This window comes from Pavona decussata, unplaced genomic scaffold (genome assembly GCF_977016875.1).
Source record: "Pavona decussata unplaced genomic scaffold, jaPavDecu1.1 SCAFFOLD_155, whole genome shotgun sequence".
Lineage (NCBI taxonomy): Eukaryota > Metazoa > Cnidaria > Anthozoa > Scleractinia > Agariciidae > Pavona > Pavona decussata.
The window spans coordinates 3,425,307-3,569,485 of NW_028145567.1; the positions used below are offsets into that span (position 1 = coordinate 3,425,307).

A 144,179-nucleotide genomic window follows, 5' to 3' on the forward strand; every position below is an offset into this window, starting at 1 on the left:
TCTCAAAGGTAGACTATTGTAACAACCAAAGCGTGTACTTCGACGACTACAGCGAGTACTGAGCTGTGCTGCTAGACTTGCCTCTCAGTCACATTAATGATCATAGCACTCCTGTTATGTTACTGTACTGGGCCCAGTTGTTCAAAGCTCGATTAAACTAGTCCTGGATTAACGATAACTTTGATTCTAGTTTGATGACTAATCATTAAAGGTTCTGCCAAAGATTTTTGCCCCTCCGTTTTGACTTGAACTTTTCTTTAACATGAGCTTAAAATTAGCTTTCAAAAACCACTTTTAGTGAGCGAGATGAAAACCTTGGTTAACTTTTAATCGTGGATTAGCGTTAATCGGCTTTCGAACAACCGGGCCCTGGTTACCAATTAAGCTACGTATTATTTTTCATCTATCTATCACCTTAAAAGCTCTTAGGGCTTTGTTCCTCGATACATTGGTAATCAGTGTTGTCTTTTTATTGTCCTTCCCAACCCCTTCGATCTTCTGGTAAAAAATTACTTAGAACTCTGAAAACCTCTACATGATGGATTGTCATTTGCTTTCTCTAATGCAGAACTGCGGGATCGCTGGTTTTACTAAAGAATTGAAATCACATTATTATTATTATTATTATTATTATTATTATTATTATTATTATTATTATTATTATTATTATTATTATTATTATGAGACTGTGATGGTGATGACGACACAGTCATTATCAGTTGACACCCTATGTACTATCGCTTAGTGTGAAGCTAGCAGATGGTCCGACAAAGTTTTCTTCGCTTTTCGTGGTTTTGGCCTGATGAAAAATCTACGCTTCAAGGGAAAAAAAGGCTTAAGAAGCGATCATTTCTTGGATAGACGAGTATGAGCAGTTGTTGGGGACCGAACCTCCACTCTGCACTCAATGTAAGAGTGATTACAAATTAAAGTAATGTTGCTCAGTTCAACTAACATGGGCCGTTTGAACATATCAAGGGAGCAGTCAGTTGCCGTTCGTGTCTTGTTTGTTTTTTTGTTACGTCATAATATCTGAGTTAGTTAATTGCTAAACAAATTACATATCATTGGCGTTAAAAGCTTAATAAAGGGTTCAGTAACCCGAACAAACTAAAAGGCCCGCACTGCGGCAAAAAGGCAACTTCAATAATCAGATGAGGGGGCACTATTTCAACTAGTTTATCAGCTATTGGCTCTGCTTGGGCCGAAATAGACGCTGGGTTCCTCCTTGCCCCTCTCCGCACTATCCGGCTAGAATGCCACCACTGATGATCAGTATAAGATTGAAACAAATTCATGGCATTGAAATTAGATGCCGTCCATATGGGCTGGATTATAAACGACAACAAGGTTCCTAGCAGAGAAACACTTCCTTATTTTAAACTCTTGAAATACACAGCTAACCTATTTTCTTAAAGTTGACATTTTTGTTTTCCTTTCTTCAAGATGTTCATAAGTTTCCAGTTATGAACATCGTGCATCTTTCTAACATTAAAATCAATTACAGATTTATAATATATATCATAAGGTTGCATGCTAAGTCTTCTGCACGGATGGGAAAGGGAAAAATTTCTCGGTAACTTCTGTACAAACACTGGACACATGCCCAGAAGGAATGCCAGCCAAAGAATAGCCGTAGACCTACAAACCAAGACTGTCCTCCCAATTCCCCCGGTTCAACACGAGACGTTTTACAAACTCAGGTTAGAATCTCATAGATCTTACAGTCTACTGGAGACATTAAACAACAGGATTTAGCCAAAAATGTTTTATTTTATTTTAATCTTCAAATCTTGGAGGGTTGTCTTCACCCATAACAATGAAATGTAGATTTGCATTACACGTAAGTTACCAAAGTGAAAACATATTCCATTTCTTGTTTTAAATTATTTTTGGTTAAATAGCAGTGAATGGCGCCCGTGCGGGTAAATAACTACCATTGTTTTGTAATTTACTTGTATGTTTTTAACTACCTACTATATGTAATTCAACGGTTTCTGACAAACTGAATTTTCTCTGACTTCATTCGTTGCCAGTGCTCAACTTTCACGGCCAGGGTGCAAAATTTACAAACTAAAAAGTCACAGATACTGAACACGCATAATTACAATCATGAAGGTAGAAAGAAGGCTATATTGATTGGCGAAGACGTCTCACGTCATCTCAGACACAAGCAAAAACTAACGCCACTGCAGTCAGAACAACGAGTGTCCAGAGTTGTCCTTGAGAAGCTGATGCAGCTGATGTACTGCCTAACAGGAGTTGTTTGACAGGTTTATTGGGCGGTGATGCGCTCACATTCATTGAATGTCAGAAGACGATTTCAAAGGAGGCCGGCTGGTCGGCTCTGAATCTGTAAGAAACATGGTTGAAACATTGTACGTTAGTTTTCTTTCTCAGCTGAAGCTACAATAGTCATCAGTCGATCACCGAGAGAGCTACGGGTGATAGTTTGAAGAGAGTTAATCATTAGTGTACTACTTGTAGGTTCTGTTTACACTTGCCTTATGCTGTTAAACTTGACTGGTGCAAATCCAAAGAGAGGATCAGTTTTGCTGGTCCCCGCCGAATTCTACCGGGACACCTCTCAGGGCGAACAAAAAGAGCTAGGCTAAAGGACTCCGAATTAGAGGGAGTCGCTTGTAGTAACAGGCAGACAAGTGACTGAATGCGGATTTGAAAATCGTCCAGCCAACCAGATTGTGTCGGACTTGGAGGGTTGTCTTCCTTACAGGGGTGTCTACTTTGAAAGAGTTCGCTAAAATCAAAAATACCACAAATTAAATAGCAACTACCTGGAGAATTAACTAAAATCTGGATCGTCGCTTTCTTAGTCGTCATGTCTGTCAACTCTGCCTTGCTTGTCATCTTGATGCCGTTATCCTTCCTCTGAATTCCAGTTAGCATCAAAGAGCCATCTATAACCTTCAACCTGCTCCAGAAAGCTGGCATTGGCCGGTTGTTGTTTCTCATGTCGGTAGTTGCACCCCGTTTAGTGTTGATGTACGCGAACTCTGTTCTGTTTGCGTCTTTAAGCCATATTTCCTTCAGTTGTTTCGGTGGGTAAATGTCAAACAAAACCCTGGTCAAGTTGAGTTTACCATCTATCTTAGTCTCCACACCTATAAAGGTAAAAGAGAAGAGGTAAAATTATTAGGCAAGGTCAAAGCTGGTCTCCATTATGCTTTGCTAAAAAAAATAAGGCATATTTGGTCTTATCAGCCAGCTGCTGTTGCTTATAGCTAAATAAACAAATGAATCGAAACTGTTTGGGTTACAGTTAATTAAATACAAGTTACAGCTACAACTGATGATCCCCTACACCACATCAAGTCACCCCTTCTTTAAGTTTAACACATCAGCGTGTTCTTGTTTTAGCATAATGATCTCGCTCGTTTCCTAGCAAATGTTTCTCATATATATCCCGTTCGTTGGACTTGCAAAAAGAGGACTTTTTTGAAGGTGAGCGCCTAACTATACTCCACAAAAGCGGGACTTTGAGAAAGGCTGCCCTTTCATTTGGCAGTCAATAAGTCTCCAGTTCACAACTTTTGATATATGTGGAAAAGGGCCAGTTAAAGCCTTTCTTCAAGTACAGGCTTAATTAAAAGTCATTTTTCAACATTGGTAAGGGACTCAACCTTTGGTAGGCCGTGGTAAGGTTCCGGCAAGAACACCTCAACAGCTTGAGCAAGCTTAAGTAAACATTGAAGACCATAACAGTTTGACTAGACTTACAGACATTGGTGAAATCCACTTTAAAAATACTTTTACGGTCTTTTCGGTCCGTCAAGACAACCTCAAACTGGAACTGGATGGGGTCTCTGCTGGTGTTTTGGCGTTCCACGGTTAAGCTCTGATCATTAGCTCCTCTCGATACTCGTGTGCCATCTGATAACACTGGAATCAGTACCCCACAGCGGGCCATTGCCTTGTTACAGTAAACTACGTCGGTCCACTCTGAGCCGTCAGAGCATCGGTATTTCCAGTACAGGTCAAAAATCAAGTCCTTCTTCACGGGTTCCACAGGTATGGTTAGCAAACCATGGGAGCACGCTGTCAGTTCTGTGTGGGCTATTGCCGGTTCTGTTGCTATAATTCCTGAAAAGTAGCAGGGTGATATAATTTGTAAAGATATTCTGGATGTATGAAAATTTTTGTCAATAATGCGTAAAAGCTGAATGTATAGTGTAGCCATTGTGATAAAAATGTTCTGGTTTTTAGACGGTCCGGCGATGATATTGGGAGCGAGTGACCTCGGCGCGTTGGACAGAGACCTAATTGGAGTGGATAGAATAAATAAATGGCAGAATATAACGGGCTAGCAGACACAATGGTTATCTGTATTGCAGCAATAGGCCATTTTACAGTTGTGTGTTTAGTGACCTGGCCTAGGATTGAAAGCGAGGCTGGGGGTGACCTTGTTACAAGGAATGCCCGCAGGGCAGGCCGTGTCTAGGTTTGGGTTGCTATCTTTTTTTTTTCTTCCTCGGTGTCACAAATCGACAAATTAATTTATGCATTAAAATATGTCCTCCCCTAGTAGGGATGTATTGTTCTGATTGTCTTCAACAGAAGCGGCCCAATCAAAATCTATTATTTAGGCATATATCACGAGAGAGGGGACCCACTCATCCCTTCCTGTGTGACGTCAAATCATCATTTGATTTATTCATTAAACCTACATTAAATTTTGCCCTCTCCCAGAAGGGATTTATTGTTCTGATTGTCTTCAACGAAAACGACCCGATCAAAATCCATTATCGGCGCGTATATTACGGAGCAGGGCACCCACTCATCTCTACCTGTGTGACGTCAATGCAAATCATCATTTAGAGGGTTGTTTTCGTTCAATGGTGGCCTCATGTATGAATTTAAGACTCTGATCTGCCGTTTTCAGAGAGAAAACAAACCTTTTTTAAGCGGTAAATCGAAATAATAACTTCTAGGTAGTACTCGACAGTTGAAACGGTGGAAGTTGGGAGAGTTGACAGGGAAGAAATTCCGCTTTCAAAAACAAATCGAATAATCAACGCGAAGGATTAGGGCTAGAGGAGGCCAGACCAGTTCAGCGGGGTCATGACGTTATTGCAGAGTTATTTCTGGTATGATTCCTAGTAACACAACAATAAGTATCACGCAATATATCTGAATAAAACCATTCAGACAATTATTTCAATTGCCAAGGGAGGATAGTTTTTAAATATCTGCGAAACATACCATGGGAAAAATTGGGGCTACATTAAGCATTCCGTGTTAATGCCATTAGCCGGGCATCTTGTTTTGATACAAACCTCACCGTTTTTCACATGGTAGCACAAGAAGAGAATGATCTACACATGAAAAGCAGTGAGGTTTGTATCAAAACAAGGTCACCCCCAGCCTCGCTTCCAATCCAAGGCCAAGTCACTAAGCACACAACTGTAAAATGGCCTATTGTCGGGAATATCACAATCGAAATGTTATTCGCATTAACCAGGGGAACCCAAGAACCGATTTATACAAAACACTCGTGGGTTGCGTGTCAGAGAGCGGAGAAACCTGGACTAGACGAGTGCATTCCCAGACTATTTTATGGCCTTTTAAATGCATATTTATATGAGCAAAGGCCTAACTTACACATTTGCATAAGCCAATTTACACGTTACAATTTGTCGACCGATTTCTTTTCCTGTTGGCGTAGCGCGGGGTCAGTGAAAATCGACCTGATTAAAAAAAAAATGTAGCACTGCCACGTGTGCAAAGTATCAGTCATTTTCTTTGTTTCTTCCTGGCAAGTTTTTTAGCATGTCCGAAGTTTATTCCATCGCAGTTTATTGAAGTCCTTTGAATTTTATTCACATTTATGCCATTGCGCATATGCCACACATGACATTCCAATCCTAGCGGTATGCGGGATGTTCGTCCCATGAACCTAGTTTAATGGTCTTAGCTCCCTCGAGTCTCGTGTAGCTCAGTGGTAGAGCATCCGAACTAGTAATCGGAAGGTCTTAGATTTGACTCCTGATAGCAGCACTCGTATTTTTTTTCGAGTATGCCTGTGTCACTTACTGAATAATACATCATTCTCATGCACGAAGTTGTTCGCGTCTCTGGGATTTCGCGTACTATGTAGTTGGCTTTTTTACGCCGCCGAGCAATGCAATAAAAAGTAAAAGCCTCTGTTAGCTTCTGTTAGCAGGGTAAACATCCACACTATCCATTCTATCTATTTACGAAATGCAAACGTCAAATCTTTGAAATAATCTTTAGTTCTTAACCGTTGGTTCAGTTCTTTCTTCTTAAAATGGTCAACTCCATATTCATTTGAAAAAGAAAAAACAGTCAGTGTTCCATACCATAGAACCTCTATATGCAAGCGCGTCCTTCGTGTATCTAATGTCGAATCTAGGTATCAATAAACAATGTTTACCCCGTAACGAATAACCGTTACAACTTTCTACAAAACTTCTACTAAGTGGGAATTTGCTATGAATTAATGTCAGCCTGCCTGTGATAATGTTGTGTTAAATGAAGTCCACAATTTAAACACAAGTATTGTAGTAAAAGAATCCTGGGTTCCAGTTCGGCACGTGGGATTCAAACAAAGTGAATTGAGATCACTTACCAAAACACAGAAGGAAAAATATCATCAAAGGATCCATCGTTTTCTTCATTTCATGCAGAAGTTACTGTTCGCGTCCTTGCTCTGATAAATTTTGAAGACAAATCGATCTGGCCTTGGATATATATTGCATTTATCTGCTGCCGGGAAATTTTTTATTTATTTTTAGAGTGGTTCTTCAGAAAATCATTAGCCGAATCGCTTTTTGTCAAAACTCTGCATGACGTAAATTTTCCGACCCGTCTGTCGACCCGGATCATGGCGGAACATTCCGGAGTCTTTGAGCGCGTGATCTCGGAACATGACACAGAACAAACTAAGTTAATGAAAAATGTATGTGAAAACTAAACATCAGAGTCCTTGTAATAGACTTTGAAGAGAAATCGAGCTCGCTTTGGATATTTATCTCATACTGAGAAATATTTACTTTTATTTTTAACATCATCCGGTAAATTCCCAGAATCCATATCTGGGATAGATAGAGAGAGGGAGAGTTGGGGCAAGAGGAAGTCAAAACACCTAAGTTTACATGTAAACTTAGGTTGCCAAGTAACAACCAGTGTTTGAACCATATTAGTAGTGGTATATGGATCGCGGCAATCATATTTTTCCTGCCTGGTTTTATTTGCAGTGAATACGAGGGTAAACACTCGGGAAGGTGCCTAGACCTATGGTCCCGAAAAGGGTGCGCACCTGAAATGACTCTTTATTCTTTTGGTGGCTTCTTCATCTTATTTCTCTACATCCTTTTTTGTTTTCTATTTTCCGATTGTCAAAGGAATATATGTTAACCACACGTTTTTTTTTTTTTTTTTTTTTGTTGTTTTTTTTTTTGTTTTTGTTTTTTTCATGTGGAAACGGCTGGTTCGAGACATGGCTCCATGTAGGAGTAACGAAAGCTTGCCATAATATCCATGACTGTCACAGCCGAAATGACGAAATGCAAGCGTAAGCTTGTGCTGTGAATTAGTTCATTTATTCGGAATCAAAACATCGAGGTCGAGCTTAGCCTGAAGCTGTATTAATTCCTGATGATCAACGCGTACCAGTATATTGCGTCAAATGGAAACTGCGTGAGCAGGTATTTGTATCTTTTATTCGACACATTGAAACACTGCCCATTTATGGTCATGGTGCACTGAAAATTCCTCATCCGCTGATCCTGCGATATACACTATTTCGTGGGTCGGACCGACTCACGAAAGGGTGTTACTACACCATTTGTGTTTATATTCTTATGGTAGATTTTATGTAAGCAAACGGAACGTAAGGAATGCAATACACTGACTGTGTTTTGTTATCAATGTGTTGAATAATAAAACAATTATCCTCCTCAATCTTGTGGGGCCTTCGGCGTCGTGGGTTTAGTATCAGGCGTTATAACATAGCGCGCGTACGTGCTTCCCTTTCTAATTCGTGTTGGCGTCATCATGGTACATTTCTCAACGAACGCACGGCCGTGTGTCCATAAGATGACGCCGCAATTCAGACAAACTCGGGTTTCTGTCGCGAAAAATTAAAATTAAAAAAATAAAGAAAAAAAGATTTAACATAACATACATAACACAATATTTTATTCTGGAAATCAAGTAATCAACAAAACACTTCCTGAAAGGACAAATCATGAGCTTAACCCTACCTAAAACTATAGTTAATGGAGTGATTGGTTATGCGGAGCCAAGCCAGTAAAAACCGCAATGATGCACCGTGCTACGATTTACGTTGGAAGGCGCGCCGCGACCGTGCACAATCCTTTGTTTTAACGTTGACACTAAAGTCGAATATCTTAACCGAAACGTTTATATTAGTCAGTTGCTCCAACACATTTCAAAATCTATTGTGGCTTGTTCACGGTCAAGGCCAAAAATGTTAACAAAAACATGTAACAAAGAAGTTTGTTATGCTTCATAACCATTGCCTCTTATTAACTATGATAACACGATTTCTCCAAATAAACATTCTAACATCTAAAACAATTCTTCTTCATCGTTTTTTTAAACAATGGCTGATTCGGTTGGCGATATTGTCAGTGAAATATGGAGCAAACAAGCAATATGCGCAGAAGCCTTTTATCATGAAAATTCTTGGATAGTCAGTCCGATACAGTTTGTGTGAATAAAAACTGTGCGGGGGCGAAAGCTCCAGGGCGTATTAAGCAGGACAAAGGAAGCGATAAACCTGTATACAAAAATAGCTGACATTTAAATATTCTTTTTTTTGCATTCAAATTAACCTTACTAACTTCGTTCTTCATTCTTGGGTTCAAAAATCAAAAGAATATTTCACCTTGAACAAGGCTAGTGAGTCAAATTTGATTGCAGACAAAAGAAAAGGTCTATGGTCTAAGACAGGCTAGCGTGAGAGGTAATTAAATACCACCGTAAATTTCGTGTATTGATCACCTAAATTCCTAGAATTTGAATGGCCACAATTAAAGTACTGCACCCCATATCATCTCCATGTACCGCTTACAATATCATCTCACAGTTAATAATAATGATTATACTTTTTTTAAAAATAATTATTTATTTGCAAAACTACATTACTTACATTACGGGCTAAATTTAACAAATAGATTGCCGTGCGTCTGTTCAGTAATAGAACACAGATGACGTCAAAATTTGGTAAGAACAAAAAAGGAGCACACGAGCCGCAGGCGAGTGTGTCACTGATGTTCTTACCACATTTTGACGTCTTCTATGATTTATTTCTGAACAGAGGCACGGAAACTTGGAATCTATTTGTTTTATACAATAAACAGAAAGGAAACACAACAAACTTGCCTCGTAGCACTTGACTGTTCGATTTGTGCCAGTTCAGGCATTTTCAAAGTCACCAAAGCTACTTTCCTTCTCGGCTCCTTCTTTTCTTCTTTATCGTACTTGTAAACAGCTTCCTCTAATTTTTTTCCGAGGCCTTCCCTTGCTCAAAGCAGAATAATCGAGTAAATATTTTCAAAACTGTGAGCCTTTTCGTAGCGATAACAGCTGTTTTGAAGATTTGTTCCAGTTTAGGCATTTTCAATTGACAAGAACACTTTCGCCTTGGTTTCTTCTTTATCCTGTTTGTAAACAGCTCCTGCTAAACTTCTCTCGAGGCCTTCACTTGCTCAATTCGAAATAATCTCGCAAAAATTTCAAAACCGCGCGCCATGTTGGACAAAACAAAGAAAACAATTTTCCTGTGACGTCATTCGTGTTTCTGTACTCTAATAGATCATGGGCAACGACCAATCACAGCGTGCGTAGTATTCAGTGCAATGTATAAACATTACTACACAATACAGTATTCTACGTACAATACAGTACTTACTGGTTATTTACACTTGTCTACTAACAATACAAGACTCTTCTTACAATTCAACACATACCAGACAGTAAAATGTCTGTCGCTCCTTACAATTACGACTACTTACAATATATACTAACTTACAACTAAATTTAAACTACCTACTATGATTATACTTATATTGCGCCGATATCAACAATAGCTATATATCGAACGTTTAAAACTATAAACCTACTCAGAGTACTAAAACTATACAAACCGCAAAAAGATTACATAAAAGCTTTCTGGAATAAATCTTCAGTGACTTCTAAAAATTGGTAACAGAAGGGCTACTTGTTATCGCAAAAGGCAACGACTTACAAAGTTTAGGAGCAGTAACAGTAAAAGAACGATCTCCTATATAATGTGACGAGAGTCCTAGAATGGACAGTATTAAGTAACAGCCCATCACGATCGGAGCGGCTACATGGCAATATTGTAGCATTTTGAACCCTTGGCAGCTTGTTAAGCTGATAGGCTGGCAAGCCATAAAGTAGACTCGTTTACAATAGTCAACGCGCGACTAGAAACAAATAAGTGAAAGAGCATGTCAGTGGACTGCCTAGAAAGATCTTTAATATTGCATCTTGTATTGTACAAGCAATAAAAGTATCACAACAAGTGTTATTTACATGGGAATTTATTTACCATTACACCAACCTCTCGTATTGATCGTTATCAGCCGTAATTCATTAAAAGAGTAAGTCTACCCACGTCAAGTTTTCACCTTGACTAGTTACGCGGGATGCCCTGAAGGGGCATACCGTGTCTAAAAACGGGTCGATTTCTTTTTTTTCTTCCTCGTAGTCACAAATCGGTACATTAATTTATTCATTGAACTCTCCCCTCTCCTACTCGGGATGTATTGTTCTGATTGTCTTCAACAACAGCAGGCCAATCAAAATCCATTCTTGTCGCTTATATCGCGAGGGAGGGGACCCACTCACCCCTACCTGTGTGACGTCAATGCGTCATTTGATATATTTATTAAAGACGGATTAAGTCGCGCCATATTGTTTTAACATGTTCTGGACTCAAGTGTGCCGTTTTCAAAGGGAAATTTCACCATTTTGAAGCGGTAAATCGAAAGAATAACTTCTAAGAAGCACCCGACACGTAAAACGGTGGAAATTGGTGAGTTCTTAGTGAAGGAATCGTGCTTTGTTTGACAGTCTTAGGCCACGACGCGAGACAGAAAAGAGGTCATTGAGAACCTTACGTTATCGTAATGGAATTTGACAAATTTCCGCTGATAGTCTGAGTCGCGTAACACACGGAAAACAGCGTAACGCGATCGTCGTGACTCAAACTATTCCATTAGCAAGGATAGTTTTATCAATCGGCGAAGCATACAGTTGGAATAAATTAATCAGCCCCAGCATCACGCGTAATGCCAGTATAGCAGGCATCTTGTTCATTAAACTCTCCCCTCTCCTACTCGGGATGTATTGTTCTGATTGTCTTCAACAACAGCAGGCCAATCAAAATCCATTCTTGTCGCTTATATCGCGAGGGAGGGGACCCACTCACCCCTACCTGTGTGACGTCAATGCATCATTTGATATATTTATTAAAGACGGATTAAGTCGCGCCATATTGTTTTAACATGTTCTGGACTCAAGTGTGCCGTTTTCAAAGGAAAATTTCACCATTTTGAAGCGGTGAATCGAAAGAATAACTTCTAAGAAGCACCCGACCCGTAAAACGGTGGAAATTGGTGAGTTCTTAGTGAAGGAATCGTGCTTTGTTTGACAGTCTTAGGCCACGACGCGAGACAGAAAAGAGGTCTAAATCAGGAAGAAACAGTTTAAGGGGTCAAGTGATATCGGGATTACACTAAAGTATTGTGATTTTCTAGAAAGTTGCAATTACAGTGATAATCGTATATTACTACTCATTGACGTAAAACAGATTGGCATCAAGTCAACAACAAGATGCCTGCTATACTGGCATTACCCGTGATGCTGGGGCTGATTCATTTATTCCAACTGTATGCTTCGCCGATTGATAAAACTATCCTTGCAAATGGAATAGTTTAAGTCACGACGATCGCGTTACGTTGTTTTCCGTGTGTTACGCGACTCAGACTATCAGCGGAAATTTGTCAAATTCCATTACGATAACGTAAGCTTCTCAATTATAGGATCTGTGCCAGGATGCACCGTCACCGGCTTTGGTGGTCATACCTAAATCAGTAAAATCGAATGTATGCCCAAAGGTGTGAAAATTGTTAACTCGTAAAAATGTTAACCTTGACTAGTTGTTGATTTGATGCCAATCTGTTTACGTCGTAGTAAAATACAATTAGTGTATGTAATCAAATGGTGACGAGTGAAATTAGGAAATAATTTCACGCACGAGCATACCATTTGATTATCACTGTAATTGCAACTTTCTAGAAATCATAATACTTTAGTGTAATCCTGATATCAGTTGACCCCTTAAACTGTTTTTCCTGATTTATATAGCATTTGTGCCAAAATGCCTCGTCATCGGCTTTAGTGGTCATACCTGGATCAGTAAATTCGAATGTATGCCCAAAGATGTGACAATTGTTAACTCATAAAATCGGGGGAAGGCATGACTTCCCTACCAATTGCTTTACTGTGTTGAAAAATTCCACTTTGAAAATATGATTGGATAAGGCTCTAGCTGAAGTGAGAGAACGTGGGCAAAAAATATAACGTACTACAGTGTACGTGAAAATATTCCTTGATCTTTGTTTGCGGAGGCAGCTCTCTGTGCATCACTTAAGAACAAAAAGGGTTCCCCAAATTCGGATTTCCCACGCACATTTGTTTTAGTAAGCAATTTTAGATTACATTTTGCGGTAGACAACCGAAAATTTTTCACGTACGAACGTGTAAATGAACAAAGTTCAACTTGAGCGCCCATAGCCACTGCACCGTTCACCGGCCACACCTCTGAGGTATAAAATAATCATTAACTTTGGCGATAAGACATCAAAATAAGCCAATTTCGCCAACGCAATCCTTTCCACTCAAGACACCAATATCGATTTCTTTTACTTTCATTTTTAACCCTGTCAAAAGCATTACTGTCTATCGCATATTTGAGCATCACCAAATCAGTACGACTTGTTTACCAAAAATGGTTGAGTGATTTCACCTTCAGTCAACACTGCACGTTGGCATTCAACAAATACAGCACATAGTTACACTGCCCAACGATGGTCATGGTGCACTGATATTCGTCGAACGTCGTCAACAGATATCTTGCGATATACGTAATTTTGTGTGTCGGGGAGAAAAATGGGGCAAAATAAAGATCGTCCCTAGCTGCGCTTTGTTATCAATGTGTTGAAAAATAAAACAATTATCTTGGTCAATCTGCAGAATATTCCCTGATTTTAGCCAACTCGGCCTACGGCATCGTCGACTAAGTATCAGGCGATATTCCGCGCGATTTCGCAAGATAATTGCTAATTTTTTACACATGAAAAGATTTTTCTTTGGGAGGTGATCACGAGACACACTATATCTAGTTTATTTCTATTCAGTCTGCTTAGTTTTCTTCATTGCGAATACAAATAAACAAAACAACAGCAATTTTTGTGACCTTCCTCTCGCTTGCCTTATCCAAGTCACTCTTTATTGAACATCCAACTCATCGAGCTCTGCCTCCTCACCGCGGCAGGTTTGCGTGCTACAAACACGATTTCTTTACTATTTAAGGTTTTTTGCCCTTCCATTTCTCCCGAATTCCCTAACAACTCCGACTTTGTGACAATCCATTTTCGAGCCGTTTCAAGGCGGCTCTTTTCTCACCAAAACACAAAATATAAAGTCTATATATGGACATCAAATTCGTGTTCAAGTTGAACTTACTTGCGTGTGCGTATCATGTCAAAGACGCCACCAAAAAATGTTGATTTGGGAAACTTCTTCCGGTTAAATTGCATCTTGCAATGGTATGCAGAAGATATTGTCATTCGCGAAAGAAGAAATGACATGTAAAGATACCACAGTGGAACGCGTTTTCGTACACGGTCACTTTCAAATTCGCCATGCGTCGCTTTCCCAGAGTGAAATATTAAAATTCGTGCTCTTTATTTTCGCCATTTGAGGCAGATTTGGGATGATAGCTTTTTTCTTATCCGATGATCGAATAATTTTTTTGTCGTTTCAGTTGTTATCGAAATTATTAAATTTTCACTATGTTGCAAGCACAGTTATTTCCAAAAGCAATTTTATTAGCCGCATCTTAAGCGTTTGCAATCAGTTCTTTCGAGCAAATTTTCACCTAGCAATGCGGCGTCCTTTACAAGACATTCTTCATTCGGTTCTTTGTTACCTCAGATCGCTGTACAAGGTATACATATACAGTGCACAGACCTTAATCTCAGTAATTTAAACTTTTGATGTTGGCCCGAAAAAATAACTATAAATGAACTTTATTGGCTTGTACAGTTACGGGTAGACCCAGTAGTTTACATTGTAGGCCGAAAATCATAATAAAATAAGGAAATGGTAAAGCCTATTTGTAATTGATCAAATATAAAAATTTCATCGTCAGAACTGAGTTAAGAAGGTAAAAAGTTAAATATTGCTATCCAGCACAATACAAACGATATTAGACGCACTCGCATGAAATGTTCGGAGAGCCGCGTTTGAGCGGCATTTCGGCACAGCCAAAGCATTATTGAAAGAAGATCGACTATTATAACCATGGGTATTTTTCACATAAGGTCTATAATTTGTGAAATTATAGTAAAAAAGCCAAGATTTGTATTGACTAATAATTATGACAACCTGCGCTTAAATTCCATGATATGGGGGCTGAAATGAATCGAGAGAAATACAGGGAGGGGTACCAAAGAGCTATCTTTTCGCCAACTCAGGAGGGGTAGCTTGCGTGATAAATTCCCCTACGGGTCCCCCACGGAAACGAATGTGAAAGCGGAAATACTCACGCAAGTGAGAATGCCGGGGGTATTTCCCTTGATTTGCTAAGTTCAGCCAATATTGCGGCAAGGTCGTAACCTTGTACACTCAACAATGTTTTAATACTTCTTTCTTAAATCAGAAGATAAACATTTCCCTTCCAAGACAAATACTCAGATACATATCAAAGAGTGCATATCAGACCATATCACACAGTTATAAAAAGATCATGCAGATGAGATTTCAAGATATTGATGTGTTAGCCCGCCAGTGAACTAAACACTAATTCATTTTTTGTTTAGCAGTTTAACTATATGAATTTTCATATATTCACTTTCATCGGTGTTTCATCTCATCACGGGCATAAAGTTACGAATTCACAAAATGACCAGCTCCCAGTTGGCTTGACAGCTCAGTTGGTAGAGCACTGCACCGGTAACGTAGAGGTCATGGGTTCGAATCCCGTTCAAGCCTGAATTTTTTCAGGCTTTCTTTTGGCAACTGCTTAAGTTGCGTATATAACTGCGATGATCATTCACTTATACATTCAGCAATTAAAACTATACGGTCAACTCATTCCTTATAACTAATTGTCACACGTAAGACAAGACCTTCTAGTCCTACAACAAGAAATAAAACCACTCCGTACTTTTTATTTACATGGTTACTAGTAAATGATCTTCAATTCGGCGGGTTCTGGAACATGTCACAAGTGAAACAGGAATATACAGTAAAAACCGGTAACTGTGTTTGGAAGGACTACTGCGACAAAACAAAAGTACCGGATCCTGTAGTAAAGGATCTAATTAGCAACAAATTGTAGAACAAATAGTATAAAAATAAAAAAGCAAGGCTGATTTCACGGTCAATATTTCCGAAAGCCACGGCCTTTCTTCTTAGGGTATGTTTGAGACTGACCCTGTGGCAAGACGTTACAACAACAGTTACCTGAATATGAATCACTTACCTAACAGCAGAGTCCAAATCAGCGCGAAACATATGCTGCAGCAGACAGAATTCTTCATCTTTTGCTGATATATCCAAGAGTGGAGAGTTTGCGAGCGTTCTTTACCTTTATACTTAAAGGCACGTCTGCGTCACCATGGTAACCGGAAACGAAAATACACCCAGCTTATTGAGATTTGATTGCTTATCATTTATTGTTTCCTTCTTTGGTCTTAAACTTGGAATAACGAACCAGGAAAATAATCAGGGAAAGTTTCAGAATGAAGTTCTCATCTAGACCGGACTTCCGCCGCTGGGTTGAAGCGCGGTTTCATTTTTCCAGGCTGTGAATCGAGCCTAGTTCCAATCGAAATGCGTTGACTTTCCGCATTGTTTGGAAGCAAATTAAAGTGGTGATACAGCTATTCCTAGTAACTAGTAGTAAACGTAGATTAGTGAGTGCTTTCGAGTTTTCATAGCTTCAGACTTCAACAGCTCAGTAGTTGAACAAAACCTCGTCCTACCAGGTGAAAGATACCGCATAAGGGGGTCTTGTTTCACGCAATTCTGAGATACGTGATAATCATAAACCCTGTACTTGATCAGATAACGCATAGATGACGTCAACGTTAAGAAAAAAGAAGTGAGCTACAAGCTGCAGGCTTGCACAGACCCATGACAAAATGAAATCAGTATTTGTTTTATACACCACATACAATAACCAAGACATTTAACCACATTTCGTGAGGAAGGATCACCTTGACTGAGCCGAGTCAAAAACTTTCGAGCAAACTTTTAGACCACTACACAGACGCAACTTAAAATAGAGTATAATCCGATAGAATGAATCACTAACAATATTTTCAAAACTTACCTTTATTCAAGAAGAAATTTCTGACCCCAAAATATCACAGCATATCAGTCGCTTCGGCTGAAATTTGTGATCAATTACTCAACATTAGAACTCTGAAAACTTCTACATGATGGACGGTCATTTGCTTTCTCCAATGCAGGACTGCGGGATCGCTGGTTTTATTAAAGAATATCATTATCATTATCATTATCTTTTAATTAAAAGGGATTTGCTGAAGCAAAGACATGCAAAAATTACAGAACGGTTAGAACGGTTTCAAGTACTTGCGAAATGCACCAGCAAATTTGATTGCCTCATTCATGAGATGCTATTCATACGCAAACTGAAACCAGAACTGAACGTGCAAACTGATTCAATTCGCGCTAAAGTATTTGTTTAACCATCCATTAATATGTTAAGTTTCAGCTCTAGCCTATTTAAATATCCGCGTTCACAAACTGATTTTTTCCCTTGATAATGGAGACAAGATGACTCCGAAACGTCGAGCCTTAAATCTCTCTGTAATTTTTGCATTATCGTTATCATTATCATTATCATTATCATTATCATTTTCATTATCATTATCATTATAATTATTATTATTATTATTATATGATTAGCCGATACCCGATAACCCGTGAATATGCGTTTGTGGGAGCATGTTTACAGTTGCCCTCGCGATGATCTGCCAGCGTGAAGGCTTGGTTATTTAGCGCCACAATGAAATACGCGATCTACAGGCCGAGTTGCTTGACATGGTTTGCTATGATGTGCAAGTTGAACCGGCTTTACAACCTATTACAGGAGAAAAGCTTGCCAGAGGGACCGACCAAGCCACTGACATACGCCTTGACGTCCACTGTAGGAGTTTCTGGGAGAGACAGAGAGCTACATTTTTCGCTATAAGGGTGTGTCATCCCAACGCGTACTCGTATAGAGATCTTAGCCCCAAGCAAATTTACAGGATTCATGAAAATGAAAAGATATTTATTAATTTATTAATAATAATAATTATTGTTATTCTTACAGAAAGCTGCGCACTTATTTGTCATCCTTCGAAAAGAGTTGACATCTGCAGAAGGCACTACACAAGGTGACACCTTGGCAATGAGTCTCTATGCTATTAGCCTCCAACCGTTAATTACACGCTTAAATTCCTCAAGCCCTACAAAGCAATGCTGGTATGCTGATGATCCAGCAGGCGCTGGTACTCTGAGAGAGCTGAGGAAGTGGTGGGATGTGCTCAATGAAATGGGACCCAGCTTAGGATATTATCCGAATACTAAAAAATGCTGGATACCTACTAAACAGGGGGAAAGAGGACGCTGCAAGGGAAGTATTCCGTGATACTGCAATTAACATATCTACGCAAGGCCAGAAGCATCTGGGTGCTGTCCTAGGCTCTAGAACCTACCTAGAGGAGTACGTTCTTTTAATAAGAGAGAATTCAAAGACGCCATTCATTTGAGATATGACTGGCAAATAAGCTACAACCCGTCTACCTGTGCGCGTGGAGATGTTTTTGATGTAGACTACGCCATGGTATGCAGACGTGGAGGCTTCAAAATTCAAAGACATAATGAGCTGCGTGATCTGGAAGCCGAAATGCTAAAACCGGTACTTCAGAAGATAAACGGAGAAGTGCTGACACCCGATACAAACAGAGTAGCGGGTGCCCGGCTCGACATTCATGCTCGTGGCTTCTGGGAGCGGCAAGGTTTTGCTTTTTTTTTTATGTTAGGGTTTGTTACCCGAATGCAAAATCTTATAGAGGCCTCACGTCACCACAAAACAAATCTACCGCCAGCATGAGAGCGAGAAGAAGAGAATGTACCTCAGCAGGGTGCTAGAAGTTGAACAAGGCTCCTTCAATCCACTGGTATTTACTACCACCGGAGGAATTGCAGGTGAATGCATGAGATATCACAGTAGACTGGCTGAACTTTTATCAACCAAGAAGGGAGAGGATTACAGTACTACAATGTCGTGGATTCGCGCCAAAGTCTCATTCGCCGTCCTGAGGTCTGCGCTGCTTTGCTCGAGAGGCTCACGTTGTACGCGAAGAGCATCGCTGCACAGTACAGATACCGACTTTGAAATCGATAACCAACTAGCGAGATTTTAGAATTAGAACGTTTAACATTCTTCACATTTAGGATTGATAGGGGTTTTGGAATTTTCACATTTTAGTGTACGATATATATCAGACACGAATATTTCCTTTGTTTTTCAACGTAGATTGAATAAATATATATTTTTTATAAATATTTTAAAGCTTCACGTTGAACATGTTTATCCTTATTTCACAAGAATTTGAATACGAGAATTTTATATTTGCTGAAAATGTACACAATATTTTAGGAGTGTGTAGGGTTGCGTTTAGAGTTGATCACTTTCACGGCCCATAACACAGAGTTCAACAGTTCTCGCTCTTAATCGCTCTCGATCAAAGGAATTTGTTAGATGCGACGTGAGTTTTACATTTTAAATTCTTTTGTAACTCATGGTCGTTTTTAATAAAGTTTATACATTATCATTATTATTATTATTATTATTATTATTATTATTATTGTTGTTGTTGTTGTTGTTGTTGTTGTTCTTGTTGTTCTTGTTGTTGTTATTATTTTTATATTAATCATCTTTATCAATATTAAAGGACGCACTTTTGAAAACCTCTACATGATGGACGGTCATTTGCGGGATCGCTGGTTTAGGATCGCTGTTTCTTTGTTTGTTGTGTTGAGTTGTGTCATAATAGCTGAGCTAGTAAATTGCTGAACAAATTACATATAATTGGCGTTAAAAGCTTAATAAAGGGTTCAGTAACCGAACAAACTAAAAGGCCGGCACTGCGGCAAAAAGGCAACTTTAATAATCAGATGAGGGGGCACTATTTCAACTAGTTCAACAAGTCTTCCTCAATGAGGGCCTGGACTAAGAGGACCATTCAGCTATTGGCTCTGCGTGGGCCGAAATAGACGCGGGGTTCCTCCTTGCCATCCGGCTAGAATAATACGATCAGTGTAAGATTGAAACAAATTCAAGGCATTGAAATTAGATGCCGTCCATATGGGCTGGATTATAAACGACAACAAGGTTCCTAGCAGAGAAAAACTTCCTCATTTTAAACTCTTGAAATACACAGCTAACCTATTTTCTTAACGTTGACATTTTTATTATCGTTTCTTCGAGATATTCATAAGTTTTCAAGTTCTATCCATCACCGCGGCATTTTTCTAACATTAAAATCAATTACGATATATCGTATGGTCGCATGCTTGGTCTACTGCAGGGATGGGAAAGCGAAAATTTCTCGGTAACTTCAGTACAAACACTGGACACATGCCCAGAAGGAATGCCACCCAAAGAATAGCCGTAGACCTGCAAACCAAGACGGTCCTTCCAATTCCCCGGGTCAAACACGAGACGTTTTACAAACTCAGGTTAGCATCTTATAGATCTTAGAGTATACTGAGTCATTAAACAACAGGATTTTAAGCCAAAAAGTGTATTTTTTTTTTTACTTCATCCTGATAACAATGAAATGTAGATTTACATTACACGTAAGTTATTTAAATGAAAACATATTCCATTTCTTGGTTTAAATTATTTAAGGTTAAATAACAGTGAATGACGCCCGTGCACTTACATAACTACCATTGTTTTGTAATTTATAATGTGTGTTTTTAACTACCTACAATGTACAATATGTAATTCAACGGTTTCTGACGCAGTGAATTCTCCATTTCACAAGTCTCACAAGTGAATATAAAAATATCTTATTTTCTGACTTCATTCGTTGACAGCAACTTTCACGGCAAGGCTACAAAATTTACACTGAACTAAAAGTCACAAAATACTGAACACGTACGTTTAAAGTAAAAGTAGAAAACAGGCCATATTGATTGGCGAAGATGTCTCACGTCACCTCAGATAGAGGCAAAAAATATCGCCACCGCAGTCAGAACAACTGTCCAAAGTTGTCCTTGACAAGCTGATGTACTGCCGACTGAAAGGGGTGGTTTGACAGTTGTATTGGACGGCGATGCACTCACAGTCATTGAATGTGAAAACGGTTTCAAAGGAGGGCGGGTGGTCGGCCCTGAACCTATGGGAAACGCAAAATACAGTGGCTTGAAACATTGTACGTTACATTTCTTTCTCAGCTGAAGCTATAATAGTCATCAGTTAGTAGTCGATCAACGAGAGAGCTACGGGTGATACTGGTTAAAAGGGATTTAATCATTAGTGTACTATATATTATATAAAAAGCGCTATATAAATTGATTATTATTATTATTACTACTTGTGGCTTCTGTTTACACTTGCCTTGTGCTGCTAAACTTGACTGGTGCAAATCCCAACAGAGGATCAGTTTTACTGGTCCCCGCCGAATTCTACCGGGACACCTCTCAGGGCGAACAAAAAGAGCTAGGTTCGAGGAGTCCGAATTAGAGGGAGTCGCTTGTATTAACAGGCAGACAAGTGACTGAATGCGGATTTGAAAATCGTCCAGCCGAACAGATTGTGTTGGACTTGGAGGGTTGTCTTCCTTACAGGAGTGTCTACTTTGAAAGAGTTCGCTGAAATCCAAAATACCACAAAATAGCAATTACCTGGAAAATGAACTAAAATGTGGATCGCCGCTCTCTTAGTCGTCATGTCTGTCAACTCTGCCTTGCTTATCATCTTGATGCCGTTATCCTTCTTCTGTATTCCAGTTAGCATCAAAGAGCCATCTATTACCTTCAACCTGCTCCAGAAAGCTGGCATTGGCCGGTTGTTGTTTTTCATGTCGGTAGTTGCACCCCTTTCAGTGTTGATGTACGCGAACTCTGTTCTGTTTGCGTCTTTAAGCCATATTTCCTTCAGTTTTTTCGGTGGGTAAATGTCAAACAAAACCCTGGTCAAGTTGAGTTTACCATCTATCTTAGTCTCCACACCTAAAGGTAAAAAAGAAGATGTGAAATTATTAGGCAAGGTCAAAGCTGATCTCCATTATGCTTTGCTAAAATTAAGGCATATTCAGGTGTTATCAGCCAGCTGCTGTTGCTTATAGCTAAGTAAACAAATGAATTGAGACTGTTTGGGTTACAGTTAACTAAAGACAAGTTACAGCTACAACTGATGATCCCCTATACCACCTCAAGTCACCCCTTCTTTAAGTTTAACACATCAGCGTGTTCTTGTTTTAGCATAATGATCTCGCTCGTTTCCTAGCAAATGTTTCTCATATATATCCCGTTCGTTGGACTTGCAAAAAGATGACTTTTTTGAAGGTGAGCGCCTAACTACACTCCACGAAAGCGGGACTTTGAGAAAGGCTGCCCTTTCATTTGGCAGGCAATAAGTCTACAGTTAACAACTTTTGACGTATGTGGAACAGGGCCAGTTAGAGCCTTCCTTCAAGTACAGGCTTCATTTACAGCCATTTTTCAACACTCGTAAGGGACTCAACCTTTGGTAGGCCGTGGTAAGGGTCCAGCAAGAACACCTCAACAGCTTGAGCAAGCTTAAGTAAACATTGAAGACCATAACAGTTTGACTAGACTTACAGACATTGGTGAAATCCACTTTAAAAATCCTTTTAGGCTCGTCTTTTAGGCCCGTCAAGACAACCTCAAACTGAAACTGGATGTGTTCCCTGCTGGTGTTTTGGCGTTCCACGGTTAAGCTCTGATCATTAGCTCCTCTCAATATTCGTGTGCCATCTGATAACACTGGTATCAGTACCCCACAGCCGGCCATTGTCTTGTTACAGTAAACTACGTCGGTCCACTCTGAGCCGTCAGAGTATCTGTATTTCCAGTACAGGTCAATAATCAAGTCGTTCTTCACGGGTTCCACAGGTATGGTTAGCAAACCATGGGAGCACGCTGTCAAGTTCGTGTGGACTATTGCCGTTTCTGTTGCTATAATTCCTGAAAGGAAGAAGGGTGATATAAATTGTAAAGATATTCTGGGTGTATGAAAATTGTTGTCAATATTGCTTAAAAGCTGAATGTATAGTGCAGCCATTGTGATAAAAATGTTCTGGTTTTTAGACGGTCCGGCGATGATATTGGGAGCGAGTGACCTCGGTGCGTTGGACAGAGACCTAGTTGGAGTGGATAGAGTAAATGAATGGCAGAGTATAACGGTCTAGGAGAGACAATGGTTATCTGTATTGTAGCAGCAAACACCTGGGGTAAATCCAGAAAGAGGGGGCCGAAGAAAGTGTGGCGAGAGCGCACATTCGCGGAGATTCTGCTTCATCATTCTAGGTTTTTAAAACGATTAATTGTATAATACCATTCCAAAGACGGTTTCAAAAACTTTCTAAGTATACAAGAAAAAAGGGGGCTCTCGCCCTTCCCCTCCCTCCCCCCGAATAGAAATCCTACGAACGTAACGATCGGACTGTTTCATATCAGCCTTGGCCCCCCCTCTTAGCCCTGGCCCTAACGACCGTGTCTTTGAACGGCTCAGAAAAATAGGGCTGTTAAGCAGCAAAGCCAAGGAAAATTTCACTACAAACTTATTCACGTTTACAGTGTAATATCTGATCGACTGATCCAACGTCAACAATGTGGCCGAATTATACGGAAACATAACAGTGGCGATATTAAAGTTCTGATTGAGAACTAAAAAAATATTTACCGTCGTGGTCGTGTGCCCATGGTAATAAATAAATAAATAAATAATGATCGTTTATTCAACCTTTTTGCAGTATACACTGAATTACAAGGCGGGTCATTAATTACGTAAAGATATATCGGACACATAAATATAACTGTTAACGTTATCTGTAACTTATCTCTAACGTTATCTTTTTATCACTTGCATTAAAGTTTATACATAACGTCAGAAGCATGCTAAAAATACTAATCGGCTAGTTGAACCTTCTCGTGTTTTTTGACGTTCGCATTGACATTGCGTAAGGTCGCTGCATAAGCAGGTAATTTAAATAAGAAAGGGCCGGAAAATACCGATGTCGCAAGGATGTTATTTGAGTTAATTAAGTGGGCTCCTGGTGGGATGTTAATTGATTTCATTTAATTTGAGTCGTTCAAGGTTGTTCATAAACAGGATTACTTTATACAAAGAAGCCATTTTAAGGGAAAATTTAATTGTAGCAATTGACATGAATAGCACAAGCGAAATGTTATTCGCATTAACCAGGGGAACCCAAGAACCGATTTATACAAAACACTCGTGGGTTGCGTGACAGAGAGCGGAGGGATCAGGACTGGACTACTGCATTCCCAGACTATTTTATGGCCTTTTAAATGCATATTTACGTGAGCAAAGTGCTAATTTACACGTACGCATTTACATTGGTAGTTTCATTCGCATAAGCCAATTTACACGTCGCAATTTGTCGGCCGATTTCTTTTCCTGTTGGTGTAGCGCGGGTTCAGTGAAGATCGACCTGATTAAAAAAAAATGTAGTACTGCACGTGTGCAAAGTATCCTTCATTTTCTTTGTCCAATTGGTCCAAATTGGTCGATTCATCGGTACCTGTAAATTAGCCTTTTATCTGTTTCCAAAGGCTCTCCTTCAAAATTGAATACGTGTACGAATTTCTGCGGCGGGTATTGATTGAATGCTTCTGAACAGATATTTTTAGATTGGTGGAAATCGAGCCTACTAATCGATTGGTTCCCTGGATAATAAATATAATCCAGAAAACTGCAAAATTGTCCGCTAAAATAAATCTAAATTCTCAGTGTAATATGCATTACTGACCCTGCTAGTAGAGCGTTTCTTTCTGGCAAGCTTTTTAGCATGTACGAAGTTTATTCCATTGCATTTTATTGAAGTCCTTTGAAGTTTATTCACATTTATGCCATTGGGCATATGCTAAACATGACATTCCAATCCTAGCGGTATGCGGGATGTTCGTCCCATGAACCTAGTTTAATGGTCTTAGCTCCCTCGAGTCTCATGTAGCTCAGTGGTAGAGCATCCGAACTAGTAATCGGAAGGTCTTAGGTTCGACTCCTGATAGCAGCACTCGTATTTTTTTTTTCGAGTATGCCTGTGTCACTTACTGAATAATACATCATTCTCATGTACGAAGTTGTTTGCGTCTCTGGGATTTCGCCTACTATGTAGTTGGCTTTTTTACGCCGCCGAGCAATGCAATAAAAAGTAAAAGCCTCTGTTAGCTTCTGTTAGCAGGGTAAACATCCCCACTATCCATTCCATCTATTTACGAAATGCAAACGTCAAATCTTTGAAATAATCTTTAGTTCTTAACCGGTGCTGTAGTTCTTTCTACTTCAAATGTTACGACCTTGCCGCAAATGTTCAACTCCATATTCATTTCAAAAAACATTGTTCCATACGATAGAACCAGAGGTCACCAAAGCGTATGTGACATGGGTTACCATGCCGGGAGGGGGTGTGTGTGGTTTGTTACGTGCCAAAGGCTTCCCGTGGATTTCCCCGGCTAGGCACATTTTAGTACTCGTGCCTAGTTTGACCGTGAGTTTGTTCCAACATTCCAGGGAGGCGGCAAAAATGGCACCCGATTTGAAATGAACTTTGTTTTCAACGAAGGCCTGTGTCTCAATAAATGAACTCCTCCGTAAATGAGCTACCCAGGAGGGACCGCACATCATCCTTCTTGCCATATGGTGAGGCAGGTAAGCGAGAGCTTGAGTTTCAAGCAAATTTTAGCGAGGTTTTCGAAGTGCTCTCCTTAAATGACGGGCCAAATTTCATTGAAATTCGACTTGTAGTTTCCTACCTTTTCATTAACATAATACAGTGATGCACGTGGACCAGCTGCTGAGAGATAAACAGCTCAAAACAGCGTTTGGAAGCACTGAAGAGCATTGAAAACACAGCAAAACACACCGGGTAAGCTTTTTTAAGACTTAAGTATATTTTTTGTGGGTTTTTTAGGGAAAACTGTTGTCTAAATTTCGATTTAATTTTAACTCCATACAAACTCTTAAATCACGCTTGCATGGTAACGTGTGTCACAAACGCTTTGGTGACCTGTGATACAACCTGTATATGCAAGCGCGTCCTTCGTGTATCTAATGTTGAATCAAGGTACCAATAAACAATGTTTTCCCCGTAAGGAATAACCGTTACAACTTTCTACAAAACTTCAACTAAGTAGGAATTTGCCATGAATTAATGTCAGCCTGCCTCTGATGATGTTGTGTTAAATGAAGTCCATAATTTAAACACAAGTATTGTAGTAAAAGAATCCTGGGTTCCAGTTTGGCGCGTGGGATTCAGACAAAGTGAACTGAGATCACTTACCAATACAAAGCAGGAAAAATATCATCAAAGGATCCATCGTTTTCTTCATTTCAGAAATTGCTGTTCGCGTCCTTGCTCTGATAAATTTTGAAGACAAATCGATCTCGCGTTGGATATATCATGAGCATTTATCTGCTGCAGGGAAATTTTTTATTTATTTTTAGAATGGTCCTTCAGAAAGTCATTAGCCGAATCGCTTTTTGTCAAAACTCTCTGACATGACGTAATTTTTCCGACCCGTCCGTCGACCCGGAACATGCTGGAACATTCCGGAGTCTTAAAGCCCATGATTTCGGAACATGAAACAGAACAAAATAAATTAATGAAAAATGTATGTGAAAACTAAACATCAGAGTCCTTGTAATAGATTTTGAAGAGAAATCGAGCTCGCTTTGGATATTTATCTCATACTGAGAAATATTTACTTTTATTTTTAACCCTCGTCCGGTAAATTCCCAGAATCTAGATCGCCCCAGGATAAACAGAGTGGGAGAGTTGGGGTCACAAGGAAAGCAAGAGGAAGTCAAAACGCCTAAGTTTACATGTAAACTTAGGGTGCCAAGCAACAACCAGTGTTTGTACCATGTTATTGGTGGTATGTGGATCGCGGCAATCATAACCGTCTCTGCCTGGTTTTATTTTCAGTGAATAAGACGACAAACATTCGGGAAGGTGCCTAGATCCATGGTCTCTCGAAAATCCGGGCAGCGTGCCTGAAATGCCTCCTCTCGTCTAAATTCCCTGGTCTTATTACACCCGTGCGCAAAAACAAATGAACCAAAAAACATAGACACGAAAATTGCTATCGTGCGCTCTCCGGGTGTTTTCTTCATCTTTTTTTCTCTCGATTCCCCTTCTTGTTTCTTTGTTTTTTTTTTTATTTTTTTTGTTTGTTTGTTTCTGTAAACTGCTGGCTCGAGATATGGCTCCATGTAAGGGAAACGAAAGCTTGCCACATAAATATCCATGACTGTCACAGCCGAAATTACGAAATGCAAGCGTAAGCTTGTGCTTTGAATGAGTTAATTTATTCGGAATCAAAACATTGAGGTCGAGCTTAGGTTAAGGCTGTATTAATTCCTTATGATCAATGAGCAGGTATTTGTATCTATTATTCGACACATTGAAACACTGCCCATTTATGGTCATAGTGCACTGAAAATTGGTCTTCCGCAGTCAACAGATGATCCGTAAACTGACTGTGTTTTGTTGTCAATGTGTTGAATAATAAAACAATTATCCTACTCAATCTTGCGGGGCCTGCGGCTTCGTCGGCTTATTATCCGGCGTTGTAACATAGCGCGCATGCTTCCCTTTCTAACTCCTATTCTTGGTTTCACATGACGTCATAAAAAACTGAAATTCATAACTAAACACAATTTTGGGTTTTTATCCTCATCACATATAAGAAAATCTAAATTTCCATCGGCTTGCTTGTTTTCAGCAGGATAGCATTCTTTGTTTTGAAAATAGAGCAGTTTGAATTTTAGATTTTTGCGCAGTGCGTGACAGAAGGATTGCTGCTCTAAACATGTCACGTACATAAAAAACATCGATTCGCCTCGTGTTTTTTTAGGTCTGATCAGCTAACATGTAATAGAAGCGTTAATGTCAATGTGTGAATGTTCAGCAGAGAGAAGAAAGGCTTCGAAATAGCCAAGGTAAACTCCAGATGTTTTTGCTGGTTTCCGGCCGCCATGTTGGTGCCCATCAGACGGGGCACCAACATGGCGTCCATACTTAGCCTGCGTAGCTGGCGGTTTTGGTGGGCGGGAAAGCCGGGCCAAAACGAGTGGTGCAGCTGCGGGTGAAATGGGGAGAGAACCGCGACAGTCGCGGCGAAGCCGCGAGGAACCATGTTGCCCTCGGCCCGTTTCCCCGCGGCTTCGCCACTCGTTTTGGCCCTCGTGCCCGGCTTTCCGGTGAGCCCACCCATAAAAACCGCCAGCTACGCAGGCTATCCATACTAAACTCTGTAATTTTCCGTCGTGCATTTTCTCGAATAACTCGATTAGGAGATATCGTGCAGCCCTATGGCTTTCACACGTTGTTTATGTATCACTCTTCTACAACATATCAATTTCTTGACTTTATCTATTGAATGGTTAAGGATTTATTTTTTCACTTGCGTGACGATGTGTGAGGTGAAAACCACCTATTGGCGTCATCATGGTACATTTTTCAACATAGGCCAAAAATGCTAACAAAAACATATAACAAAGAAGTTTGTTATGCTTCATAACCATTGCCTCTTATTAACTATGAAAAAAGGATTTCCCCAAATAAACATTCTAACATCTAAATCAATCGCATTTCAAATCAGTAAACTTTTTACAGTCAATAGTTAACAAGAGGCAATGATTATGAAGCATAACAAACTTGTTTGTTATATGTTTTTGTTAGCATTTTTGGCCTATGTTGAAAAATGGGTTAGGATACTCCAAATTTGGATTTCCCACGCACATTTGTATTTGTAAGCAATCTTAGATTACATTTTGCGGTAGACAACCAAAATCTTTTCACGTACGAACATATCGGAATGAACAAAGTTCAACTTTAGCGTCCATGGCCACTGCACGGTCCACTAGCCACACCTCTGAGGTGTATTAAAAATAATCATTAACTTTGGCGATAAGACATCAAAATAAGCTAATTTCGCCAACGCAACTTTCCACTCAAGACACCAACACCCAATTCCACTCAAGACAGTACACCGATATCGATTTCTTTCACTTTCATTTTCAACCCTGTCACATGCATGCATCACTGTCTATCGAATATTTGAGCATCACAAAATACGACTTGTTTACCAAAAATGGTTATGTGATTTCACCTTCAGCCAATTCAACACTGCACGTTGGTATTCAACACACAGTAACACTGGCCAACGATGGTCGGATGGTCATGGTGCACTGATATTCGTCGTCCGTCGTCAACAGATATCCTGCGATATAAGTAATTTTGTGTGTCGAGGAGAAAAATAGGGCAAAATAAAGATCGTCCCTAGCTTTACTTTGTTATCAATGTGTTGAAAAATAAAACAATTATCCTGGTCAATCTTGCAGAATATTCCCTGATTTTAGCCAACTCGGCTTCGTCGACTAAGTAACAGGCGATATTCGGCGCGATTTCGCAGGATAATTACTATTTTTTTACGCGTAAAAAGATGTTTCTTTGGGAGGTGATCACGAGACACAATGTAACTAGTTTATTTCTATTCAGTCTGCTTAGTTTTCTTCATTGCGAATACAAATAAACAAAACAACAGCAATTTTTGTGACCTTCCTCTCGCTTACCTTATCCAAGTCACTCTTTATTGAACATCCATCGAGCTCTGCCTCCTCACCGCGGCAGGTTTGCGTGCTACAAACACGATTTCTTTACTATTTAAGGTTTTTTATCCACTTCCATTTCCCTCGAATTCCCTGCCAACTCCGACCATGTGACAATCTATTTTCGAGCCTTTCAAGACGACTTATTTCTCACCAAAACACAAAATATAAAGTCTATATATGGACATCAAGTTCGTGTTCAAGTTGAACTTACTTGCGCGTGCATATTATGTCAAAGACGCCAATCTCAAAAGTTTACTAATCATAACAACTGAACGGTTTTATTGTAGGTCTCTGGATGATTTAAACTAATCAATTATATTATTGGACGGCCTAAACCGCGTCTGCTCTTTTAACATCATGAGTTCGTCTTGATGACATATCTTTATAGTTTTAAAACTTGGCCGGATGATAATTTAATGCCAACCTTCGATCCAAAAGGGTTTGTATTTAACCCCCCAAAAAGTTGTGTTTGGATGTAATATTGATACTGTAATTTTATATGACACGGATTTCATCCACCATGATCAGATGCCACTGTGGTCGTTTTACTGTTACGGGATAAATTCAGTCGTAATCATTGTATCATAAGGGAACTTAATTAAGCAGGGTTGACGGCGACGACAACGAAAACACTACACTTTCTCAAAGTCGCTCGCAATCAAGGCAACGAATTGTGATCTCCTCCCTTACATAGATAAATAAAGAACTTCAGCAATTTAACTGACGCGTCGAAAACATTCTAGCGTAAGTTACACTAAGTGAGAATATGCAAGCAAACAATCCGAGGAGTGAAGACCTTTTCTGTGTTTGAAATATAAGCAATTGGGTATTTTTGGGGAGTTTGAAATTTGCTGGTGATATTTTAACCTGCCTGCGTGGCAAACGTTTCAGTTGTTTTCCTGCGTTTTTTTTGCCAGTTTTAGTTTTTGCCCGCAGATACACTTGCTGTACAGGCTATACAGAAGTAAAAGAGGTGGAAGCGAAATAAACTCCTTGTAATTTTCGGTATCGATTTATAATTTATAACAGCATTCGCCTAAATTCCATAAGATAGGGGCTGAAATGAATCACGAGAAATACATAATAATCTCTTGAATATACAACCTTGGCAGGGAGGTGTACCAGAGAGCCATCTTTTCGACAACTCAGGAGGGGTAGGTTGCGTGATAAATCCCCCTACGGGTCCCCTACGGAAACGGATGTAAAAGCGGAAATACTCACGACAAGTGAGAATGAGCGGGGGAATTTGGCTTGATTTGCTAAGTTCAGCCAATATCAATATTGCGGCAAGGTCGTAACCTTGTCCACACAACAAACACATACCATCCCGTTCAAGCCTGAATTTTTTTCAGGCTTTCGATCTCTTCGCGACTGCTTAAGTTGCATATATAACTGCGATGATCATTCATTAATTCATTTAGCAATTAAAACTGCACGGTTACTCATTCCTGATATCCAATTGTCATCCGTAAGAAAAGACCTTCTAGTCCTACAACATGAAATAAAACCACTCCATTTTGTTTTCTTTTTTACATCGTTACTCGTAAATCATCTTCAATACCGCGGGTCCGGGAACATGTCACAAGTGAAACAGGAAACTACCTGAATATACAGTAAAAACCGGTAACTGTCTTTGGAAGGACTACCGCAACAAAACAAAAGTACCGGATCCTGTGGTAAAGGATTTAATCAGCAACAAACTGTAGAACAAATAGTCTAAAACAAAACAGAAAAGCAAGGCTGATTTCACGGTCAATATTTCCGAAAGGCACGGCCTTCCTTCTTCAGGGTATGTTTTTTAGACTGACCCTGTGGCAAGACGTTACAATTTAAAACAGTTACAACAACAGTTACCTGAATACAACTCACTTACCTAACAGCAGAGTCCAAACTAGCGCGAGACATATGCTGCAACAGACAGAATTCTTCATCTTTTGCTGATATATCCAAGAGTGGAGAGTTTGCGAGTGTTCTTTTACCTTTATACTCAAAGGCACGTGTGCGTCACCATGGTAACCGCAAATACGTACATGCAATGTTCTTTTAGATTACCATTCTGAAAACACACACAGCTTATAAGATTTGATTGTTTATTATTTATTTTTCCTTCTTTGGTCTGAACCTTTGAATAACGAACCAGGAACATGATCAGGGTAAGTTTCAGAATGAAGTTCTAATCTAGATGATAAAAGAAGCAGAGACCGATACAACGTAGAATTACGGTTTAAGGTTACTATATTTCGGCTGGCCAAACCAGCCTTCTTCACGTACAATGAAAATTTACATTGTGACATACGCTTATATAGCTGACAAAAAATTGCGCAATGGCGGAACTACGTTAAACTAAATTGATTGACAGTATAAAATATGAAGCAAATGAAAATGAATAATAACAAAAAATAATAACAGGAAAAAAGCTAGTAAATTTCTTCGCGAATATTGAGGCCATGTGGAAAACGTGTTCTGCCTTTTGAGATTAAAAAGGCTTCCCTGGCCTTACGGGTTGAGTCTCGGTTAGAGTAGACTTTTTCTATGGGGATTAATTCTAATCTAGACCGGACTTCCGCCGCTGGGTTGAAGCGCGGGTTCATTTTCCCAGGTTCGTAATCGAGCCCAGTTCCAATCGAAATGCGCTGACTTTGCGCATTGTTTGGAAGCAAATTAAAGTGGTTATACAGCTGTTGCTAGTAGTAATCGTAGATTAGTGAGTGCGTTCGAGTTTTCTTAGCTTCAGACTTCGGCAGCTCAGTAGTTGAACAAAACCTCGTCCTACCAGGTGAAGGAAACCGCCTAAAGGGGTCTTGTTAACGCAATTTTGAAGTACGTGATAACCCTGTACTCGATCAGCTGACCGCACGGATGACAAAGAACAAAGAAGTGAGCTACAAGCCGCAAGCACGCACAGACCCATGGCAAAATGAAATCAGTATTTGTTTTATACACCATATACAATAACCAAGACATTTTTAAACCACAACTATGATTTCTACCGTGCTAGTGCGGAGTACAAAACTAGTAAAGGAAATTGGATGGGAAAGCCTGGACTCCAAAAAAAAGACGCGAAGGAAGATCAACAGGCTCGTAGTTCTGCACAAAACCATCAGCTTAGAAGTTGCACTACCCCTTCCAGCTAATTTAATGCGAACTGCTAGGAAAACAAGAAGGAATTCGTTCGCTTTTGTCCGGTTACAGGCAAGGACCGACTGCTACATTGTCCGGCATTGTCCACTGAACTCAATTGCGACAAGTTCAAGGCTACCGTAACGGAACTCTTTATTCAGTAGTTAATTGATTTATTCATCTATCCAATTATCTATCAATTTAATCATGCATCATGTACACCTGAATGACGCCTTCACAGTGTTGCTGAATAGGCTGTTGTGGAGTATTTGAAAAATGAAGTTGTTTTGTTATCAGATTAAGAAACAATGCACAATATTGATATAAAAACCAACGTGACAAACAAAATACAAAGATAAGGCTGATAAATTCTCGTCACAATGTAGCGTGTTCATATTCTACGGTAACATGGGAACTTAAAACAAAGTTTTCAAAACTTCCTGAACTTCCTGAAGTTCAAGGCTTCCGTAACGGAACTCTTTATTCAGTAGTTAATTGATTTCTTCATCTATCCAACTATCTATCAATTTAATCATGCATCATGTACACCTGAATGACGCCTTCACAGTGTTGCTGAATAGGCTGTTGTGGAGTATTTGAAAAATGAAGTTGTTTTGTTATCAGATTAAGAAACAATGCACAATATTGATATAAAAACCAACGTGACAAACAAAATACAAAGATAAGGCTGATAAATTCTCGTCACAATGTAGCGTGTTCATATTCTACGGTAACATGGGAACTTAAAACAAAGTTTTCAAAACTTCCTGAACTTCCTGAAGTTCAAGGCTTCCGTAACGGAACTCTTTATTCAGTAGTTAATTGATTTCTTCATCTATCCAACTATCTATCAATTTAATCATGCATCATGTACACCTGAATGACGCCTTCACAGTGTTGCTGAAGTAAGCTGTTGTGGATTGTTTGTTTTGTTATCAGATTAAGAAACAATGTACAATATTAATATACAAACCACAAGTTCAAGTTCAAGTTCAAGTTTAAAAAAAAAACACAAACACAAACACAAACAAAATACAAAGATAAGGCTAATAAATTCTCGTCACATATTCTGCGGTAACATGAGAACTTAACAAAGTTTTAAAAACTTCCTGAACTTCCTGTCGAGTAGATCACGGTTATAATACTTCAAACGCAAATCAGAAGACAAATATTTTCCCTCCAAAAAGTGACTCGCATAGATTTCTTGACAATCAAAGAATGCGTATGGAAGCGATTGTGCAACGCATTAATTTCTGGTATCATATACGCTACTGAGTCGGGCTGTAAGAGAAATCATCAGTTCGTCTAGCCTTGTCCCACAGCAGGGCGAGCTTGAAATTAATCGACTCCAGGGTTTCTTTTCTTCAGTCACCTAATCATTTAAACTGGCCCGTGATGATATATTATATGTACTGTAGTTTCATTTCGCGCAGTGTTTATCACGTACAGCAAACAATGGTCAACAATCGATCGCGAGCAAAACAGTTAAGTCGAGTAAACACACTGGAGGATGTTGATATGTTTTTTCACAATAGATGAGATTTTTTCCCAAAATCTCATCAATTGTGAAAAACTGACATATCAACATCCTCCAGTCCTCCGCCAACTGCAAACAATTCAAGTTTTCCCTCATCCATCAGTTATCGCCTACAAACGTAACGCAAGTCTACGTGATCTCCTGGTCCATTCCGAGCGCTAGCTACCTCAAAACAAGCCCTCCAATCAACAACCCGCTGGAATTCATAAATGCAACCACCCACGATGCCTAACTTGCTCATTTCTCCAAGAAGGTCAAACGAACTACACTTTTTTCAACACTAACGAATCACGCAAAATTACTGACTACATATCTTGCGATTCCAAAAACCTCATCTACTTAATCCAATGTAAGAAGTGCCACTCCCAATACATTGGGGAGACAAAGCGCAAACTTAATGAACGTTTCGGGGAGCATGGCAGATCTATCCTGAATCACCATCAACTAATCAACCCTACTCCTGTCTCGCTACATTTCAACCAACCTGGCCACTCAATCAACGACGTCCAAATTTTGCGAGCACTTTTAAATTAAATGAGACCATTCGATACCCCTAATACTGCTTCAAAGTCCTTGGTAACCGCGCCACAAATAAGTAACCACGCCTTCAAGAACAGAATTGCGTTCGACGAATGCTAGTAGCAATCAAAAGCTAATCTTAAGACAAAAGAGATTATTAGTTCCATAAGCGTGGTCTTGGAATCTTGTTTCGATTTCTCTTGTCATCGAATCAATGCAGGGTTATTTTTGATCGAAACTCGGACACGCGTCCGATCATTCGGCCAATTTTCATTTTACGCGTTGGCTAAATACTGCAACTCAAAATAATTTATTCATCACGAGGTGCGTAGTACAGTGAGTCAATACATTCTTGAACAAAATGGCGTCATAATAGCCCTTTTCACGGTTATTTTTTCTCATTTGCATTACAATGTTATCCAAGGTGGTTCGGGCTAAAACTACAAAATAGCCCGAAATTGCCTCACATACATGCTAGATTTCATTGTAATTCAAATGAGCAGAGCTAACCGTGAAAAGGGCTATTCCTTGCGCAACAACACTGTGACTTCATTTAAAATGGCGGCGAAAAGATGAACGTTACAAACATCTCCCGGTTTGCACAGGATAACCACCCGTTCGTCGAACGCAATAATCATGCATTGGTAAAGTGCATTCTGTCTTATTTCTACGAAAATTATAGGGTTTCTTATTGTGTTAAATAATTAGAAATTCGTGAAGAGAAAATAGAGTTCATTCCGTGAGGGAGTTATCGAGAATTACCATGTATGAAACTTTGTTGTTATACGATGCAATAAGCCAATGTAGCAAACAATAAGCTTCAAACTTTGACCGGCCACCGCACAGGGGCACCCAACGACAATTTTCTCTCAGATCCTTTGAAACGCAATGTTAGGCTATCTGGAGTGCCTTTAAAGCTCTGTAGGTTCATTTCAAGCCGCGCTATAATATTTTCATCTGTTTGGTCATTCTAGGGGAACTTGAGTCTTTTCGAAATTATTAGGGCATTTTTGTCCATTTTCCGAAAACCTTAGGTCTTATTTCCTTTCCGAAAATCTTAGCTGACCTTTTTATCCAAAACGACATTTTTATGAATCCGAAAACATTAGGCCGTAAATTCCCCATATCACGAACATTCGAGGTGAACATTTCTTTAAGAAAATTGTAGGGGATTAAGGACCTTCCGAACAGATAATTTATTTAAACGATCCGTTGGGTGCCCCTGACCGCATCTGTAAACGTCTTTATAGGTCCTAACTTCAAAAAATGGATGTTTTTAAGTTTCTATTGGAAAGTTCGGTGCGAAGAAATCACGCTCTGTTTGAAAGATAATAGAACCACAATGCGAGAAGGAAAGGCCATTGATAAGCTTTCTGATTCCTAAACGCTAGTGGAAATCCACTTCACAAAAAAATAAAGGTTTGATTGTCAATTTTTACTAAAAGTTTTCCTTTAGGAGAGCTTCCTGTCTGTTTTTCTTGCTGTTGTTGTTGTTGTTGTTTTTTTTTTCCATGAAATGAGGACATTGTGTAATCTTACATTAATCGACATTAAATACCCAGAATGTGAGAATAGAAAACGTGAGTTAGGCCTGTATGTGTGTGGTCATTACATTATCGCAGATCAATTTCCGGTATGACGACACGTAGCGTAACGCAAGGATACCGCCCGAAATAACATCACGCTATCGTTGTGCCTCAAACTATTCCATTAGCTCCATCGCGACGGGAGGATACGTTTCCACCTGCAGTGCAAAACATACAGCAACTCATCCCGCGTAAACGCCCATAGGGGTCTTGTTTAACGCAATGTTTGAAGTACGTGACAATCATAAACCGATCTGATAACGCACAGATGACGTCAACGTTAAGAAAAAAGAAGTAAGCTACAAGCCGCAGGCTTGCACAGACCCATGGCAAAATGAAATAAGTATTTGTTTTACAACCATATACAATAACCAAGACATTTATTACAACCAAATTTCGTTAGGAAGCATTACCTTGACTAAGCCGAGTCAGGCAAAGCTTTCGAGCAAACTTTTAGACCACTACACGAACACAACTCTAAATTAAAGTATAATCCGAAAGAATGAGTCACTAACAATATTTTCAAGACTAACCCTTATTCCAGAAGGAATTTCTGACCCCCAAAATATCACAGCATGTCAGTCGCTTCGGCTGCGATTTGTGATCGATAACTCGACATTAGAGAACTCTGAAAACCTCTACGGCATGATGGACGGTCATTTGCTTTCTCCAATGCAGGACTGCGGGATCGCTAGTTTGGGATCGCTGTTTCTTTATTTGTTGTGTCATAATATCTTAGTTAGTAAATTGCTGAAAAAATTACATATAATTGGCGTTAAAAGCTTAATAAAGGGTTTAGTAACCGAACAAACTGAAAGACAGGCACTGCGTCTAAAGATGAGGGGGCACTATTTCAACTAGTTCAACAAGTCTTCCTCATTTAGGGCCTGGGCTAAGAGGACCATTCAGCTGCTGGCTCTGCGTGGCAGAAATAGACGCGGGGTTCCTCCTCGAGTCTCTCCGCACTATCTGGAATGCCACGATCGGTATAAGATCGAAACAATTCAAGGCATTGAAATTAGATGCCGTCTGGATGGGCTGGATTATAAACGATAACAAGCTTAAGGTTCCTAGCAGAGAAACACTTCCTTATTTTAACCTCTTGAAATACACAGCTAACCTATTTTATTAAAGTTGACATTTTTGTTTCCGTTTCTTCGAGATGTTCATAAGTGTTTTAGATATAAACATCACCATTTCTCCAACATTAAAATTAATTACATTATATATCATATTAGTTTATCCCACACAAGTGAATAGTGCTTTTCCCGCGCGGTGATTGGCTAGCTCGGAGGTGATTAGCCAAGTACTATTCACCTCCGAGCAGCCGAAGAGAAACAAGTGCCTCCAGAAGTTTTATTTGTCCGCAAAAAAGCTATCATTTGAAGAAAACATTACTCTATTCAAACAGAGATTACGCAGCAGAGGTTACCTCAAATTCCGCGAAAGAGTGTCGGCTCTACAAAACAAACAAAAAACGCGCAAAAAAAATTTGCCGTTTGTTAGGGAATATCGCCCTTTTGTGCCTAACCTAAAACAATTCAGATGAGTAAATGGCACTTGATAGAAAATCAGCCTCTGTTAAGAGAGATCTACAAAGACCCTTCCCTATTTTCGTACACTCCAGAAAAGGGAGATCTCTGAAAGACGCACTCGTAAGAGCAAATTATCTTTGAAGGTCATATTCTTCCTATTCTTCCTATCTCGACATAAAGGAGCCGTGTTTGGCCTGTCTTCATTATTTTACCAAACAAGCTCTTCTATGTCAGAATTCATCTTTCCCGCCATTTTGAATCTTGTTGAGTAAAAACAACAGCCGCTGACCACGAAAATCTACTTTCTCACTTTAGCTTTAATTAAGTTCGACTTCAGTTAGGTTCGACGTCTGAATCAACTGCCGAACTTAATTATTTGAGTCGATCTTAATAGATATTAGGCTCGGCTCACGTAAAGTTCGACGTATGAACTGGGCCTCAGTGTCGGTGAAAGTGATGGATATTTACAACGCCGCTTCGCGGCGCGGTTAATATCCATCACTATTCACCTCCACTGTGGTGAGTAATTTTTAAAGATTGCGTCCTAGGTCTTCTGCACAAATGGGAAAGGGAAAATTTCTCGGTAACTTCAGTACAAACACTGGACACATGCCCAGAAGGAATGCCACCCAAAGAATAGCCGTAGACCTACAAACCAAGACGGTCCCCCCAATTCCCCTGATTGAACACAAGACGTTTTTCAAACGCAGATTAGCATCTTATAGATCTTACAGTCTGCTGGAGACATTAAACAACAGGATTTAACCAAAAAAGTTTTTTTTTACTTCACCCATAACAATGAAATGTACATTTACATTACACGTAAGTTAATTACTTAAATGAAAACATATTCCATTTCTTGTTTTAAATTATTTTAGGTTCAATAACAGTGAATGGCGCCCGTGCACTTACATAACTACCATTGTTTTGTAATTTATACTGTATGTTTTTAACTACCTACAATGTACAATATAAGAATGATGATTATTCTAGAAAGTGACGCAGGCATACTCGGAAAAAAGAAATAGAGTATGCCTGCGTCACTTTCTAGAATAATCATCATTCTCATTCATTCACCAGGCTGGAAATATACCATCACATTTCTTTCATATACCACACGTTCGACATTTAAATCCTAGCAGTATGAAGGATGTTTGTCCCATGAACCTAGTTTAATGGCCTTAGCTCCCACGAGTCTCCTGTAGCTCAGTGGTAGAGCATCCGAACTAGTAATCGGATAGGAGCACTCGGATTTCTTTTTTCCGAGTATGCCTGCGTCACTTTCTAGAATAATCATCATTCTCATTCATTCACCAGGCTGGAAATATACCATCACATTTCTTTCATAATGTACAATATGTAATTCAACGGTTTCTGACGCAGTGAATTCACCATTTCACAAGTCTCACAAGTGAATATAAAAATATCTCATTTTTTGACTTCATTCGCTGTCAGCAACTTTCACGGCCAGGGTGCAAAATTTACAAACTAAACTAGTCACAAAATACTGAACACGTACAAAAGTAAAAAACAGGCCATATTGATTGGCGAAGACGTCTCACGTCACCTTAGATAGAGGCAAAAAATATCGCCACCACAGTAAGAACAACTGTCCAGAGTTGTCCTTGAGTAGCTGATGTACTGCCGACTGATAGGAGTGGTTTGGCAGTTCCATTGGACGGCGATGCACTCACATTGACTGAATGTGAAGGAGGGCGGGTGGTCGGCCCTGAACCTGTGGGAAACGCAAAATACAGTGGCTTGAAACATTGTACGTTACTTTTCTTTCTCAGCTGAAGCTATAATAGTGTAACAGGGGCTTTTGGCGAATTTGGCTCCGTGGCTGAGCGAGAGGTGCCCTGCTACCTTCCGAGATCTTTTTTACGTCAATTGGACCAAATCTTCACAGGAACATAGCGTTTATTGCAGATCTTGACTCATTTTCTTACAGGCAGAACTCAAGAGCTTTTACGAAAGAACATTTTTCATATAAGAGCCATTGCCAATAGTATTTCGACTACTCAATTTCGATTGCGTAAGCTTAACAAATGGAGTGTTAAGCTTACGCAATCGAAATTACTTTTCGTGCCTTTACAAACTGAAGCTCATTTCTTATTCGAAAGAAGAGCAGGTGTTCAACACCAATGTGTTTTACTTGACGGTTACTTCCTAAACTGAGTGGAATATACTTTTACTGAAAATGTCCCGTAACAATAGCCATTAGTCGATTAACGAGAGAGCTACGGGTGATAGTTAAAAGAGATTTAATCATTAGTGTACTACTTCTAGGTTCTGTTTACACTTGCCTTGTGCTGTTAAACTTGACTGGTGCAAATCAAACAGAGGATCGGTTCGACTGGTCTCCGCCGAACTCTACCGGGACACCTCACAGGGCGAACAAAAAGAGCTAGGCTCAAGTAGTTCGAATTAGAGGGAGTCGCTTGTAGTAACGGACAGACAAGTGACTAAATGCGGATTTGAAAATCGTCCAGCCGACCAGATCGTGTCGGACTTGGAGGGTTGTCTTCCTCACAGGGGTATCTACTTTGAAAGAGTTCGCTGAAATCAATAATACTACAAAATGGCAATTACCTGGAGAATGAACTAAAATCTGGATCGTTTTCACTTGAGGTCCCGGCATTTTTGACCTTCTCGCTCTCTTAGTCATCATGTCTGTCAACTGTGCCTTGCTTATAATCTTGGTGCCGTTATCCTTCTTTTGTATTCCAGTTAGTATCAAAGAGCGACTTATAACCTTCAACCTGCTCCAGAAAGCTGGCATTGGCCGGTTGCTGTTTGCCACTTTCGTAGTTGCACCCAAATCATTGTGGATGTACGCGAACTTTGTTCTGTTTGCGTCATAAAGCGATATTTCGATCAGTTGTTCCGGTGGGTATATGTCAAACAAAACCCTGGTCAAGTTGAGTTTACCATCTATCTTAGTCTTCACACCTAAAGGTAAAAGAGAAGAGGCAAAATTATTAGGCAAGGTGAAAGCTGATCTCCATCATGCTTTGCTGAAAATAAGGCATATTTGGTGTTATCAGCCAGCTGCTGTTGCTTGTAGCTAAATAAACAAATGGATCGAAACTGTTTGGGTTACAGTAAACTAAAGACAAGTTACAGCTACAACTGATGATCCCCTATACGACCCCAAGTCACTCCTTCTTGAAACTCAACACATCTGGTTCTTGTTTTAGCATAATGATCTCGCTCATTTCCTAGCAAATGTTGCCCATATATATCCCGTTCGTTGGACTTCCGAAAAGAGACTTTTTGAAAGTGAGCGCCTGACTACACTCCAGGAAAACGGGACTTTGAGAAAGGCTGCCCTTTCATTTGGCAGGCAATAAGTCTACAATTCACAACTTTTGACGTATGTGGAACAGGGCCAGTCAGAGCCTTCCTTCAAGTACAGGCTTAATTAAAAGTCATTTCAGTTTCAACATTTCAGTTTTTTCGGTGGGTAAATGTCAAACAAAACCCTGGTCAAGTTGAGTTTACCATCTATCTTAGTCTCCACACCTAAAGGTAAAAGAGAAGATGTGAAATTATTAGGCAAGGTCAAAGCTGATCTCCATTATGCTTTGCTAAAAATAAGGCATATTCAGGTGTTATCAGCCAGCTGCTGTTGCTTATAGCTAAGTAAACAAATGAATTGAAACTGTTTGGGTTACAGTAAACTAAATACAAGTTACAGCTACAACTGATGATCCCCTACACCACCTCAAGTCACCCCTTCTTTAAGTTTAACACATCAGCGTGTTCTTGTTTTAGCATAATGATCTCGCTCGTTTCCTAGCAAATGTTTCTCATATATATCTCGTTCGTTGGACTTGCGAAAAGATGACTTTTTTTAAGGTGTGCGCCTAACTACACTCCACGAAAGTGGGACTTTGAGAAAGGCTGCCCTTTCATTTGGCAGGCAATAAGTCTACAATTCACAACTTTTGACGTATGTGGAACAGGGCCAGTTAGAGCCTTCCTTCAAGTACAGGCTTCATTTACAGTCATTTTTCAACACTCGTAAGGGACTCAACCTTTGGTAGGCCGTCGTATAAGGGTCCAGCAAGAACACCTCAACAGCTTGAGCAAGCTTAAGTAAACAATGAAGACCATAACAGTTTGACTAGACTTACAGACATTGGTGAAATCCACTTTAAAAATCCTTTTAGGCTCGTCTTTTAGGCCCGTCAAGACAACCTCAAACTGAAACTGGATGTGTTCCCTGCTGGTGTTTTGGCGTTCCACTGTTAAGCTCTGATCATTAGCTTCTCTCGATACTCGTGTGCCATCTGATAACACTGGTATCTTTACCCAACAGCCGGCCATTGTCTTGTTACAGTAAACTACGTCGGTCCACTCTGAGCCGTCAGAGAATCGGTATTTCCAGTACAGGTCAAAAATCAAGTCCTTCTTCACGGGTTCCACAGGTATGGTTAGCAAACCATGGGAGCACGCTGTCAGTTCTGTGTGGACTATTGCCGTTTCTGTTGCTATAATTCCTGAAATGTAGCAGGGTAATATAAATTGTAAAGACATTCTGGATGTAAGAAAATTTTTGCCAATAATGTTTAAAAGCTGAATGTATACTGTAGCCATTGTGATAAAAAATGTTCTGGTTTTTAGACGGTCCGGCGATGATATTGGGATCTAGTGACCTCGGCCGGTCGGACAGGGACCTAATTGGAGTGGAGAGAATAAATAAATGGCAGAGTATAACGGTCTAGGAGACACAATGGTTATCTGTATTGTAGGAATGAACACCTGGGGCGGGTCCAGAAAGAGGGGGCCGAAGAAAGTGTGGCGAGAGCGCACATTCACGGAGATTCGTCTTCAATATTGTGGGATTTTTTAAAACGATTAATTGTATAATACCATTCCAAGGACGGTCACAAAAACTTTCTAAATGTACAAGAAAAAAGGGGGCTCTCGCCCTCGCCCTCCCTCCCCCCGAATACGACTCCTACGAACGTGACGATCGGACTGTTTCACATCAGCCTTGGCCCTCCATCTTACCCCTGGCCCTAAAGACCGTGTCTTTGAACGGCTCAGAAAAATAGGGCTGTTTAGCAGCAAAGCCAACGCAAATGTCACTACAAAACTTACTCACGTTTACAGTGTAATATCTGGAGTGATCGACTGATCCAACGTCCACGATGTGGCCGAATTATACGGAAACATAACAGTGGCGATATTAAACTTCTGATTGAGCACTAAAAAATATTTACCGTCGTGGTCGTGTGCCCATGGTACGTTATCTTTTTATCATTTGCGTTAACATGACGTCATAGAAATATGCTAAAAATATTAATCGGCTCGTTGAACCTTCTAGATCTCGTGTTTTTTGACGTTGACATTGCCATTGCGTAAGGTCGCTGCATAAGCAGGTAATCTAAGTAAGAAAGGGAAAGTACCAATGTCCCAAGGATGCCGTTATTTGAGCTAAGTGGGCTCCTGATGGGATGTTAATTGATTACATTTAATTTGAGTCGTTCAAGGGGTTGTTCATAAACAGGATTACTTAGGGGCGGGCCATTAGAAATCACGGGAGGGGGGGGTGACAATTCCCAAAAAAAATTCCTTGAAAGGAAAATTGCAAAAAAAAATAAATTCCCGCAAGCAGTTCACCCCTCAAAAAAAATCCTGCAAGTAAACTGAACGAAAGTATGATATCAAAACACAACGTAGCTACAACGTCAAGTAGTTTTCTGTGCATATCAAGAATATAACCTGCTCTTCTATTATTTGAAGAGATTTTGCATGTATTGATGTTTTTAGAAGTGACAATGCAACAGATTACACCTGATCTCTTGCTCATTTATGGAGAAACATATTTCAAATGTAGAAGAAAAATAAAATAATTTTACTATAACAAACCTTCAACAATATTTCTTTTGAAAGCATAACAATATTAAACAAATTAGGAACCAGTCACTCACAAACAGCATGTACGAAGTTTTTTCAATTGCAGTTTATTGAAGTCCATTGAAGTTTATTCACATTTATCAGTGCCATTTTGCATATGCCACACATGATATTCCAATCCTAGCGGTATGCAGGATGTTTCTCCCATGAACCTAGTTAAATGGTCTTAGTTCCCACGAGTCTCCCGTAGCTCAGTGGTAGAGCATCCGAACTAGTAATCGGAAGGTCTTACGTTCGACTCCTGATAGCAGCACTCGTATTTTTTTTCGAGTATGCCTGTGTCACTTACTGAATAATACATCATTCTCATGTACGAAGTTGTTCGCGTCTCTGGGATTTCGCGTACTATGTAGTTGGCTTTTTGACGCCGCCGAGCAATGCAATAAAAAGTAAGAGCCTCTGTTAGCAGGGTAAACATCCGCACTATCCATTCTATCTATTTACGAAATGCAAACGTCAAATCTTTGAAATTATCTTTAGTTCTTAACCGGTGCTGCAGTTCTTTCTGCTGCGAATGTTCAACTCCATATTCACTTTAAAAAACAGTGTTCCATACGATAGAACCTCTATATGCAAGCGCGTCCTTCGTGTATCTGATATCGAATCTAGGTACCAATAAACACTGTTTTCCCTGTAAGGAATAACCGTTACAACTTTCTACAAAACTTCAACTAAGTAGGAATTTGCTATGAAGTAATGTCAGCCTGCCTGTGACGATCAGTTGCGTTAAATATTGAACTCCACAATTTAAACACAAGTATTGTAGCAAAAGAATCCTAGGTTCCAGTTTGGCGCGTGGGATTCAAACAAAGTGAACTGAGATCACTTACCAAACTGAAACAGCAGGAAAAATATCATCAAAGGATCCATCGTTTTCTTCATTTCAGAACTGAGTTACTGTTCGCGTCCTTGTTCCGACAAATTTTGAAGACAAATCGATCTTGCCTTGAATATATAGCATTTATCTGCTGCGGGGAAAATTTTTCATTCATTTTTAGAGTGGTCCTTCAGAAACGCATTAGCGGAATCGTTTGTTGTCAAAACTCTGCATGATAATAGTTACTGTCAGATGAAATTGTCCGACCCGTCCGTCGACCCGGAACATGGAACATTCCGGATTCTCGGAACGTATGATTCCGGAACATGAAACAGAACAAAATAAATTAATGAAAAATGTATGTGAAAACTAAACATCAGTCCTTGCAATAGATTTTGAAGAGAAATCGAGCTCGCTTTGGATATTTATCTCATACTGAGAAATATGTCAGGCAGCGCGCCTTAAATGGCTCTTTATTCTTTTGGTGGTTTCTTTATCTTATTTCTCTCGATGCCCCTTTTTTTTTTCTTTTTTTTTTTTTTTTTTTTTTGCTATTTTCAGATTCTCAAAGGATATATGTTAACCACGTGTTTTATTTTTCCTGTGCAAACTGCTGGTTTGAGATATGGATCCATGTAAGAGAAACGAAAGCTTGCCTTAATCATCCATGACTGTCACAGCCTAAATGACGAAATGCAAGCGTAAGCTTGTGCTGTGAATGAGTTCATTTATTCGGAATCAAAACATCGAGGTCGAGCTTAGGTTGAAGCTGTATTAATTCCTGATGATTAACGCGTGCCAGTATATTGCGTCAAATGGAAACTGCGTGAGCAGGTATTTGTATCGTTTATTCGACACATTGAAACACTGCCCATTTATGGTCATGGTGCACTGAAAATTCCTCATCCGCAGTCAACAGATGATCCTGCGATATACACTTTTTTATAAGAACGTCGAGGCTGAGATTAACCAAAATTTCAAGAACGTATTAAGAACATTCCTCAGGCTGAGAGTCGATTAAGAACGTTTTTTGTATTTTGCTAATCTGTATATAAATCAAGGTAACAAATGTAAATTAACCAAAATACTTAAGGGCATGTTTTGTATAACATTAACAATGGTGACACTCACACTCATCTCGGTTTGTCATAATCACTTTGATAGGTTTCTTGGTCACGTCCGCTGTGATTTACTGAAATACATAAAGTGTATGCCATGTAATCAAAGTAAGAACATGTTAAGAACGTTTTCAGCCTCAAATCACAAAAAAAATATAAGAACGGTCAGCCTCAGCTCCAAAATTAGACGTTCTTATAAAAAAAAAACAGTGTACACTATTTCGTGGGTCGGGCCGACTCACGAAAGGGTGTTACTACACCATTTGTGTTTATATTTTTATTTTATGTAACGGAACGTAAGGAATGCAATAAACTGACTGTGTTTTGTTATCAATGTGTTGAATAATAAAACAATCATCCTCCTCAATCTTGTGGGCCATGGGGCCTTCGGCGTCCTGGGTTTGGTATCAGGCGTTATAACATAGCGCGCGTACGTGCTTCCCTTTCTAAATTCTGTTGGCGTCATCATGGTACATTTCTCAACGTACGCACGGCCGTGTGTCCATAAGATGACGCTGCAAATCAGACAAACTCGGGTTTCTGTCGCAAAAAATTAAAATTAAAAAAATACAGAAAAAAAGATTTAACACAAGATAACATAATATTTTATTCTGGAAATCAACTAATCAACAAAGCACTTCCTGAAAGAGGAAATCATGAGCTTAACCCTACATAAAACCATAGTTAATTGAGGGACTGGTTATGCGGAACCTACCCATGAAAACAATGGTGGCGTGCCTCGATTTACGTTGGAAGGCGGGCCACGACCGTGCACAATCTTTTGTTTTAACGTTGACACTACAGTCGAATATCTTAACAGAAACGTTTCTATTGGTCAGTTGCAGTCCAACACATTTGAAAATCTATTGCGGTTTGTGCAAGGTCAAGGTCAACAATGCTAACAAAAGCATATAACAAAGAAGTTTGTTATGCTTCATAACCATTGCCTCTTATTAAGTATGATAAAACGATTTCCCCAAATAAACATTCTAACGTCTAAAACAATATCAGTCATTCAGTAGAATGACTATTTACAGTCATTAATGTGGTTGTGGTTTCTTTTGGACGTTATACTATGGGATGTTTAAGTTAGCGATTCTTCTTAATCGTTCTTTTAAACAATGGCTGATTCGGTTAGCGATATTGTCAGTGAAATACGAAGTAAACAAGCAATATGCGCGGAAGCCTTTTATCACGAAAATGCTTGGATAGTCGGTCCGATACACTTTGTGTGAATACAAACTGTGCGGGGGCAAAAGCTCCAAGACAAAGGAAGCAATAGACCCGTATGTAAAAATGGCTGACATTTTATTATTCTTTTGTTTGCATTCAAATTAACCTTACTAACTTCCTTCTTCGTTCTTGGGCTCAAAAATCAAAAGAATATTTCTCCTTGAACAAGGCTAGTGAGTCAAATTTGAATGCAAACGAAAGAAAAGGTGACGCAGTCTAGCGTGAGAGGTAATTAAATACCACCGTAAATTTCGTGTATTGATCACCTAAATTCCTAGAATTTGAATGGCCACTATTAAAGTACTGTTCACCATATCATCTCCATGTACCGCTCACAATATCATCTCACAGTTAATAATAATAATAATAATAATAATAATAATAATAATAATAATAATAATAATAATAATAATAATAATAATAATAATAATAATACTTACTTACATTGCGCCGATAGTAATAATAGCTATATATCGAACGTTTAAAACTATAAACCTACTCAGAATACTAAAACTATACAAACCGCATAAAGATTACATAAAAGCTTTCTGGAATAAATGTCTTAAGTGTCTTCTAAAAATTGGTAACACAGGGGCTACTTGTTATCGCAAAAAGCAACGAATGCCAAAGCTTAGAAGCAGTAACAGTAAAAGAGCGATCTCCCATATAATGTGACGAGAGTAATGAATTAAACAGGATTAAGTAAAAGCCCATCACAATCGGAGCGGCTACATGGCAATATTGTAGCATTTTTGGACCCTTGGCAGCTTGTTAAGCTGATAGGCTGGCAAGCCATAAAGTAGAGTCGTTTACAATAGTCAACGCGCGACTAGAAACAAATACGTGAATCAGCATATGTCAGTGGACCGCCTAGAAAGATCTTTCCTATTTCATCTTACATTGTACAAGCAATAAAAGTATCAGAACAAGTGTTATTTACATGGGAATTTATTTACCATTACAGAAACCCCTCGTATCAGCGGGTTCTTCACACCCGCTTTTGGTCTGATTTCACAGTCTCCAATAAAAATATGATCAATTTTCACCTTGACTTGTTGTTGACTTGATGCCAATCTGTTTTACGTCATTGAGTAGTAATATACGATTATCACTGTAATTGCAACTTTCTAGAAAATCACAATACTTTAGTGTAATCCCGATATCAGTTGACCCCTTAAACTGTTTTTTCCTGATTTATATAGGATCTGTGCCAGGATGCACCGTCATCAGCTTTGGTGGTCATACCTGGATCAGTAAAATCGAATGTATGCCCGAAGGTGTGAAAATTGTTAACTCGTAAAAATGTTAACCTTGACTAGTTGTTGATTTGATGCCAATCTGTTTACGTCGTAGTAAAATACAATTAGTGTATGTAATCAAATGGTGACGAGTGAAATTAGGAAATAATTTCACGCAGGAGTATACCATTTGATTATCACTGTAATTGCAACTTTCTAGAAATCATAATACTTTAGTGTAATCCCGATATCAGTTGACCCCTTAAACTGTTTTTTCCTAATTGCTGCCGCAGCGAGGGAGCCTGAAGCGACCGAGCAAGGCAGCAACTCTAATCGGCACAGAAATATAGTTAAGGGGCCTTGCGAGAGCTTTCTTGCAAAATGCAAAGGATTGTGGTCGCGCAAAGATCAAAGGAAAAAGGAATTGTGGTTAATTTTGTGGGCACCACAATGCAACGCGCTGCTTTGCTTTTTCCAGTTTCGGAGAGAGCAAGGGAGAGAAATCAAGGTGAGTATTTTTCGTCGTTTTGAATGCCCCTGATTTTGCGGAATGTTTCTACTTCGTTTATATTTTCTAAACTGAATCTCTTTTAATTTTAGAACGCAATATATTTGCAATTTCAGCGTCAGGGATATCCTCGATAACCCTCGAGGTAAAAATGAAGGCAAATTCTTGAAAGTTGTGTTGTTGATTACGTAAGCTTATCTGCGTTGATTATTTCCAACTTTGTTCATTTTTAAATACAAAACGTAGGCACTCAAGCTACGTACTTACACTATAATTTGAACACTACCTCATGTGAAAAGCAAATAATGCATACAAGGACTGTATTTGTAGAAGAATCATTCATGTTTAGCCATGTTTCAGAACTCTCGAAGCCGGCCGCGCCGAAAGCGCTGAGACAGCGTATTTAATTCCAATCGTGCAATCTTCTGATTATATTTTTTCAGCAGGGCAAAACTGCATTTTAGCTCAGCTTAAGTCATGAATATGTGAATAACATACGGCTTTTCAAATGTTTTACTGGATGTTAGTCGTTTTCAATGACATGCTTGACATGTAAACAACATTTTATTTTCTATCAGATTTTTATTTACGCGAATCATTGTATTCACTGCAAGGTCAGTAAACTTTAGTTTTCCATTGCTTCGTTTGGTGTGAATTTTCACACTTCGTTCTAAACTTGATCACTTGGTGCATGTTTATACGCCTCGTTCCGAACTTGATATCTTGGTGTATGTTTATTCGCCCCGTAAAACAAAAGTTAGATTCATTATCTTACCAAATAAACAAGTGCAACAGGAAACAACATTTCAAATGTCCGATATTTTTAGCCTTGTATGTAGCTGTTTCACAGGTTTTATGTAATCACTCTAATAGAGGGCGTTCTAGAAACGCTCACTACTTAGTAACAGTAAGTATAACTCAGAAGTCTGTTCCACCGTTAAGTAAAATCACACTACAATTTATTGTATATTTAACAGTTTCAAACAAATACAATTGTAAGTTCTGTTTCCTTTGTACTTTCAACATGTCATTAAATACACATTTCCGTTGTTTTACACGTTTCTTGTCATCACTGTGTTTTCCGGTTTCAAATGAGCACCATGGGTCATTTTCAACTCTTTCAACCTCCCCTTCTTATTCCCATCATAACAGCAGTCACCTGCCTCCCCAAGGCAGCATTCACTGCCGTTCCGGTATACTAGTTTATATAGCCTTTGTGCCAAGATGCACCGTCATAGGCTTTGCTGGTCATACCTGGATCGGTAAAATCGAATGTATGCCCAAAGGTGTGACAATTGTTAACTCGTAAAATCGGGGGAAGACATGACTTCCCTACCAATTGCTTTACTGTGTTGAAAAATTCCACTTTGAAAATATGATCGGATAAGGCTCTAGCTGAAGTGAGAGAACGTGGGCAAAAAATATAACGTACTACAGTGTACGTGAAAATATCCCTTGCTCTTTGTTTGCGGAGGCAGCTCTCTGTGCATCACTTAAGAACAAAAAGGGTTCCCCAAATTCGGATTTCCCGCGCACATTTGTTTTTGTAAGCAATCTTAGATTACATTTTGAGGCAGACAACCGAAAATTTTTCACGTACGAACGTGTAAATGAACAAAGTTTAACTTTAGCACTCATAGCCACTGCACCGTTCACCGGCCACACCTCTGAGGTATAAAATAATCATTAACTTTGGCGATAAGACATTAAAATAAGCCAATTTCGCCAACGCAATCCTTTCCACTCAAGACACCAATACCCGATTCCACTCAAGACAGTACACCAATATCGATTTCTTTCACTTTCATTTAACCCTGTCACATGCATCACTGTCTATCGAATATTTGAGCATTACAAAATACGACTTGTTTACCAAAAATGGTTATGTGATTTCACCTTCAGTCAACACTGCACGTTGGTATTCAACACATACAGCACATCGTTACACTGCCCAACGATGGTCATGGTGTACTGATATTCGTCGAACGTCGTCAACAGATATCTTGCGATATACGTAATTTTGTGTGTCGGGGAGAAAAATGGGGCAAAATAAAGATCGTCCCTAGCTGCGCTTTGTTATCAATGTGTTGAAAAATAAAACAATTATCCTGGTCAATCTTGTAGAATATTCCCTGATTTTAGCCACTTCGGCCTACGGCATCGTCGACTAAGTATCAGGCGATATTCAGCGCGATTTCGCTGGATAACTGAAAAGATGTTTCTTTGGGAGGTGATCACGAGACACAATGTAGTTTATCTCTATTCAGTCTGCTTAGTTTTCTTCATTGCGAATACAAATAAACAAACAACAGCAATTTTTGTGACCTTCCTCTCGCTTGCCTTATCCGAGTTACTCTTTATTGAACATCCAACTCATCGGGCTCTGCCTCCTCACCGCGGCAGGTTTGCGTGCTACAAACGCGATTTCTTTACTATTTAAGGTTTTTTCCCCTTCCATTTCTCTCGAATTCCCTACCAACTGCGACTTTGTGACAATCCATTTTCGAGCCTTTCAAGGCGGCTCTTTTCTCACCAAAACACAAAATATAAAGTCTATATATGAACATCAAATTCGTGTTCAAGTTGAACTTACTTGCGCGTGCGTATTATGTCAAAGACGCCAATCTCAAAAGATGTTGATTTGGGGAATGCAGAAGGCATTGTCATTCGCGAAAAAAGAAATGACACGCAAAGAGACCACAGTGGAACGCGTTTTCGTACACGGTCACTTTCAAATTCGCCATGCGTCGCTTTCACTATGTTGCAAGTACAGTTATTTCAAAAACCAACTTTATGAGCTGCATCTCAAGCGTTTGCAATCTGTTCTTTCGAGCAAATCATGCGGCGTCCTTTACAAGACATTCTTCGTTCGGTTCTTTGTTACCTCAGATCGCTGTACAAGGTATACATATACAGTGCACAGACCTTAATCTCAGTAATTTAAACTTTTGATGTAGGCCGGATATCGCAAAATAACTATAAATAAACTTTATTGGCTTGCATTACTGGTAGACCCAGTAGTTTACATTGTAGGCCGGAAATCATAATAATATGAGGAAATGGTAAAGCCTATTTGTAATTGATCAAATATAAAAATATCATCGTGAAAACAAAGTTAAGTATTGCTATGCAGCACAATACAAACGATATTAGTCACACTCACATGAAATGTTCGGAGACCCGCGTTTGAGCGGCATTTCGGCACAGCCAAAACATTATTGAAAGAAGATCGAGTATTATAACTATGGATATTTTTTACATAAGTTCTATAATTTGTGAAATTATAGTAAAAAGGCCAAGTTAGTTGAGAAAAATAACATTCCTTGTGATTTTCGGTATCGAGTTATAGTTACGACAACCTGCGCCTAAATTCCATAAGATAGGGGCTGGAATGAATCAAGGGAAATACCGGCAGGGAGGGGTACCAGAGAGCCATCTCGCAAACTCAGGAGGTGCTGGTTGCGTGATAAATCCCCCTACGGGTCCCCTACGGAAACGAATGTGAAAGCGGAAATAGCCACGACAAGTGAGAATGGGCGGGGAAATTTCCCTTGATTTGCTAAGTTCACCCAACACTCAACAAATACATACCACAAATAAAAGTACTTTTTTTATGAACGTAACACTGTAAACATTCAAATTCAGCGCTGATTCAGTAACATGCCAAGTTACGACAACTTTCTGTCGAGACTTAATGTAACAATACTTCTTTCCCAAAATCAGAAGATAAACATTTTCCTTCCAAGACAAATACTCAGATACATATCAAAGAGTGCATATCAGACCATATCACACAGTTATAAAAAGATCATGCAGGTGAGATTTCAAGATATTGATATGTTAGCCCGCCAGTGAACTAAACACTTATTCATTCTTTCTTCAGCCGTTCAAATATATAAATTTTCATATATTCACTTTCATCGGTGTTTCATCTCATCACCTCTATGGGTATAATACGAATTCACAAAATGACCAGCTCCCAGTTGGCCTGACAGCTAAACTGGTAGAGCACTGCACCGATATCGCAGAGGTCTTGGGTTCGAATCCCGTTCAAGCCTGAATTTTTTTCAGGCTTTCTTTTCGCAACTGCTTAATTAAAGTTGCGTATATAACTGCGATGATCATTCACTAATTCATTCAGCAACTAAAACTGCACGGTTACTCATTCCTGATATCCAATTGTCACCCGTAAGACAAGACCTTCTAGTCTCACAACATGAAATAAAACCACTCCATTTTGTTTTCTTATTTACATCGTTACTCGTAAATCATCTTCAATACCGCGGGTCCGGGAACATGTCACAGGTGAAACAGGAAACTACCTTAACATACAGTACAAACCGGTAAATTTGTTTGGAAGGACTACCGCAACAAAACAAAAGTACCGGATCCTGTAGTAAAGGATCTAATCAGCAACAAATTGTAGAACAAATAGTCTAAAAAAAAAGAATGGCAAGGCTGTTTTCACGGTCAATATTTCCGAAAGGCACGGCTTCTTCAGGGTATGTTTGAGACTGACCATGACGTTACAATTTAAAACAGTTACAACAACAGTTACCTGAATATAACTCTCTTACCTAACAGCAGAGTCCAAATCAGCGCGACACATATGCTGCAGCAGACAGAATTCTTCATCTTTTGCTGATATATCCAAGAGTGGAGAGTTTGCGAGCGTTCTTTACCTTAATACTCAAAGGCACGTGTGCGTCACCATGGTAACCGAAGACGAAAATACACACAGCTTATTGAGATTTGATTGCTTATCATTTATTGTGTCCTTCTTTGGTCTTAACCTTGGAATAACGAACCAGGAAAATAATCAGGGAAAGTTTCAGAATGAAGTTCTCATCTAGACCGGACTTCCGCCGCTGGGTTGAAGCGCGGGTTCATTTTCCCACGCTGTGAATCGAGCCTTGTTCCAATCGAAATGCGCTGACTTTCCGCATTGTTTGGAAGCAAATTAAAGTGATGATACAGCTATTCCTAGTAACTAGTAGTAAACGTAGATTAGTGAGTGCTTTCGAGTTTTCATAGCTTCAGACTTCAACAGCTCAGTAGTTGAACAAAACCCCTCGTCCTACCAGGTGAAGGAAACCGCATAAAGGGGTCTTGCTTCACGCAATTTTGAAGTACGTGATAATCATAAACCCTCGATCAGATAACGCACAGATGACGTCAACGGTAAGAACAAAGAAGTAAGCTTCAAGCCGCAGGCTCGCACAGACCCATGGCAAAACGAAATCAGTATTTGTTTTATACACCACATACAATAACCAAGACATTTAACCTCATTTCGTGAGGAAGCATCACCTTGACTGAGCCGAGTCAAAAAATTTCGAGCAAACTTTTATGCCACTACACAGACGCAACTTAAATTAGAGTATAATCCGAAAGAATGAATCACTAACAATATTTTCAAAACTTATCTTTATTCCAGAAGAAATTTCTGACCCCAAAATATTAACATTAGAACCCTGAACACCTCTACATTAACATTAGAACCCTGAAAACTTCTACATGATGGACGGTGATTTGCTTTCTCTAATGCAGGACTGCGGAATCGCTGGTTTTATTAAAGAATATCATTATCCAGGAGCCCACTCCTGCATTATCATTATCATTATCATTATTAATATCATTATCATTATCATTATCATTATCATTATCATTATCATTATCATTATCATTATCATTATCATTATCATTATCATTATCATTATCATTATCATTATCATTATCATTAGTATTAGTATTAGTATTAGTATTAGTATTAGTATTAGTATTAGTATTAGTATTAGTATTAGTATTAGTATTAGTATTAGTATTAGTGTTATTGTTACAGAAAGCCTGCGCGCTTATTTGTCATCGGTGGAAAAGAGTTGACATCTGCAGAAGGCGCTACACAAGGTGACACCTTGGCAATGAGTCTCTATGCTATTAGCCTCCAACCGTTAATTACACGCTTAAATTCCTCAAGCCTTACAAAGCAATGCTGGTATGCTGATGATAGAGCGGGCGCTGGTACTCTGAGAGAGCTGAGGAAGTGGTGGAATGTGCTCAATGAAATGGGACCTAGCTTAGGATATTATCCGAATGCTAAAAAATGCTGGATACTTACTAAAAAGGGGAAAGAGGATGGCAAGGGAAGTATTCCGTATCTACGCAAGGCCAGAAGCATCTGGGCGCTGTCCTAGGCTCTAGAACCTACCTAGAGGAGTACGTTGTTTTAATAAGAGAGAATTCAAAGACGCTATTCATTTGAGATATGATTGGCAAATAAGCTACACCCCGTACTTGTGCGCGTGGAGATGTTTTTGATGTAGACAACGCCATGGTATGCAGACGTGGAGGCTTCATAATTCAAAGACATAATGAGCTGCGTGATCTGGAAGCCGAAATGCTAAAACTGGTACTTCAGAAGAGAAACGGAGAAGTGCTGACACCCGATACAAACAGAATAGCGGGTGCCCGGCTCGACATTCATGCTCGTGGCTTCTGGGAGCGGCAAAGTTCTGCCTTTTTTGATGTTAGGGTTTGTTATCCGAATGCAAAGTCTTATAGAGGCCTTACGTCACCACAAAACAAATCTACTGCCAGCATGATCTTCTACTCGTGCGAGTAGAAGAGAATGTACCTCAGCAGGGTGCTAGAAGTGGAACAAGGATCCTTTACTCCACTGGTATTTACTACCACCGGAGGAATTGCAGGTGAATGCATGAGATATCACAGTAGACTGGCCGAACTTTTATCAACCAAGATGGGCGAGGATTATAGTACCATCATGTCATGGATTCTCGCCAAGGTCTCATTCGCCGTCTTGAGGTCTGCGCTGCTTTGCTTGAGAGGCTCAGGTTGTACGCGAAGAGCATCGCTGCACAGTACAGATACCGACTTTGAAATCGATAACCAACTAGCGAGATTTTAGAATTAGAACGTTTAACATTCTTCACATTAAGGATTGATAGGGGTTTTGGAATTTTCACATTTTAGTGTATGATATATATCAGAAGGAAATATTTCCTTTGCTTTTCAACGCAGATTGAATAAATATATATTTTTTATAAATATTTTAAAGCTTCACGTTGAACATGTTTATCCTTATTTCACAAGAATTTGAATACGAGAATTTTATATTTGCTGAAAATGTACACAATATTTTAGGAGTGAGTAGGGTTGTGTTTAGAGTTGATCACTTTCACGGCCCATAACACAGAGTTCAACAGTTCTCGCTCTTAATCGCTCTCGATCAAAGAAATTTGTTAGATGCGACGTGAGTTTTACATTTTAAATCCTTTTGTAACTCATGGTCGTTTTTAATAAAGTTTATACACAATCATTATTATTATTATTATTATTATTAATTATTATTATTATTATTATTATTATTATTATTATTATTATTATCATTATTGTTGTTGTTGTTGTTGTTGTTGTTATTATTATTATAATAATCATCATTATCAATATTAATGGACGAACTTCTGAAAACCTCTACATGATGGACGGTCATTTGCTTTCGCCAATGCAGGACTGCGGGATCGTTGGTTTGGGATCGCTGTTTCTTTGTTTGTTGTGTCATAATAGCTGAGTTAGTAAATTGCTGAACAAATTACATATAATTGGCGTTAAAAGCTTAATAAAGGGTTCATTAACCGAACAAACTTAAAAGCCGGCACTGCGGCAAAAAGGCAACTTTAATAATCAGATGAGGGGGCACTATTTCAACTAGTTCAACAAGTCTTCCTCAATAAGGACCTGGACTAAGAGGACCATTCAGCTACTGGCTCTGCGTGGGCCGAAATAGACGCGGGGTTCCTTCTCGCGCCTCCCCGCACTATCCGGCTAGAATGATACGATCAGTGTAAGATTGAAACAAATTCAAGGCATTGAAATTAGATGCCGTCCATATGGGCTGGATTATAAACGACAACAAGGTTCCTAGCTAGCAGAGAAACACTTCCTTATTTTAAACTCTTGAAATACACAGCTAACCTATTTTCTTAAAGTTGACATTTTTATTTTCGTTTCTTCGAGATGTTCACAAGTTTTCCAGTTCTAAACATCATGCATCTTTCTAACATTAAAATCAATTACAGATTTATAATATATATCATAAGGTTGAATGCTAAGTCTTCTGCACGGATGGGAAAGGGAAAAATTTCTCGGTAACTTCAGTACAAACACTGGTCACATGCCCAGAAGGAATGCCACACAAAGAATAGCCGTAGACCTACAAACCAAGACTGTCGTACCAATTCCCCCGATTTAACACGAGACGTTTTTCAAACTCAGGTTAGCATCTTATAGATCTTAGAGTATACTGGAGACATTAAACAACAGGATTTAACCAAAAATGTTGTATTTTATTTTAATCTTCAAATCTTGGAGGGTTGTCTTCACCCATAGCAATGAAATGTAGATTTACATTGCACGTAAGTTACCTAAGTGAAAACATATTCCATTTCTTGTTTTAAATTATTTTGGGTTAAATAGCAGTGAATGGCGCCCGTATGGGTGCTTGTATGTTTTTAACTACCTACTATTATGTAATTCAACGGTTTCTGACGAACTAAATTTTCTCTGACTTCATTCGTTGCCAGCAACTTTCACGGCCAGGGTGCAAAATTTACAAACTAAAAAGTCACAAATAGTGAACACGCATAATTACCATAAAAGTAGAAATAAGGCTATATTGATTGGCTAAGACGTCTCACGTCACCTCAGATAGAGGCAAAAACTAACGCCACCGCAGTCAGAACAACTGTCCAAAGTTGTCCTTGAGAAGCTGGTGTACTGCCGACTGATAGGGGTGGTTTGACAGTTGTATTGGACGGCGATGCACTCACAGTCATTGAATGTGAAAACGGTTTCAAAGGAGGGCGGGTGGTCGGCCCTGAACCTATGGGAAACGCAAAATACAGTGGCTTGAGACATTGTACGTTACATTTTTTTCTCAGCTGAAGCTATAATAGTCATTAGCCGATAAACGAGAGAGCTACGGGTGATACTGGTTAGAAGGGATTTAATCATTAGTGTACTATATATTATATAAAAAGCGCTATATAAATTGATTATTATTATTATTATTATTACTACTTGTGGGTTCTGTTTACACTTGCCTTGTGCTGCTAAACTTGACTGGTGCAAATCCCAACAGAGGATCAGTTTTACTGGTCCCCGCCGAACTCTACCGGGACACCTCTCAGGGCGAACAAAAAGAGCTAGGCTCGAGGACTCCGAATTACAGGGAGTCGCTTGTAGTAACAGGCAGACAAGTGACTGAATGCGGATTTGAAAATCGTCCAGCCGACCAGATTGTGTCGGACTTGGAGGGTTGTCTTCCTTACAGGAGTGTCTACTTTGAAAGAGTTCGCTGAAATCAAAAATACCACAAAATAGCAATTACCTGCAAAATGAACTAAAATGTGGATCGTCGCTCTCTTAGTTGTCATGTCTGTCAACTCTGCCCTGCATATCATCTTGATGCCGTTATCCTTCTTCTGTATTCCAGTTAGCATCAAAGAGCGATCTATAACCTTCAACCTGCTCCAGAAAGATGGCATTGGCCGGTTGTTGTTTCTCATGTCGGTAGTTGCACCCCTTTCAGTGTTGATGTACGCGAACTCTGTTCTGTTTGCGTCTTTAAGCCATATTTCCTTCAGTTTTTTCGGTGGGTAAATGTCAAACAAAACCCTGGTCAAGTTGAGTTTACCATCTATCTTAGTCTCCACACCTAAAGGTAAAAGAGAAGATGTGAAATTATTAGGCAAGGTCAAAGCTGGTGTCCATTATGCTTTGCTAAAAATAAGGCATATTTGGTCTTATCAGCCAGCTGCTGTTGCTTATAGCTAAGTAAACAAATGAATTGAAACTGTTTGGGTTACAGTTAACTAAATACAAGTTACAGCTACAACTGATGATCCCCTACACCACCTCAAGTCACCCCTTCTTTAAGTTTAACACATCAGCGTGTTCTTGTTTTAGCATAATGATCTCGCTCGTTTCCTAGCAAATGTTTCTCATATATATCTCGTTCGTTGGACTTGCGAAAAGATGACTTTTTTTAAGGTGTGCGCCTAACTACACTCCACGAAAGTGGGACTTTGAGAAAGGCTGCCCTTTCATTTGGCAGGCAATAAGTCTACAATTCACAACTTTTGACGTATGTGGAACAGGGCCAGTTAGAGCCTTCCTTCAAGTACAGGCTTCATTTACAGCCATTTTTCAACACTCGTAAGGGACTCAACCTTTGGTAGGCCGTGGTAAGGGTCCAGCAAGAACACCTCAACAGCTTGAGCAAGCTTAAGTAAACATTGAAGACCACAACAGTTTGACTAGACTTACAGACAGTGGTGAAATCCACTTTAAAAATCCTTTTAGGCTCGTCTTTTGGGCCCGTCAAGACAATCTCAAACTGAAACTGGATGTGTTCCCTGCTGGTGTTTTGGCGTTCCACGGTTAAGCTCTGATCATTAGCTCCTCTCGATATTCGTGTGCCATCTGATAACACTGGTATCAGTACCCCACAGCCGGCCATTGTCTTGTTACAGTAAACTACGTCGGTCCACTCTGAGCCGTCAGAGTATCTGTATTTCCAGTACAGGTCAATAATCAAGTCGTTCTTCACGGGTTCCACAGGTATGGTTAGCAAACCATGGGAGCACGCTGTCAGGTTCGTGTGGACTATTGCCGTTTCTGTTGCTATAATTCCTGAAAGGAAGAAGGGTGATATAAATTGTAAAGATATTCTGGGTGTATGAAAATTTTTGTCAATATTGCTTAAAAGCTGAATGTATAGTGCAGCCATTGTGATAAAAATGTTCTGGTTTTTAGACGGTCCGGCGATGATATTGGGAGCGAGTGACCTCGGTGCGTTGGACAGAGACCTAGTTGGAGTGGATAGAGTAAATGAATGGCAGAGTATAATATAACGGTCTAGGAGAGACAATGGTTATCTGTATTGAGGCAGCAAACACCTGGGGTAGATCCAGAAAGAGGGGGCCGAAGAAAGTGTGACGAGAGCGCACATTCGCGGAGATTCTGCTTCATCATTCTAGGTTTTTAAAACGATTAATTGTATAATACCATTCCAAAGACGGTTTCAAAAACTTTCTAAGTATACAAGAAAAAAGGGGGCTCTCGCCCTCCCCCTCCCTCCCCCTCCCTCCCCCCGAATAGAAATCCTACGAACGTAACGATCGGACTGTTTCATATCAGCCTTGGCCCTCCCTCTTACCCCTGGCCCTAACGACCGTGTTTTTGAACGGCTCAGAAAAATAGGGCTGTTTAGCAGCAAAGCCAAGGAAAATTTCACTACAAACTTATTCACGTTTACAGTGTAATATCTGATCGACTGATCCAACGTCAACAATGTGGCCGAATTATACGGAAACATAACAGTGGCGATATTAAAGTTCTGATTGAGCACTGAAAAATATTCACCGTCGTGGTAGTGTGCCCATGGTAATAAATAAATAAATAATGATCGTTTATTCAACCTTTTTGCAGTATAAACTGAATAACAAGGCGGGTCATTAATTTCGTACAGATATATCGGAGACATAAATATAACTGTTAACGTTATCTGTAACTTATCTCTAACGTTATCTTTTTATCACTTGCGTTAAAGTTTATACATAACGTCAGAAGCATGCTAAAAATATTAATCGGCTAGTTGAACCTTCTTGTGTTTTTTGACGTTCGCATTGGCATTGCGTAAGGTCGCTGCATAAGCAGGTAATTTAAATAAGAAAGGGCCGGAAAATACCGATGTCGCAAGGATGTTATTTGAGTTAATTAAGTGGGCTCCTGGTGGGATGTTAATTGATTTCATTTAATTTGAGTCGTTCAAGGTTGTTCATAAACAGGATTACTTTATACAAAGAAGCCATTTTAAGGGAAAATTTAATTGTAGCAATTGACATGAATAGCACAAGCGAAATGTTATTCGCATTAACCAGGGGAACCCAAGAACCGATTTATACAAAACACACGTGGGTTGCGTGACAGAGAGCGGAGGGATCAGGACTGGACTACTGCATTCCCAGACTATTTTATGGCCTTTTAAATGCATATTTACGTGAGCAAAGTGCTAATTTACACGTACGGATTTACATTAGTAGTTTCATTCGCATAAGCCAATTTACACGTCACAATTTGTCGGCCGATTTCTTTTCCTGTTGGTGTAGCGCGGGGTCAGTGACCAGATCGACCTGATTAAAAAAAAATAGGCAGTCTCAGACTGCATGTGTCTACTGCAGCACTGGTGTAGAAATGTGATATAAAAGAATTGAAGAAAAGGGAAATAAGACTGAAAAGAAAACGAAGAGGGAGGAGTGGAAATAGGATAGAGATAAAAAAATGATTGAAAAATGTTGCACAGAATACTGGTGAGAAGAGATTAAGCTGGTATTGTTTACCACAAACATTTTGTTTGAAGAGAACTGTAACTTTATTCTAACATAAACAATATATTATATAATCTTACAACGTGAACCACAACTTTGTACTGAAAGCAATGCAGCAGAGTTCTAAACATAAAGTATTGAAAGCAAAGGTATAAAATGCAACAGAAACTATTAATTAATCTATCCTGAACTTATGAATGGCAAGTATCATTCTTTGACTCCTGTCGTGTTTCCATAGTTCTCGCATAAATTAACTTTTTCCTAGAGCGGTTAAAAACAAATGTTTTCTGACGTAAAATAACATGGTTACCTATTAATCATTTGCCGAAAAACACACTTGAACGCAAAAATTGCCGAAAATTCACGGCCTGTTGATGAAGACCTTTGGCATATCAAATTTCAACCCGCTTAAGCAAATTGTCCTTGATTGCGCATCTAGCATCTGTCGCTTCTCAAACGCATATATGAATTGACAAAGACACAAAAATCAACAAAAAGCTTTTCCAACAAAACATTTTATTGAAATAAACGATGCATTTGTTATTAGAGGCAAAAAACTTTCAGTTTTTTTTGCGTGCGTGCAAACACGCATGTAAAATTTGAAGACACTCCGTGTTTGTTCAAAGCGATCACTCGCAGTAAATTCGGGTACGTTTGCGATGAAAATTACAGAAGTTACAGAATTCTGGTTCAAATCATCACTTACAGTCAACCCAGGTCACGCGTGAACGATATTTTTGAAATTTGAACGGAGTTTTGAAATTTACATGTCAGTTTTGAAAATCGCAAACGAGATTTCAGAGTTCCCGTACAAATTTCCCTAGCTTATTGACGGTATAAAGCTATGAATTTTTCTTTACATTGCAAAATTGAATATTTCAAGAATAACAATTGTTTCCCAAATATTTTGAATCTTTTTTTCAGTTAATGCGTCTTTTTCAGAACGATTTCCGGCGAAATGTCCAACATTCCATTCACACGTCGGACATTACAAAGAGAAATTGGAATGTTCATTTCTTTCTTGGAAATACTGTTCACGCGTGACCTGGGTTGACTGTAAACTATTTGTAAAAAGCAAATCAACATCGGAAAACATCATTTACCGTATTGTCGCCATTGTCCTGATCCGGAAGTACAATCGCTTAGATCTCGGTCAGTCGAGGATTAGCGTCGGCTTTCGATAGGATTCCATTTGGGATTCCTGTGGCATTTACACTCTTACACTCTTTCACTCTTTCACTCAACCCGATGACATAGTGTCTACGCTTCTCTAGAAGCCGTAGACACAAAAATGTAGCACTGCCACGTGTGCAAAGTATCCTTCATTTTCTTTGTCCAATTGGTCCAAATCGGTCGATTCGTCGGTACCTGTAAATTAGCCTTTTATCTGTTTCCAAAGGCTCTCCTTCAAAATTGAATACGTAAACGAATTTCTGCAGCGGGTATTGATTGAATGCTTCTGAACAGATATTTTTCGCGTCGCAAATCGCTTTATTTGAGCCTACAACTCGATTGGTATATAAGATTATATATGATCCTGAAAACTGAAAAATTGTCCGCTAAAATAAATCTCAATTCTCATTGTAATATGCATTACTGACCCTGCTAGTAGAGCGTTTCTTTCTGGCAAGCTTTTTAGCATGTACGAAGTTTATTCCATTGCAGTTTATTGAAGTCCTTTGAGGTTTATTCACATTTATGCCATTGTGCATATGCCAAACATGACATTCCAATCCTAGCGGTATGCGGGATGTTCGTCCCATGAACCTAGTTTAATGGTCTTAGCTCCCTCGAGTCTCATGTAGCTCAGTGGTAGAGCATCCGAACTAGTAATCGGAAGGTCTTAGGTTCGACTCCTGATAGCAGCACTCGTATTTTTTTTCGAGTATGCCTGTGTCACTTACTGAATAATACATCATTCTCATGTACGAAGTTGTTTGCGTCTCTGGGATTTCGCCTACTATGTAGTTGGCTTTTTTACGCCGCCGAGCAATGCAATAAAAAGTAAAAGCCTCTGTTAGCTTCTGTTAGCAGGGTAAACATCCCCACTATCCATTCCATCTATTTACGAAATGCAAACGTCAAATCTTTGAAATAATCTTTAGTTCTTAACCGGTGCTGTAGTTCTTTCTACTTCAAATGTTACGACCTTGCCGCAAATGTTCAACTCCATATTCATTTCAAAAAACATTGTTCCATACGATAGAACCAGAGGTCACCAAAGCGTATGTGACATGGGTTACCATGCCGGGAGGGGGTGTGTGTGGTTTGTTACGTGCCAAAGGCTTCCCGTGGATTTCCCCGGCTAGGCACATTTTAGTACTCGTGCCTAGGTTTGACCGTGAGTTTGTTCCAACATTCCAGGGACACGGCTCGGTAGGCGGCAAAAATGGCACCCGATTTGAAATGAACTTTGTTTTCAACGAAGGCCTGTGTCTCAATAAATGAACTCCTCCGTAAATGAGCTACCCAGGAGGGACCGCACATCATCCTTCTTGCCATATGGTGAGGCAGGTAAGCGAGAGCTTGAGTTTCAAGCAAATTTTAGCGAGGTTTTCGAAGTGCTCTCCTTAAATGACGGGCCAAATTTCATTGAAATTCGACTTGTAGTTTCCTACCTTTTCATTAACATAATACAGTGATGCACGTGGACCAGCTGCTGAGAGATAAACAGCTCAAAACAGCGTTTGGAAGCACTGAAGAGCATTGAAAACACAGCAAAACACACCGGGTAAGCTTTTTAAGACTTAAGTATATTTTTTGTGGGTTTTTTAGGGAAAACTGTTGTCTAAATTTCGATTTAATTTTAACTCCATACAAACTCTTAAATCACGCTTGCATGGTAACGTGTGTCACAAACGCTTTGGTGACCTGTGATACAACCTGTATATGCAAGCGCGTCCTTCGTGTATCTAATGTTGAATCAAGGTACCAATAAACAATGTTTTCCCCGTAAGGAATAACCGTTACAACTTTCTACAAAACTTCAACTAAGTAGGAATTTGCTATGAATTAATGTCAGCCTGCCTCTGATGATGTTGTGTTAAATGAAGTCCATAATTTAAACACAAGTATTGTAGTAAAAGAATCCTGGGTTCCAGTTTGGCGCGTGGGATTCAGACAAAGTGAACTGAGATCACTTACCAATACAAAGCAGGAAAAATATCATCAAAGGATCCATCGTTTTCTTCATTTCAGAAATTGCTGTTCGCGTCCTTGCTCTGATAAATTTTGAAGACAAATCGATCTCGCGTTGGATATATCATGAGCATTTATCTGCTGCAGGGAAATTTTTTATTTATTTTTAGAATGGTCCTTCAGAAAGTCATTAGCCGAATCGCTTTTTGTCAAAACTCTCTGACATGACGTAATTTTTCCGACCCGTCCGTCGACCCGGAACATGCTGGAACATTCCGGAGTCTTAAAGCCCATGATTTCGGAACATGAAACAGAACAAAATAAATTAATGAAAAATGTATGTGAAAACTAAACATCAGAGTCCTTGTAATAGATTTTGAAGAGAAATCGAGCTCGCTTTGGATATTTATCTCATACTGAGAAATATTTACTTTTATTTTTAACCCTCGTCCGGTAAATTCCCAGAATCTAGATCGCCCCAGGATAAACAGAGTGGGAGAGTTGGGGTCACAAGGAAAGCAAGAGGAAGTCAAAACGCCTAAGTTTACATGTAAACTTAGGGTGCCAAGCAACAACCAGTGTTTGTACCATGTTATTGGTGGTATGTGGATCGCGGCAATCATAACCGTCTCTGCCTGGTTTTATTTTCAGTGAATAAGACGACAAACATTCGGGAAGGTGCCTAGATCCATGGTCTCTCGAAAATCCGGGCAGCGTGCCTGAAATGCCTCCTCTCGTCTAAATTCCCTGGTCTTATTACACCCGTGCGCAAAAACAAATGAACCAAAAAACATAGACACGAAAATTGCTATCGTGCGCTCTCCGGGTGTTTTCTTCATCTTTTTTTCTCTCGATTCCCCTTCTTGTTTCTTTGTTTTTTTTTTTATTTTTTTTTTGTTTGTTTGTTTCTGTAAACTGCTGGCTCGAGATATGGCTCCATGTAAGGGAAACGAAAGCTTGCCACATAAATATCCATGACTGTCACAGCCGAAATTACGAAATGCAAGCGTAAGCTTGTGCTTTGAATGAGTTAATTTATTCGGAATCAAAACATTGAGGTCGAGCTTAGGTTAAGGCTGTATTAATTCCTTATGATCAATGAGCAGGTATTTGTATCTATTATTCGACACATTGAAACACTGCCCATTTATGGTCATAGTGCACTGAAAATTGGTCTTCCGCAGTCAACAGATGATCCGTAAACTGACTGTGTTTTGTTATCAATGTGTTGAATAATAAAACAATTATCCTACTCAATCTTGCGGGGCCTGCGGCTTCGTCGGCTTATTATCCGGCGTTGTAACATAGCGCGCATGCTTCCCTTTCTAACTCCTATTCTTGGTTTCACATGACGTCATAAAAAACTGAAATTCATAACTAAACACAATTTTGGGTTTTTATCTTCATCACATATAAGAAAATCTAAATTTCCATCGGCTTGCTTGTTTTCAGCAGGATAGCATTCTTTGTTTTGAAAATAGAGCAGTTTGAATTTTAGATTTTTGCGCAGTGCGTGACAGAAGGATTGCTGCTCTAAACATGTCACGTACATAAAAAACATCGATTCGCCTCGTGTTTTTTTAGGTCTGATCAGCTAACATGTAATAGAAGCGTTAATGTCAATGTGTGAATGTTCAGCAGAGAGAAGAAAGGCTTCGAAATAGCCAAGGTAAACTCCAGATGTTTTTGCTGGTTTCCGGCCGCCATGTTGGTGCCCATCAGACGGGGCACCAACATGGCGTCCATACTTAGCCTGCGTAGCTGGCGGTTTTGGTGGGCGGGAAAGCCGGGCCAAAACGAGTGGTGCAGCTGCGGGTGAAATGGGGAGAGAACCGCGACAGTCGCGGCGAAGCCGCGAGGAACCATGTTGCCCTCGGCCCGTTTCCCCGCGGCTTCGCCACTCGTTTTGGCCCTCGTGCCCGGCTTTCCGGTGAGCCCACCCATAAAAACCGCCAGCTACGCAGGCTATCCATACTAAACTCTGTAATTTTCCGTCGTGCATTTTCTCGAATAACTCGATTAGGAGATATCGTGCAGCCCTATGGCTTTCACACGTTGTTTATGTATCACTCTTCTACAACATATCAATTTCTTGACTTTATCTATTGAATGGTTAAGGATTTATTTTTTCACTTGCGTGACGATGTGTGAGGTGAAAACCACCTATTGGCGTCATCATGGTACATTTTTCAACATAGGCCAAAAATGCTAGCAAAAACATATAACAAAGAAGTTTGTTATGCTTCATAACCATTGCCTCTTATTAACTATGAAAAAAGGATTTCCCCAAATAAACATTCTAACATCTAAATCAATCGCATTTCAAATCAGTAAACTTTTTACAGTCAATAGTTAACAAGAGGCAATGATTATGAAGCATAACAAACTTGTTTGTTATATGTTTTTGTTAGCATTTTTGGCCTATGTTGAAAAATGGGTTAGGATACTCCAAATTTGGATTTCCCACGCACATTTGTATTTGTAAGCAATCTTAGATTACATTTTGCGGTAGACAACCAAAATCTTTTCACGTACGAACATATCGGAATGAACAAAGTTCAACTTTAGCGTCCATGGCCACTGCACGGTCCACTAGCCACACCTCTGAGGTGTATTAAAAATAATCATTAACTTTGGCGATAAGACATCAAAATAAGCTAATTTCGCCAACGCAACTTTCCACTCAAGACACCAACACCCAATTCCACTCAAGACAGTACACCGATATCGATTTCTTTCACTTTCATTTTCAACCCTGTCACATGCATGCATCACTGTCTATCGAATATTTGAGCATCACAAAATACGACTTGTTTACCAAAAATGGTTATGTGATTTCACCTTCAGCCAATTCAACACTGCACGTTGGTATTCAACACACAGTAACACTGGCCAACGATGGTCGGATGGTCATGGTGCACTGATATTCGTCGTCCGTCGTCAACAGATATCCTGCGATATAAGTAATTTTGTGTGTCGAGGAGAAAAATAGGGCAAAATAAAGATCGTCCCTAGCTTTACTTTGTTATCAATGTGTTGAAAAATAAAACAATTATCCTGGTCAATCTTGCAGAATATTCCCTGATTTTAGCCAACTCGGCTTCGTCGACTAAGTAACAGGCGATATTCGGCGCGATTTCGCAGGATAATTACTATTTTTTTACGCGTAAAAAGATGTTTCTTTGGGAGGTGATCACGAGACACAATGTAACTAGTTTATTTCTATTCAGTCTGCTTAGTTTTCTTCATTGCGAATACAAATAAACAAAACAACAGCAATTTTTGTGACCTTCCTCTCGCTTACCTTATCCAAGTCACTCTTTATTGAACATCCATCGAGCTCTGCCTCCTCACCGCGGCAGGTTTGCGTGCTACAAACACGATTTCTTTACTATTTAAGGTTTTTTATCCACTTCCATTTCCCTCGAATTCCCTGCCAACTCCGACCATGTGACAATCTATTTTCGAGCCTTTCAAGACGACTTATTTCTCACCAAAACACAAAATATAAAGTCTATATATGGACATCAAGTTCGTGTTCAAGTTGAACTTACTTGCGCGTGCATATTATGTCAAAGACGCCAATCTCAAAAGTTTACTAATCATAACAACTGAACGGTTTTATTGTAGGTCTCTGGATGATTTAAACTAATCAATTATATTATTGGACGGCCTAAACCGCGTCTGCTCTTTTAACATCATGAGTTCGTCTTGATGACATATCTTTATAGTTTTAAAACTTGGCCGGATGATAATTTAATGCCAACCTTCGATCCAAAAGGGTTTGTATTTAACCCCCCAAAAAGTTGTGTTTGGATGTAATATTGATACTGTAATTTTATATGACACGGATTTCATCCACCATGATCAGATGCCACTGTGGTCGTTTTACTGTTACGGGATAAATTCAGTCGTAATCATTGTATCATAAGGGAACTTAATTAAGCAGGGTTGACGGCGACGACAACGAAAACACTAGACTTTATCAAAGTCGCTCGCAATCAAGGCAACGAATTGTGATCTCCTCCCTTACATAGATAAATAAAGAACTTCAGCAATTTAACTGACGCGTCGAAAACATTCTAGCGTAAGTTACACTAAGTGAGAATATGCAAGCAAACAATCCGAGGAGTGAAGACCTTTTCTGTGTTTGAAATATAAGCAATTGGGTATTTTTGGGGAGTTTGAAATTTGCTGGTGATATTTTAACCTGCCTGCGTGGCAAACGTTTCTGTTGTTTTCCTGCGTTTTTTTTGCCAGTTTTAGTTTTTGCCCGCAGATACACTTGCTGTACAGGCTATACAGAAGTAAAAGAGGTGGAAGCGAAATAAACTCCTTGTAATTTTCGGTATCGATTTATAATTTATAACAGCATTCGCCTAAATTCCATAAGATAGGGGCTGAAATGAATCACGAGAAATACATAATAATCTCTTGAATATACAACCTTGGCAGGGAGGTGTACCAGAGAGCCATCTTTTCGACAACTCAGGAGGGGTAGGTTGCGTGATAAATCCCCCTACGGGTCCCCTACGGAAACGGATGTAAAAGCGGAAATACTCACGACAAGTGAGAATGAGCGGGGGAATTTGGCTTGATTTGCTAAGTTCAGCCAATATCAATATTGCGGCAAGGTCGTAACCTTGTCCACACAACAAACACATACCATCCCGTTCAAGCCTGAATTTTTTCAGGCTTTCGATCTCTTCGCGACTGCTTAAGTTGCATATATAACTGCGATGATCATTCATTAATTCATTTAGCAATTAAAACTGCACGGTTACTCATTCCTGATATCCAATTGTCATCCGTAAGAAAAGACCTTCTAGTCCTACAACATGAAATAAAACCACTCCATTTTGTTTTCTTTTTTACATCGTTACTCGTAAATCATCTTCAATACCGCGGGTCCGGGAACATGTCACAAGTGAAACAGGAAACTACCTGAATATACAGTAAAAACCGGTAACTTTGTTTGGAAGGACTACCGCAACAAAACAAAAGTACCGGACCCTGTGGTAAAGGATCTAATCAGCAACAAACTGTAGAACAAATAGTCTAAAACAAAACAGAAAAGCAAGGCTGATTTCACGGTCAATATTTCCGAAAGGCACGGCCTTCCTTCTTCAGGGTATGTTTTTTAGACTGACCCTGTGGCAAGACGTTACAATTTAAAACAGTTACAACAACAGTTACCTGAATACAACTCACTTACCTAACAGCAGAGTCCAAACCAGCGCGAGACATATGCTGCAACAGACAGAATTCTTCATCTTTTGCTGATATATCCAAGAGTGGAGAGTTTGCGAGTGTTCTTTTACCTTTATACTCAAAGGCACGTGTGCGTCACCATGGTAACCGCAAATACGTACATGCAATGTTCTTTTAGATTACCATTCTGAAAACACACACAGCTTATTAAGATTTGATTGTTTATTATTTATTTTTCCTTCTTTGGTCTGAACCTTGGAATAACGAACCAGGAACATGATCAGGGTAAGTTTCAGAATGAAGTTCTAATCTAGATGATAAAAGAAGCAGAGACCGATACAACGTAGAATTACGGTTTAAGGTTACTATATTTCGGCTGGCCAAACCAGCCTTCTTCACGTACAATGAAAATTTACATTGTGACATACGCTTATATAGCTGACAAAAAATTGCGCAATGGCGGAACTACGTTAAACTAAATTGATTGACAGTATAAAATATGAAGCAAATGAAAATGAATAATAACAAAAAATAATAACAGGAAAAAAGCTAGTAAATTTCTTCGCGAATATTGAGGCCATGTGGAAAACGTGTTCTGCCTTTTGAGATTAAAAAGGCTTCCCTGGCCTTACGGGTTGAGTCTCGGTTAGAGTAGACTTTTTCTATGGGGATTAATTCTAATCTAGACCGGACTTCCGCCGCTGGGTTGAAGCGCGGGTTCATTTTCCCAGGTTCGTAATCGAGCCCAGTTCCAATCGAAATGCGCTGACTTTGCGCATTGTTTGGAAGCAAATTAAAGTGGTTATACAGCTGTTGCTAGAGGTAATCGTAGATTAGTGAGTGCGTTCGAGTTTTCTTAGCTTCAGACTTCGGCAGCTCAGTAGTTGAACAAAACCTCGTCCTACCAGGTGAAGGAAACCGCCTAAAGGGGTCTTGTTAACGCAATTTTGAAGTACGTGATAACCCTGTACTCGATCAGCTGACCGCACGGATGACGTCAACGTTAAGAACAAAGAAGTGAGCTACAAGCCGCAAGCACGCACAGACCCATGGCAAAATGAAATCAGTATTTGTTTTATACACCATATACAATAACCAAGACATTTTTAAACCACAACTATGATTTCCGCCATTCTAGTGCGGAGTACAAAACTAGTAAAGGAAATTGGATGGGAAAGCCTGGACTCCAAAAAAAAGACGCGAAGGAAGATCAACAGGCTCGTAGTTCTGCACAAAACCATCAGCTTAGAAGTTGCACTACCCCTTCCAGCTAATTTAATGCGAACTGCTAGGAAAACAAGAAGGAATTCGTTCGCTTTTGTCCCGTTACAGGCAAGGACCGACTGCTACATTGTCCGGCATTGTCCACTGAACTCAATTGCGACAAGTTCAGTGGTTAATTGATTTATTCATCTATCCAATTATCTATCAATTTAATCATGCATCATGTACACCTGAATGACGCCTTCACAGTGTTGCTGAATAGACTGTTGTGGAGTATTTGAAAAATGAAGTTGTTTTGTTATCAGATTAAGAAACAATGCACAATATTGATATAAAAACCAACGTGACAAACAAAATACAAAGATAAGGCTGATAAATTCTCGTCACAATGTAGCGTGTTCATATTCTACGGTAACATGGGAACTTAAAACAAAGTTTTCAAAACTTCCTGAACTTCCTGAAGTTCAAGGCTTCCGTAACGGAACTCTTTATTCAGTAGTTAATTGATTTCTTCATCTATCCAACTATCTATCAATTTAATCATGCATCATGTACACCTGAATGACGCCTTCACAGTGTTGCTGAAGTAAGCTGTTGTGGATTGTTTGTTTTGTTATCAGATTAAGAAACAATGTACAATATTAATATACAAACCACAAGTTCAAGTTCAAGTTCAAGTTTAAAAAAAAAACACAAACACAAACACAAACAAAATACAAAGATAAGGCTAATAAATTCTCGTCACATATTCTGCGGTAACATGAGAACTTAACAAAGTTTTAAAAACTTCCTGAACTTCCTGTCGAGTAGATCACGGTTATAATACTTCAAACGCAAATCAGAAGACAAATATTTTCCCTCCAAAAAGTGACTCGCATAGATTTCTTGACAATCAAAGAATGCGTATGGAAGCGATTGTGCAACGCATTAATTTCTGGTATCATATACGCTACTGAGTCGGGCTGTAAGAGAAATCATCAGTTCGTCTAGCCTTGTCCCACAGCAGGGCGAGCTTGAAATTAATCGACTCCAGGGTTTCTTTTCTTCAGTCACCTAATCATTTAAACTGGCCCGTGATGATATATTATATGTACTGTAGTTTCATTTCGCGCAGTGTTTATCACGTACAGCAAACAATGGTCAACAATCGATCGCGAGCAAAACAGTTAAGTCGAGTAAACACACTGGAGGATGTTGATATGTTTTTTCACAATAGATGAGATTTTTTCCCAAAATCTCATCAATTGTGAAAAACTGACATATCAACATCCTCCAGTCCTCCGCCAACTGCAAACAATTCAAGTTTTCCCTCATCCATCAGTTATCGCCTACAAACGTAACGCAAGTCTACGTGATCTCCTGGTCCATTCCGAGCGCTAGCTACCTCAAAACAAGCCCTCCAATCAACAACCCGCTGGAATTCATAAATGCAACCACCCACGATGCCTAACTTGCTCATTTCTCCAAGAAGGTCAAACGAACTACACTTTTTTCAACACTAACGAATCACGCAAAATTACTGACTACATATCTTGCGATTCCAAAAACCTCATCTACTTAATCCAATGTAAGAAGTGCCACTCCCAATACATTGGGGAGACAAAGCGCAAACTTAATGAACGTTTCGGGGAGCATGGCAGATCTATCCTGAATCACCATCAACTAATCAACCCTACTCCTGTCTCGCTACATTTCAACCAACCTGGCCACTCAATCAACGACGTCCAAATTTTGCGAGCACTTTTAAATTAAATGAGACCATTCGATACCCCTAATACTGCTTCAAAGTCCTTGGTAACCGCGCCACAAATAAGTAACCACGCCTTCAAGAACAGAATTGCGTTCGACGAATGCTAGTAGCAATCAAAAGCTAATCTTAAGACAAAAGAGATTATTAGTTCCATAAGCGTGGTCTTGGAATCTTGTTTCGATTTCTCTTGTCATCGAATCAATGCAGGGTTATTTTTGATCGAAACTCGGACACGCGTCCGATCATTCGGCCAATTTTCATTTTACGCGTTGGCTAAATACTGCAACTCAAAATAATTTATTCATCACGAGGTGCGTAGTACAGTGAGTCAATACATTCTTGAACAAAATGGCGTCATAATAGCCCTTTTCACGGTTATTTTTTCTCATTTGCATTACAATGTTATCCAAGGTGGTTCGGGCTAAAACTACAAAATAGCCCGAAATTGCCTCACATACATGCTAGATTTCATTGTAATTCAAATGAGCAGAGCTAACCGTGAAAAGGGCTATTCCTTGCGCAACAACACTGTGACTTCATTTAAAATGGCGGCGAAAAGATGAACGTTACAAACATCTCCCGGTTTGCACAGGATAACCACCCGTTCGTCGAACGCAATAATCATGCATTGGTAAAGTGCATTCTGTCTTATTTCTACGAAAATTATAGGGTTTCTTATTGTGTTAAATAATTAGAAATTCGTGAAGAGAAAATAGAGTTCATTCCGTGAGGGAGTTATCGAGAATTACCATGTATGAAACTTTGTTGTTATACGATGCAATAAGCCAATGTAGCAAACAATAAGCTTCAAACTTTGACCGGCCACCGCACAGGGGCACCCAACGACAATTTTCTCTCAGATCCTTTGAAACGCAATGTTAGGCTATCTGGAGTGCCTTTAAAGCTCTGTAGGTTCATTTCAAGCCGCGCTATAATATTTTCATCTGTTTGGTCATTCTAGGGGAACTTGAGTCTTTTCGAAATTATTAGGGCATTTTTGTCCATTTTCCGAAAACCTTAGGTCTTATTTCCTTTCCGAAAATCTTAGCTGACCTTTTTATCCAAAACGACATTTTTATGAATCCGAAAACATTAGGCCGTAAATTCCCCATATCACGAACATTCGAGGTGAACATTTCTTTAAGAAAATTGTAGGGGATTAAGGACCTTCCGAACAGATAATTTATTTAAACGATCCGTTGGGTGCCCCTGACCGCATCTGTAAACGTCTTTATAGGTCCTAACTTCAAAAAATGGATGTTTTTAAGTTTCTATTGGAAAGTTCGGTGCGAAGAAATCACGCTCTGTTTGAAAGATAATAGAACCACAATGCGAGAAGGAAAGGCCATTGATAAGCTTTCTGATTCCTAAACGCTAGTGGAAATCCACTTCACAAAAAAATAAAGGTTTGATTGTCAATTTTTACTAAAAGTTTTCCTTTAGGAGAGCTTCCTGTCTGTTTTTCTTGCTGTTGTTGTTGTTGTTGTTTTTTTTTTCCATGAAATGAGGACATTGTGTAATCTTACATTAATCGACATTAAATACCCAGAATGTGAGAATAGAAAACGTGAGTCAGGTCTGTATGTGTGTGGTCATTACATTATCGCAGATCAATTTCCGGTATGACGACACGTAGCGTAACGCAAGGATACCGTCCGAAATAACATCACGCTATCGTTGTGCCTCAAACTATTCCATTAGCTCCATCGCGACGGGAGGATACGTTTCCACCTGCAGTGCAAAACATACAGCAACTCATCCCGCGTAAACGCCCATAGGGGTCTTGTTTAACGCAATGTTTGAAGTACGTGACAATCATAAACCGATCTGATAACGCACAGATGACGTCAACGTTAAGAAAAAAGAAGTAAGCTACAAGCCGCAGGCTTGCACAGACCCATGGCAAAATGAAATAAGTATTTGTTTTACAACCATATACAATAACCAAGACATTTATTACAACCAAATTTCGTTAGGAAGCATTACCTTGACTAAGCCGAGTCAGGCAAAGCTTTCGAGCAAACTTTTAGACCACTACACGAACACAACTCTAAATTAAAGTATAATCCGAAAGAATGAGTCACTAACAATATTTTCAAGACTAACCCTTATTCCAGAAGGAATTTCTGACCCCCAAAATATCACAGCATGTCAGTCGCTTCGGCTGCGATTTGTGATCGATAACTCGACATTAGAGAACTCTGAAAACCTCTACGGCATGATGGACGGTCATTTGCTTTCTCCAATGCAGGACTGCGGGATCGCTAGTTTGGGATCGCTGTTTCTTTATTTGTTGTGTCATAATATCTTAGTTAGTAAATTGCTGAAAAAATTACATATAATTGGCGTTAAAAGCTTAATAAAGGGTTTAGTAACCGAACAAACTGAAAGACAGGCACTGCGTCTAAAGATGAGGGGGCACTATTTCAACTAGTTCAACAAGTCTTCCTCATTTAGGGCCTGGGCTAAGAGGACCATTCAGCTGCTGGCTCTGCGTGGCAGAAATAGACGCGGGGTTCCTCCTCGAGTCTCTCCGCACTATCTGGAATGCCACGATCGGTATAAGATCGAAACAATTCAAGGCATTGAAATTAGATGCCGTCTGGATGGGCTGGATTATAAACGATAACAAGCTTAAGGTTCCTAGCAGAGAAACACTTCCTTATTTTAACCTCTTGAAATACACAGCTAACCTATTTTATTAAAGTTGACATTTTTGTTTCCGTTTCTTCGAGATGTTCATAAGTGTTTTAGATATAAACATCACCATTTCTCCAACATTAAAATTAATTACATTATATATCATATTAGTTTATCCCACACAAGTGAATAGTGCTTTTCCCGCGCGGTGATTGGCTAGCTCGGAGGTGATTAGCCAAGTACTATTCACCTCCGAGCAGCCGAAGAGAAACAAGTGCCTCCAGAAGTTTTATTTGTCCGCAAAAAAGCTATCATTTGAAGAAAACATTACTCTATTCAAACAGAGATTACGCAGCAGAGGTTACCTCAAATTCCGCGAAAGAGTGTCGGCTCTACAAAACAAACAAAAAACGCGCAAAAAAAATTTGCCGTTTGTTAGGGAATATCGCCCTTTTGTGCCTAACCTAAAACAATTCAGATGAGTAAATGGCACTTGATAGAAAATCAGCCTCTGTTAAGAGAGATCTACAAAGACCCTTCCCTATTTTCGTACACTCCAGAAAAGGGAGATCTCTGAAAGACGCACTCGTAAGAGCAAATTATCTTTGAAGGTCATATTCTTCCTATTCTTCCTATCTCGACATAAAGGAGCCGTGTTTGGCCTGTCTTCATTATTTTACCAAACAAGCTCTTCTATGTCAGAATTCATCTTTCCCGCCATTTTGAATCTTGTTGAGTAAAAACAACAGCCGCTGACCACGAAAATCTACTTTCTCACTTTAGCTTTAATTAAGTTCGACTTCAGTTAGGTTCGACGTCTGAATCAACTGCCGAACTTAATTATTTGAGTCGATCTTAATAGATATTAGGCTCGGCTCACGTAAAGTTCGACGTATGAACTGGGCCTCAGTGTCGGTGAAAGTGATGGATATTTACAACGCCGCTTCGCGGCGCGGTTAATATCCATCACTATTCACCTCCACTGTGGTGAGTAATTTTTAAAGATTGCGTCCTAGGTCTTCTGCACAAATGGGAAAGGGAAAATTTCTCGGTAACTTCAGTACAAACACTGGACACATGCCCAGAAGGAATGCCACCCAAAGAATAGCCGTAGACCTACAAACCAAGACGGTCCCCCCAATTCCCCTGATTGAACACAAGACGTTTTTCAAACGCAGATTAGCATCTTATAGATCTTACAGTCTGCTGGAGACATTAAACAACAGGATTTAACCAAAAAAGTTTTTTTTTACTTCACCCATAACAATGAAATGTACATTTACATTACACGTAAGTTAATTACTTAAATGAAAACATATTCCATTTCTTGTTTTAAATTATTTTAGGTTCAATAACAGTGAATGGCGCCCGTGCACTTACATAACTACCATTGTTTTGTAATTTATACTGTATGTTTTTAACTACCTACAATGTACAATATAAGAATGATGATTATTCTAGAAAGTGACGCAGGCATACTCGGAAAAAAGAAATAGAGTATGCCTGCGTCACTTTCTAGAATAATCATCATTCTCATTCATTCACCAGGCTGGAAATATACCATCACATTTCTTTCATATACCACACGTTCGACATTTAAATCCTAGCAGTATGAAGGATGTTTGTCCCATGAACCTAGTTTAATGGCCTTAGCTCCCACGAGTCTCCTGTAGCTCAGTGGTAGAGCATCCGAACTAGTAATCGGATAGGAGCACTCGGATTTCTTTTTTCCGAGTATGCCTGCGTCACTTTCTAGAATAATCATCATTCTCATTCATTCACCAGGCTGGAAATATACCATCACATTTCTTTCATAATGTACAATATGTAATTCAACGGTTTCTGACGCAGTGAATTCACCATTTCACAAGTCTCACAAGTGAATATAAAAATATCTCATTTTTTGACTTCATTCGCTGTCAGCAACTTTCACGGCCAGGGTGCAAAATTTACAAACTAAACTAGTCACAAAATACTGAACACGTACAAAAGTAAAAAACAGGCCATATTGATTGGCGAAGACGTCTCACGTCACCTTAGATAGAGGCAAAAAATATCGCCACCACAGTAAGAACAACTGTCCAGAGTTGTCCTTGAGTAGCTGATGTACTGCCGACTGATAGGAGTGGTTTGGCAGTTCCATTGGACGGCGATGCACTCACATTGACTGAATGTGAAGGAGGGCGGGTGGTCGGCCCTGAACCTGTGGGAAACGCAAAATACAGTGGCTTGAAACATTGTACGTTACTTTTCTTTCTCAGCTGAAGCTATAATAGTGTAACAGGGGCTTTTGGCGAATTTGGCTCCGTGGCTGAGCGAGAGGTGCCCTGCTACCTTCCGAGATCTTTTTTACGTCAATTGGACCAAATCTTCACAGGAACATAGCGTTTATTGCAGATCTTGACTCATTTTCTTACAGGCAGAACTCAAGAGCTTTTACGAAAGAACATTTTTCATATAAGAGCCATTGCCAATAGTATTTCGACTACTCAATTTCGATTGCGTAAGCTTAACAAATGGAGTGTTAAGCTTACGCAATCGAAATTACTTTTCGTGCCTTTACAAACTGAAGCTCATTTCTTATTCGAAAGAAGAGCAGGTGTTCAACACCAATGTGTTTTACTTGACGGTTACTTCCTAAACTGAGTGGAATATACTTTTACTGAAAATGTCCCGTAACAATAGCCATTAGTCGATTAACGAGAGAGCTACGGGTGATAGTTAAAAGAGATTTAATCATTAGTGTACTACTTCTAGGTTCTGTTTACACTTGCCTTGTGCTGTTAAACTTGACTGGTGCAAATCAAACAGAGGATCGGTTCGACTGGTCTCCGCCGAACTCTACCGGGACACCTCACAGGGCGAACAAAAAGAGCTAGGCTCAAGTAGTTCGAATTAGAGGGAGTCGCTTGTAGTAACGGACAGACAAGTGACTAAATGCGGATTTGAAAATCGTCCAGCCGACCAGATCGTGTCGGACTTGGAGGGTTGTCTTCCTCACAGGGGTATCTACTTTGAAAGAGTTCGCTGAAATCAATAATACTACAAAATGGCAATTACCTGGAGAATGAACTAAAATCTGGATCGTTTTCACTTGAGGTCCCGGCATTTTTGACCTTCTCGCTCTCTTAGTCATCATGTCTGTCAACTGTGCCTTGCTTATAATCTTGGTGCCGTTATCCTTCTTTTGTATTCCAGTTAGTATCAAAGAGCGACTTATAACCTTCAACCTGCTCCAGAAAGCTGGCATTGGCCGGTTGCTGTTTGCCACTTTCGTAGTTGCACCCAAATCATTGTGGATGTACGCGAACTTTGTTCTGTTTGCGTCATAAAGCGATATTTCGATCAGTTGTTCCGGTGGGTATATGTCAAACAAAACCCTGGTCAAGTTGAGTTTACCATCTATCTTAGTCTTCACACCTAAAGGTAAAAGAGAAGAGGCAAAATTATTAGGCAAGGTGAAAGCTGATCTCCATCATGCTTTGCTGAAAATAAGGCATATTTGGTGTTATCAGCCAGCTGCTGTTGCTTGTAGCTAAATAAACAAATGGATCGAAACTGTTTGGGTTACAGTAAACTAAAGACAAGTTACAGCTACAACTGATGATCCCCTATACGACCCCAAGTCACTCCTTCTTGAAACTCAACACATCTGGTTCTTGTTTTAGCATAATGATCTCGCTCATTTCCTAGCAAATGTTGCCCATATATATCCCGTTCGTTGGACTTCCGAAAAGAGACTTTTTGAAAGTGAGCGCCTGACTACACTCCAGGAAAACGGGACTTTGAGAAAGGCTGCCCTTTCATTTGGCAGGCAATAAGTCTACAATTCACAACTTTTGACGTATGTGGAACAGGGCCAGTCAGAGCCTTCCTTCAAGTACAGGCTTAATTAAAAGTCATTTCAGTTTCAACATTTCAGTTTTTTCGGTGGGTAAATGTCAAACAAAACCCTGGTCAAGTTGAGTTTACCATCTATCTTAGTCTCCACACCTAAAGGTAAAAGAGAAGATGTGAAATTATTAGGCAAGGTCAAAGCTGATCTCCATTATGCTTTGCTAAAAATAAGGCATATTCAGGTGTTATCAGCCAGCTGCTGTTGCTTATAGCTAAGTAAACAAATGAATTGAAACTGTTTGGGTTACAGTAAACTAAATACAAGTTACAGCTACAACTGATGATCCCCTACACCACCTCAAGTCACCCCTTCTTTAAGTTTAACACATCAGCGTGTTCTTGTTTTAGCATAATGATCTCGCTCGTTTCCTAGCAAATGTTTCTCATATATATCTCGTTCGTTGGACTTGCGAAAAGATGACTTTTTTTAAGGTGTGCGCCTAACTACACTCCACGAAAGTGGGACTTTGAGAAAGGCTGCCCTTTCATTTGGCAGGCAATAAGTCTACAATTCACAACTTTTGACGTATGTGGAACAGGGCCAGTTAGAGCCTTCCTTCAAGTACAGGCTTCATTTACAGTCATTTTTCAACACTCGTAAGGGACTCAACCTTTGGTAGGCCGTCGTATAAGGGTCCAGCAAGAACACCTCAACAGCTTGAGCAAGCTTAAGTAAACAATGAAGACCATAACAGTTTGACTAGACTTACAGACATTGGTGAAATCCACTTTAAAAATCCTTTTAGGCTCGTCTTTTAGGCCCGTCAAGACAACCTCAAACTGAAACTGGATGTGTTCCCTGCTGGTGTTTTGGCGTTCCACTGTTAAGCTCTGATCATTAGCTTCTCTCGATACTCGTGTGCCATCTGATAACACTGGTATCTTTACCCAACAGCCGGCCATTGTCTTGTTACAGTAAACTACGTCGGTCCACTCTGAGCCGTCAGAGAATCGGTATTTCCAGTACAGGTCAAAAATCAAGTCCTTCTTCACGGGTTCCACAGGTATGGTTAGCAAACCATGGGAGCACGCTGTCAGTTCTGTGTGGACTATTGCCGTTTCTGTTGCTATAATTCCTGAAATGTAGCAGGGTAATATAAATTGTAAAGACATTCTGGATGTAAGAAAATTTTTGCCAATAATGTTTAAAAGCTGAATGTATACTGTAGCCATTGTGATAAAAAATGTTCTGGTTTTTAGACGGTCCGGCGATGATATTGGGATCTAGTGACCTCGGCCGGTCGGACAGGGACCTAATTGGAGTGGAGAGAATAAATAAATGGCAGAGTATAACGGTCTAGGAGACACAATGGTTATCTGTATTGTAGGAATGAACACCTGGGGCGGGTCCAGAAAGAGGGGGCCGAAGAAAGTGTGGCGAGAGCGCACATTCACGGAGATTCGTCTTCAATATTGTGGGATTTTTTAAAACGATTAATTGTATAATACCATTCCAAGGACGGTCACAAAAACTTTCTAAATGTACAAGAAAAAAGGGGGCTCTCGCCCTCGCCCTCCCTCCCCCCGAATACGACTCCTACGAACGTGACGATCGGACTGTTTCACATCAGCCTTGGCCCTCCATCTTACCCCTGGCCCTAAAGACCGTGTCTTTGAACGGCTCAGAAAAATAGGGCTGTTTAGCAGCAAAGCCAACGCAAATGTCACTACAAAACTTACTCACGTTTACAGTGTAATATCTGGAGTGATCGACTGATCCAACGTCCACGATGTGGCCGAATTATACGGAAACATAACAGTGGCGATATTAAACTTCTGATTGAGCACTAAAAAATATTTACCGTCGTGGTCGTGTGCCCATGGTACGTTATCTTTTTATCATTTGCGTTAACATGACGTCATAGAAATATGCTAAAAATATTAATCGGCTCGTTGAACCTTCTAGATCTCGTGTTTTTTGACGTTGACATTGCCATTGCGTAAGGTCGCTGCATAAGCAGGTAATCTAAGTAAGAAAGGGAAAGTACCAATGTCCCAAGGATGCCGTTATTTGAGCTAAGTGGGCTCCTGATGGGATGTTAATTGATTACATTTAATTTGAGTCGTTCAAGGGGTTGTTCATAAACAGGATTACTTAGGGGCGGGCCATTAGAAATCACGGGAGGGGGGGGTGACAATTCCCAAAAAAAATTCCTTGAAAGGAAAATTGCAAAAAAAAATAAATTCCCGCAAGCAGTTCACCCCTCAAAAAAAATCCTGCAAGTAAACTGAACGAAAGTATGATATCAAAACACAACGTAGCTACAACGTCAAGTAGTTTTCTGTGCATATCAAGAATATAACCTGCTCTTCTATTATTTGAAGAGATTTTGCATGTATTGATGTTTTTAGAAGTGACAATGCAACAGATTACACCTGATCTCTTGCTCATTTATGGAGAAACATATTTCAAATGTAGAAGAAAAATAAAATAATTTTACTATAACAAACCTTCAACAATATTTCTTTTGAAAGCATAACAATATTAAACAAATTAGGAACCAGTCACTCACAAACAGCATGTACGAAGTTTTTTCAATTGCAGTTTATTGAAGTCCATTGAAGTTTATTCACATTTATCAGTGCCATTTTGCATATGCCACACATGATATTCCAATCCTAGCGGTATGCAGGATGTTTCTCCCATGAACCTAGTTAAATGGTCTTAGTTCCCACGAGTCTCCCGTAGCTCAGTGGTAGAGCATCCGAACTAGTAATCGGAAGGTCTTACGTTCGACTCCTGATAGCAGCACTCGTATTTTTTTTCGAGTATGCCTGTGTCACTTACTGAATAATACATCATTCTCATGTACGAAGTTGTTCGCGTCTCTGGGATTTCGCGTACTATGTAGTTGGCTTTTTGACGCCGCCGAGCAATGCAATAAAAAGTAAGAGCCTCTGTTAGCAGGGTAAACATCCGCACTATCCATTCTATCTATTTACGAAATGCAAACGTCAAATCTTTGAAATTATCTTTAGTTCTTAACCGGTGCTGCAGTTCTTTCTGCTGCGAATGTTCAACTCCATATTCACTTTAAAAAACAGTGTTCCATACGATAGAACCTCTATATGCAAGCGCGTCCTTCGTGTATCTGATATCGAATCTAGGTACCAATAAACACTGTTTTCCCTGTAAGGAATAACCGTTACAACTTTCTACAAAACTTCAACTAAGTAGGAATTTGCTATGAAGTAATGTCAGCCTGCCTGTGACGATCAGTTGCGTTAAATATTGAACTCCACAATTTAAACACAAGTATTGTAGCAAAAGAATCCTAGGTTCCAGTTTGGCGCGTGGGATTCAAACAAAGTGAACTGAGATCACTTACCAAACTGAAACAGCAGGAAAAATATCATCAAAGGATCCATCGTTTTCTTCATTTCAGAACTGAGTTACTGTTCGCGTCCTTGTTCCGACAAATTTTGAAGACAAATCGATCTTGCCTTGAATATATAGCATTTATCTGCTGCGGGGAAAATTTTTCATTCATTTTTAGAGTGGTCCTTCAGAAACGCATTAGCGGAATCGTTTGTTGTCAAAACTCTGCATGATAATAGTTACTGTCAGATGAAATTGTCCGACCCGTCCGTCGACCCGGAACATGGAACATTCCGGATTCTCGGAACGTATGATTCCGGAACATGAAACAGAACAAAATAAATTAATGAAAAATGTATGTGAAAACTAAACATCAGTCCTTGCAATAGATTTTGAAGAGAAATCGAGCTCGCTTTGGATATTTATCTCATACTGAGAAATATGTCAGGCAGCGCGCCTTAAATGGCTCTTTATTCTTTTGGTGGTTTCTTTATCTTATTTCTCTCGATGCCCCTTTTTTTTTTCTTTTTTTTTTTTTTTTTTTTTTGCTATTTTCAGATTCTCAAAGGATATATGTTAACCACGTGTTTTATTTTTCCTGTGCAAACTGCTGGTTTGAGATATGGATCCATGTAAGAGAAACGAAAGCTTGCCTTAATCATCCATGACTGTCACAGCCTAAATGACGAAATGCAAGCGTAAGCTTGTGCTGTGAATGAGTTCATTTATTCGGAATCAAAACATCGAGGTCGAGCTTAGGTTGAAGCTGTATTAATTCCTGATGATTAACGCGTGCCAGTATATTGCGTCAAATGGAAACTGCGTGAGCAGGTATTTGTATCGTTTATTCGACACATTGAAACACTGCCCATTTATGGTCATGGTGCACTGAAAATTCCTCATCCGCAGTCAACAGATGATCCTGCGATATACACTTTTTTATAAGAACGTCGAGGCTGAGATTAACCAAAATTTCAAGAACGTATTAAGAACATTCCTCAGGCTGAGAGTCGATTAAGAACGTTTTTTGTATTTTGCTAATCTGTATATAAATCAAGGTAACAAATGTAAATTAACCAAAATACTTAAGGGCATGTTTTGTATAACATTAACAATGGTGACACTCACACTCATCTCGGTTTGTCATAATCACTTTGATAGGTTTCTTGGTCACGTCCGCTGTGATTTACTGAAATACATAAAGTGTATGCCATGTAATCAAAGTAAGAACATGTTAAGAACGTTTTCAGCCTCAAATCACAAAAAAAATATAAGAACGGTCAGCCTCAGCTCCAAAATTAGACGTTCTTATAAAAAAAAAACAGTGTACACTATTTCGTGGGTCGGGCCGACTCACGAAAGGGTGTTACTACACCATTTGTGTTTATATTTTTATTTTATGTAACGGAACGTAAGGAATGCAATAAACTGACTGTGTTTTGTTATCAATGTGTTGAATAATAAAACAATCATCCTCCTCAATCTTGTGGGCCATGGGGCCTTCGGCGTCCTGGGTTTGGTATCAGGCGTTATAACATAGCGCGCGTACGTGCTTCCCTTTCTAAATTCTGTTGGCGTCATCATGGTACATTTCTCAACGTACGCACGGCCGTGTGTCCATAAGATGACGCTGCAAATCAGACAAACTCGGGTTTCTGTCGCAAAAAATTAAAATTAAAAAAATACAGAAAAAAAGATTTAACACAAGATAACATAATATTTTATTCTGGAAATCAACTAATCAACAAAGCACTTCCTGAAAGAGGAAATCATGAGCTTAACCCTACATAAAACCATAGTTAATTGAGGGACTGGTTATGCGGAACCTACCCATGAAAACAATGGTGGCGTGCCTCGATTTACGTTGGAAGGCGGGCCACGACCGTGCACAATCTTTTGTTTTAACGTTGACACTACAGTCGAATATCTTAACAGAAACGTTTCTATTGGTCAGTTGCAGTCCAACACATTTGAAAATCTATTGCGGTTTGTGCAAGGTCAAGGTCAACAATGCTAACAAAAGCATATAACAAAGAAGTTTGTTATGCTTCATAACCATTGCCTCTTATTAAGTATGATAAAACGATTTCCCCAAATAAACATTCTAACGTCTAAAACAATATCAGTCATTCAGTAGAATGACTATTTACAGTCATTAATGTGGTTGTGGTTTCTTTTGGACGTTATACTATGGGATGTTTAAGTTAGCGATTCTTCTTAATCGTTCTTTTAAACAATGGCTGATTCGGTTAGCGATATTGTCAGTGAAATACGAAGTAAACAAGCAATATGCGCGGAAGCCTTTTATCACGAAAATGCTTGGATAGTCGGTCCGATACACTTTGTGTGAATACAAACTGTGCGGGGGCAAAAGCTCCAAGACAAAGGAAGCAATAGACCCGTATGTAAAAATGGCTGACATTTTATTATTCTTTTGTTTGCATTCAAATTAACCTTACTAACTTCCTTCTTCGTTCTTGGGCTCAAAAATCAAAAGAATATTTCTCCTTGAACAAGGCTAGTGAGTCAAATTTGAATGCAAACGAAAGAAAAGGTGACGCAGTCTAGCGTGAGAGGTAATTAAATACCACCGTAAATTTCGTGTATTGATCACCTAAATTCCTAGAATTTGAATGGCCACTATTAAAGTACTGTTCACCATATCATCTCCATGTACCGCTCACAATATCATCTCACAGTTAATAATAATAATAATAATAATAATAATAATAATACTTACTTACATTGCGCCGATAGTAATAATAGCTATATATCGAACGTTTAAAACTATAAACCTACTCAGAATACTAAAACTATACAAACCGCATAAAGATTACATAAAAGCTTTCTGGAATAAATGTCTTAAGTGTCTTCTAAAAATTGGTAACACAGGGGCTACTTGTTATCGCAAAAAGCAACGAATGCCAAAGCTTAGAAGCAGTAACAGTAAAAGAGCGATCTCCCATATAATGTGACGAGAGTAATGAATTAAACAGGATTAAGTAAAAGCCCATCACAATCGGAGCGGCTACATGGCAATATTGTAGCATTTTTGGACCCTTGGCAGCTTGTTAAGCTGATAGGCTGGCAAGCCATAAAGTAGAGTCGTTTACAATAGTCAACGCGCGACTAGAAACAAATACGTGAATCAGCATATGTCAGTGGACCGCCTAGAAAGATCTTTCCTATTTCATCTTACATTGTACAAGCAATAAAAGTATCAGAACAAGTGTTATTTACATGGGAATTTATTTACCATTACAGAAACCCCTCGTATCAGCGGGTTCTTCACACCCGCTTTTGGTCTGATTTCACAGTCTCCAATAAAAATATGATCAATTTTCACCTTGACTTGTTGTTGACTTGATGCCAATCTGTTTTACGTCATTGAGTAGTAATATACGATTATCACTGTAATTGCAACTTTCTAGAAAATCACAATACTTTAGTGTAATCCCGATATCAGTTGACCCCTTAAACTGTTTTTTCCTGATTTATATAGGATCTGTGCCAGGATGCACCGTCATCAGCTTTGGTGGTCATACCTGGATCAGTAAAATCGAATGTATGCCCGAAGGTGTGAAAATTGTTAACTCGTAAAAATGTTAACCTTGACTAGTTGTTGATTTGATGCCAATCTGTTTACGTCGTAGTAAAATACAATTAGTGTATGTAATCAAATGGTGACGAGTGAAATTAGGAAATAATTTCACGCAGGAGTATACCATTTGATTATCACTGTAATTGCAACTTTCTAGAAATCATAATACTTTAGTGTAATCCCGATATCAGTTGACCCCTTAAACTGTTTTTTCCTAATTGCTGCCGCAGCGAGGGAGCCTGAAGCGACCGAGCAAGGCAGCAACTCTAATCGGCACAGAAATATAGTTAAGGGGCCTTGCGAGAGCTTTCTTGCAAAATGCAAAGGATTGTGGTCGCGCAAAGATCAAAGGAAAAAGGAATTGTGGTTAATTTTGTGGGCACCACAATGCAACGCGCTGCTTTGCTTTTTCCAGTTTCGGAGAGAGCAAGGGAGAGAAATCAAGGTGAGTATTTTTCGTCGTTTTGAATGCCCCTGATTTTGCGGAATGTTTCTACTTCGTTTATATTTTCTAAACTGAATCTCTTTTAATTTTAGAACGCAATATATTTGCAATTTCAGCGTCAGGGATATCCTCGATAACCCTCGAGGTAAAAATGAAGGCAAATTCTTGAAAGTTGTGTTGTTGATTACGTAAGCTTATCTGCGTTGATTATTTCCAACTTTGTTCATTTTTAAATACAAAACGTAGGCACTCAAGCTACGTACTTACACTATAATTTGAACACTACCTCATGTGAAAAGCAAATAATGCATACAAGGACTGTATTTGTAGAAGAATCATTCATGTTTAGCCATGTTTCAGAACTCTCGAAGCCGGCCGCGCCGAAAGCGCTGAGACAGCGTATTTAATTCCAATCGTGCAATCTTCTGATTATATTTTTTCAGCAGGGCAAAACTGCATTTTAGCTCAGCTTAAGTCATGAATATGTGAATAACATACGGCTTTTCAAATGTTTTACTGGATGTTAGTCGTTTTCAATGACATGCTTGACATGTAAACAACATTTTATTTTCTATCAGATTTTTATTTACGCGAATCATTGTATTCACTGCAAGGTCAGTAAACTTTAGTTTTCCATTGCTTCGTTTGGTGTGAATTTTCACACTTCGTTCTAAACTTGATCACTTGGTGCATGTTTATACGCCTCGTTCCGAACTTGATATCTTGGTGTATGTTTATTCGCCCCGTAAAACAAAAGTTAGATTCATTATCTTACCAAATAAACAAGTGCAACAGGAAACAACATTTCAAATGTCCGATATTTTTAGCCTTGTATGTAGCTGTTTCACAGGTTTTATGTAATCACTCTAATAGAGGGCGTTCTAGAAACGCTCACTACTTAGTAACAGTAAGTATAACTCAGAAGTCTGTTCCGCCGTTAAGTAAAATCACACTACAATTTATTGTATATTTAACAGTTTCAAACAAATACAATTGTAAGTTCTGTTTCCTTTGTACTTTCAACATGTCATTAAATACACATTTCCGTTGTTTTACACGTTTCTTGTCATCACTGTGTTTTCCGGTTTCAAATGAGCACCATGGGTCATTTTCAACTCTTTCAACCTCCCCTTCTTATTCCCATCATAACAGCAGTCACCTGCCTCCCCAAGGCAGCATTCACTGCCGTTCCGGTATACTAGTTTATATAGCCTTTGTGCCAAGATGCACCGTCATAGGCTTTGCTGGTCATACCTGGATCGGTAAAATCGAATGTATGCCCAAAGGTGTGACAATTGTTAACTCGTAAAATCGGGGGAAGACATGACTTCCCTACCAATTGCTTTACTGTGTTGAAAAATTCCACTTTGAAAATATGATCGGATAAGGCTCTAGCTGAAGTGAGAGAACGTGGGCAAAAAATATAACGTACTACAGTGTACGTGAAAATATCCCTTGCTCTTTGTTTGCGGAGGCAGCTCTCTGTGCATCACTTAAGAACAAAAAGGGTTCCCCAAATTCGGATTTCCCGCGCACATTTGTTTTTGTAAGCAATCTTAGATTACATTTTGAGGCAGACAACCGAAAATTTTTCACGTACGAACGTGTAAATGAACAAAGTTTAACTTTAGCACTCATAGCCACTGCACCGTTCACCGGCCACACCTCTGAGGTATAAAATAATCATTAACTTTGGCGATAAGACATTAAAATAAGCCAATTTCGCCAACGCAATCCTTTCCACTCAAGACACCAATACCCGATTCCACTCAAGACAGTACACCAATATCGATTTCTTTCACTTTCATTTAACCCTGTCACATGCATCACTGTCTATCGAATATTTGAGCATTACAAAATACGACTTGTTTACCAAAAATGGTTATGTGATTTCACCTTCAGTCAACACTGCACGTTGGTATTCAACACATACAGCACATCGTTACACTGCCCAACGATGGTCATGGTGTACTGATATTCGTCGAACGTCGTCAACAGATATCTTGCGATATACGTAATTTTGTGTGTCGGGGAGAAAAATGGGGCAAAATAAAGATCGTCCCTAGCTGCGCTTTGTTATCAATGTGTTGAAAAATAAAACAATTATCCTGGTCAATCTTGTAGAATATTCCCTGATTTTAGCCACCTCGGCCTACGGCATCGTCGACTAAGTATCAGGCGATATTCAGCGCGATTTCGCTGGATAACTGCTAATTTTTTACACCTGAAAAGATGTTTCTTTGGGAGGTGATCACGAGACACAATGTAGTTTATCTCTATTCAGTCTGCTTAGTTTTCTTCATTGCGAATACAAATAAACAAACAACAGCAATTTTTGTGACCTTCCTCTCGCTTGCCTTATCCGAGTTACTCTTTATTGAACATCCAACTCATCGGGCTCTGCCTCCTCACCGCGGCAGGTTTGCGTGCTACAAACGCGATTTCTTTACTATTTAAGGTTTTTTCCCCTTCCATTTCTCTCGAATTCCCTACCAACTGCGACTTTGTGACAATCCATTTTCGAGCCTTTCAAGGCGGCTCTTTTCTCACCAAAACACAAAATATAAAGTCTATATATGAACATCAAATTCGTGTTCAAGTTGAACTTACTTGCGCGTGCGTATTATGTCAAAGACGCCAATCTCAAAAGATGTTGATTTGGGGAATGCAGAAGGCATTGTCATTCGCGAAAAAAGAAATGACACGCAAAGAGACCACAGTGGAACGCGTTTTCGTACACGGTCACTTTCAAATTCGCCATGCGTCGCTTTCACTATGTTGCAAGTACAGTTATTTCAAAAACCAACTTTATGAGCTGCATCTCAAGCGTTTGCAATCTGTTCTTTCGAGCAAATCATGCGGCGTCCTTTACAAGACATTCTTCGTTCGGTTCTTTGTTACCTCAGATCGCTGTACAAGGTATACATATACAGTGCACAGACCTTAATCTCAGTAATTTAAACTTTTGATGTAGGCCGGATATCGCAAAATAACTATAAATAAACTTTATTGGCTTGCATTACTGGTAGACCCAGTAGTTTACATTGTAGGCCGGAAATCATAATAATATGAGGAAATGGTAAAGCCTATTTGTAATTGATCAAATATAAAAATATCATCGTGAAAACAAAGTTAAGTATTGCTATGCAGCACAATACAAACGATATTATGTTACGAGAGATTTCGCGTTTCACTTTAATACGTTTAGCAAGCGCGTTTCAATAGCTTTGCATTTGGAATAGAATACATAATCAGGTGGTCACAATAGCTTTGAGATTTTGAATAGAATATTTAATCAACTTATATCTGGACACAAGAAGTGAACATTCTCGGTTGTATTGACAACCGTAGTGATTTGTGTGTCATCGTTCGATATTTTACTTGTTTTCGCTTTTGCTGCTTCATATTTAGCTGTTTATCTTATGTGATTTTGGCTTTTAATCATTCGGTTTCATTCCAATTCGGCATAGGGTTTTCAAACAAAGAGTTCTTATTTTAATTTATTCTAGTTAACAGCTGGCTTGTACACGGGTAAGAGTTCATTGTACGTGGCTCATGTACTTTGCTCGATCACGCGAGGTCTTAACCTTTGTGCTATAATCTTACGAGTCAGCAATTCTTTTGATGTATGCTTAGTTTCCGCAATCAAAGTTCAGTTTCCTTTGTTACGGATATAGTCCGGAAAAGTACTCTCCTTATAAGGAACTCTCAACAATTACACGCACGTGAAAATAATATATTCGTAAGTGACTTTGTCTGTTGTACCCTCGTGCGATTACAACATGCAAGCGTCTTGAACAAAAGAAAGTACTTTAACCTTTTGTAATCAGTAAGTATATAAGCACTAGGCGTACAATTGTAAATGGGTTACATCGTGGTTACATTCAAGATAACGTCCTGTTTACATCAAGGTTAGAAACGCAGTGCTGAATAAACCTATGCTGGATTGAAGAAGATTGTCTATTCTCTGCTGTTCGTCGAGTTCCAGTTGGCTAGATCCCTGTACCTAAGAGTTGTGACGAGCTCTGTCTTGCTAGCGAGCGAGTGCTCTCAAGCTAATTCCCCCCGTTATTGTCAAGTCGCCGTTGAAGTTCCATTTGTCCCTCCCGTGCGCTCGAGCAAGGAAAACTCCGTCCCCACGAGGAAAAACCCGTCGTCACAGTAGGTGGAGAAGAGTGGGGCTAACTGGATCGTCGCGAAGCCGCCGAAGAAGAAACGAAAACGCCAAGTTCCAGTCCAACAGGACAGCAAGCGATGTAACCCCTTGAACGCCGAACAAGATTACAAGCGCCGTTCAAGTACCGTGAGTAATTTTTATGCCATTTGTAATCCTATGAAGTCAGTGAAGAAAGTTATACGAAAAACATTGCCTAGATATAATTTACGAAGTAATCCTGTATATCATTCAAGTACGCCTAAAATTAAAGTAAACAGTTACGTTCAAGTCGATTTATCGCAAGAGGAGATCAGTGCCTTGTTCGAAGAGTTACCTTTTCAAGTATCTCCAAGCGACGACGAGTTACCAGAAGACAGCGCGTGTCCCAGTATATTGAATTATAGAACCGTACCACATCCTCGAAGCTCCACAGCCTTTTCCACGCTCGGTCAAGCAGACGTTACTACACGCGAACCCCTCGATATCAGCCTTGATTCAAGCAGTGAATCCTTAGTCTACCCAAGTGTACGAGAAGCCGCGAGTCCCACGAATCCGCCTGATTCGCCCGAATTTGATCCCGCAGATTTACAGTCCTTTGTGTACAGAACGCCCCAAAAGGCCGGTCCGGCCCGCATCGCATTACAAGTAGAGAACATTTCCGATTCTGACGATTTAGAAGCACCAAGAGAGGGCGAAGAAAATCGGCAAAAGTCTACGCCTTCACAGCCTCCCGTTATCAATTCACCCGCGGATTTGGTGAAGTTAGTTTCTCGCCGAGAATCAAGCGACAGAGACAACCTTAGTGACGGCTCTCTCGAATCCAGTATCAGTGAAGACGAGTTTAGTAATAGTAGCGAAGATAATTTAGAAACTATGGATCCTGCATTTGCTCACCATATACAGGATCAGATGGCCTCCATCCAAGCGCAATTACAACAACAACAAATTCAGCAAAACCGGACAAATCGAGCCATGGAACAAGCGCCGATCCCTGAGTCCGCCGCGACGCGGAGACCTGTTCCTTTTCACGGTTTTGATTCCGAAGATGTCAATAGATGGCTCGACAAAGTAGAATATTATTTAAACTTAAGGCGGATTGATATCGCGAGTCCCACAGCCGTTGCTGAGTTAGTCTTGAATCTCGCAGGACCCGCGGAAGATTTCTTTTATTCTCTGCCCGCAGATCGCAAAGGAACTTTCGCACAATTACGCGATGAACTGAGAGAGCGATTTTCCAATGACAACCAGAGTTGGATTACGTGGCAATCGATCTCTACTCGACAACAAGGTGCCTTCGAACCACTCGATACGTACTTAACCGATTTGACGAACAAGTTCCGAAGGTTGAATATCGCTGATGCAGACAAGATGAGGCATTTTGTTCGTGGTCTGAGGCCCGAACTACGAGAAACTGTCCTTTTAAGACAACCGAAAACGTTCCGCGAAGCCGAAGAGATCGCCAGACTTACATCTGCTGTAAAAACCACTATGGCAACTGCCCCGGAACCTGGCGTGGCCAATCCAATCCACGACCTCTCGAAGTTTGCCCATACTCTCCTGGCCGCGAATGCGGGTAATACAACGTCAACGAGCGATGCTTTACGACCTTTAATGGCCAAAATAGATGACTTGGCAAGTAAACTGGGTGTTACAAGCGGACAGAAGACCATACCGGTTGCTGCACTCTCCGATAGCGCTCCCAGTTCTGTTCCCGTAAAGTCGGAAAACCCGCCTGCATGGGTCGAAACCTTGTTGGAAAAATTGTCTCAGAGACCACAAACCTCAACCTCAGTTGTTGCTGCACTGAACGAACCTTCTGGCGAACACTCTGGAGCAATACACAAGACAAGAAGCGAATTTCAACAATTAAAAGAGATGATCCAGAATCTTGGACGAGAAATGGATGCCAGGATACGCGGTCTCGCTCGTCGCCAACAACCACCGCGCGCCGAACAACCCAGAGAGAGAACCCGCGACGGTCGTCCCGTGTGTTTCACTTGTGGAAGAGTTGGCCATTTACAAACTAGCTGTCCAGAACGACGAAATACTGCTTCGCGAACAGCTCCACAGCAACCACAACAGTCGCCCAGGCCAAATTATTCACTGAATTCGAATTATAATCAACCAAGAGATAATTATAGAAATTATTCTCAAACCAATCGACGAGAACAGCGTTTGGCAGTCCTTGATGATGACCTGTACGATGAGGAGTTTGTAGGCCACTTAACGCCAAGCCACTCTGAACAGATGTATTTCGCTCGGAGATCCACGCCGCTTCACCGTGAAAATAACGTGATTTCTGCAATAAAGCCGAGCCGCAGACAAAGGATGGTTCGTTGTCCAACAAATTTGCATGAGAAGGTCGCAACACAGCACGCGGTAATGTCGCCTAGCAACCGGAAACCGCAACAGGCCAAACCTTCAGCAACAGTGGCAAGTGAAAAGTTTCCAGTACCGAACAACAATCAAGCTACCCCTGAGCCAATAACAGACCAAGGATCCGATGCTTCAAATATCCCTGTGGAATTCAAGCCAGCATTTGACTTATTCCTACGCGCAATAAAACAGTCGCAGCCTACAACGGCAACTGAAGACAAAACGCTGAGCCCACAGATCGTTAATATTCCAAACGCAACTACAGCACAGCCCATTGGTACCGAGCTGGAAGATTGCGTAGACGCGATCTCCTCTGACCTAGATCAAGGTAGTTTAAAGACAGGAGCCTTACAAGTCCAAGATTGCACTCCCAACAAAGAGATGTCACAGCGAGGTGACAGTTTAGCCGAACAGGTGTGGGTCAGCACAGCAACAAGAAGTAGTCCAGGGAAAGTACAGAAAAGATTGCCTCACTCAGATGCAAGTCTCCATTCCAGTGATCTGACCATCAGCGGTGTAATTGCAGGTGAAGCAGTTCAGTTACTCGTGGACACTGGTGCGTGTTTATCAGTAATAGACGAAAAGTTTCTCCAGAAGATTTATGGCTCGTTTTCGCCTAAGATGACAGATGGCATCCTACCGTCGATCCAGACAGTCAATGGAGAGCGTGTTCCAGTATTAGGAAAGATTGCCGTACCTATCGAGCTGAGTGGACATGAGTTTGTCTGTGATTTTCACGTCATGCAGAACCTTGCCTATGATGCTATCCTTGGCCGAGATTTTTTACAGCAGAACCGAGCCTTGATTGACCTAGACAACAACAACATCACCTTCAAAAGATCCACAGACGCCAAAAAGACTCGAAAGCACAGCTCCAATCTGCCTGTTCTAGGAACCTTCTTTTCTCCAACATCTGTAGGAAGACAGACCTCTACAAAAGCTGACCTAGAACCTCACCCCAAGATGCATAGTCCAAACGGAGTCCACGAAAGCCAAAACGGAAAGAAGAGAGTATCTCATTACTCCCTCCTGTTATGGGTCTGTTTCGTTTTGTACCTATTAACAGTATCCCCTACAGTTATGCAGGAAAGCAACAAGCCCGCTGTCCAGACGGCCCGAAAGTCCTGTGTTTTTCACGATGCCATAAATGAAAACGCTGAACGAGGTAACGCAGGTGTATCAGTCCACACAATTGACCCATTCAACCACAACGAACCTTATAAAGTTACACGAGATAATCTCGATGCCCCGAAATCCTGCAGAGTACCGTTAAAGAGTAAACAAACCGCCGTAGACATCTTCAACGATTCCGAATATGCAGTTCCAGACGGTGTTAGAATACAGGAAGAGACTACCCTCAGAGACTTGGTCCATGAACGCCTGATAACCGTTGCTCAGGATTTGCCCAAAGATGAGTTAAAGATAAAACCAAGCCCAACGTTGAACGTATAAACAATGGACATGTACCAGTTATAAAAGATAGCTGTTCGAAGTAGGGAGACGATAAATACCCTTGTAAGGTAGCCTATTTATCAGAGAATCATAGTTTGTTTCAGAAATGTTATACCACGTATTATAATTACGATTATTTTCATTACTCGCTCTCCTGTCAGAGAAGAAGAAAAAGTTCGTTCCAAAGATTAAGGATTATTTAGACCATTATGCGTTACATAAAGAAGAAATACGTAGAAAAACGTACAAAGGAAAGTACCTTGTGTTACTTATTTTTGCTCGACGAGGACGTCGAGATTTAAGGAGAGAGATATGTTAGGAGAGAAAATCAATAGCTTGTTGTAGTTGCTATAGTTTTGAGGCCCTCGTTACTGAATAACGAATTGTACTATTGGATCTTTCAGCACGCGTAAAAACAAACCATATTTAGCCATGCTTAGTATTAAGCCATTCATATTTACTGGAATTGCCATTCATTTGTTCGCTTTTAGAGAATAACTTAATTGTTACTTATTTTGCTCGGCGAGGACGCCTCGATTTAAGGAAGGACGGTTGTTACGAGAGATTTCGCGTTTCACTTTAATACGTTTAGCAAGCGCGTTTCAATAGCTTTGCATTTGGAATAGAATACATAATCAGGTGGTCACAATAGCTTTGAGATTTTGAATAGAATATTTAATCAACTTATATCTGGACACAAGAAGTGAACATTCTCGGTTGTATTGACAACCGTAGTGATTTGTGTGTCATCGTTCGATATTTTACTTGTTTTCGCTTTTGCTGCTTCATATTTAGCTGTTTATCTTATGTGATTTTGGCTTTTAATCATTCGGTTTCATTCCAATTCGGCATAGGGTTTTCAAACAAAGAGTTCTTATTTTAATTTATTCTAGTTAACAGCTGGCTTGTACACGGGTAAGAGTTCATTGTACGTGGCTCATGTACTTTGCTCGATCACGCGAGGTCTTAACCTTTGTGCTATAATCTTACGAGTCAGCAATTCTTTTGATGTATGCTTAGTTTCCGCAATCAAAGTTCAGTTTCCTTTGTTACGGATATAGTCCGGAAAAGTACTCTCCTTATAAGGAACTCTCAACAATTACACGCACGTGAAAATAATATATTCGTAAGTGACTTTGTCTGTTGTACCCTCGTGCGATTACAACATGCAAGCGTCTTGAACAAAAGAAAGTACTTTAACCTTTTGTAATCAGTAAGTATATAAGCACTAGGCGTACAATTGTAAATGGGTTACATCGTGGTTACATTCAAGATAACGTCCTGTTTACATCAAGGTTAGAAACGCAGTGCTGAATAAACCTATGCTGGATTGAAGAAGATTGTCTATTCTCTGCTGTTCGTCGAGTTCCAGTTGGCTAGATCCCTGTACCTAAGAGTTGTGACGAGCTCTGTCTTGCTAGCGAGCGAGTGCTCTCAAGCTAATTCCCCCCGTTATTGTCAAGTCGCCGTTGAAGTTCCATTTGTCCCTCCCGTGCGCTCGAGCAAGGAAAACTCCGTCCCCACGAGGAAAAACCCGTCGTCACAATTAGTCACACTCACATGAAATGTTCGGAGACCCGCGTTTGAGCGGCATTTCGGCACAGCCAAAGCATTATTGAAAGAAGATCGAGTATTATAACTATGGATATTTTTTACATAAGTTCTATAATTTGTGAAATTATAGTAAAAAGGCCAAGTTAGTTGAGAAAAATAACATTCCTTGTGATTTTCGGTATCGAGTTATAGTTACGACAACCTGCGCCTAAATTCCATAAGATAGGGGCTGGAATGAATCAAGGGAAATACCGGCAGGGAGGGGTACCAGAGAGCCATCTCGCAAACTCAGGAGGTGCTGGTTGCGTGATAAATCCCCCTACGGGTCCCCTACGGAAACGAATGTGAAAGCGGAAATAGCCACGACAAGTGAGAATGGGCGGGGAAATTTCCCTTGATTTGCTAAGTTCACCCAACACTCAACAAATACATACCACAAATAAAAGTACTTTTTTTATGAACGTAACACTGTAAACATTCAAATTCAGCGCTGATTCAGTAACATGCCAAGTTACGACAACTTTCTGTCGAGACTTAATGTAACAATACTTCTTTCCCAAAATCAGAAGATAAACATTTTCCTTCCAAGACAAATACTCAGATACATATCAAAGAGTGCATATCAGACCATATCACACAGTTATAAAAAGATCATGCAGGTGAGATTTCAAGATATTGATATGTTAGCCCGCCAGTGAACTAAACACTTATTCATTCTTTCTTCAGCCGTTCAAATATATAAATTTTCATATATTCACTTTCATCGGTGTTTCATCTCATCACCTCTATGGGTATAATACGAATTCACAAAATGACCAGCTCCCAGTTGGCCTGACAGCTAAACTGGTAGAGCACTGCACCGATATCGCAGAGGTCTTGGGTTCGAATCCCGTTCAAGCCTGAATTTTTTTCAGGCTTTCTTTTCGCAACTGCTTAATTAAAGTTGCGTATATAACTGCGATGATCATTCACTAATTCATTCAGCAACTAAAACTGCACGGTTACTCATTCCTGATATCCAATTGTCACCCGTAAGACAAGACCTTCTAGTCTCACAACATGAAATAAAACCACTCCATTTTGTTTTCTTATTTACATCGTTACTCGTAAATCATCTTCAATACCGCGGGTCCGGGAACATGTCACAGGTGAAACAGGAAACTACCTTAACATACAGTACAAACCGGTAAATTTGTTTGGAAGGACTACCGCAACAAAACAAAAGTACCGGATCCTGTAGTAAAGGATCTAATCAGCAACAAATTGTAGAACAAATAGTCTAAAAAAAAAGAATGGCAAGGCTGTTTTCACGGTCAATATTTCCGAAAGGCACGGCTTCTTCAGGGTATGTTTGAGACTGACCATGACGTTACAATTTAAAACAGTTACAACAACAGTTACCTGAATATAACTCTCTTACCTAACAGCAGAGTCCAAATCAGCGCGGCACATATGCTGCAGCAGACAGAATTCTTCATCTTTTGCTGATATATCCAAGAGTGGAGAGTTTGCGAGCGTTCTTTACCTTAATACTCAAAGGCACGTGTGCGTCACCATGGTAACCGAAGACGAAAATACACACAGCTTATTGAGATTTGATTGCTTATCATTTATTGTGTCCTTCTTTGGTCTTAACCTTGGAATAACGAACCAGGAAAATAATCAGGGAAAGTTTCAGAATGAAGTTCTCATCTAGACCGGACTTCCGCCGCTGGGTTGAAGCGCGGGTTCATTTTCCCACGCTGTGAATCGAGCCTTGTTCCAATCGAAATGCGCTGACTTTCCGCATTGTTTGGAAGCAAATTAAAGTGATGATACAGCTATTCCTAGTAACTAGTAGTAAACGTAGATTAGTGAGTGCTTTCGAGTTTTCATAGCTTCAGACTTCAACAGCTCAGTAGTTGAACAAAACCCCTCGTCCTACCAGGTGAAGGAAACCGCATAAAGGGGTCTTGCTTCACGCAATTTTGAAGTACGTGATAATCATAAACCCTCGATCAGATAACGCACAGATGACGTCAACGGTAAGAACAAAGAAGTAAGCTTCAAGCCGCAGGCTCGCACAGACCCATGGCAAAACGAAATCAGTATTTGTTTTATACACCACATACAATAACCAAGACATTTAACCTCATTTCGTGAGGAAGCATCACCTTGACTGAGCCGAGTCAAAAAATTTCGAGCAAACTTTTATGCCACTACACAGACGCAACTTAAATTAGAGTATAATCCGAAAGAATGAATCACTAACAATATTTTCAAAACTTATCTTTATTCCAGAAGAAATTTCTGACCCCAAAATATTAACATTAGAACCCTGAACACCTCTACATTAACATTAGAACCCTGAAAACTTCTACATGATGGACGGTGATTTGCTTTCTCTAATGCAGGACTGCGGAATCGCTGGTTTTATTAAAGAATATCATTATCCAGGAGCCCACTCCTGCATTATCATTATCATTATCATTATTAATATCATTATCATTATCATTATCATTATCATTATCATTATCATTATCATTATCATTATCATTATCATTATCATTATCATTATCATTATCATTATCATTATCCTTATCATTATCATTATCATTATCATTATCATTAGTATTAGTATTAGTATTAGTATTAGTATTAGTATTAGTATTAGTATTAGTATTAGTATTAGTATTAGTATTAGTATTAGTATTAGTATTAGTATTAGTATTAGTATTAGTGTTATTGTTACAGAAAGCCTGCGCGCTTATTTGTCATCGGTGGAAAAGAGTTGACATCTGCAGAAGGCGCTACACAAGGTGACACCTTGGCAATGAGTCTCTATGCTATTAGCCTCCAACCGTTAATTACACGCTTAAATTCCTCAAGCCTTACAAAGCAATGCTGGTATGCTGATGATAGAGCGGGCGCTGGTACTCTGAGAGAGCTGAGGAAGTGGTGGAATGTGCTCAATGAAATGGGACCTAGCTTAGGATATTATCCGAATGCTAAAAAATGCTGGATACTTACTAAAAAGGGGAAAGAGGATGGCAAGGGAAGTATTCCGTATCTACGCAAGGCCAGAAGCATCTGGGCGCTGTCCTAGGCTCTAGAACCTACCTAGAGGAGTACGTTGTTTTAATAAGAGAGAATTCAAAGACGCTATTCATTTGAGATATGATTGGCAAATAAGCTACACCCCGTACTTGTGCGCGTGGAGATGTTTTTGATGTAGACAACGCCATGGTATGCAGACGTGGAGGCTTCATAATTCAAAGACATAATGAGCTGCGTGATCTGGAAGCCGAAATGCTAAAACTGGTACTTCAGAAGAGAAACGGAGAAGTGCTGACACCCGATACAAACAGAATAGCGGGTGCCCGGCTCGACATTCATGCTCGTGGCTTCTGGGAGCGGCAAAGTTCTGCCTTTTTTGATGTTAGGGTTTGTTATCCGAATGCAAAGTCTTATAGAGGCCTTACGTCACCACAAAACAAATCTACTGCCAGCATGATCTTCTACTCGTGCGAGTAGAAGAGAATGTACCTCAGCAGGGTGCTAGAAGTGGAACAAGGATCCTTTACTCCACTGGTATTTACTACCACCGGAGGAATTGCAGGTGAATGCATGAGATATCACAGTAGACTGGCCGAACTTTTATCAACCAAGATGGGCGAGGATTATAGTACCATCATGTCATGGATTCTCGCCAAGGTCTCATTCGCCGTCTTGAGGTCTGCGCTGCTTTGCTTGAGAGGCTCAGGTTGTACGCGAAGAGCATCGCTGCACAGTACAGATACCGACTTTGAAATCGATAACCAACTAGCGAGATTTTAGAATTAGAACGTTTAACATTCTTCACATTAAGGATTGATAGGGGTTTTGGAATTTTCACATTTTAGTGTATGATATATATCAGAAGGAAATATTTCCTTTGCTTTTCAACGCAGATTGAATAAATATATATTTTTTATAAATATTTTAAAGCTTCACGTTGAACATGTTTATCCTTATTTCACAAGAATTTGAATACGAGAATTTTATATTTGCTGAAAATGTACACAATATTTTAGGAGTGAGTAGGGTTGTGTTTAGAGTTGATCACTTTCACGGCCCATAACACAGAGTTCAACAGTTCTCGCTCTTAATCGCTCTCGATCAAAGAAATTTGTTAGATGCGACGTGAGTTTTACATTTTAAATCCTTTTGTAACTCATGGTCGTTTTTAATAAAGTTTATACACAATCATTATTATTATTATTATTATTATTATTATTATTAATTATTATTATTATTATTATTATTATTATTATTATTATTATTATTATTATTATTATCATTATTGTTGTTGTTGTTGTTGTTGTTGTTATTATTATTATAATAATCATCATTATCAATATTAATGGACGAACTTCTGAAAACCTCTACATGATGGACGGTCATTTGCTTTCGCCAATGCAGGACTGCGGGATCGTTGGTTTGGGATCGCTGTTTCTTTGTTTGTTGTGTCATAATAGCTGAGTTAGTAAATTGCTGAACAAATTACATATAATTGGCGTTAAAAGCTTAATAAAGGGTTCATTAACCGAACAAACTTAAAAGCCGGCACTGTGGCAAAAAGGCAACTTTAATAATCAGATGAGGGGGCACTATTTCAACTAGTTCAACAAGTCTTCCTCAATAAGGACCTGGACTAAGAGGACCATTCAGCTACTGGCTCTGCGTGGGCCGAAATAGACGCGGGGTTCCTTCTCGCGCCTCCCCGCACTATCCGGCTAGAATGATACGATCAGTGTAAGATTGAAACAAATTCAAGGCATTGAAATTAGATGCCGTCCATATGGGCTGGATTATAAACGACAACAAGGTTCCTAGCTAGCAGAGAAACACTTCCTTATTTTAAACTCTTGAAATACACAGCTAACCTATTTTCTTAAAGTTGACATTTTTATTTTCGTTTCTTCGAGATGTTCACAAGTTTTCCAGTTCTAAACATCATGCATCTTTCTAACATTAAAATCAATTACAGATTTATAATATATATCATAAGGTTGAATGCTAAGTCTTCTGCACGGATGGGAAAGGGAAAAATTTCTCGGTAACTTCAGTACAAACACTGGTCACATGCCCAGAAGGAATGCCACACAAAGAATAGCCGTAGACCTACAAACCAAGACTGTCGTACCAATTCCCCCGATTTAACACGAGACGTTTTTCAAACTCAGGTTAGCATCTTATAGATCTTAGAGTATACTGGAGACATTAAACAACAGGATTTAACCAAAAATGTTGTATTTTATTTTAATCTTCAAATCTTGGAGGGTTGTCTTCACCCATAGCAATGAAATGTAGATTTACATTGCACGTAAGTTACCTAAGTGAAAACATATTCCATTTCTTGTTTTAAATTATTTTGGGTTAAATAGCAGTGAATGGCGCCCGTATGGGTGCTTGTATGTTTTTAACTACCTACTATTATGTAATTCAACGGTTTCTGACGAACTAAATTTTCTCTGACTTCATTCGTTGCCAGCAACTTTCACGGCCAGGGTGCAAAATTTACAAACTAAAAAGTCACAAATAGTGAACACGCATAATTACCATAAAAGTAGAAATAAGGCTATATTGATTGGCTAAGACGTCTCACGTCACCTCAGATAGAGGCAAAAACTAACGCCACCGCAGTCAGAACAACTGTCCAAAGTTGTCCTTGAGAAGCTGGTGTACTGCCGACTGATAGGGGTGGTTTGACAGTTGTATTGGACGGCGATGCACTCACAGTCATTGAATGTGAAAACGGTTTCAAAGGAGGGCGGGTGGTCGGCCCTGAACCTATGGGAAACGCAAAATACAGTGGCTTGAGACATTGTACGTTACATTTTTTTCTCAGCTGAAGCTATAATAGTCATTAGCCGATAAACGAGAGAGCTACGGGTGATACTGGTTAGAAGGGATTTAATCATTAGTGTACTATATATTATATAAAAAGCGCTATATAAATTGATTATTATTATTATTATTATTACTACTTGTGGGTTCTGTTTACACTTGCCTTGTGCTGCTAAACTTGACTGGTGCAAATCCCAACAGAGGATCAGTTTTACTGGTCCCCGCCGAACTCTACCGGGACACCTCTCAGGGCGAACAAAAAGAGCTAGGCTCGAGGACTCCGAATTACAGGGAGTCGCTTGTAGTAACAGGCAGACAAGTGACTGAATGCGGATTTGAAAATCGTCCAGCCGACCAGATTGTGTCGGACTTGGAGGGTTGTCTTCCTTACAGGAGTGTCTACTTTGAAAGAGTTCGCTGAAATCAAAAATACCACAAAATAGCAATTACCTGCAAAATGAACTAAAATGTGGATCGTCGCTCTCTTAGTTGTCATGTCTGTCAACTCTGCCCTGCATATCATCTTGATGCCGTTATCCTTCTTCTGTATTCCAGTTAGCATCAAAGAGCGATCTATAACCTTCAACCTGCTCCAGAAAGATGGCATTGGCCGGTTGTTGTTTCTCATGTCGGTAGTTGCACCCCTTTCAGTGTTGATGTACGCGAACTCTGTTCTGTTTGCGTCTTTAAGCCATATTTCCTTCAGTTTTTTCGGTGGGTAAATGTCAAACAAAACCCTGGTCAAGTTGAGTTTACCATCTATCTTAGTCTCCACACCTAAAGGTAAAAGAGAAGATGTGAAATTATTAGGCAAGGTCAAAGCTGGTGTCCATTATGCTTTGCTAAAAATAAGGCATATTTGGTCTTATCAGCCAGCTGCTGTTGCTTATAGCTAAGTAAACAAATGAATTGAAACTGTTTGGGTTACAGTTAACTAAATACAAGTTACAGCTACAACTGATGATCCCCTACACCACCTCAAGTCACCCCTTCTTTAAGTTTAACACATCAGCGTGTTCTTGTTTTAGCATAATGATCTCGCTCGTTTCCTAGCAAATGTTTCTCATATATATCTCGTTCGTTGGACTTGCGAAAAGATGACTTTTTTTAAGGTGTGCGCCTAACTACACTCCACGAAAGTGGGACTTTGAGAAAGGCTGCCCTTTCATTTGGCAGGCAATAAGTCTACAATTCACAACTTTTGACGTATGTGGAACAGGGCCAGTTAGAGCCTTCCTTCAAGTACAGGCTTCATTTACAGCCATTTTTCAACACTCGTAAGGGACTCAACCTTTGGTAGGCCGTGGTAAGGGTCCAGCAAGAACACCTCAACAGCTTGAGCAAGCTTAAGTAAACATTGAAGACCACAACAGTTTGACTAGACTTACAGACAGTGGTGAAATCCACTTTAAAAATCCTTTTAGGCTCGTCTTTTGGGCCCGTCAAGACAATCTCAAACTGAAACTGGATGTGTTCCCTGCTGGTGTTTTGGCGTTCCACGGTTAAGCTCTGATCATTAGCTCCTCTCGATATTCGTGTGCCATCTGATAACACTGGTATCAGTACCCCACAGCCGGCCATTGTCTTGTTACAGTAAACTACGTCGGTCCACTCTGAGCCGTCAGAGTATCTGTATTTCCAGTACAGGTCAATAATCAAGTCGTTCTTCACGGGTTCCACAGGTATGGTTAGCAAACCATGGGAGCACGCTGTCAGGTTCGTGTGGACTATTGCCGTTTCTGTTGCTATAATTCCTGAAAGGAAGAAGGGTGATATAAATTGTAAAGATATTCTGGGTGTATGAAAATTTTTGTCAATATTGCTTAAAAGCTGAATGTATAGTGCAGCCATTGTGATAAAAATGTTCTGGTTTTTAGACGGTCCGGCGATGATATTGGGAGCGAGTGACCTCGGTGCGTTGGACAGAGACCTAGTTGGAGTGGATAGAGTAAATGAATGGCAGAGTATAATATAACGGTCTAGGAGAGACAATGGTTATCTGTATTGAGGCAGCAAACACCTGGGGTAGATCCAGAAAGAGGGGGCCGAAGAAAGTGTGACGAGAGCGCACATTCGCGGAGATTCTGCTTCATCATTCTAGGTTTTTAAAACGATTAATTGTATAATACCATTCCAAAGACGGTTTCAAAAACTTTCTAAGTATACAAGAAAAAAGGGGGCTCTCGCCCTCCCCCTCCCTCCCCCTCCCTCCCCCCGAATAGAAATCCTACGAACGTAACGATCGGACTGTTTCATATCAGCCTTGGCCCTCCCTCTTACCCCTGGCCCTAACGACCGTGTTTTTGAACGGCTCAGAAAAATAGGGCTGTTTAGCAGCAAAGCCAAGGAAAATTTCACTACAAACTTATTCACGTTTACAGTGTAATATCTGATCGACTGATCCAACGTCAACAATGTGGCCGAATTATACGGAAACATAACAGTGGCGATATTAAAGTTCTGATTGAGCACTGAAAAATATTCACCGTCGTGGTAGTGTGCCCATGGTAATAAATAAATAAATAATGATCGTTTATTCAACCTTTTTGCAGTATAAACTGAATAACAAGGCGGGTCATTAATTTCGTACAGATATATCGGAGACATAAATATAACTGTTAACGTTATCTGTAACTTATCTCTAACGTTATCTTTTTATCACTTGCGTTAAAGTTTATACATAACGTCAGAAGCATGCTAAAAATATTAATCGGCTAGTTGAACCTTCTTGTGTTTTTTGACGTTCGCATTGGCATTGCGTAAGGTCGCTGCATAAGCAGGTAATTTAAATAAGAAAGGGCCGGAAAATACCGATGTCGCAAGGATGTTATTTGAGTTAATTAAGTGGGCTCCTGGTGGGATGTTAATTGATTTCATTTAATTTGAGTCGTTCAAGGTTGTTCATAAACAGGATTACTTTATACAAAGAAGCCATTTTAAGGGAAAATTTAATTGTAGCAATTGACATGAATAGCACAAGCGAAATGTTATTCGCATTAACCAGGGGAACCCAAGAACCGATTTATACAAAACACACGTGGGTTGCGTGACAGAGAGCGGAGGGATCAGGACTGGACTACTGCATTCCCAGACTATTTTATGGCCTTTTAAATGCATATTTACGTGAGCAAAGTGCTAATTTACACGTACGGATTTACATTAGTAGTTTCATTCGCATAAGCCAATTTACACGTCACAATTTGTCGGCCGATTTCTTCTCCTGTTGGTGTAGCGCGGGGTCAGTGACCAGATCGACCTGATTAAAAAAAAATAGGCAGTCTCAGACTGCATGTGTCTACTGCAGCACTGGTGTAGAAATGTGATATAAAAGAATTGAAGAAAAGGGAAATAAGACTGAAAAGAAAACGAAGAGGGAGGAGTGGAAATAGGATAGAGATAAAAAAATGATTGAAAAATGTTGCACAGAATACTGGTGAGAAGAGATTAAGCTGGTATTGTTTACCACAAACATTTTGTTTGAAGAGAACTGTAACTTTATTCTAACATAAACAATATATTATATAATCTTACAACGTGAACCACAACTTTGTACTGAAAGCAATGCAGCAGAGTTCTAAACATAAAGTATTGAAAGCAAAGGTATAAAATGCAACAGAAACTATTAATTAATCTATCCTGAACTTATGAATGGCAAGTATCATTCTTTGACTCCTGTCGTGTTTCCATAGTTCTCGCATAAATTAACTTTTTCCTAGAGCGGTTAAAAACAAATGTTTTCTGACGTAAAATAACATGGTTACCTATTAATCATTTGCCGAAAAACACACTTGAACGCAAAAATTGCCGAAAATTCACGGCCTGTTGATGAAGACCTTTGGCATATCAAATTTCAACCCGCTTAAGCAAATTGTCCTTGATTGCGCATCTAGCATCTGTCGCTTCTCAAACGCATATATGAATTGACAAAGACACAAAAATCAACAAAAAGCTTTTCCAACAAAACATTTTATTGAAATAAACGATGCATTTGTTATTAGAGGCAAAAAACTTTCAGTTTTTTTTGCGTGCGTGCAAACACGCATGTAAAATTTGAAGACACTCCGTGTTTGTTCAAAGCGATCACTCGCAGTAAATTCGGGTACGTTTGCGATGAAAATTACAGAAGTTACAGAATTCTGGTTCAAATCATCACTTACAGTCAACCCAGGTCACGCGTGAACGATATTTTTGAAATTTGAACGGAGTTTTGAAATTTACATGTCAGTTTTGAAAATCGCAAACGAGATTTCAGAGTTCCCGTACAAATTTCCCTAGCTTATTGACGGTATAAAGCTATGAATTTTTCTTTACATTGCAAAATTGAATATTTCAAGAATAACAATTGTTTCCCAAATATTTTGAATCTTTTTTTCAGTTAATGCGTCTTTTTCAGAACGATTTCCGGCGAAATGTCCAACATTCCATTCACACGTCGGACATTACAAAGAGAAATTGGAATGTTCATTTCTTTCTTGGAAATACTGTTCACGCGTGACCTGGGTTGACTGTAAACTATTTGTAAAAAGCAAATCAACATCGGAAAACATCATTTACCGTATTGTCGCCATTGTCCTGATCCGGAAGTACAATCGCTTAGATCTCGGTCAGTCGAGGATTAGCGTCGGCTTTCGATAGGATTCCATTTGGGATTCCTGTGGCATTTACACTCTTACACTCTTTCACTCTTTCACTCAACCCGATGACATAGTGTCTACGCTTCTCTAGAAGCCGTAGACACAAAAATGTAGCACTGCCACGTGTGCAAAGTATCCTTCATTTTCTTTGTCCAATTGGTCCAAATCGGTCGATTCGTCGGTACCTGTAAATTAGCCTTTTATCTGTTTCCAAAGGCTCTCCTTCAAAATTGAATACGTAAACGAATTTCTGCAGCGGGTATTGATTGAATGCTTCTGAACAGATATTTTTCGCGTCGCAAATCGCTTTATTTGAGCCTACAACTCGATTGGTATATAAGATTATATATGATCCTGAAAACTGAAAAATTGTCCGCTAAAATAAATCTCAATTCTCATTGTAATATGCATTACTGACCCTGCTAGTAGAGCGTTTCTTTCTGGCAAGCTTTTTAGCATGTACGAAGTTTATTCCATTGCAGTTTATTGAAGTCCTTTGAGGTTTATTCACATTTATGCCATTGTGCATATGCCAAACATGACATTCCAATCCTAGCGGTATGCGGGATGTTCGTCCCATGAACCTAGTTTAATGGTCTTAGCTCCCTCGAGTCTCATGTAGCTCAGTGGTAGAGCATCCGAACTAGTAATCGGAAGGTCTTAGGTTCGACTCCTGATAGCAGCACTCGTATTTTTTTTCGAGTATGCCTGTGTCACTTACTGAATAATACATCATTCTCATGTACGAAGTTGTTTGCGTCTCTGGGATTTCGCCTACTATGTAGTTGGCTTTTTTACGCCGCCGAGCAATGCAATAAAAAGTAAAAGCCTCTGTTAGCTTCTGTTAGCAGGGTAAACATCCCCACTATCCATTCCATCTATTTACGAAATGCAAACGTCAAATCTTTGAAATAATCTTTAGTTCTTAACCGGTGCTGTAGTTCTTTCTACTTCAAATGTTACGACCTTGCCGCAAATGTTCAACTCCATATTCATTTCAAAAAACATTGTTCCATACGATAGAACCAGAGGTCACCAAAGCGTATGTGACATGGGTTACCATGCCGGGAGGGGGTGTGTGTGGTTTGTTACGTGCCAAAGGCTTCCCGTGGATTTCCCCGGCTAGGCACATTTTAGTACTCGTGCCTAGGTTTGACCGTGAGTTTGTTCCAACATTCCAGGGACACGGCTCGGTAGGCGGCAAAAATGGCACCCGATTTGAAATGAACTTTGTTTTCAACGAAGGCCTGTGTCTCAATAAATGAACTCCTCCGTAAATGAGCTACCCAGGAGGGACCGCACATCATCCTTCTTGCCATATGGTGAGGCAGGTAAGCGAGAGCTTGAGTTTCAAGCAAATTTTAGCGAGGTTTTCGAAGTGCTCTCCTTAAATGACGGGCCAAATTTCATTGAAATTCGACTTGTAGTTTCCTACCTTTTCATTAACATAATACAGTGATGCACGTGGACCAGCTGCTGAGAGATAAACAGCTCAAAACAGCGTTTGGAAGCACTGAAGAGCATTGAAAACACAGCAAAACACACCGGGTAAGCTTTTTAAGACTTAAGTATATTTTTTGTGGGTTTTTTAGGGAAAACTGTTGTCTAAATTTCGATTTAATTTTAACTCCATACAAACTCTTAAATCACGCTTGCATGGTAACCTGTGTCACATACGCTTTGGTGACCTGTGATACAACCTGTATATGCAAGCGCGTCCTTCGTGTATCTAATGTTGAATCAAGGTACCAATAAACAATGTTTTCCCCGTAAGGAATAACCGTTACAACTTTCTACAAAACTTCAACTAAGTAGGAATTTGCTATGAATTAATGTCAGCGTGCCTCTGATGATGTTGTGTTAAATGAAGTCCGTAATTTAAACACAAGTATTGTAGTAAAAGAATCCTGGGTTCCAGTTTGGCGCGTGGGATTCAGACAAAGTGAACTGAGATCACTTACCAGAAAACAGCAGGAAAAATATCATCAAAGGATCCATCGTTTTCTTCAATTCAGAAATTGCTGTTCGCGTCCTTGCTCTGATAAATTTTGAAGACAAATCGATCTCGCGTTGGATATATCATGAGCATTTATCTGCTGCAGGGAAATTTTTTATTTATTTTTAGAATGGTCCTTCAGAAAGTCATTAGCCGAATCGCTTTTTGTCAAAACTCTCTGACAAGACGTAAATTTTCCGACCCGTCCGTCGACCCGGAACATGCTGGAACATTCCGGAGTCTTAAAGCCCATGATTTCGGAACATGAAACAGAACAAAATAAATTAATGAAAAATGTATGTGAAAACTAAACATCAGAGCCCTTGTAATAGATTTTGAAGAGAAATCGAGCTCGCTTTGGATATTTATCTCATACTGAGAAATATTTACTTTTAGTTTTAACCCTCGTCCGGTAAATTCCCAGAATCTAGATCGCCCCAGGATAAACAGAGTGGGAGAGTTGGGGTCACAAGGAAAGCAAGAGGAAGTCAAAACGTCTAAGTTTACATGTAAACTTAGGGTGCCAAGCAACAACCAGTGTTTGTACCATGTTATTGGTGGTATGTGGATCGCGGCAATCATAACCGTCTCTGCCTGGTTTTATTTTCAGTGAATAAGACGACAAACATTCGGGAAGGTGCCTAGATCCATGGTCTCTCGAAAATCCGGGCAGCGTGCCTGAAATGCCTCCTCTCGTCTAAATTCCCTGGTCTTATTACACCCGTGCGCAAAAACAAATGAACCAAAAAACATAGACACGAAAATTGCTATCGTGCGCTCTCCGGGTGTTTTCTGCATCTTTTTTTCTCTCGATTCCCCTTCTTGTTTCTTTGTTGTTTTTTTTAGTTTTTTTGTTTGTTTGTTTCTGTAAACTGCTGGCTCGAGATATGGCTCCATGTAAGGGAAACGAAAGCTTGCCACATAAATATCCATGACTGTCACAGCCGAAATTACGAAATGCAAGCGTAAGCTTGTGCTTTGAATGAGTTAATTTATTCGGAATCAAAACATTGAGGTCGAGCTTAGGTTAAAGCTGTATTAATTCCTTATGATCAATGAGCAGGTATTTGTATCTATTATTCGACACATTGAAACACTGCCCATTTATGGTCATAGTGCACTGAAAATTGGTCTTCCGCAGTCAACAGATGATCCGTAAACTGACTGTGTTTTGTTATCAATGTGTTGAATAATAAAACAATTATCCTACTCAATCTTGCGGGGCCTGCGGCTTCGTCGGCTTTTTATCCGGCGTTGTAACATAGCGCGCATGCTTCCCTTTCTAACTCCTATTCTTGGTTTCACATGACGTCATAAAAAACTGAAATTCGTAACTAAACGAATGGGTTTGGGTTTTTATCTTCATCACATATAAGAAAATCTAAATTTCCATCGGCTTGCTTGTTTTCAGCAGGATAGCATTCTTTGTTTTGAAAATAGAGCAGTTTGAATTTTAGATTTTTGCGCAGTGATTGCTGCTCTAAACATGTCACGTACATAAAAAACATCGATTCGCCTCGTGTTTTTTTAGGTCTGATCAGCTAACATGTAATAGAAGCGTTAATGTCAATGTGTGAAAGTTCAGCAGAGAGAAGAAAGGCTTCGAAATAGCCAAGGTAAACTCCAGATGTTTTTGCTGGTTTCCGGCCGCCATGTTGGTGCCCATCAGACGGGGCACCAACATGGCGTCCATACTTAGCCTGCGTAGCTGGCGGTTTTGGTGGGCGGGAAAGCCGGGCCAAAACGAGTGGTGCAGCTGCGGGTGAAATGGGGAGAGAACCGCGACAGTCGCGGCGAAGCCGCGTCAACGAGCGGCTTCGCCGCGAGGAACCTCGTTGCCCTCGGCCCGTTTCCCCGCGGCTTCGCCACTCGTTTTGGCCCTCGTGCCCGGCTTTCCGGTGAGCCCACCCATAAAAACCGCCAGATACGCAGGCTATCCATACTAAACTCTGTCATTTTCCGTCGTGCATTTTCTCGAATAACTCGATTAGGAGATATCGTGCAGCCCTGTGGCTTTCACACGTTGTTTATGTATCACTCTTCTACAACATATCAATTTCTTGACTTTATCTATTGAATGGTTAAGGATTTATTTTTTCACTTGCGTGACGATGTGTGAGGTGAAAACCACCTATTGGCGTCATCATGGTACATTTTTCAACATAGGCCAAAAATGCTAACAAAAACATATAACAAAGAAGTTTGTTATGCTTCATAACCATTGCCTCTTATTAACTATGATAAAACGATTTCCCCAAATAAACATTCTAACATCTAAATCAATCGCATTTCAAATTAAACTTTTTACAGTCAATAGTTAACAAGAGGCAATGATTATGAAGCATAACAAACTTGTTTGTTATATGTTTTTGTTAGCATTTTTGGCCTATGTTGAAAAATGGGTTAGGATACTCCAAATTTGGATTTCCCACGCACATTTGTATTTGTAAGCAATCTTAGATTACATTTTGCGGTAGACAACCAAAATCTTTTCACGTACGAACATATCGGAATGAACAAAGTTCAACTTTAGCGTCCATGGCCACTGCACGGTCCACTAGCCACACCTCTGAGGTGTAAAATAATCATTAACTTTGGCGATAAGACATCAAAATAAGCTAATTTCGCCAACGCAATCCTTTCCACTCAAGACACCAACACTCAATTCCACTCAAGACAGTACACCGATATCGATTTCTTTCACTTTCATTTTCAACCCTGTCACATGCATGCATCACTGTCTATCGAATATTTGAGCATCACAAAATACGACTTGTTTACCAAAAATGGTTATGTGATTTCACCTTCAGCCAATTCAACACTGCACGTTGGTATTCAACACACAGTAACACTGGCCAACGATGGTCGGATGGTCATGGTGCACTGATATTCGTCGTCCGTCGTCAACAGATATCCTGCGATATAAGTAATTTTGTGTGTCGAGGAGAAAAATAGGGCAAAATAAAGATCGTCCCTAGCTTTACTTTGTTATCAATGTGTTGAAAAATAAAACAATTATCCTGGTCAATCTTGCAGAATATTCCCTGATTTTAGCCAACTCGGCTTCGTCGACTAAGTAACAGGCGATATTCGGCGCGATTTCGCAGGATAATTACTATTTTTTTACGCGTAAAAAGATGTTTCTCTGGGAGGTGATCACGAGACACAATGTAACTAGTTTATTTCTATTCAGTCTGCTTAGTTTTCTTCATTGCGAATACAAATAAACAAACAACAGCAGTTTTTGTGACCTTCCTCTCGCTTGCCTTATCCAAGTCACTCTTTATTGAACATCCATCGAGCTCTGCCTCCTCACCGCGGCAGGTTTGCGTGCTACAAACACGATTTCTTTACTAGTTAAGGTTTTTTTTCCACTTCCATTTCCCTCGAATTCCCTGCCAACTCCGACCATGTGACAATCTATTTTCGAGCCTTTCAAGACGACTTATTTCTCACCAAAACACAAAATATAAAGTCTATATATGGACATCAAGTTCGTGTTCAAGTTGAACTTACTTGCGCGTGCATATTATGTCAAAGACGCCAATCTCAAAAGTTTACTAATCATAACAACTGAAGGGTTTTATTCTAGGTCTCTGGATGATTTAAACTAATCAATTATATTATTGGACGGCCTAAACCGCGTCTGCTCTTTTAACATCATGAGTTCGTCTTGATAACATATCTTTATAGTTTTAAAACTTGGCCGGATGATAATTTAATGCCAACCTTCGATCCAAAAGGGTTTGTATTTAACCCCCCAAAAAGTTGTGTTTGGATGTAATATTGATACTGTAATTTTATATGACACGGATTTTATCCACCAAGATCAGATGCCACTGTGGTCGTTTTACTGTTACGGGATAAATTCAGTCGTAATCATTATATCATAAGGGAACTTAATTAAGCAGGGTTGACGGCGACGACAACGAAAACACTAGACTTTCTCAAAGTCGCTCGCAATCAAGGCAACGAATTATGATCTCCTCCCTTACATGGATAAGTAAAGAACTTCAGCAATTTAACTGACGCGTCGAATACATTCTAGCGTAAGTTACACTAAGTGAGAATATGCAAGCAAACAATCCGAGGAGCGAAGACCTTTTCCGTGTTTGAAATATAAGCAATTGGGTATTTTTGGGGAGTTTGAAATTTGCTGGTGATATTTTAACCTGCCTGCGTGGCAAACGTTTCTGTGGTTTTCCTGCGTTTTTTTTGCCAGTTTTAGTTTTTGCCCGCAGATACACTTGCTGTACAGGCTATACAGAAGTAAAAGAGGTGGAAGCGAAATAAACTCCTTGTACTTTTCGGTATCGATTTATAATTATAACAGCATTCGCCTAAATTCCATAAGATAGGGGCTGAAATGAATCACGAGAAATACATAATAATCTCTTGAATATACAACCTTGGCAGGGAGGTGTACCAGAGAGCCATCTTTTCGACAACTCAGGAGGGGTAGGTTGCGTGATAAATCCCCCTACGGGTCCCCTACGGAAACGGATGTAAAAGCGGAAATACTCACGACAAGTGAGAATGAGCGGGGGAATTTGGCTTGATTTGCTAAGTTCAGCCAATATCAATATTGCGGCAAGGTCGTAACCTTGTCCACACAACAAACACATACCATCCCGTTCAAGCCTGAATTTTTTCAGGCTTTCGATCTCTTCGCGACTGCTTAAGTTGCATATATAACTGCGATGATCATTCACTAATTCATTTAGCAATTAAAACTGCACGGTTACTCATTCCTGATATCCAATTGTCACCCGTAAGAAAAGACCTTCTAGTCCTACAACATGAAATAACACCACTCCATTTTGTTTTCTTTTTTACATCGTTACTCGCAAGTTATCTTCAATACCGCGGGTCCGGGAACATGTCACAAGTGAAACAGGAAACTACCTGAATATACAGTAAAAACCGGTAACTGTCTTTGGAAGGACTACCGCGACAAAACAAAAGTACCGGATCCTGTGGTAAAGGATCTAATCAGCAACAAATTGTAGAACAAATAGTCTAAAACAAAACAGAAAAGCAAGGCTGATTTCACGGTCAATATTTCCGAAAGGCACGGCCTTCCTTCTCCAGGGTATTTTTTTTAGACTGACCCTGTGGCAAGACGTTACAATTTAAAACAGTTACAACAACAGTTACTCACTTACCTAACAGCAGAGTCCAAACCAGCGCGAGACATATGCTGCAACAGACAGAATTCTTCATCTTTTGCTGATATATCCAAGAGTGGAGAGTTTGCGAGCGTTCTTTACCTTTATACTCAAAGGCACGTGTGCGTCACCATGGTAACCGCAAATACGTACATGCAATGTTCTTTTAGATTACCATCATGAAAACACACACAGCTTATTAAGATTTGATTGTTTATTATTTATTTTTCCTTCTTTGGTCTGAACCTTGGAATAACAAAGCAGGACCATGATCAGGGAAAGTTTCAGAATGAAGTTCTAATCTAGATGATAAAAGAAGCAGAGACCGATACAACGTAGAATTACGGTTTAAAGGTTACTATATTTCGGCTGGCCAAACCAGCCTTCTTCACGTACAATGAAAATTTACATTGTGACATACGCTTATATAGCTGACAAAAATTTGCGCAATAGCGGAACTACGTTAAACTAAATTGATTGACAGTATAAAATATGAAGCAAATGAAAATGAATAATAACAAAAAATAATAAAAGGAAAAAAGCTAGTAAATTTCTTCGCGAATATTGAGGCCATGTGGAAAACGTGTTCTGCCTTTTGAGATTAAAAAGGCTTCCCTGGCCTTACGGGTTGAGTCTCGGTTAGAGTAGACTTTTTCTATGGGGATTTATTCTAATCTAGACCGGACTTCCGCCGCTGGGTTGAAGCGCGGGTTCATTTTCCCAGGTTCGTAATCGAGCCCAGTTCCAATCGAAATGCGCTGACTTTGCGCATTGTTTGGAAGCAAATTAAAGTGGTTATACAGCTGTTGCTAGTAGTAATCGTAGATCAGTGAGTGCGTTCGAGTTTTCTTAGCTTCAGACTTCGGCAGCTCAGTAGTTGAACAAAACCTCGTCCTACCAGGTGAAGGAAACCGCATAAAGGGGTCTTGTTAACGCAATTTTGAAGTACGTGATATTAGATAACCCTGTACTCGATCAGCTGACCGCACGGATGACGTCAACGTTAAGAACAAAGAAGTGAGCTACAAGCCGCAAGCATGCACAGACCCATGGCAAAATGAAATCAGTATTTGTTTTATACACCATATACAATAACCAAGACATTTTTAAACCACAACTATGATTTCCGCCATTCTAGTGGGGAGTACAAAACTAGTAAAGGAAATTGGATGGGAAAGCCTGGACTCCAAAAAAAAGATGCGAAGGAAGATCAACAGGCTCGTAGTTCTGCACAAAGCCATCAGCTTAGAAGTTGCAGTACCCCTTCCAGCTAATTTAATGCGAACTGCTAGGAAAACAAGAAGGAATTCGTTCGCTTTTGTCCGGTTACAGGCAAGGACCGACTGCTACATTGTCCGGCACTCAGTCAATTGGGACAAGTTCAAGGCTTCCGTAACGGAACTCTTTATTCAGTAGTTAATTGATTTATTCATCTATCCAATTATCTGTCAATTTAATCATGCATCATGTACACCTGCATGTCGCCTTCACAGTGTAGCTGTCACGCCATTGAAAAAAAAATTCAAACCATTCCATGAATGAAGTCAAGAAATTGACATGGTATAGAGGATAAGTAAATAAGGGATCTGTCCAAGTGTCAGGTCTGTGCGGCATGCCGTACTCGAGTTATTTGACAAAATGTTCCACATAAATTTATAGAGCTTAGTATGGAGACGCCATGTTTGTGTCCCTCTACATGGCGGCCGGAAATAGGGAAAAACATCTGGAGTTCACTTTTGCCAGAAAAGAGGTTTGTTTGCCCTTGTCAATTTTCGAATGTTTAGATTAATATTTCTCCTCAAACTTAAATTGTTTAGAATGCTGAAAATCACCCGAAGAGTCATTTTTAAGATACGGAAAAGCTCTGTCACGGCCGTCCTCCTTATGTCACGCACGATGGAAACTCGGAAATTGAAACTGTTCTATTTTCAAAAGGAAGCACGACATCGAGCTAAAAAATTGTGAACAGACATATTTTTAGGTAATCTTTTCTTGAATGAAGGTAAAAATTTTGTAGGCCTCCCAGTTTTGAATTCTAGAATTTGGTGACGTCACATGAAAACCGAGAATAGGCTGTTGTGGAGTATTTGAAAAATGAAGTTGTTTTGTTATCAGATTAAGAAACAATGCACAATATTGATATAAAAACCACAAACAAAATACAAAGATAAGGCTGATAAATTCTCGTCACAATGTAGCGTGTTCATATTCTAGGGTAACATGGGAACTTAAAACAAAGTTTTCAAAACTTCCTGAACTTCCTGAAGTTCAAGGCTTCCGTAACGGAACTCTTTATTCAGTAGTTAATTGATGTATTCATCTATCCAATTATCTATCAATTTAATCATGCATCATGTACACCTGAATGACGCCTTCACAGTGTTGCTGAATAAGCTGTTGTGGATTATTTGTTTTGTTATCAGATTACGAAACAATGCACAATATTAATATACAAACCACAAGTTCAAGTTCAAGTTCAAGTTTAAAAAAAACACAAACACAAACACAAACAAAATACAAAGATAAGGCTAATAAATTCTCGTCACATATTCTACGGTAACATGAGAACTTAACAAAGTTTTAAAAACTTCCAGAACTTCCTGTCGAGTAGATCACGGTTACAATACTTCAAACGCAAATCACAAGACAAATATTTTTCCTCCAAAAAGTGACTCCCATAGATTTCTTGACAATCAAAGAATGCGTATGGAAGCGATTGTGCAACGCATTAATTTCTGGTATCATCATGATATACGCTGCTAAGACGGGCTGTAAGACTGAATCATCAGTTCGTCTAGCCTTGTCCCACAGCAGGGCGAGCTTGAAATTAATCGACTCCAGGGTTTCTTTTCTTCAGTCACCTAATCATTTAAACTGGCCCTTGATGATATATTATATGTAGTTTCATTTCGCGCAGTGTTTATCACGTACAGCAAACAATGGTCAACAATCGATCGCGAGCAAAACGATTAAGTCGAGTAAACACACTGGAGGATGTTGATATGTTTTTTCCCAATAGATGAGATTTTTTCCCAAAATCTCATCAATTGTGAAAAACTGACATATCAACATCCTCCAGTCCTCCGCTAACTGCAAGCAATTCAAGTTTTCCCTCATCCACCAGTTATCGCCAACAAACGTAACGTAAGTCTACGTGATCTCCTGGTCCATTCCGAGCTACCTCAAAACAAGCCCTCCAATCAACAACCCGCTGGAATTCATAAATGCAACCACCCACGATGCCTAACTTGCTCATTTCTCCAAGAAGGTCAAACGAACTACACTTTTTTCAACTCTAACGAATCACGCAAAATTACTGACTACATATCTTGCGATTCCAAAAACCTCATCTACTTAATCCAATGTAAGAAGTGCCACTCCTAATACTTTGGGAGACAAAGCGCAATCGTAATGAACGTTTCGGGGAGCATCGCAGATCTGTCCTGAATCACCATCAACTAATCAACCCTACCCATGTCTCGCTACATTTCAACCAACCTGGCCACTCAATCAACGACGTCCACCTAATCCCGCTTGAACTTATACGCAGCAAACGTGACTCAGTTAGAAAGGCTCGTGAAGCTCATTAATCAACAAAGCTAAAACATTGCACCCTCTTGGTATAAATAGACGTGACGAAACACGCCAATGACATGTCTCACACTTATAACTTAGTCCTAAACAACCAATCATTGTCACGCATTTTATATTTTAAATCTTTATGTTTCTCACTTTTCTTTTTCGTTCAGCCCCCGAGGAAGGTTTGTATTGCAAACCAAAATATCCCGGCAAAAATTTGTTTTTTAAAAAAAACAAATATATTTCAGTTATTCTAGCCTTTGTTGTTTGTTCTATCAAGCTCGTCACCTCCGCCGTTGGGATCAGTCTGCCGTTAATATTTTATGTTTGAGATAATTTGCTGATCCAGGTCTACAAGTGATCCGGCACCACTCATCGGTTTGTCGCTGTGAAATTGCAGATTTTATTGCAAGAAATTATAACCCACCCATCAATTTCCGCGCGATTTTATTGGCTACTTTACGTCACGTGGTGCAAATTCACCGGACGGTTATCTCGCAATAACCCCCGCCTGCATCGACATTTGCCCTCCTATTATTTCCATTGAAAAGAAACAAAGCCAGCGGAAAAAAAGCCAGCTCAAGAGTTTCACCTTTTCATCTCTATTATTTTACATGGAAGAAAAACAAACTGGTTTTGTAGATATCCAGTCATGTTTACAGCAAAAAGCTGGTCGCAAATGCTGTTCCAGAAAGTACAAAAATGTCAACAAAACATGCTGTCAACCGTCTTTGAAGGTGCAGAAAGTTACGAGTAGACTTTCAGATTCAGTCCTACGCAAACTGAGTCAGTTTGTCAAGTTTTGGTCCAATCCGGTGAAAATATAGTTCCTGTAAACCAATCAAATGTACTTGTTTACGTCAATCGCGCGCATCCGCCATCAGACTGCAGCACTGGCTATTTTACGAGCGGTATTCGAGCGATATAAAAATTAATGGGAGGGTTATAAAATAAATAAACCCCTTCCTGGCTTGCTGGTATGTCTACTGATATTGTCCTTGGTTGAGAGATTGTCCTCAAAATTTCACATTTGCCCTCGAAGCTTCGCTTCTCGGCCAAATATTCATTTTTCGGACAATCTCTCAGCCGCGGACATTATCAGCCGACATACCGGCCGCCTGGAGGGGTTTATTTACTAAATAATAGCGTGAATGATAAATAGAAAGGAACGCTAAAAACGATAAAAGGTATTTTTAAAAAGTGAAATAATCATACAAATATCTTCGCGCGGATCGAGTCGCATTGTTCATGATTGTTTGTTCAGTTTCGGCTTTAGGTCGCGAATAAAAAACATCTCGAAGATCAAGCAGTCGAGTTTGTTCTGACACTTTTTCAGGATTTTGAAGTTGCTTTTAATGGTCTCTGGATCCTGTTCATGCTCGTCCTTTACGTGATTGCCGATTGTTGATCGCTTGTGTTCCTCCACACGTTGATGTAAGTGTCGACTCATGAAACCAACATACATGTAGTATGCATCGCACAGACCACACTTGAAATAATAAACAACGTTTTGTTGATTTACAATTGGAGGTTTACGTTCCTTTGGTTTGATTTTTCCCTTGATCTTCTGACTTGTGTAGACAGGATGGACATCAGCATCAATCTTTCGGCTGAGATCACTAAGTTGGTGTCTTACTGCGTTCGCGGATTTCTGGTCTTTGAAAGGTAAGACGATTCTGACAAGAGCTCGTTCGTCAGATACCCGTTGTTTAGGACATGCATTCTCAGTAACTTTCGTTTCAATAAAACGTGTGATGGTGTTCTCTACGACGGTTTCAGGAACATGCAAACGAGAAAGACGTTCACATTCCTGATGGACTTGAAAATGCTAATTCGAAGACAGTTTGAACGCCCGGCTTAACATTGTTTTCAGCAGAGAGTGTTTGTATTTCATGTCAACATGGCTTTGGTAGTGCAGTAAAAGCCCAGTATCGGTTGGTTTGCTGGAGACCTTCGTGTCTAGTCGGGGGGCATTTCTGATAATCACCATTCTAAGAAAGGGAAGTTTGCCGTTGTCTTCGGGCATTTTGCTGAGGGGCAGGCATCAGAAGCAGAAGCAGGCATCTTGTTTTGGTTTGTCAATTGTTCTTCAATATTGCACATCGCTATGTCGATGACACCCTCAGCAAAACGCCCGATGTTTCATCTGCCTCTAAATTCTTGTCGACACTGAATGAAATCCACCCCCCCCCCCCCCCTCCAGTCAGTTTCACAATGGAACTCGAAGACAAAGTCCCCTTAATGAGATGCATTTCACCAATGGTGTACGAATTGATGCCAAGTCACTCCATTGGTACCAATCGTACCATTGGTACCAATGGACGACCGGCTACCACCGCAGTCAACCTGATCCATTAGGAAAATAGTTTAAGTCCCCTTAATGAGATGCATTTCACCAATGGTGTACCAATGGAATGCTAAGTCACTCCATTGGTACCAAACGTGTAATTGGCACCAATGGACGATCAGAATCCCACCGTACTCAACGCGATCTGTTAGAGTAGCGAAAATAGTCTAAGTCCCCTTAATGAAATGCATTTCATAAACTGGGTGTCCAATGGAATGCCAAGTCACTCCATTGGTACCAATCGTACCATTGGTACCAATGGACGACCAGTATACCACCGTACTCAACCCGATCCATTAGGTAAACAGTCTAAGTCCCCTTAATGAGATGCATTTCACCAATGGTGTACCAATGGAATGCTAAGTCACTCCATTGGTACCAAACGTACAATTGGCACCAATAGACGACCGGAATCCCACCGTACTCAACGCGATCTGTTAGAGTAGCGAAAATAGTCTAAGTCCCCTTAATGAGATGCATTTCATAAATGGTGTCCAATGGAATGCCAAGTTACCCCATTGGTACCAATCGTACCATTAGTACCAATGGACGACCAGAATACCACCGTATTCAACCCGATCCATTGGGAAAATAGTTTAAGTCCCCTTAATGAGATGCATTTCACCAATGGTGTACCAATGGTGTACCAATGGAATGCTAAGTCACTCCATTGGTACCAAACGTACCATTGGCACCAATGGACGACAAGAATCCCACTGTACTCAACCTGATTGGTAGTGCAAATAGTTTAAGTCCCCTTAATGAGATGCATTTCACCAATGGTGTACCAATGGACTGACCAATCGCACCATTGGTACGATTGCTACCAATGGAGTGAGTTGGCAACCGTACTCATCCTGAGTAATGAGATGCATTTCACCAATGGTATACTAACTGACTGCCAATCCATTCCATTGGATTCCGTTTGTGTGTATTGGACAACACTCAATGAAGGTGCCATGCGGGTTCTCATAGCTGTCACGTGTACCTGTAAATAGTGTTCGTTGTCGAAGGAAAAGTTGTTCATTGTAAGAATCATTCTTATGAGATCAGATATGCTTTCAGCATGAAGTGATTCGTCTTGACGAGTGTTTAGAAAATGGCGGCAGACTTCGATGCCTTCGTTGTGAGGAATGTTAGTATATAATGAGGAATTTGATCCAGGGTGACAAGGAGGGCGTTGTCCGGTAGAGGTCCCAGCCTCTCGAGTTGAAGAAGAAAGTGTGTAGTATCTTTTATGCGTGAAGGAATAGTCTGAACAAGGGGCTTTAGGTAGGTTGGCTATTGCTGGATATGATGGGTCGGCCAGGGTTGCCTTGTTTGTGGATTTTAGGGAGAATGTAGAAACGACCAGTCTTGGGATCAGAGTTGGATGAGAGGTATTTAAATGTCACATAGTCAATAAGATCATTTTTGTGTAAACGGGTAGTGTATCATGTTCTTTGACGCCTTCGTGTATTTTGCCTGTAAGGTCTGAAGATTGTTTTTGATAATATTTAGTGTCATTGAGCTGTCTGTGGCATTCATCAACATACCAGGAGTAGTCCATTATAACAGTCAGACACTCTGGTTAGTATAAGCACTGTTAATATTTCTCCCTGCTAGCTTCACGAAGATTGTTCTCGTGGCTTAAACCAAAGAAAAAAAATATATAATACAATCGAATCTCAACAAATACAGCACAGCTTCATTTCAATGCCTAAACCATTTATGGTGCCAAACGAGTTCCAAGAATTTTGTGCTTCCGGTCACCCCAGACCTTTGCGGTGTGCTTTCAGCCTAAACGTGCAGTCTCTGCATAAATATCAATATCGGTGCACGTGCATGTCACAGCCTTTCGATTAAACATCAAGCTAGAATTGCTGCGGGTATAGCCAGAAGAACGAGTTAGGGATGGCAAGGATATTTGTTTGCTGTATCGTATGTCTCAGGCTGGTGTGTACTCTGCTGTCTATAGTATGCGGTAAGTGTGTTTACTCGACCTAAATGTTTTGCTCGCGATCGATTGTTGACCATTGTTTGCTGTACGTGATAAACACTGCGCGAAATGAAACTACATGTAATATATCATCAAAGGCTCGTACAAATGATTAGGTGATTGAAGAAAAGAAACCGTGAAGTTGATTAATCTCACGCTCGCCCCGCTGTGGGACAAGACGAATATGATTTGTCTATGTCAGAAATGCGCTACACAAGCGCTTCAATACCCACTCTTTGATTGTCAAGAAACTCTATGTGAGTCTCTATGTGAGTCTCTCTGATTTGCGATTGAAGGATTGAAACCGTGATCTACTCGACAGGAAGTTCAGGAAGTTCAGGAAGTTTTTAAAACTTTGTTAAGTTCCCATGTTACCGTAGAATATAAACACGCGGTATTGTGACGAGAATTTATCAGCCTTATCTTTGTATTTTGTTTGTGGTTTTTATATCAATATTGTGCATTGTTTCTTAATCTAATAACAAAACAACTTTATTTTTCAAATACGCCACAACAGCCTATTTAGCAACACTACGAAGGCCTCATGCAGCTGTGTATAATGCATGATTAAATTGATAGATAATTGGTTAGATGAATAAATCAATTAGTTACTGAATAAAGAGTTCCGTTACAGAAGCCTTGAACTTCAGGAAGTTCAGGAAGTTTTGAAAACTTTGTTTTAAGTTCCCATGTTACCGTTGAATATGAACACGCTACATTGTGACGAGAATTTATCAGCCTTATCTTTGTATTTTGTTTGTGGTTTTTATATCAATATTGTATTATACTCTACACTGTTTTTTTTTTTTCTTTATAAGAACGTATAATTTTGGAGCTAAGGCTGAACGCTCTTATATTTTTTTTGTATTTTGAGGCTGCAAACGTTCTTAAGATGTTCTTAAATTACATAGCCATGTATTTCAGTAAATCAATGCGGACGTGACCAGGAAACCTATCGAAGTGCATTGCCTGCTGAGATATGGTATCAAGAACTGCTGATTGTGACAAACCAAGATGTGTGTCACCATTGTTAATGTAATACAAAACATGCCCTTTAGTACTATGGTTAATTTACATTTGCTACCTTGATTTTATGTTTATATACAGATTAGTAAAATAAAAATGTTCTTAATCGACTCAGCGTGAGGAATGTTCTTAATACGTTCTTAAAATTTTGGTTAATCTCAGCCTCGTGGTTCTTACAAAAAAGGTTGTTATAAAAAACCAGAATGTTATTTAATAACGGAGTTGCGTTTGTGTAGTGGTCTAAAAGTTTGCTCGAAAGTTTTTGACTCGGCTCAGTCAAGGTGATGCTTCCTCACGAAATGTGGTTTAAAAATGTCTTGGTTATTGTATATGGTGTATAATTAAAACAAATACTGATTTCATTTTTGCCATGGGTCTGTGCGAGCCTATGGCTTGTAGCTTACTTCTTTCATCTTTGTTCTTAACGTTGACGTCATCTGATCGAGTACAGGGCTTATGATTATCACGTATTTCAAAATTACCTTAAACAAGAACCCTTTATGCGGTTTCCTTCACCTGGTAGGACGAGGTTTTGTTCAACTACTGAGCTGCCGAAGTCTGAAGCTAAGAAAACTCGAACGCACTCACTAATCTACGATTACTACTAGTTACTAGAAATAGTTGTATCACCACTTTAATTTGCTTCCAAACAATGCGCAAAGTCAGCACATTTCGATTGGAACTAGGCTCGATTACCAGCCTTGGAATGAACCCGCGTTCCACCCCAGCGGCGGAAGTCCGGTCTAGATGAGAACTTCATTCTGAAACTTTCCCTGATTATGTTCCTGGTTCGTTATTCCAAGGTTAAGACCAAAGAAGGAAAAAATAAATAATAAACAATCAAATCTTAATAAGCTGTGTGTGTTTTCATGATGGTAATCTAAAAGAACATTACATGTACGTATTTCCGGTTACCATGGTGACGTACACGTGACTTTAAGTATAAAGGTAAAGAACGCTCGCAAACTCTCCACTCTTGGATATATCAGCAAAAGATGAAGAATTCTGTCTGTTGTAGCATATGTGTCGCACTGATTTGGACTCTGCTGTTAGGTAAGTGATTCATATTCAGGTAACTGTTGTTGTAACTGTTTTAAATTGTAACGTCTTGCAATTGCCACAGGGTCAGTCTCAAACATACCCTGAAGAAGGAAGGCCGTGCCTTTCGGAAATATTGACCGTGAAATCAGCCTTTGGACTATTCTGCAATTTGTTGCTGATTAGATCCTTTACCACAGGATCCAGTACTGTTGTTTTGTCGCAGTAGTCCTTCCAAAGACAGTTACCGGTTTGTACTGTATATTCAGGTAGTTTCCTCTTTCACCTGTGACATGTTCCAGGACCCGCTTTATCGAAGATGATTTACGAGTAACGATGTAAAAAAGAAAACAAAATGGAGTGGTTTTATTTCATGTTGTAGGACTAGAAGGTCTTGTCTTACGGGTGACAATTGGATATCAGGAATGAGTAAACGTCCAGTTTTAATTGCTGAATGAATTAGTGAATGATCATCGCAGTTATGTACGCAACTTTAATTAAGCAGTTGGAAAGCCTGAAAAAATTCAGGCTTGAACGGGATTCGAACCCATGACCTCTACGATACCGGTGCAGTGCTCTACCAACTGAGCTATCAAGCCAACTGGGAGCCGGTCATTTTGTGAATTCGTATTATACCCGTAGAGGTGATGAGATGAAACACCGATGAAAGTGAATATGTGAAAATTCATATAGTTAAACTGCTAAACAAAAAATGAATTAGTGTTTAGTTCACTGGCGGGCTAACACATCAATATCTTGAAATCTCATCTGCATGATCTTTTTATAACTGTGTGATATGGTCTGATATGCACTCTTTGATATGTATCTGAGTATTTGTCTTGGATGGGAAATGTTTATCTTCTGATTTTGGGAAAGAAGTATTGAAACATTAAGTCTCGACAGAAAGTTGTAGTAACTTGGCATGTTACTGAATCAGCGCTGAATATGAATGTTTACAGTGTTACGTTCATAAAAAAAGTACTTTTATTTGTGGTATGTATTTGTTGAGTGTACAAGGTTACGCCCTTGCCGCAATGTTGATATTGGCTGAACTTAGCAAATGAAGGGATTCTCACTTGTCGTGAGTATTTTCGCTTTTACGTCCGTTTCCGTTGGGGACCTGTAGGGGGATTTATCACGCAACCTACCCATCCTGAGTTGGCGAAAAGATCGCTCTCTGGTACCCCTCCCTCCCTCCCAAGGTTGTATATACAAGAGATTGTTATGTATTTCTCTCGATTCATTTCAGCCCCTATCTTATGGAATTTAGGCGCAGGTTGTCATAATTATAAATCGATACCAAACTTGGCCTTTTTACTATAATTTCACAAATTATAGAACTTATGTGAAAAATATCCATAGTTTATATAATACTCGATCGTCTTTCAATAATGCTTTGGCTGTGCCGAAATGCCGCTCAAACGCGGGTCTCCGCCCATTTGATGCTAGTGTGACTAATATCGTAACTGAGTTCTCACGATGATATTTTTATATTTGATCAATTATAAATAGACTCTTTACCATTTCCTCATATTATTATGATTTCCGGCCTACAACAGTTTAAATTACAGAGATTAAGGTCTGTGCACTGTATATGTATACCTTGTACAGCGATCTGAGGTAACAAAGAACCGAATGAAGAATGTCTTGTAAAGGACACCGCATTGCTAGGTGAAAATTTGCTCGAAAGAACAGATTGCAAACGCTTGAGATGCGGCTTATAAAATTGTTTTTGGTAAGAACTGTACTTGCAACATTTTTTTTTTTTTCATTTCTTTTTTTATTATTAGCCTTTCACAACACCACCATTTACAATAATAAACACTACGTAGACTACTTATAATAATTACGATACTGACAGTAAAGAGACTTACTATTTGTACTGACTATAACCCCGGTATACTTTCAATATTAACGCTACTAATTACAAAGTTTACAAGACACAATACTTATCATACGTACACTGATGATCGACTCTACTAACAATATTTACAATAATTACGATGTTCTGACTAATAAATACAATAATAATGTTTTAATAATACCGGCTGACAAAAGCTATGCATTACAAGAAGTGATTAACGATAACCAACCAACACAATACAGAAAAAGAAAAACTAAAGGCTTACGGAATCTTTTTTTTATTTTTTTTAATTAGCACTTTATTAGCAACACAAAACTACTTACAATTCACAATAATAATAAACTTAGTTAAATACTTATATTACAACACCTACAGTATTATGTATCTACAAAGTGGTGTTTTTTTAATTAATTTACCAGTATTACTGTACAACATTATTATGAACTTACAATACAACAGTTAAAACTACACTACACTATTACAATTTACTAACGCTACTGACAGAAAAATATGCCTAATACATGTAGCAGTTCTCATAACTATAGAAATTATCAATCTAATCTTAGTCGAAATACGTTACTTACACTACACTAAACTACGTACAAAACACTACTCGCAGTAAGATTACTAACGCTATGTATAATTAACAATTATTCCACGAGCGCGCGTACGCGCCTCGTTGGCTATCTATCATCTCATATCCAACAAGCGCAAGTGGAATAATTGTTTTATTAAAAACAATCAAGAAATATTGCTAGATCTTACTGATTTTGCTGTGCAAGAACAACCAGCAGACAATTTAATGGTCGCCATATCTCGGCCATGGTATAATGGCTCATATACCATAGCCGCTAAGCCAATCAAATCCCTCGAATTGCATTATACAATGATCCAGTTTTTAATAATATTGTATATAAAACTGTGGGGAAGTGCAACCAGTCAAGATCACAAAAATAGAAAAAATAAAAACAAAAACAAAAAATACAGATCGATCCTGTGGAGACTTAAGTTTCAGGTTGTAGTAAGGCACCAAAAGATCCCATTTCTTTTCTGCTGTTCTACAGTTTTTTCTATTTCATAGGTTTGCTTTATAAAATGTAAAAAAACTACCTATTGTTGGGTCTTGTCCTTTAGAGTGGCATAGCCAGATAAAATATTTTGCAGTTAGACATATGAAGTTGATTTGGAGTTTGTAATCTGAGCTATCTGGCCTCAGAACCAAAGCTGTCTCTAAAGTTAATTGGCTCTTTTGTAATAATATTTAAGAGGATTTTATCCAAGTCGAAACATCAGTCCAAAAAGATTTTGTTTTTTCACATTCCCAGAAAAGGTGTATTAAGTTCCCTCTTTCGTTATGACAAAAAGTGCATTTGTCATTATCCTTAATTCCAATTTATTGCAGAAAACTATTTGTTGCTAAAAGACGATGTAGAAATTTGAAATTAAAATAAATAAATTTGGAATTCCTGGTGCACTTATAGGATGTTTGATAGGCCATTTTCCAATTAAAAGAATTGTTGGGGCAAGAAACTATGTCCTTCTTCCATTTTTCCTGAAATGAGATCGGCTGCTCACTTTTTTTAAAAACAAGCTTGTGGTAAACAAGTTGAGATGGTTTTTGAGTTTTCAGTAATTTGAGCCAGAAACTCTCATATTTAATCTGGGTCTTTGTCTTTGGTCTGCGTAAACGATTCACTGCAGAAATTACTCCAAAGAAGGATAATGGTCGGACCTGAAAATCATATTTATTTTGAAATGCCTGTAGAGAAAGAAAGCTGCAGAAGTCATTCATTAGATGTTTGACTTGTGTTATTCCTTTAGATATCCAGTCGTAATACATTACAGGTTTGTTCTGTATTCGTATTAATGAGTTGTGCCACAAAGGGGACGTCAAGAAGTGTTTGTCGGACGTTATTGTTTCCTCAAAACACACCTCTGACCAAATTTCAAAAATTTCTTTTACAGAGGGGTCTGAAATTTTAAAGTCTTTAATATCTTTTGAATTAAGGTTTCCTTTGGGAAGTGCATTACCTCCGAATTTTTCAAGTTGCAAATCAAAGAAACATTTCCATTTGCCATTGTTTTCCGGATCGAGATATTTTTTAATCCAGACCACCTTAAGAGCTTTATTAAATGATGCTATGTCCAACATTTTCAGGCCTCCATTGGTGTAGTCATTAATCATTATTTTGCGCTCGACTTTATCTCCCTTACCATTCGATAAAAAGGCATAAAACATTGAGTTTATCTCTTTGATCGCTTCATGATTAGTTTGCAAGGGAGAGAGTATATGTACTTGCAACATGGTGAAAATTTAATAGTTTCGACAACAAACGACAGAAAAATCATTCGATCATCGGATCGGAAAAAAGCTATCATGCCAATTCTGCCTCAAATGGCGAAAATAAAGGACACGAATTTAAAATTTCACTGCGCAAAAGCGACGCATGGCGAATTTTGAAAGTGACCGTGTACGAAAACGCGTTCCACTGTGGTCTCTTTGTATGTCATTGCTTCTTTAGCGAATGATAATGCCTTCTGCATACCATTCGTTGCAAGATGCGATTTGACCGGAAGAAGTTCCCCAAATCAGCATCTTTTGAAATTGGCGTCTTTAACATAATACGCACGCGCAAGTAAGCTCAACTTGCACACGAACTTGATGTCCATATATAGACTTTATAAAGAAAGATCTTTTCACGTGTAAAAAATTAGCAATTATCCTGCGAAATCGCGCGGAATATCGCCTGATACTTAGTCGACGAAGCCGTAGGGCGAGTTGGCTAAAATCAGGGAATATTCTGCAAGATTGAACAGGATAATTGTTTTATTTTTCAACACATTGATAACAAAGCGCAGTTTTATTGTGGAACTGCTGGGACAATCTTTATTTTTCCCAATTTTTCTCCGCGACACACATTACGTATATCGCAGGATATCTGTTGACGACGGACGACGAATGCACCATGACGATCGTCGGGCAGTGTTACTATGTGTTGAATACCAACGTGCAGTGTTGACTGAAGGTGAAATCACATAGCCATTTTTGGTAAACAAGTCGTATTTTGTGATGCTCTAATATGCGATAGACAGTGATACATGTGACAAGGTTAAAAATGAAAGTGAAAGAAATTGATATCGGTGTACTGTCTTGAGTGGAATCGGGTAGTGGTGTCTTGAGTGGAAAGGATTGCGTTGTTGAAATTGGCTCAGTATTTTGATGTCTTATCGCCAAAGTTAATGATTATTTTACATTGCAGAGGTGTGGCTGGTGAACGGTTCGGTGGCTATGGACGCTATAGTTGAACTTTGTTCATTCACACGTTCGTACGTGAAAAGGTCTTGGTTGTCTACCGCAAAATGTAATCTAAGATTGCTTACAAAAACAAATGCACGTGGGAAATCTGAATTTGGAAAATCCTTTTTGCTCTTAAGTGATGCACAGAGAGCTGCCTCCGCAAACAGAGAGCGAGGAATATTTTCACGTACACTGTAATACGTTATCTCACTTCAGCTAGAGCCTTATCCGATCATATTTTCAAAGTGGAAATTTTCAACACAGAGAAGCAATTGGTAGGGAAGTCATGTTTTCCCCCGATTTTACGAGTTAACAATTTTCACACCTTTGGGCATACATTCGATTTTACTTTACTGATTTAGGTATGACCACTAAAGCCGGTGACGGTGCATCCTGGCACAGATCCTATATAAATCAGGAAATAACAGTTTAAGGGGTCAACTGATATCGGGATTACACTAAAGTATTGTGATTTTCTAGAAAGTTGCAATTACAGTGATAATCGTATATTACTACTCAATGACGTAAAACAGATTGGCATCAAGTCAACAACTAGTCAAGGTGAAAATTGATCATATTTTTTAAAATTGGAGACTGTGAAATCAGACCAAAAGCGCGGGTGTGAAGAACTTAGGGACGTGGGTAGACTCTTTTAATGAATTCCGGCTGATAACGCTCAATGCGAGGTGTTGCTGTAATGGTAAATAAATTCCCATGTAAATAACACTTGTTCTGATACTTTTATTGCTTGTACTCTTCTACAAAAGCCATATGCTGACACTAATTTTTTTTTCGGTAGTTTGGACGAAAACGTGAAAGATGTGAGCCAACCTCGACAGTATGCGCCATTTTCTCTTTGTTTTAATTACGGTTCGCTGATTATCTTTTCAAATTTAGCGCTCGGAGGGCGCTTTAAGGTCCCGGATGTGTCGCTTCATTCTGGGCGATGTGGGCTGTTACTTTATCTTGTCCAATTCAGGACTCTCACCACATTAGGAGATCGCTCTTTTACTGTTACTGCTCCTAAACTTTGGAACTCGATAAGGATCAGCCCCTCTCTTATCAATTTTTAGAAGTCACTTTAGACATTTTATTCCAGAAAGCTTTTATGTAATCTTTATGCGGTTTGTATAATTTTAGTGCTCCGGAGTAGGTTTATAGCTTTAAACGTTCGATATATACTGCTATTATTGATATCGGCGCAATTTAAGTATTATTAGTTATTATTAACTGTGAGATGATATTGTGAGCGGTACATGCAGATGATATGGTGAACAGTACTTTAATTGTGGCCATTCCAATTCTAGGAATTTAGGTGATCAATACACGAAATTTACGGTGGTATTTAATTACCTCTCACACTAGCCTGTCTTAGACCATAGACCTTTTCTTTTGTCTGCATTCAAATTTGACTCACTAGCCTTGTTCAAGGTGAAATATTCTTTTGATTTTTGAACCCAAGAACGAAGTTAGTGAGGTTAATTTGAATGCAAACAAAAGAATATTGAAATGTCAGCTATTTTTGCATACGGGTTTATTGCTTTCTTTGCCCTGCTTAAAACGCCCTGGAGCTTTTGCCCCCGCACAGTTTGTATTCACACAAAGTGTATCGGACCGACTATCTAAGCATTTGCGTGATAAAAGGCTTCCGTGGATATTGCTTGTTTACTTCGTATTTCACTCGCAATATCGCTAACCGAATCAGCCATTGTTTCAAAAAACGATTAAGAAGAATCGCTAACTTAAAGATCCCAAAATATAACGTCTAAAAGAAACCACAACCACATTATTACCGAATAACTGATTGTTTTAGACGTTAGAATGTTTATTTGGGGAAATCGTTTTAACATAATATGAATAAGAGGCAATGGTTATGACAAACTTCTCTGTTACCTGTTTTTGTAAGCATTTTTGGCCTTGACGGCCGTGAACAAACCACAATAGATTTTCAAATGTGTTGGGTGAGCAACTGACCAATACAAACGTTTCTGTTAAGATATTGGACTGTAGTGTCAACGTTAAAACAAAGGATTGTGTACGCTCGTGGCCCGCCTTCCAACGTAAATCGAAGCACGGTGCATCATTGTTTTCATGGCTAGGTTCCGCATAACCATGTAGGGTTAAGCCAAGAGACTATGAGGTAGTCTCTTGGTTAATCTCATGATTTCCTCTTTCAGGAAGTGTTTTGTTAATTAACTGATTTCCAGAATAAAATATGTTATCTCATGTTATGTTATGTTAACTCTTTTTTTATTTAATTCAGTTTAATTTTAATTTTTTGCGACGGAAACCCGAGTTTGTCTGATTTACACACTTCATCTTATGGACACACGGCCGTGTGTATGTTGAGAAATATACCATGATGACGCCAATAGGAATTAGAAAGGGAAGCACGCGCGCTATTTTATAGCGCCTGATAATAAGCCGAACATCGGAAGCCGCAGGCCCCTCAAGATCGAACAGGATAATTGTTTCATTATTCAACACATTGACAACAAAACACAGTCAGTTTATTGCTTTCCTTACGTTCCGTTACATCAAATCTACAATAAAAAATATAAAAACAAATGGTGTAGTAACACCTTTTCGTGAGTCGGGCCGACTCACGAAATAGCGTATACTGTACCGCAGGATCATCTGTTGACTTCGGAAGACGAATTTGCAGCGCACCATGACCATAAATGGGCAGTGTTTCAATGTGTCGAATAATTGATACAAATACCCGCTCATGCAGTTTTCATTTGACGCAATATACTGGCACGCGTTGATCATCAGGAATTAATACAGCTTCAAGCTAAGCTCGACTTTGATGATTTGATTCCGAATAAATGAAATCATTCACAGCACAAGCTTACGCTTGTATTTCGTCATTTCGGCTGTGACAGTCATGGATATTATGGCAAGCTTTCGTTTCTCTTACAAGGATGCCATGTCTCAAACCTGCAGTTTCCACAGGAAAAAAAGTGGGGTTAACATATAGTCCTTTGAGAATTGGAAAATAGCAACCAAAAAAAGCGGGGGGGGGGGGAGGGGGAGATCGAGAAAATAAGATGAAGAAACCACCAAAAGAATTTTGAGCCATTTCAGGAGCGCTGCTTTGTCAAGAGACCATGGATCTAGGCATCTTCCCGAATGTTTGTCGTCGTATTCACTGAAAATAAAACCAGGCAGAGAAAATATGATTGGCGCGATCCTTATACCACCAATAACATGGTACAAACACTGGTTGTTGCTTGGCACCCTAATGGTGCTTGTTGCTTGGCACCCTAAGTTTACATGTAAACTTAGGTGTTTTGACTTCCTTTTGCCTTCCCGGTGACCCTAACTCTCCCTCTCTATCTATCATGGATCTGGATTCTGGGAATTTGCCGGATGATGTTAAAAATAAAATAAATATTTCTCAGTATAAGATAAATATCCAAAGCGAGCTCGATTTCTCTTCAAAATCTTTTACAAGGACTCTGATGTTTAGTTTTCACATACATTTTTCATTAATTTATTTTGTTCCGTTTCATGTTCTGTCCAGGATCATGCGTTCCGAGAATCCGGAATTTTCCATGTTCCGGGTCGATGGACGGATCGGAAAATTTACGCATTACGTGCAGAGTTTTGACAAAAAGCGATTCGGCTAATGATTTTCTGAAGGACCATTCTAAAAATACAGTAAATAAAAAATTTCCCTGCAGCAGATAAATGCGGCTATAAATCCAAGGCCAGATCGATTTGTCTTCAAAATTTGTCAGAGCAAAGACGCGAACAGTAACTCAGTTCTGAAATGAAGAAAACGATGGATCCTTTGATGATATTTTTCCTGCTGTTTTTTGGTAAGTGATCTCAGTTCACTTTGTTTGAATCCCACGCGCCAAACTTGAAGCCAGGAATTTTTTGCTACAATACTTGTGTTTAAATTGTGGACTTCATTTAACACAACACCATCACAGGCAGGCTGGCATTACTTCATAGCAAATTCCTACTTAGTTGAAGTTTTGTAGAAAGTTGCAACGGTTGTTCCTTACAGGGAAAACATTGTTTATTGCTACCTAGATTCGACATTAGATAGTCACGAAGGACGCGCTTGCATATAGAGGTTCTATCGTATGGAACACTGTTTTTTAAAATGAATATGGAGTTGAACATTTGAAGCAGAAAGAACTGAACCACCGGTTAAGAACTAAAGATTATTTCAAAGATTTGACGTTTGCATTTCGTAAATAGATAGAATGGATAGCGTGGATGTTTACCCTGCTAACAGAGGCTTTTACTTTTTATTGCATTTCTCGGCGGCGTAAAAAAAGCCAACTACATAGTTCGCGGAATCACAGAGATATAGACGCGGACAAATTCGTACATGAGAATGATGTATTATTCAGTATACACAGGCAAACTCGAAAAAAAAATCCGAGTGCTCCTATCTGGAGTCGAACCTAAGACCTTCCGATTACTAGTTCGGATGCTCTACCACTGAGCTACATGAGACTCGAGGGAGCTAAGACCATTAAACTAGGTTCATGGGACGAACATCCCGCATACCGCTAGGATTGGAATGTCATGTGTGTCAAATGCAAAAGGCATAAATGTGAATAAACCTCAATGGACTTCAATAAACTGCAATGGAATAAACTTCGTACATGCTAAAAAGCTTGCCAGAAAGAAACGCTCTACTAGCAGGGTAATGCATATTACACTGAGAATTTAGATTTATTTTATCAGACAATTTCGCAGTTTTCTTGATTATATTTATTATCCGGGGAACCAATCATTTGTAGCCTCAATTTCCGCTAATCGAGCCTAAAATAAAGCGACTTGCGGCGGAAAACATATCAATTCACTAAGCATTCAATCAATACCTGCCGCAGAAATTCGTATTTGTACTCAATTTGAAGGACAGCCTCTGGGAACAGATTAAAAGCTAATTTACAGGTACCGATTAATCGACCGATTTGGACTAATTGGACAAAGAAAATGAAGGATACTTTGCACACGTGGCAGTGCTACATTTTTTTTAATCAGGTCGATTTTCACTGACCCGCGCTACACCAACAGGAAAAGAAATCGGCCGACAAACTGTAACGTGAAATTGGCTTATGCGAATACGTACGTGTAAATTAGCACTTTGCTCACGTAAATATGCATTTAAAAGGCCATAAAATAGTCTGGGAATGCAGTAGTCCAGTCCTGCTCCTCCACGAGTGTTTTGCATAAATCGGTTCTTGGGTTCCCATGTCAATTGCTACAATTAAATTTTCCCTTACAATGGCTCCTTTGTAAGTAATCCTGTTTATGAACAACCTTGAACGACTCAAATTAAATGTAATTAATTAACATCCCACCAGGAGCCCACTTAGCTCAAATAACATCTTTGCGACATGCTTATGCAGCGACCTTACGCAATGGCAATGCCAACGTCAAAAAGCACGAGATCTAGAAGGTTCAACGAGCCGATTAATTTTTTTTTCGCATATTTCTATGACGTCATGTATAAAATTTAACGCAAATGATAAAAAGATAACGTTACCATGGGCACACGACCACGACGATGAATATTTTTCAGTTCTCAATCAGAACTTTAATATTGCCACTGTTATGTTTCCGTATAATAGGCCTTATCACGGTTTTCGACGCCATTTTGACGAGTAGGCAAACAGGCTTGAAATAACAGTGTTTGTATGGAAATCAGATGTCAAATTACTTTCATAAAACATCGCTTCTAAAAAATTCATGAATTGGAAACTTTTAGCACTAGGAAAAGAATTTTCGGAAAAAAGAAATTGGAGGGATGTAGCTCTGCCCGAAAGCGTCCAGTCGTGTTTTGGACTTTCCATACATTTGTCTGTAAAGCGAACCAGCCGTGAACTGCTACTAAAAATAGTTTGCGGGAAAAAAATACAGGGAAATGTATGGAAAGTTCAAAACACGACTGGACGCTTTCTAGCACAGCTACATCCCTCCAATTCTTTTCTTAAAATACTTTTCCTAATGCCAAAAGCCAGTTCCAATTCATGAATTTTTCACAAGCGATGTTTTATGAAAATTATTTGACATCGTATTTCCATACAAACACTGTTATTTCAAGCCTGTTTGCCTACTCGTCAAAATGGCGTCAAAAACCGTGATAAGGCCTATTCGGCCACATTGTAAACGTGAATAAATTTGTAGTGACATTTGCGTTGGTTTTGCTGCTAAACAGCCCTATTTTTCTGGGGGCCGGTCGGGGTAAGACAGAGAGCCAAGGCCGATATGAAACAGTCCGATCGTCACGTTCGTAGGAGTCGTATTAAGGGGGGAGTGGGGAGGCGAGAGCCCCCTTTTTTCTTGTATACTTAGAAAGTTTTTGTAACAGTCTTTGGAATGGTATTATACAATTAATCGTTTTAAAAAATCTAACAATGATGAAGCAGAATCTCCGCGAATGTACGCTCTCGGCACACTTTCTTCGGCCCCATCTTTCTGGATCCGCCCCAGGTGTTCATTGCTACAATACAGATAGCCACTGTGTCTCCTAGACCGCTATACTCTGCAATTTATTTATTCTCTCCACTCCAATTAGGTCCGTGTCCGACCGGCCGAGGTCACTCGCTCCCAATATCAACGCCGGACCGTCTAAAAGCCAGAACATTTTTATTACAACGGCTACACTATACACTCAGCTTTTAAACATCATTGACAAAAATGTTCATACATCCAGAATATCTTTACAATTTATATCACCCTGCTTCCTTTCAGGAATTAAAGCAACAGAAACGGCAATACCCCGCACAAAACTGACAGCGTGCTCCGATGGTTTGCTAACCATACCTGTGGAACCCGTGAAGAAGGACTTGATTTTTGACCTGTGCTGGAAATACAGATACTCTGACTACTCAGAGTGGACCAAAGTAGTTTGCTGTAACAAGACAATGGCCGGCTGTGGGGTCCTGATACCAGAGTTATCAGATGGCACACGAATATTAATATCGAGAGGAGCTAATGATCAGAGCTTAACCGTGGAACGCCAAAACGCCAGCAGGGACCACATCCAGTTCCAGTTTGAGGTTGTCTTGACGGACCTAAAAGACCGTAAAATTATTTTTAAAGTGGATTTCACCAATGTCTGTAAGTCTAGTCAAACTGTTATGGTCTTCAATGTTTACTTAAGCTTGCTCAAGCTGTTGAGGTGTTCTTGCTGGACCCTTATACTACGGCCTACCAAAGGTTGAATCCCTTACGAATGTTGAAAAATGACTTTTAATTAAGCCTATGCTTACAGTCAACCCAGGTCACGCGTGAACAGAATTTCCAAGAATGAAATGAACATTCGAATTTCTCTTTGTAATGTCCGACGTGTGAATGGAATGTTGGACATTTCTCTAAAAATCGTTCCGAAAAAGACGCATTAACTGAAAAAAAAGATTCAAAATACTTGAGAAACAATTGTTATTCTTGAAATATTCAATTTTGCAATGTAAAGAAAAATGCATAGCTTTATCCTGTCAATAAGCTAGGGAAATTTATGCGGGAACCCCGAAATCTCGTTGGCGATGTTCAAAACTGACATGTAAATTTCAAAACTCCGTTCAAATTTCGAAAATACCGTTCACGCGTGACCTGGGTTGACTGTAAAGGAAGGCTCTAACTGGCCCTGTTTCACATACGTCAAAACTGTTGTGAATTGTAGACTTATTGCCTGCCAAATGAAAGGGCAGCCTTTCTCAAAGTCCCGTTTTCCTGGAGTCTAGTTAGGCGCTCACTTTCAAAAAGTCTCTTTTCGGATGTCCAACGAACGGGATATGTTATGGGAAACATTTGCTAGGAAATGAGCGAGATCATTATGCTAAAACAAGATTCAGATGTGTTGAGCTTCAAGAAGGGGTGACTTGGGGTCGTATAGCGGATCATCATTTGTAGCTGTAACTTGTCTTTAGTTTACTGTAACCCAAACAGTTTCGATTCATTTGTTTATTTAGCTACAAGCGACAGCAGCTGGCTGATAACACCAAATACGCCTTATTTTTTTGGCAAAGCATAATGGAGATCAGCTTTGACCTTGCCTAATAATTTTAGCTCTTCTCTTTTACCTTTAGGTGTGCCGACTAAGATAGATGGTAAACTCAACTTGACCAGGGTTTTGTTTGACATTTACCCACCGAAACGACTGAAGGAAATATGGCTTAAAGACGAAAACAGAACAGAGTTCGCGTACATCAACACTGAAGATGGTGCAACTACGAACATGACTGGAAACAGCAACCGGCCAATGCCAGCTTTCTGGAGCAGGTTGAAGGTTATAGATGGCTCTTTGATGCTAACTGGAATACAGAAGAAGGATAACGGCATCAAGATGATAAGCAAGGCAGATTTCACAGACATGTCGACTAAGAGAGCGACGATCCAGATTTTAGTTCATTCTCCAGGTAATTGCTATTTTGTGGTATTTTTGATTTCAGCGAACTCTTTCAAAGTAGACACCCCTGTAAGGAAGACAACCCTCCAAGTCCGACACAATCTGTTCAGCTGGACGATTGTCAAATCCGCATTCAGTCACTTGTCTGCCTGTTACTACACAAGAAGCGACTCCCTCTAATTCGAACTCCTCGAGCCTAGCTGTTTTTGTTCGCCCTGAGAGGTGACCAGGTACACTGTAAATCGAAAAGATCTGTTTTAGCCCCTAAAATGGGGCCGTTTCGGTGAGTAAAATACAGTACTATTTTTGGGGCTAATTTAGCCCATTTGGAATGGAGCTGTTTCGGCCCCAGTAAACGGGGCTGAAATAGCCCTTCATAAGGTAGCCGAAACTAAGACACAGAGGGGCTATTTCGGAAAAATGAGGGGTTGTTTTGGCTTTTAAAAGGGTTGAAATGGTGCAATTGGAAGGCCAAAATAGCCCTTCTGGAGCCGTTTCATGCCTTCAGAAAGGAGGAAAAGTGGCCCATATTTTGTGGCCGATTTAGCCCAATTTATACTCAAAACAAACGTTCTCTAAAGGGCTAAATTGGCACCAACATGTCTGAAACGACATTCTTTATAAGAGCTGTTTTGGTCTTTAATTATGTAAAATAGCCCTCTTACAAGAACTAAAATGGTTCTTAGGATGGCTCAAAATGGCCCCATAATTGAGCCATTTTGAACCTGCATAAAGGTAAACAATGGCCACAATCGGTGACTGATTTAGCCGATATAATTACCAAAATTAATACACATTTAGGGCTGAATCAACTCCAATATAGCTACAAGAAAACTTTACTTTAAAACTGCTTTAGATTCAAGAGAGGCAGAAACAGCTATATTAGAGGGCTAAAATCAACTACTGCTTAGCCTAGAATGGTTTTAATTTTCTGGTTGATAAACACTCATTATACTTCCCTAATACACGAAACTGATAAATATATACACAGGAGAAACATTTTGCGAACAACAAAACATTATTTTATTCTCTCACTTTAACTTTTTAGGCAAACCAAACTGAAACACAAAATGACTGCTAAGCCTGCTCTAAAAAAAGGACAACATGGCTTTGCTGTCTTTATATACCATGTCGAATATAATTATAAAACAACAACAGCAAGGCTCTAATGCTGTCCATGATATCTGGTGAGGAATACTGTACAAAACCTTTCCTTAAAATGCAACATAGAGTTTGTCAGAGTCAAAGCCTTCTCCAATAGCAACAATTTGGAGTTGCGTAAAAATGGCGAGGTTATCATCAACTGAAGCAGTTCTCTGTAAAACAAAAACAAACAAAAAATGAAAGATGGGTCACCTTACAAGGTACAATTGACCAACTAAAACTGCAAGTAAAAATTAATAATAATTACATGATGATGAAACACTGGAAGCCAGGTATAGAGATACAAAAGACAGGGAAGTTGTTACTGATGGCTGTTGAGTGATAGAATATCAACAAAAAAAAGTCTGTGCAAAACAAGTCACTGATAACTATCACTGTTAAAGGCCCTCATGTGGCATACTTCTAGAAATTTTAGACCAGTTTATTGACATTTTTTTTTTTTTTAACAGCTTTATTGACCATCACACATGTTAAATACAATAAATTAAACAACCAGAAAGAAATGAAAAATACGTGAAAAGTGATAAGGTCAAAAGGGCAGGTGCGAACGGGACGCGAGGACCCATGCGAGGCACCTCCCATGATACAAATAATAATTAAAACACAAACAACCAAAAGACGCTAAAAAAACTAGGGATGGCAGGAGCAGGATCGTACAATTGACCAGGTACAGGGATAGAATATGTCGAAGTGATTTTGCAAAAGGTGAAACATGTGCTCAGTAACAAAGTTGCGGAAGGAAGCAGTAGTTGAAAAACTGGTAGGGGGTGATAATTTACAGATATAGTTCCAGAGCTTAACAATACGATTAAAGTAAGAGGCCTGAAAAGTGCTAACTAAAAGTGCTAAATAAAGGTCAATGTTGGCAAGCAACGACTATTGAGCCCGCATTATTATTGCAGTCTACCCTAAATATGATATGTAATTTCCAGCCTGCCTTGCATCTTATTCTGTGCCAGTCTTTTCAATTGCCACTTTCTTGGAAGGCTGCAAGTTGAGCAGCAGCAAAGTTTTCCCCTCCCACCCTCCCATTTTTTCTTGTTGCTTGCCTTCTCTTATCCTTGCTATTTTTGTTCACTGCATTTTGTTCTATCTCTTGTCAGTTATTCAGAGATGTTTAATAAAATAATTAAGGGCGGGGAATTGCTGCCTGCGGCACCCCTTCAGCCCTGTGCTAAAGCCCCGTCAGGGAGGGGGAGCTATAGGATTTGCTGGACTTCGTTAACTTGGCCCAAGGACATTATGCTGGCCATGCATTTTCATGTGTGAACTATCCCCCCCCCCCCCCCCTTGCAGTACAGGCATGAGGCACCCTCTCGATATGGCGCCATGTACCGAGGCCCCTCATTCGGTTATCATCCGGTCGGTGGGTTTTAACCGAGCCTTGCTGGTATATTCCCTGCCCAACTTTGTCAACAAGGTTTTTGGGCCTAGCACTCCTAAATTTTGCCCGCCACTGTCCCATTTACACTACAAGATTTGAAATGGTTACCGATAACTCAACGACAATCTATTAAGGGCAACCTTGCCTCCACAGAACAGGTTTTGCCATGTTTTTTTCCTGACACAGAGGCGTCTAACTTTCAGACGACACCATTTTGTTTGTTGATGTACCGAGGCCCCTTATTTGGTTATCATCCGGTCGGTGGGTTTTATCCTAGCCTTGCTGGTATATTCCCAGCCCAACTTTGCCAACAAAAGAATATTGTGTTTTCTTTGTGTCTGCGTGCCATAACATTAACACGACAAGGTTTTTGGGCCTAGCACTCCTAAATTTTGCCCGCCACCGTCCCATTTACACTACAAGATTTAAAATGGTTTAATACTGATAATTCAATGACAATCTATTAAGGGCGACCTTGCCTCCACAGAACAGGTTTTGCCATGTCTTTTTCCTGACACAGAGGTGTCTAACCTTTCAGACGGCACCATTTTATTTGTTGAAGAACATGCGCACATGTGCGACTGAATTTGGGACGCTGGCCCATTTTTTGGCAGGCCGAGGCTACCTTGCAAGGCAGTTTTAGGCACGCAAGCCGATGAACTTAACTTTAACATGGCAACATTAGGAGTACAGTATCATAAATTATTGCCCTACATGCCAACATTTAGGAGTGCTGGGCCCAAAAACCTTGTAGTGTAAACCAGGCTTTTATCTAGTCTGTTTGCCTTAGGGTCCAGTGGCCAAAAATAAACTGCTAGATACTCTTTGCCTAGCTACACATGATGACAAGTTCACGATTAATTTTTGTTTCTGTACCCTGCTGGTAAAGACACTTGATAATAGTGTTCCTAAATTGAAGATAACCAATTACTTGGCATCAGAAGTAGAAAGAAAAAAGTCCTTCATTTGTATAAGTTGCAATCACAAAAACTATATCCAGAACAAAAAAATTATGGATAAGACAGGTATGCTAATATATTTTTGACAATCCACCCTAAGACCAAAAGATATAACATAGGAAACCCTTAAGAGCTTCTGGTAAAATGCAGTTACTGTCAAAACAATATTGTAAACTACTCCTCAATCACACACAAACATACCAAAATTACTTGATGGCATGGATTACAACATAATAAATGACAATGCTTAATACAAATACTAACCTCATTCCTAGAGTCTAACTTCTTCCTGAGAACAGGGTTGATAGAACACTTCAGCATGAAGCTAAATTTGCTCACAAATGACATATGTATCTCGACCACAGTATCACATGCAAAGGTAAAAAAGAAATAAATAATTATTTAAGGCATTGCATCTACTGTAAAGTGATCAAACAACGTACAACAATTCATCGGCAAAAAGCTTCGCACTGAACTGGCATGCACCTTGATCATAGTACCACACAGCAAGGGAAATTAGCAATTAATACTTTGAAATAATGCATCTATAGTAATTTGATCAAACAATGCCTAACAGGATTCCTCAGCAAAAAGCTTCACACCTAACTGGCATATACCTTGATCATAGTACCACAGAGAGAGGAAAATTAGAAATTAATAGTTTGAAACAATGCGTCTATAGTAATTTGATCAATCAATGCCTAACAGTTAGGATTCCTCAGCTAAAAGCTTCGCACATAACTGGCATATACCTTGATCATAGCACCACAGAGTAAGGAAAATTAGAAATTAATAGTTTGAGACAATGCATCTATAGTAATTTGATCAATCAATGCCTAACAGTTAGGATTCCTCAGCTAAAAGCTTCGCACCTAGCTGGCATATACCTTGATCATAGCACCACAGAGCAAGGAAAATTAGAAATTAATAGTTTGAGACAATGCATCTATAGTAATTTGCTCAATCGATGCCTAACAGTTAGGATTTCTCAGCTACAAGCTTGGCAAGATTTCCGCACAGCCCCATACATGTAGCAAGGAAAGTTATAAATTGATAGTTTGCAACAATGCATCTGAAGCAATTTGATCAATTGTTTAAAAACTGTTTTTAAAAACATTTGAACCGACTTATCATAATAAATAGACTTGCATTGCTATGAGGAATAAATAAAAATGATAAGGTTAAGCTGCAGCTTGTATATTTCATTCTTAGGAGAATCTGGTGCAAATGGCAATTAAATTTTTATTAGTCGCTAATTACCAAAAATCCCGCGGCAGAAGAACTATCAGCACCGCTATCAGATACTACACTCTCCGCAGTAAATTTAGGGGATAAGTTACGAGCAGAATTCAAGGCTACAAAACTTATGGAAAGACTCACCTGAAAGTAAGCTTAAAATATTGTGCAAGCATCACGCTCTGTTGCAAATGTGTTCGTGGTAATATACGATCCGACAGTAAGGAGAAAATCATAAATCGCAAATTATTAACACAAGGGAATCGGCTGTCCATAATTTGACTTTCCTATTGCAGTCAAATCACCAAGACTAGTGGAAATCAAACTAAAAACCTTAGTTTGACGAATTTTCCGTTGAAACCCTCCCGCCTGAACGATTTGTCATGCGCGTTTAGGGAGTAGGCTCTCAAAGATTTCTGGGAGTGACGTATGCTCGTATCCAGGCTCCTTCCACTGGCGGAAATTGCCTTCCTTTATCATGGCCGCCAAGTGCAAGTGAACGATCTAAGAACAAACAAACAGAAAGAAAAGTAAGAAGATTATTTTTACCGGGCTTTAATTCCAGCTCAGTTGCAAATATTAAAGCAAGCTCGGACTCGAGTACTACTTACTTGATATTCTTTCGATGGTTGCCGGTGAAGACGTTCCAAGCCATGTCTTAATTTTCTCTTCAGTGAACGTTTTGGCGAAGTTCTCCATCGTAAAGCGGTCAGTAAATAATCACAGTGGCTGAAATGGATTACTGCATGCTTCCAGAATATATAAGCTCGGTTCGGTGAATGAAAAGGACTCAATAGTAAGCAAATGCAGCCTTTTTTCCACAACTGGACAAAACGCGGGATTTTATTGGACAACAGTAATCATGCACCACAATTCAGAAGAAGGTGGAAATTATAAAGTAAATTTTCCCACAAAATTCTCCCTGTCGCAATTTTGCTTTACGTTAAAATTCAGTATATCGACCCGAATTTAGACCCATCTTGGCTTGATTGGAAATGGTTTTACCATTCGAAGTCAAAATGGCTCAAGTGATTGGGGCCATTTTCCGTTGAAACAAATTGGCTCTGTTCCTCGATGTCTAAACGACTCCATTAATAGGAGCCGAGACGGCCCTACATTGGAGCTAACTAGACTTGAACGGAAATGGTTCCACTAATTTGAGACAAAATAGTTCCAGTGATAAGGGCCGATACGCACCCAGGGGCCGGATTATTTTCCACTGTGGGCCAAATCGGTTTTTGGTGGGGCTAAAACGGTTTTTATTGGGGTCGATATGGACCCAATTGACAAAATGGACCCACGAAGAGTCAAATCAGCTCCAGGGGCCATAGAGCTGAAACGGCACTTTGGGGCTGAAACAGATCTTTTGAATTTACAGTGTAGAGTTCGGCGGGGACCAGTAAAACTGATCCTCTGTTTGGATTTGCACCAATCAAGTTTAACAGCACAAGGCAAGTGTAAACAGAACTCACAAGTAGTACACTAATGATTAAATCCCTTTTAACTGTCACCCGTAGCTCTCTCGTTGATCCACTAATGACTATTATAGCTTCAGCTGAGAAAGAGATGTAACGTACAATGTTTCAAGCCACTGTATTTTGCGTTTCCCACAGGTTTAGGGCCGACCACCCGCCCTCCTTTGAAACCATCTTCGCATTCAATGACTGTGAGTGCAGCGCCGTCCAATAGAGCTGGCCAACCACTCCTGTCAGTCGGCAGTACATCAGCTACTCAAGGACAACTTTGGACAGTTGTTCTGACTGCGGTGGCGATATTTTTTGCCTCTATCTGAGGTGACGTGAGACGTCTTCGCCAATCAATATGGCCTGTTTTCTACTTTTACTTTAATTGTACGTGTTCAGTATTTTGTGACTTTTAGTTCAGTGTAAATTTTGCACCCTTGCCGTGAAAGTTGTTATCAACGAATGAAGTCAGAAAATAAGATATTTTTATATTCACTTATGAGACTTGTGAAATGGAGAATTAACTGCTTCAGAAACCGTTGAATTACATATTGTACATTGTAGGTAGTTAAAAACATACAGTATAAATTTCAAAACAATGGTAGTTATGTAAGTGCACGGGCGTCATTCACTGTTATTTAACCTTAAATAATTTAAACCAAGAAATGGAATATGTTTTCATTTAAGTAACTTACGTGTAATGTAAATCTACATTTCATTGTTATGGGTGAAGTAAAAAAATAAAAAAACACATTTTTGGTCAAATCCTGTTGTTTAATGTCTCAGTAGACTCTAAGAACTGTAAGATGCTAACCTGAGTTGGTAAAACGTTTCGTGTTAAACCGGGGGAATTGGGAGGACGGTCTTGTTTTGTAGGTCTACGGCTATTCTTTGGGTGGCATTCCTTCTGAGCATGTGTCCAGTGTTTCCGGAAGTTACCGAGAAATTTTCCCTTTCCCATCCCTGCAGTACACCTGGCATGCAACCATACGATATATCGTAATTGATTTTAATGTTAGAAAAATGCATGATGTTTAGAACTGGAAAACTTATGAACATCTCGAAGAAACGAAAATAAAAATGTCAACTTTAAGAAAATAGGTTAGCTGTGCATTTCAAGAGTTTTAAATAAGGAAGAGTTTCTCTGCTAGGAACCTTGTTGTCGTTTATAATCCAGCCCATATGGACGGCTAATTTCAATGCCTTGAATTTGTTTCAATCTAATACTGATCGTGGCATTCTAGCCGGATAGTACGGA

The 144,179-nt window shown here is 39.5% G+C and overlaps 5 protein-coding genes and 1 long non-coding RNA gene across 21 annotated transcripts in view; 1 reads left to right on the plus strand and 5 right to left on the minus strand.

The window, feature by feature from the left end:
* Positions 1 to 1,276: 1,276 nt before the first annotated feature.
* On the minus strand, positions 1,277 to 16,704 carry LOC146465916 (uncharacterized). Of its 3 annotated transcripts, XM_085128112.1 has the most exons (5): positions 16,655 to 16,704; positions 15,803 to 15,907; positions 3,739 to 4,101; positions 2,796 to 3,122; positions 1,277 to 2,353 (listed from the first exon to the last, which is right to left on the minus strand). In XM_085128112.1, the coding sequence occupies exons 2-5, from the start codon at positions 15,858 to 15,860 to the stop codon at positions 2,301 to 2,303; spliced, it is 801 nt and encodes a 266-aa protein (XP_084984238.1). In that variant the 5' UTR covers positions 15,861 to 15,907; positions 16,655 to 16,704; the 3' UTR covers positions 1,277 to 2,300. The 3 variants fall into 3 exon arrangements, with proteins under 3 accessions (XP_084984238.1, XP_084984239.1, XP_084984236.1); XM_085128113.1 differs by lacking the exons at positions 15,803 to 15,907; positions 16,655 to 16,704 and adding an exon at positions 6,608 to 6,735; XM_085128110.1 differs by lacking the exons at positions 15,803 to 15,907; positions 16,655 to 16,704 and having other exon boundaries at positions 3,739 to 4,356.
* A 2,937-nt stretch (positions 16,705 to 19,641) lies between these two features.
* On the minus strand, positions 19,642 to 69,218 carry LOC146465917 (uncharacterized). Of its 8 annotated transcripts, none has more exons than XM_085128313.1 (4): positions 31,104 to 31,237; positions 22,189 to 22,554; positions 21,250 to 21,576; positions 19,642 to 20,741 (listed from the first exon to the last, which is right to left on the minus strand). In XM_085128313.1, the coding sequence occupies exons 1-4, from the start codon at positions 31,159 to 31,161 to the stop codon at positions 20,563 to 20,565; spliced, it is 930 nt and encodes a 309-aa protein (XP_084984439.1). In that variant the 5' UTR covers positions 31,162 to 31,237; the 3' UTR covers positions 19,642 to 20,562. The 8 variants fall into 8 exon arrangements, with proteins under 8 accessions (XP_084984439.1, XP_084984441.1, XP_084984437.1 ...); XM_085128315.1 differs by lacking the exon at positions 31,104 to 31,237 and adding an exon at positions 25,896 to 26,004; XM_085128311.1 differs by lacking the exons at positions 21,250 to 21,576; positions 22,189 to 22,554; positions 31,104 to 31,237 and adding exons at positions 40,120 to 40,479; positions 41,667 to 42,032; positions 44,286 to 44,493 and having other exon boundaries at positions 19,676 to 20,741.
* Positions 69,219 to 75,967: 6,749 nt separating this feature from the next.
* Positions 75,968 to 82,163, minus strand: LOC146465918 (uncharacterized). Of its 2 annotated transcripts, XR_014868221.1 has the most exons (5): positions 81,966 to 82,163; positions 79,347 to 79,712; positions 77,800 to 78,159; positions 76,544 to 76,942; positions 75,968 to 76,146 (listed from the first exon to the last, which is right to left on the minus strand). XR_014868221.1 is itself a non-coding variant. In XM_085128318.1 (4 exons), exons 1-4 carry the CDS (start codon positions 82,015 to 82,017, stop codon positions 76,776 to 76,778), a joined length of 945 nt encoding a protein of 314 aa, XP_084984444.1. In that variant the 5' UTR covers positions 82,018 to 82,163; the 3' UTR covers positions 75,968 to 76,775. The 2 variants fall into 2 exon arrangements, 1 of the variants encoding a protein (XP_084984444.1); XM_085128318.1 differs by having other exon boundaries at positions 75,968 to 76,942.
* Positions 82,164 to 100,514: 18,351 nt separating this feature from the next.
* Positions 100,515 to 113,341, minus strand: LOC146465919 (uncharacterized). Of its 2 annotated transcripts, none has more exons than XM_085128322.1 (4): positions 108,003 to 108,134; positions 102,796 to 103,161; positions 101,858 to 102,184; positions 100,515 to 101,350 (listed from the first exon to the last, which is right to left on the minus strand). In XM_085128322.1, exons 1-4 carry the CDS (start codon positions 108,037 to 108,039, stop codon positions 101,172 to 101,174), a joined length of 909 nt encoding a protein of 302 aa, XP_084984448.1. In that variant the 5' UTR covers positions 108,040 to 108,134; the 3' UTR covers positions 100,515 to 101,171. The 2 variants fall into 2 exon arrangements, with proteins under 2 accessions (XP_084984448.1, XP_084984447.1); XM_085128321.1 differs by lacking the exon at positions 108,003 to 108,134 and adding an exon at positions 113,203 to 113,341 and having other exon boundaries at positions 100,532 to 101,350.
* A 7,620-nt stretch (positions 113,342 to 120,961) lies between these two features.
* Positions 120,962 to 144,179, plus strand: part of LOC146465920 (uncharacterized) — a 55,917-nt gene continuing 32,699 nt past the window's right edge. The window contains exons 1-4 of one of the 5 annotated variants that reach the window (XM_085128303.1): positions 120,962 to 121,094; positions 135,059 to 135,427; positions 136,396 to 136,725; positions 143,072 to 143,790. In XM_085128303.1, the coding sequence (XP_084984429.1) occupies positions 121,025 to 121,094; positions 135,059 to 135,427; positions 136,396 to 136,725; positions 143,072 to 143,250 (948 nt within the window). In that variant the 5' untranslated portion in view covers positions 120,962 to 121,024 and the 3' untranslated portion in view covers positions 143,251 to 143,790. Of the gene's footprint in view, positions 121,095 to 123,109; positions 123,189 to 131,985; positions 132,160 to 134,618; positions 134,798 to 135,058; positions 135,428 to 136,395; positions 136,726 to 143,071; positions 143,791 to 144,179 lie in introns of those variants that run through there. The other 4 variants (XM_085128304.1, XM_085128306.1, XR_014868220.1 and 1 more) reach the window with 4 other exon arrangements.
* Positions 137,775 to 141,992, minus strand: LOC146465921 (uncharacterized). Its single transcript, XR_014868189.1, has 2 exons — positions 140,487 to 141,992; positions 137,775 to 138,031 (listed from the first exon to the last, which is right to left on the minus strand). It is a non-coding gene; the product is annotated as an uncharacterized LOC146465921 (long non-coding RNA).

Bases quoted from the DNA above. Each gene is read 5' to 3' on its own strand.
- LOC146465916 (XM_085128110.1), bottom strand. From the start codon at position 4,198: ATGGCTACACTATACATTCAGCTTTTACGCATTATTGACAAAAATTTT. The intron at 3,123-3,738 runs GTAAGTCTAGTC...TTACCTTTATAG, and splicing joins AGTGGATTTCACCAATGTCT to GTGTGGAGACTAAGATAGAT. The intron at 2,354-2,795 runs GTAGTTGCTATT...TGTTTCTTACAG, and splicing joins GATTTTAGTTAATTCTCCAG to ATTCAGAGCCGACCAGCCGG.
- LOC146465918 (XM_085128318.1), bottom strand. From the start codon at position 82,017: ATGAAGAAAACGATGGATCCTTTGATGATATTTTTCCTGCTGTTTCAG. The intron at 79,713-81,965 runs GTAAGTGATCTC...GCTACATTTCAG, and splicing joins TTTCCTGCTGTTTCAGTTTG to GAATTATAGCAACAGAAACG. The intron at 76,943-77,799 runs GTAATTGCCATT...CGTTTCCCACAG, and splicing joins GATTTTAGTTCATTCTCCAG to GTTCAGGGCCGACCACCCGC.
- LOC146465917 (XM_085128310.1), bottom strand. From the start codon at position 53,004: ATGAAGAATTCTGTCTGCTGCAGCATATGTGTCGCGCTGATTTGGACT. The intron at 42,033-52,946 runs GTAAGAGAGTTA...GCTACATTTCAG, and splicing joins GATTTGGACTCTGCTGTTAG to GAATTATAGCAACAGAAACG. The intron at 20,742-40,119 runs GTAATTGCCATT...CGTTTCCCATAG, and splicing joins GATTTTAGTTCATTCTCCAG to GTTCAGGGCCGACCACCCGC.
- LOC146465919 (XM_085128321.1), bottom strand. From the start codon at position 113,260: ATGAAGAATTCTGTCTGTTGCAGCATATGTCTCGCGCTGGTTTGGACT. The intron at 102,185-102,795 runs GTAAGTCTAGTC...TTTTACCTTTAG, and splicing joins AGTGGATTTCACCACTGTCT to GTGTGGAGACTAAGATAGAT. The intron at 101,351-101,857 runs GTAATTGCTATT...CGTTTCCCATAG, and splicing joins CATTTTAGTTCATTTTGCAG to GTTCAGGGCCGACCACCCGC.